Genomic DNA, 144,179 nt, shown 5'->3' with positions numbered 1-144,179 from the left:
TATGAGATTATAGAAAATTTAATTTTTTTACTGTACTTTGGGGAAATTTCCAACATTTGTTACAACAAATGTTATTTTTATAATTAAAATGGAGAAAACTTTTAAAATGGAAAATATTTAATTTTGCTACATTCTTTCTTTCCTTTTTCAGATGTGATGAATGGTCTGATAACTACATTAGCCTGGGTGTTTTCACTTTTGCCTCCATGCAGAAAAGATGGGTCTGGCTTGGAGCTGCCTTGCTCCTGAGCCAGGAGGAGTCTGCAGGGGCACAGGATTCCAGCAGAGCACCCTGTGCCCAAGCGTAGGGATGACTCAGGCTCCTTCCAAGCCTGGGGTGCACCATCGTCTCCTCAGCTGATTCTCTCTCCCTTATTCAGTTCTTAAAAGCAAACAGGAAAGTGGCTTTACCTTACTTTTAAGTGGAAATTTAACTGGGTACACATAGCTTATTCTGAGAACCAGCTGGAAGCAACAGAAAGGAGCTGAGGGGAAGAATCTACAGAGGTGTCTAGTGAGTTTGCTTTATCATTAAATAGTACAAACCTCTGTGCTTCTGTCTCTTTCCTTTTTCTGTGAAGTTTGGAACCAACATTTCAGTAATTGCAGAATCTTTTTGTTTTGTTTTTTTTTAGACCTAAACCACAGATATTTATTTTCTCATAGTTCTGGAGGCTGGAAATTTATTTTTTTTTAATATAAACTAATTTATTTTAATTGGAGGCTAATTACTTTACAATATTGTATTGGTTTTGCCATACATCAACATGAATCCACCAGGGGTGTACAGGTGTTCCCCATCCTGAACCCCTCTCCCACCTCCCTCCCCGTACCATCCCTCTGGGTCATCCCAGTGCACCAGCCCCAAGCATCCTGTATCATGCATTGAACCTGGACTGGCGATTCATTTCATATATGATATTATACATGTTTCAATGCCATTCTCCCAAATCATCCTACACTCTCCCTCTCCCACAGAGTCCAAAAGACTGTTCCATACATCTATGTCTCTTTTGCTGTCTCGCATACAGGGTTATCGTTACCATCTTTGTAAATTCCGTATATATGTGTTAGTATACTGTATTGGTATTTTTCTTTCTGGCTTACTTCCCTCTGTGTTACAGGCTCCAGTTTCTCAACCTGTCTCTCTATTTGGGAGAGTTTCAATCACAGCCACAATGAGCGCCTACAGCCACTGCACACTTACTTTGTGCCAGCTTGCTAAATTCTTTGCACATTTTATCACATTTAACACACATGACTACCTTGGGAAGGTGATGCTATTTTTATGCTCTTTTCACGAAAAAGGAAGCTGGTAACTTTTTTTTTTCCCTTTTGGTAACTTTTTTCAGGTCACAGGGCTAATAAGTAGCAGAGGTCAGATGGTATCCTTATCTGTCAGGCTTGGAAGCACAAATTGTCCACCTCTTAAGCATGTTGCTCTTTAAATTCAGGGAGAAGGGATTTAAGGTCATGATATGAAGATGAAGAGCAGGGTCAGAGAAGCTATCTGTGACCTAGTTACCTCTCCAGGGAGGTATGCATAAGATGAGAGCTGGCTGTGAAATACAGGGCCTTTATGTTAGGGATGGGAGAGGTGTGTTCAACTGTGGGCATGACAGTGTGTGTGTGGGTGGCTGTAAGAGCACTGGGCCTGTTTCACTTGAGTGAGGTACTGGTGTTTCAATTGACCTTGGATCTTGGGAGAAGGAGTAAATTAAATTGCCATGACATTTTTCAAATTCTATGGACAATTTCTCATTTTAAGTATCCATTTTCCAGCCCTTGGTCCTTGATTCATAGAGCTGTGGACTGTGACCCTATAATCATAGGTTTTCCCATGTGCTCCTTTAAATACACACACACATACACACACACACGAGATCACTAACAAACTAGCACTTATCACTTTACATTGTTTGGGTACAGAAAGGGTGAATTTATAAACATTAGTGAGGTCTGGACATGGGTGGGCTCTGTCTGATTTCCTGGGCTCATTACCCTATGGTAGAGGTTTCCTTCAAAGGTTTCCACTTTAAATGCTAAGCTTAAAGGCAAATTAAGCATGAAAGTCACCATGACCACCATCCATACAACAGCTTTTGTGGAACACCTACTGTAAAACAGAAACAGAAATGATGTTAAGGATGACCTTTTCATATGTTATCTCTCTCTTTGTTTATAGATATAAATATAAGGATATAGTGTGTGTATACATATATATATATAAACACACACACACATACACATACATATACAGTATATATACTATATGCAGCATATATATATCCTTATTAATATTAATATATCCTCACATATAATACATATGATCTTTTTAGATACTATACCTCCCTGAACTTCTGAGCTTCTCTGTATGGCTATTAAATTAGTGTTCTACAAGTATAACTTGCAGAAATGTCTTTCTAGATTCCCTAAAAAATTCTGGAAACTGGTTCAGGTAGCATTTACAGATGAGCTATAATAAACCTTTATATTTTAGGATGGAAATTTTTTCATTCATTGTTTCACAGTAGCTGCTAGGGGCTAAGTCCTTAATTACCATGGCTTTTACTATCGGAAGACCTTATTCTAACGATCGTCAGATGTCCACACACAGGGAGCAGCTCCAGGGCTTGCTGTGCTTTGCTAGGCATAGTTTCTGCTGTGAAGGAGCATGTCTGTCATCACTGTTACGTTTACTTTACTTTCAGGCCTGAAAGTCAACAAAATATGCTAAGATACTGCATTCCTAATTTCATCCCACAATTTACCAATTTTTTAATAAAGAAAAAGTTTGGAAAAGTAGTTCACTAAGGAGGTAGAGCCCATAAATGTGTGAAAAAGTTCAAAGATATGTAAATTAAAAGAAGACTGAGATACCATCTCTCCCTTTCAAGTTGGCAAGTTTTTAAAGTGACTATACCACAGCTGGACACAACCGAATGGCTAAGCACAGCATACACAGCACATACCACAGTAAGCAAGGGTGAGGAGAAACCAGCATCCACAGGACAAGAGGAGAAACTGACTTCAAATGAGACAAGATGCAACGAAAGACCTAAAATACAGTGTGTATTCTAGGATCCCAAACCCCTGCATCTAGAAGTCTTTATAAGAATGTAATAGCAGTATGTACTTATACATATGTTTCAAGATCTTTATCAAAGTGTCACTTAAAACATTTCAAAAATCTAAATAAATTTCAAACAAGTGATGAAGTCAACTTTGACACGATACAGCTATTAATAGGTAGAATGGAATATTCATAATATTTCACTCAGTGAAAAAGAAAGGGCTACAAAATATTCTGCATGTTATTATCCCATTTGAATTTATGTAATTCTGTGTGTGTGTGTGTGTGTGTGTGTGTGTGTGTGTGTAAAGAGAAGGTGGTGAGGGCAGAGAAAAAGGGTGGAAGAACAGATATCAGAATATTACTTATGGTTCTCTCCATCTCCTGGTCTTAAAAGTGATTTAAGAATTGGCCAAAATATTATTTTGTGGTGTAATTTTCTATGTTAAAATAAGCAGTTGTTTGGTGACTTTAGTGATCCACCCCTTGCTTTTTGGAAAGCTGATATTTAGTTTCCTGCAATTGTAAATCTGGGTACAGGTTCACACAAGTCCTGACATCAGGGTCTCAGTCAATAATAGTATTAAGACTGTCCAGCCCCTTCACTGAAGTCCTTCATATTAATAAAAGTTACCTTGTGATGCATACTATATCCTGGACTCAATGCTAAATACCTTATATATATAGATAAATTCATATTATCCTTTCACTAACCCTCTGATCTAGGGGTAATCAATCTCCTTCTTATGAAAACCCCAAGCTTAAGAGAGATTAGGAAGCCTTCCTGGATCACATAGTCTGTGAGTACCAGAGCAGGCACTGAAATCCAGCCCTCCAGCTTCATACCATTGTACGTAACCTGTCTATAACACAGCTTCCCATCCATAAGTACACTGTTGAACTGCAAGGAAACTTCAGGGCAATCATCTCATTAGCCCTTCGACTTTATTACTCTCCCAAAGCACTGGCTTGCTGCTCTTCTTCTGGCCAACTGAAAGTCAACTGAATATTATAGATAATCTGATAAATATCTAGTGAATGAAGAAAACGGTGATATGTTTGCCAAAAAGTTTTCAGGTATGTGTTTATAAAAACATGCATACTGGAAACAGGATAGAGACCCAATGAAGATAATGTGTTTTGCATAAATACCATTATTCCTGTATCTTGGAGCAAAGCAAATACTGGTTTATACAATGCCTAAGGAGCCTTAGGGGAGAAATTAGCATGAAAACCATTTGCTTCCTAAATACAAAGATTAACTCGCAAAACATGGCCAAAATAACGGTGGCAGAGTAAAAGAAATCTGAGAGTAAACATCTCTGAGATGAGTTGGGAGAAACACAGGAAACCCAGACGAATTGGTCAAACTGTCCAGCTGTCCGGTGTGCGGTCCACTGATGCTTCACTCGTCACTCTGCTGACTTGCCCTGCAGCGAGCTGCTATTAAACCAGGCAGGGGCAAACCGTGCCCTGGGTGGGCTGCCTACAGACCCAAGCCATGTCACCAGGAGGAAAAAGACTGCATGCTGGACCTAAAATAGTTTGGCAAGACCAAAATGCTGATTATTCTCAAAGCTGGGTCCTTCAGCATTCACAAAACTGGATCCTATTCCCAGGACCTAGTTTGAAACAATATAAGAAAAGCAGTTCTCGAGCATGCACTCCCTGGCAGATCTATAGTCATTCACTATCCTGAAGTTTAGTTCTGTTGTGTTTGTGCCAGGACAACTAGCCCAAAGCGAAGAAGTCCTTGAGTCCTAGTACTTCTCTGAATAGCCCACAGGTCTGGGTCAAGTAAGGGAGTGGAGGTAGGAGGCAGGTTGGGAGCCAGAATTCTGGCCAAACCCTGTGAGAACCCCCAGCATTAAAAATGCTTTTGGCCTTGCATTGCTGTCTCTTTTACACCAGCACCTCACACCACGAGGGGCTGGCATTGTTGTACTCACCCTACATTCAGCCGAGAGGAAAAACACGTAAGACGAAGGAACAGAATTTTCCAGCTTTTGCTCAAATCCATCCTGTAGCAGGCAGCAAATGTAACCCACTGATCACAGAGTTGGCAAAGAAATGCAGACTGAGAACTGAAGCTCTGCATCCATCTCTAACTACCCTGGGAAGAATTCCCAAACAGCATCATTTATAAAAGGACCAACGAATGACCTTTTCCTGACATAGCCCACAGCTTGTCACAAAATCCATAGTGTCATTCCAAAAATCCACTTTAATTTTATACATTTTATGTGTTTTCTTCTTTAATGATGCTATTTGGATAATTTAGATTTTAGAAATACGTTAAGTGCTTTAAACACTCTAAGATAATTTTGTATGTATGTTTCTGTGGCTGCTGGTATAAATAATGCTGTGCTAAGCTTTATGGCTTTAAAAACATCTTTACTCTACTATGCTATTGATCAACATGCCCTATGGAAGTAATCTGAACTATACTAAGAAAAACTGGAATGGAATTTAACAAACTACAACTCATTTTTCTTATGGACTGTGAAGGAGATATAAAATAAATATTCTGTAAGACTTTTGTAGAAAGAATTGATTTTCAATTAGTCAGAAAACAGAAGAAAATAAGGGTGCTTTCCTCAGAGTGCAAAGGTTCAACCAAGTAAACCAATTAAGGCCGAATTAACCTTAGTGAGATATTTACATTAAGATGTAGTTTTTTCATCCACAAAATGACAATAATAGCGGTTGACATATGAAGATTACATTTTACAAGAGGTGCCTAGTCATTTAAGCACTTATTAAAGGCTTATCAGCATCACCACCACTATCATCATTATGATTATTGCCATTTTTCAAGTAAATGTACATTTCATTTCAAGAATATGCATAGACAGCACTGAATCAAGGAAGATGAAAGTGGTGTGCCTTGGGAAGTCAGTGTTTAGAAAGTGAGGACAATGAGTCAAGATCCATATTCTACAGGTGGACGGACGGACCTTGTGACCACATATAGCACATCTGATCTCAGAGGGGTGTTCTGTAAGCACCTCTAGTCACATGAGGGTCTGGGTAAAGTCAGGGTCACCTGTCAAGCTCACAGCCCTCTACCTGAAACACACCCATCTCTCAGGAGGTACACTAACTAGTACTAGGAAGCCAGCTAAGTGACTGAGCTGGGTCCTCCTCTAGCCACCACCTGTCCATATCTCTGGATGCACGAAGTCTTGAGGGCCACATTTTTAGTGGATATACATGGAGTTTACTCTAAAAGACACAACTGATAAATAGGTACCCAAGTCCCTGGAAACACTGCGTATTGCTACGTTGTGATCCAAGTTACCTCCCCTTGAAGAAAAAGCCTTAGTCATCTGACACAGGGATCCGCATGGACTTTTTTCACTAGTCACTCATTCATGTACCATTTTGTTGAGTTTTCTGTTTGTGTAAGGTAATGAGCTAACTGTTGGACCTGTGGAAAGTGAAAAGTGAAAGTGAGAGTTGCTCAGTCGTGTCTGACTCTTTGCAACTCTGGAATTCTCCAGGCCAGAATACTGGAGTGGGTACCCTTTTCCTTCTTCAGGGGATCTTCCCCACCCAGGGATCAAACCCAGGTCTCCCGCATTGCAGGCAGATTCTTTACCAGCTGAACCACAAGAGAAGCCTAAGAATACTGGAGTGGGTAGCCTGTCCCTTCTCCAGGGGACCTTCCTGACCCAGGACTTGAACCAGGGTCTCCTACATTGCAGGTGGATTCTTTGCCAACTGAGCTATGAGGGAAGCCTGTGGACAGATGGACCTGTGGACTTAAAGTGATCAAGGAACTGCGTCAATAATTCATACAGGGGAGCAGGAGACACTTCATTACATGATGCCCTCAAGATGGGTGTGGGTACCCACTTTAGAATCATTGCTCCCTCTCATGCCTGTAACTATAAGCAGCTCCTTATGAATGTCTGGGGCCTGAATCCTGCATCCGTCCATTCTATGAGGTCAAATGAGGATTAGGTATTTTTATAGGGTAGGCTTTGTAACTTCTTGAGTAGAATATACAGGTTGATATGGCACCCACTTATTGGGAACTGATATGCATCACTGTATGGTACATGTACAAGATGGGATCACGGTGTGGGTATGAGAAGGACACAGCCTGTCAAGGCCATTAAGCTAACTGATAATGATGGCACCAAGAATTCATCCTCCTAAAATGAAATGTTTGGGGACATCCTTTGGAAAGGATGGTAAAGTTTGACCTTTGCAAGGCTAGTTTTGGCATAAAAATACTTAACACACACCTTTAGGAGTTCATCCTCCTAAAATGAAATGTTTGGGGACATCCTTTGGAAAGGATGGTAAAGTTTGACTTTTGCAAGGCTAGTTTTGGCATAAAAATACTTAACACACACCTTGTGGCACTGGAACTGGAGAGCGACTGTTGAAATGGAAAGGAGATGTTTAAGAAGGTGAAGTGAAACTTGAGGCTTATGTTCACTCTGACCTGGGGCTGTCTGAACACCCAATCCTTGTTTGGCAAGAACATCCCTGGTGAGTCACCGTGTGAGGGTGCTGATTAACGCCTCTCAGTTGCAGCAGATGAAGGTACACGTCACCGTGTGAGTTAAGTCACTCACAGCTCATGAAAATAATCCTCTCGAAAGAGTAGAGCACTAAGGAGGGCAATTAAACAGGCACATCGGCAGCAAAGTCCCATGTGTTTGATAATGTCACCTTGCTGGTGTTTTTAGTCATAAATTAGTTACTACAAAGCCAGTCCTTTTCTCTGCTAGAGAAATGGCCAGCATAACTCAGAAATGGCCTTGTATAAGAGAGCATCTGCATAACCACCAAGGGCTTCAGACAGTAAAGAATCTGCCTGCAATGTGGGAGACCCAGGTTCAATTCCTGGGTCGGGAAGATCCCCTGGAATAGGAAATGGCAACCTACTCCAGTATTCTTGCCTGGAGAATCCCATGGACAGAGGAGCCTGGTGGGCTACAGTTCATAGGGTCACAAAGAGTTGGACACGACTGAGCCACTAACACTTTCACTTAAAGCACATAGAACCCTTAGCACGAGGCATTTGCTGCACTGCAGGGACTGGTGGTCTTATCATTATCACTTTTTTACTATCACTTCTATTTCACAGGTGTGTCACAAAAACAGAGCCCCTACAACAATTATGAGAATAAAGTATTTGATAGCAGAATCATTGTGTACATAAATGGTGGCATGGGAAAATGAAAACCCTAAAGTAGGGGTGGGAGGATCAGAGTCACGAGCCACGCCCACCTGACACACCAGTGAGGGTGGGCAGGTCAGCGCTTATAGGAAAGCCAGAGAAGCTCTGTGTACCTGGCTGTCAACACAGGGCTACAAAGGGAGAGCTCCTGGAGAGAGCTGGAAAACTGCTCTGTGGAATGAGCTGTGCCTTAGGAATTCATCTGCAGATGACGGCCAAGCACACGAGAGTGCACCCGAGGCCGTTGTTGGGTGGCAGAAACAGATGAACTGCATAAAACAGGAGGAGAGCAGAGGCTGGCTGAGGCTTCCCAGGCATCTTGGCATCGTCTGTCATCGCATTTGACTTCTCCCTGTCTGAGAGGATAGCTTTGGCTTCACTTCCACTTCCCAGTCTCATACAAGTTCCTCTGGTGGCCCCAACCCAGGACCACATGGGGACGCAAGTCCTGGGAAGTGTTTCCTGCTCTACTCAGGAGAAACAGTACCAACTTAACTAACAGAACAGTGCCTGTCTTAGAGTTGCAATGTCACTCACACATGGGCTCTGGAGTCAGACTTCTGAACACGGCTCCATTGCTTACCAGCTGTGCAAGCTGGACACGTTTCTTAACTTCATGAAACCTCAGCTCTGCATATGGAACATGAATCAGTGTTATCAATAATAACAGAACCGATCTCAAAAAGCTGTTAGGAGGGATGAAAGAAATAAGACATGTCAAAGGCTTTGTTTAGGAACAAAACAATAATAAAAATAGTATTATATTGTTTGCCTTGTAACAGCAAAGGTATTAAGTCCATTACAGCCTTCTCCACTCACTACTCTAGAAACTGGCCAGGATTGTACCAGATGATAGCTAGAGCAGTCCGGCCCGCTCCACAGTCACACCCGGACAAGATGCCCTGCTCTGTAGGAGAGTATATTTTATCCCCTTCTTTTAAGCGTGAGCCCTAGCCACTAAATTATATGTGCAGATGCCAAGAGAACCCTCTGGGCCAGCTGTATGTTCAGAGTGACATATGGAAGACTGGGGATGACTCTCAATTTGCTGTCTGACTTGAGAAATGCCACACAGAGACTGACTCGCTGTCAAACTAGATATGAGACTGTGTGTTTTTAACACTGTGGGTTACTTCTAATGATGTCTAGTCAATTCACTTCTCCTCAATCCAACAGTCCACATCTGAACACTTATACAGTGTGTGTGTGTGTGCGTGTGTGTGTGTGTGCACGTGCATGTGTATTCAGTAAGCTAAGCTTCCATTTATTAAGCAACCATTGCCAGGCACTATGTTAGGCATTAAATATTTGATTAGATGTTGTAAGCTCATAATCTAATACGTTGGGTGAAGAGGTAGAAGGAAAACAAATCTCATGTGGATTATGAGAAGTATTTTACATGTGGTACACATACCCTGCCGCGAGCCCTGGGTGAAGACTGGTGCACACCTTCAAGAGTCAGCCCACATGGTACCTTCTCAAAAAGCCCTTTGTCCACACTAAAGCAGTCCACCTCCCTTTGTCACAATGCTTTCTTTTCCTCACAGCCATTACTACAGTTGGTGATTTAAAAACCTTTACTTTCTGTCTTATTATCTCCTTCAACTAGAAGATAAACTGTACAAGATCAGAGAATTTATCTGTTTTGTTGGACACAAGTTCTTCAGGGACTAAGACAGTGCTTCTCATTTAATAAATGGTCAATAAATATCTGTTAAATAACGAACATTATTTGACAGGACCAGAGACTTCATAAAAGAAGTGGTGTCTTTCAAAATATGTCTTAACAAAGGAAGGCTTTTAACAAGCAGGGTTTAGAGTTAGAGTAGAGGGGTTGTTATGGCAGAAAGTAACAGGGTGAATAGAAGTCCAGAGGTGGGTGTCTCAGTTCTCAAGGGAACTAGACCGACAGAATATGCACACATCTTAGGGTACCAGTATACGTGTTAGTTTAAGGAAAATGTGACCCATGTGGGCTATGGTTGAAAGGATAGCTGAGTTTGACATCAGGAACTGACTGGCCCTGTGGACAGATCCATTCTTCTTGGGGGACTCACACTGGAGCCCAGAAGGCACCGAGCTGCCACAGGAGGGATGTGAGCTCCCTAATGGGAACATACTCCTCCAGCAAGGATGCAACAATCAACTTCCTGTCTGTGGCAGAGGCTATTAGTCCTCACTAAAGAGCCAGTAACTGAGCATCTCCGGGGGAAGGTTCATATGAATTCAGAATGGGAGTGTTTTTTCTTTGGTCCCTCTCAATGTCATCTGTGTGCACAGTCAGAAGCAAAAGACGCCAAGTGGTGCAACAGCAGGATAGAAAAGGCCTGGGTCCCTGGGCCACTGCCTGGAGACAAGTCAGTCACTCAGGGAAGTCCCCAATTCATATCAGACTGATGTGGGAGACAGATCTTTGTTGTTGTAAGCCTAAGACTTGGGGGTGTTCATTTTACTGCAGTGTAGATGAGACTAGCCACACTGATGAAGACACTCTAAAAAAAAAGAAAAAAAAATTTTATCTTTTGCTTCTCTTTCGGGGGTGAGGGGAGGTAGGAGCTCAGCTTTGATTGAATCTTCATATAATCATAATGTATAACCACTTAAATAATTTAGCCAATCAAACAAATGACCCTGCTTTAAACCTACTGTTCCCATTCAAACTTGGCACATCACAAGATAATATCAGTAATACACGGTATTGATCTGATCACAATTTCCCATAATAGTAGAGTCAGTAGACTTCTACTTAGGAAGTGAAGATTAAAACACTTGCTATTTTAAGGATTACAGAATCTGATTTGGGTAAGAAGTGTCAAATTTCCCTACATTTTTTTTAACCACCTTCACTTCCTCCTCTGACGTCTATATTGACCATTATTTCAGTTTCTGGTTAATATAGACAATTTCCAACTGAAATACAAAGTTTGATGGGAGAAGAGTGGTGAGAAGTCAATACTACAGGAATTCGTGCAAAACTCAGGGCCCCTGCTCCTCCAGGGGGCATTTGCCCACCAGAACGCTATGTGGAAAATGCTTTCTGGAGGATATTTCTCTGAGATGCCTTGCATAGAGTGCTCCAGAGTATGCTGAACATAGAGAATCATGCCTCTAACAGTTGTACAGTTTGGCGGCAATGTGAGAAATGTAGCAATAAGCCAAACCCACCATCAATTATAAATGCCAACCACCTCAATATGAATGGATCAAATTAGAACTTGGTCTCTGAGTAGAATAAGCATTTCTTTAGAGAAAGACAGAAGCTGATTAATGCACTTCCTGGAGTCCCGTCTTCTGAAGACGGAATAATGTCTGACCTCAGACCCTCTAGCTCATTTGACCTGTGTGCCTCTGCATTTCCATGTAACATGATTTCCAAATAACTAGTGAGATTATTCTAGATATTGGTTCAGTAATTGCATGAGCATTTAATCCTAAATTTAGGAAAAAATTAGATGAATATAAAAAGTTAATTAAAAGATACTTGCTTCTTGGAAGAAAAGCTATGACAAATCCAGACAGTGTATTAAAAAGCAGAGACATTACTTTGCCTACAAAGGTCCATATTGTCAAAGTAATGGTTTTTACAGTAGTCACGTATGGATGTGAGAGGTGGACAATAAAGAAGGCTGAGCGCCAAAGAACTGATGCTTTTGAACTGTGGTGTTGAAGAAGACTCTTGAGAATCCCTTGGACTGCAAGGAGATCCAACCAGTCCATCCTAAAGGAAATCAGTCCTGAATATTCATTGGAAGGACTGATATTGAAGCTGAAGCTCCAGTACTTTGGCCACTTGATGCGAAAAACTGACTCTTTGGAAAAGACCCTGAAGCTGGGAAAGACTGAAGACAGGAGGAAAAGGGGATGACAGAGGATGAGATGGTTGGCTGGCATCATTGACTTGATGGACATGAGTTTGAGCAAGCTCCGGGAGTTGGTGAAGGATAGGGAAGCCTGGTGTGCTGCAGTCCATGGGGTCGCAAAGAGTCGGACATAACTGAGCAACTGAACAACGACAACCTCATTGCAGTGGGGTCTACCCTGGGGAAGAGGCAGTGGTTTGAGACCTCAAACAAGATGGAAAGAACACGGCGGAGGGCGTTTCCAGTGGGGAGCCAAACAATTGATGCTTTTGAACTGTGGTATTGAGGACTCTTGAGAGTCCCTTGGACTGCAAGGAAATCCAACCAGTCCATCCTAAAGGAAATCAGTCCTGAATATTCATTGGAAGGACTGATGCTAAAGCTGAAGCTCCAATACTTTGTCCACCTGATACAAACAGCTGACTCATTGGAAAAGACCCTGAGGCTGGGAAAGATTGAGGGCAACAACAGCAACAAAAGTTATATTCACTTAAGGCCTGACTGCTCTCCTTAGAATTTAAATAAGCAAAGCTCTAGTTTCCAGGGTTTAAAACTCCTTCTGATAAGAATTTTTTAATGAATATGTGTGTATATGTATCTATAAAGCATGTTCACTAATGAAAACTTAAAGTAGAAAAAAAATATGGGGAAGTCACCCAGGATTTTGCCATACAAAGCTACCTACCAAACATTTTTCTGTGTATTTTAGAGAATTATAATTATATTTTAAATGAATTATGTTGTGAATAAAGTTTGAAAGTCACATTTTTTCCACAATACGTACTGTACTTTCTCCCAAATCTTTAAAAGTCTTTTGAAAAATGTTTTAAAAGATCACATAATAGTCTACACTATAACTGTATCAACATTTATGTAATCCTATATATCCTTCCCCACTCCAGTACTCTTGCCTGGAAAATCCCATGGGCGGAGGAGCCTGGTAGGCTGCAGTCCATGGGGTCGCTAAGAGTCGGACACGACTGAGCGACTTTACTTTCACTTTTCACTTTCATGCATTGGAGAAGGAAATGGCAACCCACTCCAGTGTTCTTGCCTGGAGAATCCCAGGGACGGGGCAGCCTGGTGGGCTACCGTCTATGGGGTTGCACAGAGTCGGACACGACTCTTATTATTATTGCATATTAGATTAATTTTCAAAGTATAGCTCATTTGCTGGTATAAAAAATTAGTTTGCTATAGATCATCATGTTTATACAAAACTATATTTTCTGTGTTTTAAATTACTACTGCTGCTGCTGCTAAGTCGCTTCAGTCGTGTCTGACTCTTAGCGACCCCATGGACTGCAGCCTACCAGGCTCCTCCGTGGTGAACCATTGAGTCAGAGGACATGGTCCTTTTTTGAAATATATTTTTGGTCACACCAATATATTTCTGAATATGAAAAATAACTGTGGAAAATTATAATAACCTGTATTCTATCTACCAGAAGAGAGTCACTGCTAATATGTTTGCCTTTTTAATTGATATATAGACTTCTTATGTGCAAGCACAAACTCATATAAAAATGATATGAGGACTAAGAAATTACCTCTTATGCTAAAGTGTTATGGTGCTCCTCTTATTCTGGTTTCCAGACTCCCAGGGCTGGGGCATGTAGGGCAGTGGGAAATGAACATCCAGCCAGAAGGACAAGACTGGGAGCAGCATAAGTGGACCATGCTGGCTGTGTTTAAAGCAATCTGGAGAAGGCGATGGCACCCCACTCCAGTATTTTGCCTGGAAAATCCCATGAACGGAGCAGCCTGGTGGGCTGCAGTCCATGGGGTCACTAAGAGTCAGACATGACTGAGCGACTTCACTTTCACTTTTCACTTTCATGCATTGGAGAAGGAAATGGCAACCCACTCCAGTGTTTTTGCCTGGAGAATCCCAGGGACAGGGGAGCCTGGTGGGCTGCCGTCTATGGGGTCGCACAGAGTCGGACACGACTTAAGCGACTTAGCAGCAACAGCAGCTTTGAGCCAGCCACATTGCTCACTCCTCTGTATTCAACACTGTCCTCTTAGAACCTCATTATCAAGGATCTGCCACTTCCCTTCCAAATGTATGCCGCCCAGGAGGACTGGATCTTCTCCAGACACCATCAAATTCACAGAAATCGATGTGGTGGTGGTTGTCCATTCCAAGAATAATCACTTTAAAGACTCCTTGAATATATGAAATCAATAGCAAAGCGAGTCATTGCAATCCATACAATTAAATCACTCCCAAGTACCCTCATTTTTCTCTCCAAACAATTGTGATAAGAGGCCAAGCTGACGGCATCTCTTCAAGGTGCCTCATCTGAGCTCCAGGAGGACCAGCGCTAGACACAGACTCTTGTTCCACAGCAGTCAGGGCTTCCATCCTCAGATAACAAACCCAGGGCTTCGGGCGTATAAGAAGAGAGGCCAAGTGGGAGAGTAAGAACTCTTATTCTTGGGAGAGCAGTGTGTTTGGTCAGGCCAAAGTCAGTCATTGATTGGTGACCTTCATATCTCTACCAGTAGAGAGTGGTTGGTATTCACTCAAGAGGTGTGACCAGAGGCTGGCTAACCTGTCAGCCAGGGGGTTGGCATTTCCTCCTACATGGAGGTGCTGAGGTGAGACATGGTGAATCAAAATACAGTCTTCTGGGACTTCCCTGGTGATCCAGTGGGTAAGACTCTATTCTCCCAGTGCCAGGACCCTCAGTTCAATCCCTGGTCAGGGAACTAGACCCCACATACCACAACTGAGGGTTTGTATGCCTCAACTAGAGATCCCTCTGGATGCTGATGGGCATGCAGGGCTAGATGCTGAGAAGTTAACACCAATTTCCCAGTCTCCTGGATACATATCTTCCCCAACACTGTCTCTGAATCTCCTTCCTCACAATTATTCCCATGGCTGACACCTTGGGAGTTTTGGGATCTTAGAATGTATAATGGGCCACGTATAGGATGTAGCTTTTACTAGGACAACTGCCAGAGTCCCTCAAGTGATTCATAGCCTCTCTAAGCATGATGTGTAGTTTGGGCTGCTTTCTCTTTATCCTGAAAGCTTGTGAGCACCTTGTATTACTGTCAGGTGGGAAATACTGACTCATTTTTAACAGCAGCCTAAATAAAACATAATTTGGAAAGGAAGTCAGATTTTAGGGTTATTGATACTTTGATTTTATCTGTAATTTTTCCTTATTCTAATGTCCTAAAAGGAATTTTTAGAAGTAACTGCAGTACCTGTGTTGAGGAAAAAGGATTTGGTAATAAGATGTTAAAAGTAACATATATGAGCAGTGGCCTTGAAATTAACATAGGTCTTGAATATGAATATATAGTATCTTGAAATGACTGAAGACTTCATTGAAATAAGTATTCTATTGGAGGCGGGTAGGGTGGTATACCCATTCTGCGAGCATCTGAAATGATCAGAGAAGCAATAGAAAGAGGTCCTTAGAGATAACTCAATCTAACCATCTCTGCTTACAGAGCCCAAAACTAGAATCCACAAAATGGAAAAGATTTGTCAAGGTTCACACAGTGAGTTACTAATACATCCAGATTAGAACAAATTTCCTGATATTCCCAGTCCAGTGCCCTTCTGAGTACCCCTGAGATACAGTAGAAAGTGCATAGTGTGTGTGTGTGTGTGTGTGTGCATGCGCACAGTCAGGTACGATTCTTTTGAGACCCCTCTGGACTGTTGCCCACCAGGCTTCTCTATCCAAGGAATTTTCCAGGCAAGAATACTGGAGTGGGTTGCCATTTCCTCCTCCAGGGGATCTTTCTTAAGCAGGGATGGAACTCGAGTCTCCTGCATCTCTTCCATTGGCAGGCAGATTCTTGACCACTGAGCCACCAGGAAAGCCCCTACAGTAGACAGTACTAGCTTTGAAATCATCTATAAATAATTGGCCACTGCCAGGAATAACAGAGGAATAATGCCCTCTGACAGAGGATGAGATGGCTGGATGGCATCACTGACTCGATGGACGTGAGTCTGAGTGAACTCTGGGAGTTGGTGATGGACAGGGAGGCCTGGCGTGCTGCGATTCATGGGGTCGCAAAGAGTCAGACACGACTGAGCAACTGAACTGAACTAATACTAATCCTTTTACTTTACCTTTTGTTTTGCCCACAGATTTTTTTTCTTTTGGTTTGCCCACAAACCAAACAAACAAAACCAGGACTTTCCTGGTGTCCCAGTGCTTAAGAATTTGCCTTGCTGTGCAGGGGATGCGGGTTCAATCCCTGGTTGGGAAACTAAGATCCTGCATGCCACAGAGCAACTAAGCCCAAGCACCACAATTACTGAGCCAGCATTCCAGAGTCCAGAGCCTGTGCCCCACAACTAGAGTGACCATGACCCACAATGAAATATCCAGCACAACACAGCAAAGATTCCTACTGCTGCAACTAAGAGCCAAAGCAGACCGAAGGGAAAAAAAAAAAAAGCAAAAACAAAACATAAAACTAAAACTAATGTAAAAATTATTAAAATAGCTACCATGCAGTGTGATTCCTGTCTTTCATTTGTTACACCATTTTACATTAATCCTCCCAAAAAATCCTGTGGTACAAATCTTTCATCCCTTTTGTATGGACACCTATTGTTTTAAGAACATTGCTGTCCAGGGTCAGACAGTTCTAGGTCTAAATTCTTCCTTAGGCAACTTACTTGCCAACCTCAGCCTCAGTTTTCTCATCTGTACAATGGAGATGACACTCTATGACATGTGAAAAGAAACCAGCACAATTCCTGGCACAGAGTATCTAATTAATGGCAATCAGTATTTATAAGGAAATGGAAATTCCTGAAAAAAATTAACTAGGTTGTGTAAAGTCATGAAGAGCTGGGATTTGCAGCCAAGTTTGTCTGATACTGTACTATAAGCCCATCCCAACACACATGATGAAATGGAAACTTTTTTCTGGTGTAAAATAAGCCCACAGTGGACAGTCCAGACTGCTGTGATGGCTCCATGGTTTTCAATGGCCCAGCCTCCTTTCACTTTTCTCCCCTTCCTCCTTGGCACCACCTCCAGGTATCCTCAGAGTCACAGAATGGTCACTGTACCATCACCATGTTCAGAAAAAACAGAACAAGGAAGGAGCAAAAGGGAAGAATAAAAGATGCCTACTAGATGTTTTCTTAATAATCTGGGTTCAAATACACTGCCTGGATTTGTGCATTGTGCCCAGTGCTGAGACTCTTCTAGTCCCCAAAGCAAAAATGTAGTAAGGAAGCTTCCCCTATGCAGGGCTATTTGCTCTGTTGTGCAGTACTAGGTGTAGTGGAAAAAGAAGATGAGGGTTAAGAACCAGATTTCTTAGATCACATTGTCTCACTGAGTAGGACAGCTTTGTCTCTCATATGTCAGTTTCTCTACCTGTGAAATGAGGAAGCTGAGTGGGATGATCATTTAAAGATGGGGCTTTGCTGCTGACCAGGTGGCCACCTGGGGCACGGAGCAAAATGTTAGTGTTAATCACACACCTGGTCCTCGGCTCTCACTGTACACTGCAGGTCCACACCTTGCTGAGTCATGTTGTCAGGGATCCGGAGTGTTCCCTGGAGCCCTGCCATACTGCCTTTCCTTCCTTCTACGCTTCGAAATGCCCCCACATTTTATTGCATGCAACCAGCGGCGTGCAGGCTCTAAGGGCCCCATGCTCCAGATATTTGGGTGCTCTTACATATTAAAATCCTTTTTCCTATTTCTCGCTGTTGTTCTCTGCCCTCGCTCTATGACAGGGGAGGCAAAATGTCATTTTAATATATCCTTACACCTTCCCAGCTAATCCTCATATGAGGTGTGTGGCAGCATTCCTACTTTATGGATGAGAAAACTAAGGCGTGGGCCTTCCCTGGTGTTCCAGTGGTTAAGAATTGCCTTGCAATGCAGGGGATGTGCGTTTGATCCCTGATCAGGGAACTAAGATCTCACATGCCTTGGGGCAACTAAGCCCACACATCACAACAACTGAGCCCACACGTTTCAACTAGAGAGTACGTGGGCCACAACGAGGATCTCACTTGAGATCCTAAGACTTGATGCAGCCAAACAAATAAATATAAAAAAAAAACAAGAAAGAAAGGAAATTGAGGCTTAGAGAGGGTAAGTAAGGTCACAAAGCTTAGGCTTGGTGTCAGGATACAAATATAGATCCATGTGATTTCTAGTTCATGAAATATTTGCAATTTAATTTCAGGAAATACTGTATTTCATTAAGCCTTCCCAATGGTAGACAAATGGTAGAATTTCTAGTTCCCTCTCAAGTTTGAAGTATGAAACATTTTGTGTACAAGGGCATTTTCCTGTGCCCCAAGGTCATTCTTTGCCTGCTCCCTGCTCTACTGTGAAATTGAGCAGCAATGGATTAGCCTCACTTATTCTGCAGAGTGACACTGAGGTTGGAAGCTCTGTGTCTCTGTTCTCTCTCTTTCTCCCTGCTGGCATGGATCAGGGAATGCCCAGGACATCTTTGCCAGCTGGCATGGAGGCCTCATTGTCACTTTTGAATTCTAAACAGGACATCTGCTCTTACAGCCCAGGTACGGATGCCTCTAGCTGGCTCCAGGAAAATGCTGTCAAACCTCCATGCTGCGATGCCTGCTGTGTAACTCACCTGAATTCACTGCCTGTTGAAAAAGATCTTTTCACCCCTCTGCAAAAAGACAGAGTGAAAACTAGTTTGCTAACAAAGAGACATGAAGAAATGTACCAAGAAAGAAGTTCAAAGAGAGAGGAAAAATCAATAGCACTGAAAAAAATGGGATGAATGTGACACCTGGAAACACCTTTTTCACCAGAAGTATTGTCATTGTAATCTAAAGCATAACCAAATAAAAGAGTCCTGCCTGGAGCTGCCAAAAACAGCTAATTACAGAGAAATACTAGCTTAGTTCAGCCTTACATTTGCTCAGCAGAACACTAACTTTTAAAAAGGATGATTAAAAGGTCTTCTGCAGGGAAAAATAGGCTGTAGTCAAAACAATATGGACAAATCTAGGTTAAACAAAATTAAATGGATTTCTTCACTTCTTTATTGAAGATTTCTGTCTTTAATATGCTAATGAATGTCATGAATTTCCAAGAAGGGAAATATCATATGCAGGATTTTCCAGACTTCATAATCTTCCTTGACCTTCACAAAGTAGGTCCCACCTGTTACTCTCCATAAACGGACCATGCTCATTTTTCCCTAGGCTGAATCACAATTTACAGGGTTAGATTTATTTCTAGGTTTACTGGTTGTGTGGGTCTTCCTCTGGACTCTGGGGCCTCCAGGAAGGCTGGGACCAGGTCAGTTCAACCACCGCAGTAGCTCTGGCATCTAGGGCTGTCTCTGACACACAGGCAGTGCTGCATAAACATGAGTTTATAGCTTCTTTTTCTTTATTTTTCTGTGTACCATTTACTAAAGGCCTACTATGCACTGGACACTTTATCTTACATAGATTATCTCATTTAATCTTTATATCACTGAGGAAGGCTTTCTTATCTCTCCTTGCTATTCTTTGGAACTATGCACTCAAATGGGTGTATCTTTCCTTTTCTCCTTTGCCTTTAGCTTCTCATCTTTTCTCAGCTATTTGTAAGACCTCCTCAGACAATCTTCTTGACTTTTTGCATTTCTTTTTCTTGGGGATGATCTTGATCCCTGCCTCATATACAATGCCATGAACCTCCATCCATAGTTCTTCAGGCACTCTGCCTATCAGATCTAATCCCTTGAATCTGTCACTTCCACTGTATAATTGTAAGGGATTTGATTTAGGTCATCCTAAGTAGTTTTTCCTACTTTCTTCAATTTAACTCTGAATTTGGTAATAAGGAGTTCATGATATGAGCCATAGTCAATTCCCAGCCTTGTTTTTGCTGACTGTATAGAGCTTCTCCATCTTTGGCTGCAAAGAATATAATCAATCTGATTTCGGTATTGACCATCTGGTGATGTCCATGTGTAGAGTCTTCTCTTGTATTTTTGGAAGAGCTGTTTGCTATGACCAGTGTGTTCTCTTGGAAAAACTCTATTAGTCTTTGCCCTGCTTCGTTTTGTACTTCAAGGCCAAATTTGCTTGTTACTCCAGGTATCTCTTGATTTCCTACTTTTACACTTCAGTCCCCTATAATGAAAAGGACATATTTTTTGGATGTTAGTTCTAGAAGATCTTATAGGTCTTCATAGAACCATTCAACTTCAGCTTCTTCAGCATTACTGGTCGGGGCATAGACTTGGATTACTGTAATATTGAATAATTTGCCTTGGAAATGAACAGAGGTCATTCTGTTGTTTTTGAGATTGCATCCAAGTACTGCATTTCAGACTCTTTTGTTGACTGTGATGGCTACTCCATTTGTTTTTTTAAATATAAATTTATTCATTTTAATTGGAGGCTAATTACTTTACAATATTGTATTGGTTTTGCCATACATCGACGTGAATCTACCACGGGTGTACATGTGTTCCCCATTCTGAACCCCCCTCCCTCCTAAGGGATTCTTGCCCACAGTAGTAGACATAATGGGCATCTGAGTTGAATTCACCCATTCCAGTCCATTTTAGTTCACTGATTCCTAAAATGTTGCTGTTCACTCTTGCCATCTCCTGTTTGACCACTTCCAATTTGCCTTGATTCATGGACCTAACATTCCAGGTTCCTATGAAATATTGCTCTTTACAGCATGGGACTTTACTTCCATCACCAGAAATATCCACAAGTGGGTGTTGGTTTTTTTTCGGCTCCATCTCTTCATTCTTTCTGGAGTTATTTCTCCACTGATCTCCCGTACCATATTGGGCACCTACCAACCTGGGGAATTCATCTTTCAGTGTCATACCTTTTTGCCTTTTCATGGTTTTCATGGGGTTCTCAAAGCAAGAATACTGATGTGGTTTGCCATTCCCTTCTCCAGTGGACCATGTTTTATTAGAACTCTCCACCATGACCCGTCCATCTTGGGTGGCCCTACATGGCATGGCTCATAGTTTCACTGAGTTAGACAAGACTGTGGTCCATGTGATCAGTTGGGTTAGTTTTCTGTGATTGTGGTTTTCATTCTGTCTGCCCTCTGACAGGTAAGGTTAAGAGGCTTATGAAGCTTCGATGGGAGAGACTGACTGAAGGGAAAACTGGGTCTTGTTCTTTTGGGTGGGGCCATGCTCAGTAAATCTTTCATAAGTAAATCTTTAATAATAAATCTGTATGCAGGTCAAGAAGCAACAGTTAGAACTGGACATGGAACAACAGACTGGTTCCAAATCAAGAAGGGAGTACGTCAGGGCTGCATATTGGCACCCTGCATATTTAGCATATATGAAGAGTATATCACACAAAATGGCTGGATGAAGCACAAGCTGGAATCAAGATTCCTGGGAGAAATATCAGTAACCTCAGATATGCAGATGACACCACACTTATGGCACAAAGCAAAGAAGAACTAAAGAGCCTCTTGAGGAAAGTGAAAGAGGAGAGTGAAAAAGTTGGCTTCAAACTCAACATTCAGAAAACTAAGATCATGGCATCCAGTTCCATCACTTCATGGCAAATAGATGGGGAAACAATTGAAACAGTGAGATACTTTATTTTCTTGGGCTCCAAAATCACTGTAGATGGTGATTGCAGCCATGAAAATAAAATATACTTGCTTCTTGGAAGAAAAGCTATGACCAACCTAGACAGCATATTAAAAAGCAGAGACATTACTTTGCCAACAAAGGTCTGTCTAGTCAAAACTATGGTTTTTCTAGTAGTCATGTATGGAAGTGAGAATTGGACTATAAAGAAGGCTGAGCGCCGAAGAATTGATGCTTTTAAACCGTGGTGTTTGAGAAGACTCTTGAGAATCCCTTAGATTGCAAGGAGACCAGCCAGTCAATCCTAAAGGAAAACAGTCCTGAATATTCATTGGAAGGACTGATGTTGAAGCTGAAGCTCCAATACTTTGGCCAACTGATGTGAAGAACTAACTCATTGGAAAAGACCTTGATGCTGGAAAAGATTGAAGGTGGGAGGAGATGGGGACTACAGAGAATGAGATGGTTGGATGGCATCATCAACTCTATGGACATGAGTTTGAATAAGCTCTGGGAGTTGATTATGGAGAGGGAAACCTGGTGTGCTGCAGTCCATGGGGTTGCAAAGAGTCGACACGACTGAGTGACTGAACTGAATCTTTATATCAACCCTACATTTAAGGTACCATTACTACCATTACTACTTTTTACAGATAAGAAAGGCAAGGCTCAGAGAATTCAAGTAACCTGCTCAAGATTGTGATAAGTGGTGGAGACAGGATTTGAACCCTGCCAGTCTGAGATCAGAGCTATCATTATTAAGTGAATGGATGAAGTCTGTGTGATGCCTAGAAGGAGGCATAAGCAAATGATTACAATATATCTTGGTTCAGAGGCTAGCCATGATCCTTTGAAGGAAAAGAAGATGATCTGTTGAGTTCTCACTGATCATTTACTTTGTGGCAGACTTTGTTTTAAATGTGTTCACTTAGTTAATCCTCTCTGAAACACTTTAAACAGAAGGTTTATCAACTCCTTCTATAGAAAGTCAAATCAAGGCTCAGAGAAGTAAAGGGATCTGTCCAGGGTCACCGGGCTGGGAAACCACAAAACGGAGGCTTGTGTTGTAGCAAAGCTCCTGGCCTGGGTGGCCCTGCTGGAGTTTAGAGGAGCACAGAGGCCTGCAGGGAGTTCTCAGAGCAAAAGCTATTCTCCCAGATTCCTTCCTCTTCTGTTGCCTACCACGGTCCTGTTTCAGAAAGCCATGTGGCATCAATGCTTCACCCCTGATGTTGCCTAGATTATGTCCGAGGGACAGAGAGGCTTCACCCTCACTTTGCTACCTGGCTCACCTGGCCTTATTGATCTGGCCAACGTGGGGACTCTGGAGCCTGAGTTCACATCCAGTTCCATCACCTACTTGTTCTTCATCCATAAGCTATTTCACCTCTTGGAGTTTCAGATATAATAACAGGTCTGACTTTACTAGATTATTGGGACTATTAACTGACATGACACAGATGAAGTCCTTTAGCTTGTTGCCTGGCACAGTTTAGATATGTATGAAACAGCTGTTCTTAATAAAATAGTTAAAAATCCCTCATGATCTGGGCTGGTGACCCTGAGGAGGCTATGGAATCTCAACACCCTGTGCTCTCAGCTGGGGCTCAAGGCCACAGGGGCGAGCACAGCATTCAGCACACAGAAGGTACTGAGGATATGGCTGCTGAGTGGACCGGGTTGCTCCCCAGTATGCACAGAATGGAAAGGTAGGAGGGGTGTGTATGACTATGACGCCTCCAGAGCAGCGTGGAGCAGCTGCACAACCATGACTCCTCTCCCTTCTCTTCTGTGTAATCTCAAGGGCTCTGGCGGCTCTGAGTGGCAGCTCCTGGAGTCCTTTTTCAGGAAAGCTCTGCTGTCTCTAGGAGACAGATGTTTGCGCGACTCTTCCGAGGAGGATGGACAAGGTGGAAAGCTTCTCAGGCAGTGGATCAGCTCATTTAGTTTTGTCACCTTTGTGAGCTCTGCCTCTAATTATGCTGTGAAGCAACCTTCTGCTAACTGGCAAATTTGAGATCCCATTTTTCACACAAATGTCACACCTGGGACCAGAGTGATTCCACCCGCTTGATCAAAGATGGACTAATAGGTTGTCCATGTATTCAGCACTTATCGTGTGCCTGGCTACCTGTGAAGCCCTCAAGGGCTGTGAAGCCCTTGATGTTTCCGTCAAGCTTCCAATCAAGTCTCCCATCCCCTGCCCATGTAAGAAACTCTGGAGGATGTCTTTGCTGCTTTTGCTTACTTGACGCACACTAAGGTGACTGGGACTTGCTTCCTGACTCTAAGCCCCTGGCCATGGATGTGGCAGGTACTTACTAAGTCATGGGGTGATGACTTCACCCGCAGATTCTACACCTGTGCCCACAGCCTGTATGCATGCATACATTTTCAGCATGTGTTTGGCATGGTAGTCCACATCTCAACATCCTGTTTTCCCAGAGATTTTAATTCATTATTTTCAAACTCAGTTGCTTTGTGTAAGTTTTCTCATCTTCCATTTTAATCTACTGCTTGAAGTAAATGAGGTCCATGTGGTCCCACAAAACCAGGGTAAATGGCGTAGGCAGAACTGAATGGCAAATCAATGCAAACAGGGCTTCTCCATCCTGGATTCTCAAACTCAAGGAAAGGAGGCTCAGAAGAGCCTCAATTTGGCATAAGGATCCTCTCCCATGCCCTCTTTACCACAAGTCCTTTCAGCCTCTTCCAAATAAGCCACACAGAGGCAAAGACATGGAGAAGGTGGTCGAGGACTGGATGCAAGAGCCTGGCATCTGCTGCCATGCCAGGAGCTCTGCCCTCCAGGGAGAGTGCTCATGTGGACAACTGTTGTGCAGAGATATCAGGTAGCTCTGCAATGGGGTCACTAAGGAACCAAGTCACATACCTAGGATAGAATCTCACATGTCTGCATACTGTTGGTCAGAAATCCCCACTCCTTGCCTAGCCAGGCCTGCCCTGTGATGGGACATTAGTAGAGTTTTACAGGCATGTAACAGATTGTGGAATCCAACTGCAAAAGGACCCTGTCAAAGAAACTTCAGAAAAGGCGTCATGTCCTATATGCCTAATGGTCAGAAGCCTTTGTCATCCACTGGAGCTCAAGGCTGTGTGGGCAGGATGCAGAGAGGTCCTCACTCCCTCTCCCCATATAAAACTTCCAAGAAATAGATAATAGCCACATCAGGGATGTTGAGGACGTCTTCTTGGTATTAATAATGTGTTTAAGCCTGGGGATCTGGGCCACATGGGGAGTCCCATAATTGAATCGAATTGATTAAGCCCATTGCCTCCAATGGGCTTAATCAATTCAATTCAACAACCAACACACCTTGAGTGTCTTGAGTCCACTTCCTAGTGGGGACTCAGAGCTTCAAGAGAATGCTGTTCACACTGAGGGTCTCCGAGTCTCCTCATGGAGCGGGGATACTGCAAGGAAATTCAAGTCTCTTCTCATGCACAATTAGACTGAGTGGAGCCTCCTCTGGAGGTGGACCAAATCCCATAATTACCTGTGGTAGCTCTTTGAACACTATAAAATAGATCTCAAATGGCACTGAATAACATTCCTATTTCAGTTTCTCATTTAACAATTAAGTGATACCCGCTTGGCGCCTCCTCCTATCCATGTTCTCTGCTACCCAAGCCACCTTTCCCAGGGGTAAATGATTTGAGGAGACTTTAAAAACCAGCTCAGGAGATGCTGACAGCCTTGTGAAGAATGCTGAGGTTCACACTAAGGTGATAAAACTCCTTTTTTCCTGTTGCTTTGCTCTTCTCAACAGTCCAAGCTCTCAGTAGGTGCTGCTCTTCCATTTCTGTTTCATGGACAGAAAAGTTCATGTTAAGCTGGTTCTGTAATGATTGGAAATGATAGAGATCTCAAGAGTGATTTCTGAACGCTCCCCACATGAAAGCTAAGTGAAAGGCGACACGGTGTTTCTCCTAAATCCACACGATTCGTATTATGCTCAGGATGAGGCTGGCCCAGCACCATCCTGCTTGTTGTCCAAGTGCCCAAGTCCAAATACCCACCATGTAAACATCTCTCTGAAATGTCAGGCCAGGAAGGGCTGTAGGAGAAACCATGAGCCACGTGCAGGTAGGCCTCCTATGTGTCCACACCTCTGCTCTCCCCTTAGGATTTAGTGTTTGCTCTTTAAGAAAAAGAAAGCAAGCACAGACTGGGGGTAAACCCTGGATGTACCTATTACTGGCTGTATATCCCTAGCAAGGTAGCCTGGCCCCTTTAAGCCTCTGTATTCATATGTAGATCAAAGACGATAATAATAACTATCCTGTAGGGTTGTTATCCAGCTCAAATTTGATAACGTATAAAAATGTATTAAAAGTATACCATCTGCCAACACCCAATACATGAGAGTTATTACATGTGAAGATACAAAGACCAATAAAGGCTGGTCAGTGCTATCATTTCTCCCTAATTCTCCAAAGAAAATCTTCTTACTGCAAGCTCAAAGCTCCCTTTGGCCTGCTAAAAATCCAGGGAATGCCTGGGCTGCAAAAAGACTCCATGGGGGAGAGTGGAGTCTCTTGGTAATGGCAAAAGACCACTTGAGGAGCCCTGAACATAGACCAGGTCTTCCAACATGGCTGGCTTGATCTCAAAGTGGCTCCGGAGAGGGGCTGACCTGCTCTGTTTCTGTGATCTGGCAGGCGCTGGTGGGCAGTGGAGCAGGATGTGGGAGGAGAACTGCCCAGAACACGAAAATCTCCCAGTCTGTCTCACCTGTCAGCGATGCCGCCGCAGTTAACTTAATGATGCCCTTGGGGCATAAGCTGGTTCTGTGCCTGGCTGAGAAGGTGAGAGGGACATGGGGATTTCTCCTGCATTCTTCTAATGAAGAAGACACTTTATTTTTTTCTTTTTTGAAAGCATCTTCAGGGAGATTTTAGGGGCTTTCAGATAAGCAAGTCTCCTTCTTCCTACTTTTGATTGACGAATATTGCCTTCCCTGGTATGTGTGCTTGTGTGTGTGGTTTGGTGTTTTTTGGTTGCAATTTCCTTAGTCTATTTGTCTTGCTGACTGAAATACCAGAAGGGGAAATATTTGGAGAGAGATTTTTCTACTCAAAAAATGGCAGAAAGAATTTAGATAACTGCATTTTTATATACCACAAAACGAAAGAAAAAATTTATTTACACACATATATTTATACACATATATGTATATACAGTGGGACAGGATTTCAACTTTATAAGCAGAGTGTATTTGCCTGTCATGCTTATCAAACAGGAGCTTAGAAATAGTGGCAAACTAGATCATAAGGAAAGCAAGAAGGGAAAGTAAAATCCTCTGCATGCCTATTATGTGCTAGGAATAGGCTAATAGTTTTTATATGCTATTATCTCCCCAACAGCCCCATAAAATAAACGCCATTTTTACCCCTACTTTACAAAAGTGAGGTTGAGACTGTCTGAAATTATGCAGTTTTCAAGCAGTAGAGCCTGGATTTGTCTATGGTTTTTGACCACTATTTTGTCTCTAGGCTCCAAGATAGTTGGGTAGAGGAAATTTTGCATTTCTCCAGTAAAATCATTAAATTTTAGCATTCAAGTATACAAGGTCTTACTGCGATTATTTTGACTATTTCCAACTTTGACATTTTCAAAGTTGCTTAAAATGACTATACTCTGTTGAGGTAGAAAGAAAATTAACTAGGATAAATAAAAGTTAATTAAATACACATTTTAAAATTATTATATTTATTGTATTAATAGCTATGTAATGGTCATCTACCCAGTTGTATAGAAACTAAAGAGAGGAAGACATACATGGTGGAAAAGATTTTAAAACTGAAAGGATCAGTTCAAATCTCTGCTAGTTTACTAATCAGCTATGTCATCTGAAGGCAAATAACTTATTTTCCTGCTTTTAACTTTGCTTGTCTGTTAAATGACAAAAGTGACATCTCCCTTAAAGAGTTCTTACAAGTATTTCATACTCACATTTAAAGTGTGTAAAGCATTTAGAACCAAGTAGATATGACACGTGTTAGACTCTAGGAACATTGTGATCACTATTCACAAATATTTATTGCATCCTATGTCCTGGGTGCTTGCTGGATGCTAGATTTATTTTTAAGCAGATCAGCTGTTCAAAGATAGGTGCGCTAAACCTGGTCAGTCAAATGGCAAATATTAAAGAGTGGGAACATTTCCACTTTAGGAAAGATTTCTCAGACATACCTCCTCCTGGGAGAGATTCACAAATACCACCTTCATTTGCAGTAGCAAACCCCTCTTCTCCATGGATGGATATATTTAGTTTTCTTCTCATAGTTATATATACAGTTGTCAAACTTGTCCATCCCTTCGTAGTTACTAAATTTAATTCTGAAGAAGAAAAGAATTCATATGAGACATTCAAAAAGGATATTTTACGAGGAGATTTATAACCATTTGGAAGAATTCTTCATCCTTTCACAAAGAACTTTGTGACTCTTGATAATATTCTGCCAAACTGGTTTCCAGTCTTTTGGCCTTATTCCACCTGCCCTGAGAACTCCTGTTCAGAGCTGCTTAATTAACTGGAGCCTGAACTACTATTGTGTGTGTGTGATTTTTTTTTTCTTTTTTAAGTTGCCTGTTCAAATTGATGGAGTGTTCAAAGTGAAATTTATGAAGGCAGACAAGGGAAGCTGTTATTTTCCCCAGGGTCAAGGTTTTTTATTTGCTGGTTTCTTCTTGGGGGCAGACCCAAGAACTTCTGAACCCCCACTAGCCATTACCTACTTGTAAAAGGACAAACTAATTAATAATACTCTTTTTTGAGGGGGTGGAAAAGACCAAAAGCCTCTGCCCAAAGCCCTTTGATCACTTGTTGTTAATGAAACAAAACAAAATCAATAACTATAAAGCAGAAAAAATAGTGTCTAAGACCTTAATTGAGGCTGTTTCATAACAGAACAGGCATTTAATGAATTTTCATGTCTTCCTTTCCTATGCCTATAATATTTTGACAGATTGTTGTTTGTCAGGGTGGGATGTACTGGGAAGGCTTAGGAGGGGAATTAGCCAAAAGGAAATGTGGCTGATTGAGTTCGTAATTTGTCTTTGTGTAGAATAATATCCTTTGTGGTAGAAAATCGTAGTGTATTACCCTGTATAAATTAGTTTATGTAGTTTCCCTACCCAGTGGGAAGGAGGAGTGAGAATTAGTCTAACCAACTCTGCCCAGGGGAATGGCATTATGAGAAGGTGGTTAATGGCATTTATTAAGTACATTCTTAGTTTCTGGGCAAAGAAAAGGGACCTTTGAATACAGAACAGCATTGTTTTTACATTCCTAATCTGAACCTGAGCCACAGTCAGCTCCTGGTCTTATTTTTGTTCACTGTATAGAGCTTCTCCATCTTTGGCTGCAAAGAATATAATCAATCTGATTTTGGTGTTGACCATCTGGTGATGTCCATGTGTAGAGTCTTCTCTTGTGTTGTTGGAAGAGGGTGTTTGCTATGACCAGTGCATTTTCTTGGCAAAACTCTATTAGTCTTTGCCCTGCTTCATTCCGTATTCCAAGGCCAAATTTGCCTGTTACTCCAGGTGTTTCTTGACTTCCTACTTTTGCATTCCAGTCCCCTATAATGTAAAGGACATCGTTTTTGGGTGTTAGTTCTAAAAGGTCTTGTAGGTCTTCATAGAACTGTTCAACTTTAGCTTCTTCAGCATTACTGGTTGGGGCATAGACTTGGATTACTGTGATATTGAATGATTTGTCTTGGAAACGAAGAGAGATCATTCTTTCATTTTTGAGATTGCATACAAGTACTGTACTCTTTTTTTGACCATGATGGCTACTCCATTTCTTCTAAGGGATTCCTGCCTGCAGTAGTAGATATAATGGCCATCTGAGTTAAATTCACCCATTCTAGTCCATTTTAGTTCGCTGATTCAATGCCAAAGAATGCTCAAACTACCACACAATTGCACTCATCTCAGACGCTAGTAAAGTAATGCTCAAAATTCTCCAAGCCATGCTTCAGCAGTACATGAACCGTGAACTTCCAGATGTTCAAGCTGGTTTTAGAAAAGGCAGAGGAACCAGAGATCAAATTGCCAACATCTGCTGGATCATCAAAAAAGCAAGAGAGTTCCAGAAAAACATCTATTTCTGCTTTATTGACTATGCCAAAGCCTTTGACTGTGTGGATCACAATAAACTGTGGACAATTCTGAAAGAGATGGGAATACCAGACCATCTGACCTGCCTCTTGAGAAACCTATATGCAGGTCAGGAAGCAACAGTTAGAACTGGACATGGAACAACAGACTGGTTCCAAATAGGAAAAGGAGTACGTCAAGGCTGTATATTATCACCCTGTTTATTTAACTTATATGAAGAGTACATCATGAGAAACACTGGGCTGGAAGAAGCACAAGCTGGAATCAAGATTTCTGGGAGAAATATCAATAACCTCAGATATGCAGATGACACCACCCTTATGGCAGAAAGTGAAGAGGAACTAAAAGGCCTCTTGATGAAAATGAAAGTGGAGACTGAAAAAGTTGGCTTAAAGCTCAACATTCAGAAAATGAAGATCATGGCATCTGGTCCCATCACTTCATTCATGGGAATTAGATAGGGAAACAGTGGAAACAGTGTCAGACTTTATTTTTTTGGGCTCCAAAATCACTGCAGATGGTGACTGCAGCCATGAAATTAAAAGATGCTTACTCCTTGGAAGGAAAGTTATGACCAACCTAGACACATATTGAAAAGCAGAGACATTACTTTGGCAACAAAGGTCCATCTAGTCAAGGCTATGGTTTTTCCTGTGGTCATGTATGGATGTGAGAGTTGGACTGTGAAGAAAGCTGAGCACCGAAGAATTGATGCTTTTGAACTGTGGTGTTGGAGAAGACTCTTGAGAGTCCCTTGGACTGCAAGGAGATCCAACCAGTCCATTCTGAAGATCAGCCCTGGGATTTCTTTGGAAGGAATGATGCTAAAGCTGAAACCCCAGTACTTTGGCCACCTCATGCGAAGAGTTGACTCATTAGAAAAGTCTTGATGCTGGGAGGGATTGGGGGCAGGAGGAGAAGGGGACGACAGAGGATGAGATGGCTGGATGGCATCACCGACTCGATGGATGTGAGTGTGAGTGAACTCCAGGAGATGGTGATGGACAGGGAGGCCTGGCGTGCTGCGATTCATGGTGTTGCAGAGTCAGACATGACTGAGCTACTAAACTGAACTGAACTGAATCTGAACCTAATTCCACTTTTATGCATATCTTTACTATTTGATAACTTGGGATAGAGAAAATATATTAATCTGAAGGAAATTAATTCCTTTTACATTCGTGCTTTGAAATCTTAAAACATGAGTGGGCCCTGAATCTAATATTCATTAACCACTCTTTATAAATGTTCTCACTTCTGCCTGGGCATAAAAAAAAAAAAAGAAGAAGAATAAAGACATATTCATTCAGATTTCCCATCCCTAGAGCTTCTGGTTTGGTAGGTCTCAGACAGAAACAGAATTTACTTTTCTACCAAGGTCCCAGGTGATACTCATGTTACTGATCTTGGAACTGTATTGTTGTTGTGGTGGCTCAGCTGCTAAGTCATGTTTGACTGTGACCTCATAGCATATCAGGTTCCTCTGCCCTCCACTATCTCCCAGAGTTTGCTCAGATTCATGTTCACTGAGTCAGTGATGTTATCTAACCATCTCATCCTCTGCTGCCCATTTCTCCTCTTGCCTTCAATCTTTCCCAGCATCAGAATGTTTTCCAATGAGTCAGCTCTTTGAATCAGGTCATCAAAGTATTGGAGCTTCAGCTTCAGCAACAGTCCTTCCAATGAATATTCAGGATTGATTTCCTTTAGAATTGACTGGTTTGATCTCCTTACAATCCAAGGGGCTCTCAAGAGTCTTCTCCAGAACCACAATTCAAAAGCATCAATTCTTCAGTGCTCAGCTTTATGGTCCAACTTGCATCAGTACCTGACTACTGGAAAACCTTTGTTGGCAAAGTGGTGTCTCTGTTCTTTAAAATGCTCTCTAGGTTTGTCATAGTTTTCCTTCCAAGGAGCAAGTATCTTTTAATTTCATGGCTGCAGTCACCATCTGCAGTGATTTTGGAGCCTAAGAAAATAAAATCCTTATTATATTTATTTTATTTTCTTGGAACTGTGATAGGGAAGAACAAATCTGACTCCATATTAGCTCTGTTTCTTTTACTTTAACCTTTGTATTCTATTGTTTTTGCTTCAAGTTAAGAATGTTGCCTATAGCCTGAAATATACAGGATAACCCATTCTCAAGACTATGGTGTTTAGGGGTGTAACACTTTTCCATTCATACAGAGATAAAAAGTTGCAAAACAGGGAAGAATATTTGTCCTGTTAGAGATTTACAGGAATATCCTGACCTGACCTATGTAGATAGCTGCAATAACAAATAATTCCAACACCAATAAATTTGCAGCAACCAACCACACCCCTCTCTCATCCTTTACAGATGCCCAGCTGAAACTCTTCAGGTAGTTCAGGGTTTTGGCAGGGGCGGGGGCGGGCACATGAGCCACTCCTTTGTTTTCCTCAAATGGACCTGCAATAAAGCTTCCTTTGCTTCAGATTCTGATGTTTCACTACTGTTTGGCCTCACTGTGCATTGGGCGCACAAACTTGCATTTGATAACAGAACCACACCTTGGAAATCAGTGACCTAAGGTAGGGGTCAGCAAACTATGGTCAGTCAAATGCAGCTGTCTCTTGTTTTTGTAAATAAAATGTTAGTAGATCATAGCCATGCTCATTCATTTATATACTGTTTATGGCTCTCATCAAAATATAATGGGCACAGTTGAGTAACTACAGCCATATAAGTCATAAAGCCTAAATTACTGTCTGAATCTTTACAGAAAAAATTAGCCAATTCCTGATCTGGAAGAGAATGGTCTGATTTTAAGCTTTTATTTGGGGATAGAAATGCCAGATAAAATACAGAGCACTCTGTGAAATTTAAACTTCACATAAACAATTTTTTTAGTGTTAGTAACCCAAATATTTTATGCATAAAACCACTTTGGAAAACAGTCCAGCAGTTTCTTGCCAACTTAAATACACATGTGCCATATGATGCAGTCACTATACTCGGAAGCATTTACAAAGGGAAATGAAAAATATGTCCATACAAAGACTTGTGTGTGTTTGCAGCAGAAATATAGCTAAAATAAATGAATATAGAATAAAACAAAATAAAGCAATAACTGCAAAAATCTGAAAACAGCTCAAATACCCATCATTAGGTGAATGGATAAATAAATTGTGGCATACAACTGAACATTACTCAGGAGTAAAAAGGAAAGTTGGATGCATGCAATCACATGAGTGATCTCAAAACAAGTATGCTAAGTGAAAGAAGTCTGACAAGAGTACATATTGCATGATACTATTTACATAAAATTCTATAATATGCAAAATATTCTATAGTGACAGCTAATCAGTGGCTGCCTGGGGACTAGAAGAGCAGGGAAGGATGCAAGGAAGGGTTTAAAAAGGAACATCACTCCAAAAGTGATGGATATGTTCATTACCTTGTTTGTGGTATGGATTTCGCAGGTTATACAGATCATAAAACATATCAAAGTGTATATTTTAGGTACGTATAGTTAATTGTGTGTCAATTTCCCCTCTATCACACTGTATAAAACCATGTTCAACACTTCACTTTCTAGTTCCATTCACTCTCTACTACCTCTGAGTCCTATCTGAGAATGAAGGCTGGAGTAGATGCTGACTTACTCTGGCCACAGCTGCATCTATCTGAACTCATTGAAGTTGGAAGTCTAATCCTTCCTATTAGATCGTAAGGTCCTGGAAGGCAAATTCTTATACTTAGACGTCTTCAGCGCTGCAGCTGCTGGCTTCCTGCTCCTGCTTTGCCACTTAACTACAATTACAATCTGTTCTGTGTTCTGAGTCTGCTGCGTAATTAGACGTCAGTCCAACCCTACCCTCGAACTGCCTTCTAGCCCTGCCAGAAATGTCTGTCTGCTGGCTGCCCAGAGTCTTCAGCTCTCAGTCCTGGCCTGAAACAGCCTCAGGCCATGTCACTGAAAAATAAACATGCCTTCTGCCTGTTTGTATTTGTGTCTCCCCAGGGGCTTCTGCTGGCTTCACAGGTCGGGCTTATCTACCGTGTCCCAGAGAGTGGAATGAAGAGCAACCTTGATCTAATTTGTCTGGGAGTGAGGTCTGAAGGTTCAAACTTGAGGCTGGTGTCACTTAACTGATATTATTTCCCTTGGTTATCTGCCCTGGCTGACAGGATCTGATGAGAGCAGAGAGATGTCTCATTTCTCTCCCTGCCCCAGAGAGAGGAGGTGGCCTGGGAGCTAGACAGATATGTGGTCTTATCTCTCCAGCAGCAACTGAGTCTGGGAATTCCAAGTCAAAAAGACATCACTACTTGGGAGCAGTGTTTCCCCAGCTACCTTCCATGAAACACTAATAACTTTCCTCAAAACTGACCTCTGTGTAGAGCTCATCATGATCATCAAATATTAAATAAATACAAAATTATATAGTAGATTGAAAAAAGCCCTTATAAGTGAGTGATGACATGGCACATTTCTTGTGCTGTAAGGAATTGGGAATCAGGGTGTGCCTTTGTGCTAAGTTGCCTCAGCTGCCTCCGATTCTTTGCGACCCTATGGACTGTAGCCCACAGGCTCCTCTGTCCATGGATTCTCCAGGCAAAATACTGGAGTGGGTTGCCATTTCTTCCTCCAGGGGATCTCCCCGACCCAGGGATTGAGCCTGCGTCTCTTATATCTCCTACATTGGCCAGTGGGTTCTTTACCACTACCACCACCTGGGAAGCCCAGGAATCAAAGTCTAATTAATAATAAAGATGCCCACCCCGAATAACCATACTTTCCTGTTCTGCAGCTTGATCATGTATGAATTACCTGCAACTCTTTGCGATCTTACAGGGGATTTTCCCAGTTCCGATAATGGACTTCACAAAGTGAGGAAGACCCAGGTGGGCTTCACTGTGGGGACAGTGGGATGGGGGCGGTGAGGCTGGCTCAGCAGGGCAGAGCACTGAAGCTCAACACACACTTGTGTTTTGCAAGGATCAAGGCCCCTTAAAGGGTACAGGAGAGACCACGGGTCCTACTCACACCCACGGGCCACAGGGAACCCATCTTCCCCTCCCACTTCCCACTGGAGGGCTGGGAAGTCTGCTCCACTCCAGCGTTTAAGTCTCACTGGGTCAGACTCCAGATCTCTTAATGTGGTCCACCGCAGACTCCTGCTTGCCCCCAGGGCAACATTTATTAAGCAGAAACAATAAAAATGTCCCCTGTGCACTCCGTTCTGCAGTAGATACCCTTGAGTATGCAGCTTATTCAACCCTCACAACAACCCTATAAGTTAGCACTTATTATGCCCATTATACAGCTAAGGAAGTTGAGAATTTGGGGGCCAACTGATGCTTCTCAAACCTTAGTGTGTATCTGAATCACCTGGAGATCTTGTCAAAGGCAGGATCTGGTTGAGGTGGGTTCCAGGAGTCTGCATTTCTAATCTGTGTAGGCAAATACCACAGGCTTAGTGGTTGGGGATGTAGTCAGCCATAGGAACAGGGCTGGCACTGAACTGGGTTCTTCTACTCACCAGTCGGTTGTGTGAGGCACAGGGATGCACTGCCCTTGAGGACTCCCCATCCAGCCAGCGAGGCAGACACCTCCCCAGGTGACACAAGGTTTGAAGTGCTGCCTTAATGCTGGGAACAAATTCCTGCTGGTTGGAGCCACAGATGAAGAGGGAGGGAGTCATCCTGTCTGGGGAGCAGAAGGTCAGGGAGGAGCTCACAGAGCTCAGCCTTCAAGGAGGAGCAGGAGTCAGCCCCAGGGGAGGAGGGAGATGGCATCAAAGGACATTTCAGTCTGAAAGGGCAGCACAGGCAAAGGCCAGAAGCTGTGACAGCCAGCGCTGTGTTCCGGAACGGTGAGAATTCTAGTGTGGCTGGAGTGTGCCCTCTGCTCCCATCTGTACAGTACTCGGCTTTTGTTAACAATCCCTGCTGGCTGCCAGGCTTGAGTCACTTGCTCGCACTGCAGGCCCTGAGTAAGTAGGTCAGGAAGGTGGTGGGGGCTGCAGCCTGGTGCTGGGAGGGCTAGGATCTGCCCACCTGCTCGGGTCTTTCCCTCCTCCTTCTCTTTCCTGAGCATCCCAGACCAGGTGAGACAGAGAGGAAGGAGGTGCTCTGGCTGTTCCCCCAAAAGTGAGAGCACTGAGGAACAGGGGGAGGGGGCTCACCATCCAAGGCTTCTTAACCCTGGATGTGTGACAGTCACCTGGGAGACACACACACACAGAGCTTCAGCAGGTCTGGGGGTTGAAGCTCTGGCATCAGTATTTGAAACACTGCCCAGGAGATTCACGTGTTGAGCCAGCCTTGGGAAGGACTGATGTGCACAAACTTAGAGAAGCTTGGGACAGAGGGAGCCAACATGATCCCTGGGGGCAGGGATAAATATGTCAGACACTGGCACAGATGGGAGAAATACACACTTTGCTTCAAGGACTGAAACAAAAGAGGGTAAGAGGGGTGTGCCTAAACTCTATGCAGTTTGCCAGGATTTTCTAAGATTAAATTCTGTTTTTAATAATCTTTATGGATCTCATCTGATTATATTGGAAGTATACAGCTGCTTGCGGAATATTTGAAAATGTTCAAAAACATGAGAAGAAGAAAATAAAAATCTGACCACCCAGAGGTAATCACCCTTACAGTATGTGTCTTTCTAGTCTTTTTCAGTCACGTTTGTAATCAACACATATCCACATGTAACTATCCATACAGGATCGAATTGCCCATACAACTCTCACTCCCTCATAGTACATTTCATGTTTGTTTCATTGTTCATGGTTCCCCCTACATAGTTGAAGAAATATCTACAGGCAAGACCTCTGTCTGTTCTCCTGCCCTCCATATCCCCAGTGTCCAGAGGAACTAGCACACAGCGGGCACGCCATACTTTTGTGTTGAGTGGTGAGCACCATAATTGTTTAAGGTCAAGGGCATTGAAGTTGGATCTGGGTATGACCCCACCTCAGTCACTTACTTGGACAAACTACCTAAATCTGCTAACCCTCAGTCTTCCTCGTCCATGCAATGGGCATAAGAAGAAAACCAGCCAAACACTGAATCTTTAAAAATGTTTCATATCTGTCCTAGCTCATAGCGAGTCATAAGTAAAATGTTAGCTATCTTATATTTTATATTAGGCAAATCCTCTCAGAAGTTTGAAAAGAAAGGATAGGCCACACAATCCACTGGTATGGAGAGAGGATTTGCGTATCTTAGAGGCACACAGACCTGAGAAAAAGAAGCACTGAACTTCAGTTGACCTTATCTACAAAGCTCATTTTTAGAAGACCAAGAGGGAAAAAAAAAGAGCAAATTCAGAGTATTCAAGATACATGAAAAGCACTTCAGGATAATGCTCAATAAAAAGTTAAATGTAATTCACCAACCACTTTTCCCCATCTCCCAAATCCTTATTCAGAGGGCAGGGTCATGACCTGCCAGTGCTCCCTTATCTGATTCTCCTGAAGACATCCTTGTTTGTTTACATATCCCCCTGCAGGACTCCTTGAATCAAGAGGGAGGCTTTGGCTCTCTCTCTGGGGAAAAGCTGACGTGGATCCCATGTCATGCTTTAATCATCAAGAGTTGTCTTTAATTACATTATGATATGAGCACCATAACATAAGCTTAAGTAGAGGAAAACATCTCCAGCATCTAGGACAGAGCCTTCCACAAAGTAAACTAAATACTCAATATATATATTTGTTGAATAAAAGATTGATATCTTGCATACTGATTTCATGTGATTGGGTTTCATTTTACTAAGTGCTACCTGTTTTTATCTCTACTGAACACAAATGTCTGACCTTATATGAATGTTAGTAATTCTATTTTACCCTGAACATGACATACTCTGTCACATGGATCTTCTCGTTCTTCAAAGCTTTCAAAACCTTTAACCTGGAAAGCAAAGAAAGACCTTGCATTTTTCCCTAGGTTAATTGCCCACATCCATTGGATCATCGAAAAAGCAAGACAGTTCCAGAAAAACATCTGCTTTATTGACTATGCCAAAGCCTTTGACTGTGTGGATCACAAAAAACTGTGGAAAATTCTTAAAGAGATGGGAATAGGTCAGACCACCTGACCTGCCTCCTAAGAAATCTGTATGAGGTCAAGAAGCAACAGTTAGAACTGGACATGGACAATAGACTGGTTCCAAATTGGGAAAGGAGTACATCAAGGCTGTATATTATCACCCTGCTTATTTAACTTATATGCAGAGTACATCATGCAAAATGCTGGCTGGCTGAAGCACAAGATGGAATCAAGATTGCCGGGAGAAATATCAATAACCTCAGATATGCAGATGACACCACCCTTATGGCAGAAAGTGAAGAAGAACTAAAGAGCCCCTTGATGAAAGTGAAAGAGGAGAGTGAAAAAGTTGGCTTAAAGCTCAACATTCAGAAAACTAAGATCATGGCATCTGGTTCTATCACTTCATGGCAAATAGATAGGAAAACAATGGAAACATTGAGAGAGCCCCAAACTTTATTTTGGGGACTCCAAAATCACTGCAGATGGTAACTGCAGCCATGAAATTAAAAGATGCTTGCTCCTTGGAAGAAAAGCTATGACCAACATAGACAGCATATAAAAAAGCAGAGACATTATTTTGCTGACAAAGTCTGTCTAGCCAAAGCCATGGTTTTTCCAGTAATCATGTATGGATGTGAGAAATGGACCATAAAGAAAGCTGAGCACCCTGTATAATAGGCTCCAGTTTCATCCACCTCATTAGAACTGATTCAAATGTATTCTTTTTAATGGCTGAGTAATATTATACAGAGTGAAGTAAGCCAGAAGGAAAAACATAAATACAGTATACTAACGCATATATATGGAATTTAGAAAGATGGTAACAATAACCCGGTGTATGAGACAGCAAAAGAGACACTGATGTATAGAACAGTCTTATGGACTCTGTGGGAGAGGGAGAGGGTAGGAAGATTTGGGAGAATGGCAATGAAACATGTAAAATATCATGTAGGAAACGAGTTGCCAGTCCAGGTTCAATGCAGGATGCTGGATGCTTGGGGCTGGTGCACTGGGACGGCCCAGAGGGATGGTATGGGGAGGGAGGAGGGAGGAGGGTTCGGGATGGGGAACACATGTATACCTGTGGCGGATTCATTTTGATATTTGGCAAAACTAATACAATTATGTAAAGTTTAAAAATAAAATAAAATTAGAAAAAAAAAAAAAAGAAAGCTGAGCACCGAAGAATTGATGCTTTTGAACTGTGGTTTTGGAGAAAACTCGTGAGAATCCCTTGGACTGCAAGGAGATCCAACCAGTAAATCCTAAAGGAAATCAGTCCTGAATATTCATTGGAAGGACTGATACTGAAGCTGAAGCTGTAATACTTTGGCCACCTGATGCAAAGAACTAACTTATTGGAAAAGACCCTGACTCTGGGAAAGATTAAAGGTGGGCAGAGAAGGGGACTACAGAGGATGAGATGCTGGATGGCATCACTAACTCTATGGACATGAGTTTGAGCAAGCTCCAGGAGTTGGTGATGGACAGGGAAGCCTGGGGTGCTGCAGTCCATGGGGTCACAAAGAGTCGGACGTGACTGAGTGACTGAACTGAACTGAACTGAATCCAGAATGGTTCTTGTCTCAATGCCTGGAAAGCATTTACGACATGTCACTCTTACTTTGGCCAGGCTGTCCTATAAGTAATGATCACTCTACTGTATTATCCATGGTGAATCTGGAGGCTGTGGCTTCAAAGAGCTATGGAAACCACAATGGACTACAGTGTAGGAGAGGCTGGTGGCAGCAGTCACTGAGTCAGAACTGCCAGCGCTTACCAAGAAATGTTTAACCTGCTCCCGTGGGAGCCACCACAGTGGTAAAGAATATGAACTTTGAATCACACAGGCATGAGTATAAGTCGTGGTGCTGCCAGTTCCTTTTCTGTGACTTTGGACAAGTCATTTCATGTCTCTAAACCTTAGAAAGTAATAGCATGAGTGCCAAATTTATAGGGTCATTGTAAGGATTAAAGAGGATAGATGCAGAGTGTGGGTTTAACACAGGGTCTGGGATACTGAAAACATGCCATAAAAGTAGCAATCATTCAAACTGTAATTACAGGGGCTTTCTTGGTGGTCCAGGGGTTAAGAAACCACCTTGCGATGCAAGCCACACTGGTTTGATCCTTGGCCCAGGAAGAACCTGCATGCCATGGGGCAGCTGAGCCAGTGTGCCACAACTCATGAGCCTGTGCTCTGGAGCCCACGAACTGCAACTACTGAAGCCCCTGCTCCCAGAGCCCGTGCTCTGCAATAAGAGAACACACCACAGTGAGAAGCCTGCGCAGCACAACTAAGAGTAGCCCCCACTTGGTGCCACTAGAGAAAGACTGCGCCCAGCAATGAAGACACAATGCAGTCAAAAATACATACATACATAAATATTTTTTTAAATCATAATTACAAGTTAAAGTAATTGTAAAGCCAAGGTCCGCTCCTGAAACAAAGATGGCACCAAGGGTTTCAAATGGCTTCCAAAGATCTGCTACTTATCCATTCCTTTTGGTCAGCTGATACACATGGAAGCTAAGATCAGAACAATACTATGAAGAGACAAGACCTTGGCCTGGCACAGAAAATGCTCCCTCCCTCGGACACCACCTTCCCAAGGCAGCAGTGAGAGCACCATCCATATTCCCCCCACCTCTGCTTCAAGCTTCACCTTCACTAAACCCCATGGCTTCTGGAAAAAGAGAAGAGAGTAAAACCCTGCATGATATTTCATCGATATTTCATCCCTTTCCTGGGATGAAACCAGTAAGACAAGCTGTTTTTCATCATAGGTTAAATTCTTTTCAGACTCAAGGTAGCATAAATTTAGATCATAACATTCAATAGCTAAACAGCTACACAGCCACTAAATTGAATAAAAATCTAACATCAGGGCACCGCTGATGAATGCAGCCTTTGTGCAAGCCACTTTTTATCATTTACTTGCTCATTTTTTTTAAGTGCCGAATTGCCTTCAGGTTGAGTCTTGAATTATTTTCTCCTCCCATGTATGAATGTTTCAAAAGCAAAACCTGGGATCAGAAGGATGCAGATGGAGAGAGGATTTGTGTGAGGGAGGCTGCTTAAGAAATGGTAGAAAGAACCTGGCCAAACTAGACTTCTCTCTAAGTGCTCAGAAAAAACAACGTATATGTTAGAACACCAACGTACCAACCTGCAGGGAAATGAGAAATTCTAAGATGATTATACATGTTCTTCCTATGACTCACACTCCTCTCCCTACACACCCTCTTGACATGTGAAGGCCAATAATAACCAGAAAGTGTCTCCTAAACAGGGGATCAGAACAACGTATTCATTCAGTAAATGCTTACTGAACAGTTGCTATGAATCTGGCTCTGTGCAAGGCACTGTGAATGATAAAGCAAATCATACTTCACTTCTCCCATTGTATAATCCACGGTCTAAGAAAGGACATAAACAGGTGGAGAAGTGAGTATGAAATGATGTGGAACTTGCATAATGTGATATGGTGCTATGGGAAAGTATACAATGCTACGGGAGCCTGGGGAACAGGCCTCTCTCACTAAGAGGGGCTGGAGTGGTTCATCTTAGAAGTGGCAGATGAACACAGGAGAAGGCTGGTAAGGAGAGGGAGGCAGGGAAGAGTGTCCAAGTCCTAGTTATCTTGGCTTGTTAACCACAGACCTTTTGCTCTGCTGGGTTGTTTGAAGACAGATACTATTTCCACAGTAGACATATAGTTTCCTCAAAGTCCAGACCAGTTCTGGATACCGTTACCTCTGGACATCACTCAGAAGGCTAATTTCAGTGTCTCCCTTGGTGAGTATCCCACTGAGTAACATCCTCTTGTTGAAAAAAATCAAACTAACCTCACTGGCCTAGAATACTTTCTATCTTTGACTTTGTATACATCTACTCCGGTCTATTATGTTTTGGTCTTTTGCTCATTTCTCAGAAGGCAATTAGATATTTCTTATGGCCAGGTTGTTTGTTCAGGGGTCATATCCCTTGATGTACATCTATGTATTACCTATATGATGACTCTTGCAAGTTATAAGGAAGATTGTTCTCGATCTGACAACCACTGAAACATAACAGGCTGAGAGTACATTGTAAGCAGTTCTCTTATATTCTAGTGGCCACACATCTCTGGACAATGCTTTATTTATTCTTCATTTGCTCATTGGTAAATTGATTATATAGGTGTCCTGTCCCACAGAGTAGAGGTAAGATGTTGAACAAAAAGCAGACACAGTCAAGGTCTCTAACTGTGAATTCCTTCACAGTCCAGGAGAGGAGACAAAGATAATCAAGTAATTAAGGACTCATATGTAAATTTGCAACTGTGATCATGCTACATATATATATATATATATATATATATATATATATATGAGTGATGGTGGCAAGAGAGAAGCTAAAATATGAATGTAGTCATCTTCCACATGATAGGAAAGGAGTTAATTCCAGTCCACATGGTCCAATAGAACCGACTCAAATCAGCCAGCACAACTGTGAAAGAGGGTGCAGTTTACTAAGAACTAAGGACACAGAGTCTGACTACAAAATAGGGCTCAGCTTCTAAATCTGAGGCTCAGGGAGAATTATTCTGGACATGTAGCCAAATCCATCAATATCCTGTGTCCTAGCCCAGTGACCTCAGTTGACCAGAGATGGCAAATCGTCTGTCTTTATTTGGGTAAGCGTCTTAGCATTCTGAGAGGTCTGGAAATAAGTCAAGAGCTGGTGAAGTATGTAAAACACACCCATAAGTATTAACACTTCAGTATCTGGTTTTGACAGGTTTTGCAATCATAAGAACATGTGTGTGTATTTGTTCTCTGTGGCAATGCTTCCCAACCTTTCCCATGACATGAGACAAATCATATTTTAAAAGAATATTGGGGTTGCTATGCTAACTGGAGGGATTTGGAACCCTATCTGTGGGTGTTCTTTGCAGAATGCAATCAGGCCACAGATTCTGGCCAACTCAAGTCTCACATTCTTGCCTCACAGTTGAGGGCATCAATTCTTGACACACCCTGGGCAAACTAAGGGATAAATAGCAATTTACATTGTATGAAGTAGGTAAGTTGACTGACCCATGGAGTTTGTTACTTTGATTTTAAATGGTTAACTGGTAACTTGTGATTTTAACTTGAAATATATAGGATAATTTGATTGTATTTGTAAACTGTTTAATTGATAATTGGATCCCTTACATCCAAAAGTTGACATTTATTAGCTTCGAAAGCAGAGTTCAAGTGTCTAAGAAAATTATGGTTGAGTTTAGTTCTGCCTAAAGCTGTGCCCTGAGAGAATCAGATCCATTACATGTATGATTGCAATTTGAAACATCTAAGAAGATATGATTAATTAAGTAAGTTAGATTAAATGTTATGGAAAATAGAATCTGTTAAATTTACAACTAACATCACTATTAATCAAAGTATATTAATTATATAACAAATTAAACATTTATTATTTCATGACTAAAGATTTATAAATTTAAAAAGTGATTCACTCTTGAGATTAAAACTTACAGCTAACTTTAAAAAATTTAAATTTCTGTAATTTAGTGTTAATTAAAACATAAGGAACAGTAAATATTCCACTGAATGTGTAAATCCACCCACATACAATACAAAACTCAATTGACAACATGAAGATAAGGGCATAATCAGCAAGAATACATGAACACAGAGTTTGATTTAGTCTAGGTACCCCACTCCAGTACTCTTGCCTGGCAAATCCCATGGACCAAGGAGCCTGGTGGGCTACAGTCCATAGTGTTGCTAAGAGTTGGACATGACTGAGTGACTTCACTTTCACTTTTCACTTTCATGCATTGGAGAAGGCAATGGCAACCCACTCCAGTGTTCTTGCCTGGAGAATCCCAGGGATGGCAGAGCCTGGTGGGCTGCCGTCTATGGGGTCACACAGAGTCGAACACGACTGAAGTGACTTGGCAGCAGCAGCAGCAGCAGCAGGGGGCCAAAAAGATTCTTCCAGAAGAAATGCAGGGAGGAGAGGAGAGTACTGCAGGAGGAGATGGAGTAGAAGGAGCAGGGGAACACGAAGAGGTAAAGAGGATGCACTGGGAGTCTGTGTAAAGGCCTTGGAGTAGCCTGAGGCTTTGGGAAATATAAACACTATGAGCCGGTCTACAGCACCAACAAGAGAGAGCAGAAAGCCAGAACCTCAAGTGTGTGCTCACCTCCTTTAGTGTTCTGTGTGGGAATCCTCTCTTTAAAGAGGCTTCTTTTACCACCTTTCTAAAATCGCTCCTAGCTGGTTACTCTCTAAGCCCTGCACTACTTAATATTTCTTCATAGTCCTTATCACCCCTGAAAATAAGTCTCTATTTCTTATACTTTTTAATTGTTAATCTCCCCCACTAGAATATATATTCATGGCTCCATGATAAGGACAGGAGCTTTATTTGTTTTGTTCACCACTGTTTCCTTGGTGCTTTGAGAAGTGCGTGGGCCTCCCAAGTGGCGCTAGTGGGAAAGAGCCCATCTGCCGATGCAGGAGACGTAAGAGATGCAGGTTCAATCCCTGGGTCAGGAAGATCCTCTGGAAGAGGGCATGGCAACCCACTCCAGTTGTCTTACTTGGAGAATCCCATGGACAGAGGAGCCTGGAGGGCTACAGTCCACAGGGTCGCCAAGAGTCAGACACAACTCAGTGACTTAACATGCATGTTTCCATGGTACTTTGAACAGTGTGTGTATTCAAAACATGTTCTTAAAGCAATGAGTCAAGCAATGCAAGAATAAACACAAGAAGGGCCTTGTAGACCATTCTAAAGATTTTGGTCTTCCAGCTAAGAGTAGGCAGGAGGTCTGGTCAGTTTGCATTTAAAAAATACTTGGCTAACCATACAGTAAACACAAATGAAAAATGGTGGCTACTTTGACTAAGATTGTGACAGTGGAAAGAGATATGTACAGATTTGGAAGTTGGGAGAGCTTGTTGACAGATTGGATATGCAGAGATGAAAGAGGAGGTCAAGTTTGGCTCCTGTGATTGAGGCTTATGGAACTGGACATATGGGGATGCTATTCACTGAGACAGAGGATGATGAAAAAGGACTAAACTTGACATTGTAGATATGCTAAGATCAAGGTACCTAGAAAGCATTCAAGTGTACCTGCCAGATAGACAGATCTATGTTCTGGAAGCTGAGCTGAAGATTTATATCAATGGTTCATCATGTGTAAGTAATAACTGAATCTATGGTAATCAATGAAATCAAGGCAGAAAATAGAGCTAAAAATACAGAGTGCAAAGTACAGGGGTCCTATGACCAAGTCTCAACTAACTCTAATATTTAATGACCTAAATAGGGATTGAACAGACATGTAAGAGGAACATCAGGAAGGTATCATGTCACAGAAGCCAAAGAGAGCGTGTATTTCAAGAAGGTAGGGAGTGATCAGTTAATATGAAGAAATACTCCAGAGATGTTAAATAATGGAGAGCTGAAAGATGGTCATTGGATTTAGAAACATGGTGGTTACTGGTCACCTTAGCAAGCACTGGCTTGATCATAAGGCATTTTGAACTTGGTGAGCAGTAAGTGGTGAGAAGTGGAGACATGAGTAAAGGTAACTGTTGCAGAAGGACAGGCTGTAAAGGGAAGGGAAGTGGAGGGAGACATAGTATCAGAAAAGGAATTTTTAAGTAGAGGATTGATTTCACTAGTTTTTAATAACAGGGACTTGAGCATGTTTAGATGGAGAAGGCAATGGCACCCCACTCCAGTACTCTTGCCTGGCAAATCCCATGGACCGAGGAGCCTGGTAGGCTGCAGTCCATTGGTCACTAAGAGTCGGACACGACTAAGCGATTTCACTTTCACATTTCACTTTCATGCATTGGAGAAGGAAATGGGAACCCACTCCAGTGTTCTTGCCTGGAGAATCCCAGGGACAGCGGAGCCTGGTGGGCTGCCGTCTATGGGGTTGCACAGAGTCGGACACGACTGAAGCAACTTAGCAGCAGCAGAGCATGTTTAGATGCTGGTGGTTTCAAGAAAAAGGTTGAAAGGAGAAAGAAGAATCTATAGTCCACATGCAGTCCCAGAGAAAAGGGAAAATGGAGAGAAGGAAGAAAGAGAGAGAGCAAGCAGAAAAAAGTCTGTAGATTTAGGGTTGGGAACTGAGAGCATTGTCCATATGATAGCTGTACAGCATGGATTATTCTCCAGTGATTTACATATGTAATTCCTGTCACCTCCTCTAGGAAGTCTTCCATGATATCCCTTGTAACTTCTTAACCAGTAATCTCTGTGCTTCCCTGGTATCTTGTGTCTTTCTCTCTACTGGAGCAAGTGATACTGATTTAAATTTTAATTTACATGTAAATACCTATTCTATTGTACCATACCTTCCTGGGTCTTCTTGAAGGCAGACGATGACTTACTCTTACCTTGATTCCCAGGACTGGCACAGAACAGGTGTTAATGAACTGAGCTGGCCCATACTCACACTATAAATCCTTAGCATGTAGGTATCATCTTTTTACTATCTTTTGACTACTCTCTAGTAAGGCTGAGTGTCCAAGTGATAGTGCTTTCTGCTTACAGATGCCTCTTCCACTAGCCATCCTACTCATGTGACAACCATTAGAACATGGGTAAGGTGGAAGTTAATAAGTAGAACAGGAAAAAAAAGTTTCCATTGTCAAAATCAGTTTAATAGACTAGGACTTCCCTGGTGGCTCAGCTGGGAAAGAATCTGCCTGCAATGCAGGAGACCCCAGTTCGATTCCTGGGTTGGGAAGATCCCCTGGAGAAGGGATAGGCTATCCACTCCAGTATTTTGGGTTTCCCTGGTGGCTCAGTCAGTAAAGAACCTGCCTGCAATGCAGAAGACCAGGGTAAATTTCCAGAATCTTTCATATGGTAATATTGGTTATGAGTCTTCAAGAAGGGGGTATAATTGAAACGCAGTAGTACTCTTTTCTGTTGTGAGAGTAGGGAGTAGTTGTTTTCACATCACATTCTTTCAGGAACACTGCAAAGACCCACATGGCCATAGCCCATCAATGAAATAATGCTGGGTTGTTAGAGGTTCCTGACCTTTACAATCACATGGCTCTAATTTGTACATTCCATTGAACTAGAGCTGTGATACTTGTAAAGGCTGTGGTTTACACACACATACTCTATCTCTTGCTTGTTTCAGAATTCTTATTGCTCCTAACATCTCTCCCTTCCCCCTTCTCCCCTTTCTTTGTAATTTCCTTTCTTTGTAGTCTTTGCCTTCTTCCTTTTCTCCCTCTCTCCTTCTCTTTCTCCCTCCTCTTTCTCTCTCTCCCTTCTTCTACCTCCTTCCATCTCTCTTTATTTGTGTTAATTCATTCACTGTTGTGGGCTCCCCCCACAACATACCTACCATGAGAGAAGGGAGTTTATCTGTCTTTTACCACCAAAATCCCAGGGCCTACAACATCACCTAGTATAAACTAAGGCCTTAATAAACTTTTAGAAATAAAAGAAATATTTCTCTGTGATTGTGCTAAGTTTAAATAAATGCTGATCCAACATCAGTCCTAAGATCTGTTTGTTGAAATGACTTTGACTTATTTGACTTTAAAGAAAATCACCAAGTTGTTTATGCACACAGCGTAACAGTAGAGTAAATCTCAAATTAAACACTAAATCAATTCCTAGACAAATTATATTTGCAAGAAAGGGAAATCCCTGAGGCCATGAATGGGGATGAAGTAGGCTTGGTGAAGCCAAGGCCTTGGGAAATGAGCCAGTTGCCCATCTTGGAGAGAAAGATGTACCTCTTAGTAGAGACACAAAGATGTGACTGATGGGCCCATGAGCACCATGAGGAATCTATTTTGCTTAAATTTCTTTTTCTAGTTTCAGATTTCATTTGGGGTTTTTTATAAGATGGTCTATGGCAATCCCTTTTCATCTTGTCAGTAAGTCATTGATTATTTGTATTGGTCACAATCACTTAAGACTAAAGACCTAGTCAATCAATGGATGGACACAAAATATGTGATATTGTTCATATTCCATCATGTTATAATAAAACAGATAAAGTCTCAGGGACAGATTCCCTTGTGCTTTAAAGAGATTTCTCCTCAACTATGGCTGTAAATGATAGCATCTATCCTAACATCTCAGGAAACCAGCCAAAGTAATTTCTTTTTGTGTCTCTTGTTACAAAAGCTTGAATGGTCACAGATACTGAAACATGTATGACTTAGATTAAAGGAAACAGCAGCATTATATCACAATGCCAGGAAAGCAATTATTGTAAACAAGGACATTTACTAGAAAACGCCTATCTTAGAACTCACCTTGGCAGGAAAAATGATGCAAGATCTTCTGCCAGAGCCTATTCTTTTTTTAATATCACAAAGGGAGAAAAAGCTTCTGGAGCTCACCAAGAAAGCATATTTCTAAACAACACCTCTAGGAAATTTGTTTCTTCACCTAATAATATGTGTATTTTACCTTTGGGCCTCTTAAAGTCTAACTTTTCTGAATTCTTTCATTGGTTCTGTATCATAAGATTTCCACTGTCAGTATTTAATTCATGGCAATAGCAGGGGAGAAGGCTTGGAGAAGGCCAAAAATTTGGTATATTGCAAAAAAAAAAAGAGGGGGGTGATTCAGTTATTTTAAGCTGAGGACTATGAGGGTTGGAAAAAAATCTGAAATCCAGGTAATATGCATTATTGATAAGAAGCATGGTGTCTATTGGGTGATGATTTTCAACAGAAATATGTCAGACCTAATACTCTGCCCTCTACATTCCCTCAGTGCATAGCATGGGGTTATAGTGAAGGTGTCTGCAGATTATTTTGAATTTTGTTTGTAACAATAAGTTTGTGAATGAATGAATAAATGGATGAATTATGCAGCAAAGTAAAAAATGAAGTGTCTTTAGGATCAAACATGGTTATTTCAATAGCCAGCCCCTGTTGCCAAAGACACATTATGGGATCAGGGAAAATGCCCTTAAATTACATATTTGCTGAAAAGATTTTTCTCTGCATGGAAAGAGTTTGTTCCATGAAATGAAGACCTCATCTGTTATTTTCCTCCCAGGCTTCTACTTCTGAAAATGAACTAGCACCTATCAAAGGGACTTTGGTGGAATCATCAGCCTTACTTTAAGGAATGTGATGTGCCAAGTTCAAAGTTAGCAGAGAATTTTTATGGATGGATGGCCCTCTATAATCATATGGGCCTTATGGAGAAAGAGGTTAGATAAGATGGTGTATAGAGTTTTAAGATAAAACTAAGCCACTAATATTTCTGCTGACCTTACACATTCATCCTAAATTTTTGGTCTCTAGGATTCTTTTTCAATTATTCAGAGAAAACAAATTTGGGCAGCAGATGTGTCCACCTAGAAACTGATGAACAGTGAGCACATGACATAAAGGTAACTGTGTGCCTAAAATAGGTGGCATTATGCCTATTCCAAGAGATAAATTCCACTTGGGGAACTAAGATTATCATTTAGACACATAGGGAATAAAGTGAAAATAATTACAGAGAAATGTATACACAAGCATGCCATGTGCTTATGATAAAATGAAGGTATAAGTAATGTAAACACTTTGAAGAGAATAAAGAAGAGAATGAAACTGAATGGTAATGCCATGATTCAGGAATTTCTAACTATTAATATCCTGACATGTTTCCCAGCATTTTTGTGCCCATCTGCATGTGTGCATGAGGATAAGAATAGGATCATACTCATGCTCAACTTTGCAACTTTTCTTTCCACTGAGTATGATAATATAAACATTTTTCTACATCACTCATTCTGACCTCTTCTAGTATCCCATGGCTGGAAAATGGATGTGCAGCTCTCAATGGTTTCACCACAGTGGTCCCACACAAAGACTTTCTTAAAGTGGTTTTTTTTTTTTTTTTTTGCCTATTTCAAGGCTAGTTGTGATATGAAAACCTAGTGGAATCTCAAAAGAATTCATCCAGGGACAGAGATCCAAAGTAGCATTGCAGAATGTGAAAATTACAGCATTTTACTCTGTCACAAGTAAGTCTTCAGCATGTGTGCTCATCATGTCCATAACTTGATGATATCTGAGGCTGTTTCCATTGTCATTCTTCCTCCTGACATTATCCTAAGCAGGTCACTCAGCTTTCTCTATGTTCTTGTTATGGTAACATTTATGAAGAATGGCTAAAATACCGTTAAAAAGAATGAAATAGTGCCATTTGCAGCAACATGGATGAACCAAGAGATTATCACACTGAGTGAAGTAAGTCAGACAGAGAAGGAGAAATATCATATGACATCCCTTAAATGTGGAATCTAAAAAGAAATGATACAAACAAACTTACTTACAAAACAGAAAGGGACTTGCAGACTTAGAGAACGAACTTATGGTTGCCGGGGGTGGGGGGAAGGATGGGAGAAGGGATAGTTAGGAAATTGGGGATGTACATGTACACACTGCTATATTTAAAGTGGATAACCAACAAGGATCTACTGTATATCACAGGGTCTGCTCAATGTCAGGTGGCAGCCTGGATGGGAGGGAAGTTGGAGGAGAATGTCTACATGCATATGTATAGCTGAGTCCCTTCACTTTTCACCTGAAACTATCACAATGTTATTTGTTAATTAGTTATATCCCAATAAAAAAGTTTTGAAACAACGAAATAAAACAAATCCCCTAGAATAAATGAAAACAAACAAAAAAAAAAGAGAGTGGCCTTAATAGCTTCTTTACTCAGAAGTTGTCCTATACTTCATGAATTAAATCCAAACATAAGTTACAACAGATTACTTTTCATGTTGAGTAAAGCCATTATTATTCAACCCACTAGATTTTCTGTGTCTTTGCATGGCTGGAATCTTTGTAGTTCTCAAAAACAAAGAAAAGGGAGGAAAGGACAACAGGTACAATCATAAAACACAGCCTTTAAACTCAATACTTTAACTAGTTTCATGTTCAGTTTTTCTTACCATAAATATATGGTTTCATTCATTAGCTCACAAACTCAAGTATAACAGCTTGCTTGGTCTTTGTCCTATTTCCTGGTAGAGAACTTCTAAAACCCTTGATATTCCCTGAGCAACAGGAGTATCTTTGTTATGTTAATAAGGTACCTCTGTGGTGAAGCCTTTAGATAGCTTCAGTTGTGCTAGTTGGGTTGGTCATCAAAACAACTTACCATGTCATTAGAGAGTTGGGATTTGAACTAGCCCAACCACTGGAGAGAAGAGGGAGCTAGAGACTGAGTTCAGTCACATGACCATTTATCTAATGAATCATGCCTATATAATGGAACTGCAATAAAATCTCTGGACACCAAAGCACAGTGGAGTTTGATGACTGGTGAACACATCAGTGTGCCAGGAGGGCGACACACGCTGATTCCATGGGGAGAGGGCACAGAAGATCTGAGTTACCTCCCAGGCCTCACCCTGTGGGTATCTTTTATAACAAAACTGTTAGTATAAGCACTGTTCCCCTGAGTTCTTTGAATGATCTGAACAAATTCTCAAACATGAGGGGCACAGCAGGAACCTCACGGACTTATACCCTATTGGTCTGAGGTGTAAGTGACCTGGGGATCCAAGTGGCTAGTATCTTAAGGGAAGTCTTGTTGTGGACCATGTTCTAAACTTGTGGAGTCAGGTACTAACTTCCGGTGGTTACTGTCAGAATTCAACTGTATTTCCAGTTGAGTTCCAGAATTCAAGCAGTATTTCCAGATGGGATGGAAACAGGAATACTTCCTAACTTTGTGATGTAGGAATTATATTTCCTACAGGGGAAAATGCTAATGCTTAGAAACAGTAAGTAATTCTCATCAGGTAATACATGGAGTAAGTGAAAAGATCTAGAATTTAAACCCAGATCGATGAGTCTCCAAGTTCTGTGAGTCTTCTGCTTTATGCCAACCTGCTCTAACTTTCACAAAGGTCAGATATTACAAATGCTTATCCCAGTGCCGTTACCAGGAATGGTGCTGAAAATAGAATTGCTAAGAGAAACATTTCTGGTCTTAGGTCTTCAGTCTCCTAAGTGTGAGAAATGTTCATAAAAATGTAGTTTTACAGGATAAGCCTGCAAGTGCTCAGATGAAGGGGACTGTCCTGGGATGTGGCCTAAATAAATAGTTTCTTCATGTGGCACAAAGGTTTCCTGATTTTCTCTAAGGAATGAGAGTTCCATGATCTTGAGTAATAATCAATAATTACTGAGCCCCTGATGTTCAAGACCACTGCATTAGGCTCTGAGGATACAGGGAGCATGAGCTAAGACCACTGCCCTGGAGCAGCTAACAATCCAGTTGGGAAGATGGATTAAAGCAGAGCATTATAAATAATTCACACAAAAAAGATTACCCAAGGAAGATGTTCCTAAGGGTAAGGGTGATTATAGAAGGTTTCCTGGAGGAAAAATACCTGAAACTGGGCCTCGAAATGTGTATATGATTAAAAAGCAGTGTCTTCCAAGACTGAAGTAAAGTAGAATATGCAATGTGCCTAGCACGTTGTCTACAGTGAAAATGATGATGATAATGGTAGTCAAAGCAATTCTGCAGCTTGTAGACAGGTGCACTTCTTGTTAGAGTACTCGAGAGTAAAAGAGCTAAGTACACATTTTGAAGTGAAACACAGACTGTTTAATTTTGTAGCTAGAGATCTTTGAATCAGAGGTACTTTTATACCTGACAAAAGGAGGAGGCCCCTGCTAAGGACAAAATGTACCCCCGCTGCTGCTGCTGCTGCTAAGTCACTTCAGTCGTGTCCGACTCTGTGTGACCCCATAGATGGCAGCCCACCAGGCTCCCCCGTCCCTGGGATTCTCCAGGCAAGAACACTGGAGTGGGTTGCCATTTCCTTCTCCAATGCATGAAAGTGAAAAGTGAAAGTGAAGTCGCTCAGTCGTGTCTGACTCTTAGCGACCCCATGGACTGCAGCCTACCAGGCTCCTACATCCATGGGATTTTCCAGGCAAGAGTACTGGAGTGGGGTGCCATTGCCTTCTCTGAATGTACCCCTACATGCCCTAAAAGGAGGCATCAGTTATGTGATAAGGAAAATCCCAGAGCCTGGGGTTTATAACACAAGGAAAGGACTGAATGTGGTACAATATGAAGCTTCTTAGGTAACCTCCTCCGGACAGTGATAGAAAGATAGCAAGTGACAGCCTAATACAGGCGCCAGGCCAGAGTCCCCAGACCACAGTGGTGAGCCACGCCTCTCTCCCTTCCTCTGACGCTGTGTGATTCAGGTAGTGCTGACTCACACCATGTTCCATGGCCAGGTCCTGATGGAATTAAGCCAGTCACAATCTCCTCTTCCCCTGCCCACCATGATTGATTCAAGAGAGACTCACGAGCAAATGTGGCCCAATAAGAGACTGGATACCTAAGGGTCCATGCGGGAACAATCAGAGGGGACACATCCTCTTCTCTTGCACAATGCAGCTGGTCAGCAGCTTGCAGCTAAAAGCAGTCAGTTGTGAAAAAGAGAGCTGGCAATGTGGCGGGGGCTGGGCAATGCATGGAGCCTGAAGATGAAGCCAACCATACAAGAGATGGAGCAAAATAGAAAAACTGGGCTCTGGTTACAATGTATATGCTACTGGATCAAGCACTGCCTGAACCATTTCTGTATCATTCAGATCTGTGATCCAAGAACTGCCCTCCTCACTCCCATTTTTTGCTTAGTTTGGTTTCAGTGGGTTTTTTTTTTTTTCTTTCTTATTTACAACCAAAATATTCATAACTTGGTGATGACAGCCAAGCAAGCTCTGAGATCATTCAATTTATTTCAATTTATTGCCTGGGAATGTTCACTCCAAGTATCAACCGTTTGTGTAAAACAAATATCTACCAATATTTTCTAGGCATAAGTCACTATGGATATTTGCAATTCCACATGATATTTGAAAAAAGTAACTTGAGAATACCTGTCAAATATATCAGATCATAATGATTACTACACAATGGCATGTTCTAATAAGGTTTCAATTACATTTACATGTGGCAAATTTTAAAGCACTGGGCTTATGAAATAATTTAGATGAAGCACATACCACTACTCATTCTCATTTTAAATTTAGTGACTCTCTTTTCATTCAAGCAGTAGAACCTTGCCTGATATTAGAGCCCTTAGGGTCTCCTCAAATGAGAATCTCAGTTCAGAATATGAGCCAGCACTACCAGGGTGACAGCCAGGAGTATGTGAAGCAAAGAGAGATAACAAGTATGCAAAACACTGCCCTTGCTAATGCCCAGATACCCACACTTCAGACATCATGTCTTCATTCTCATTTCTGTCATCAAAACCATAAGGCTGTGTGATGGAAAGAATGGAGGACAGAGAGGACCATCAGAACCATCCCATGCTCACTAGAAGCTCTACAATTACCAAAAAGATCTCTCAGCCTCTACAAGTCCCAATGTTTTCACCAGTCCCTCCTGTAAACCTGACCATTCTTGTTTTCAGAAATCCTCATTCTCTCTTCACCTCTGCCCGATTCCATTTTCCTTGCAAAAGGTGAGTGACAGGAGGTATAGAGATCCATTGTTTATTTCTTATACAGACTCCTTGATAGTAAAATTCAGAAGATCTATCTTTCTACTAGTGTGCAAAAGCCCCGCTGAGCCTTAACAAAGAGCTTCCTGGTACCACTGTAGAGAAAAAATGCAATATGCCTATGACTGAGCCTTAACAAAGAACTTCCTGGTACCACTGTAGAGAAAAAATGCAATATGCCTATGAGCAGGGAGTAATATTTTTAAGCCCCCCAGTATTACATAGAAGACTGATTTCTTTCCTTTACAGGGACTTTCCCTTTACCCTAAGCATTCATCTTGCTGGCTGTAACAGCTAAGGTTAGAAACTGTTGCTTTAATGATGCCAGAGTCAATAGAATAGTACATACAAGTTGCTGAATGATACAATGTCATATTTGTATTTACTTTTAATAATGGCAACCATGTATGTAGGAACAAATGTTTATGCATTTTTATATTTCTTTCAAATACTATATACCTTTTAATTATGTTTTAATACATAATTCCTTAATGACAGTTAATGTTATCTCATTTTCACATAACTTTAAAAATATAATTGACTATTGAGGGTAAAATTAATATCAATGTACTGGAGTATTTATAACAGATGCAAAAGTAAAATAACAAAGGAGCACAAAGGTCAACTTGGGGTAAATGATAAATGTGGTAACATTCTCAGAATGTTGATAAGTATATAATATTTTAAAGTAGTTTTTAAAAGTTAAAAGTTGCAGATAGTAATCTTGAGAGCAACCAACTAAAAAATAACACAAAGAGGTATAACTAGGAAGTCAATAAAAAGTATTAAATGAAATACTAAATATATACCTGATTTATCCAAAAGAAGACAGGAAAGGAGGAACACAGGAACTAAGAACCTTTGAGACATTGTTATGGGTTGAATTGTGTCTCCTTGCAAAATCCATATGTTGAAGTCCTAAGCACCAGTACCTCAGATTATGACTTCATCTGGAACTAGGGTCCTTTTTTTTTTTTTTTTTTTTTTTAACGTGGACCATTTTTAAAGTCTTTATTGAAGTTGTTACGATATTGCTTCTGTTTTACGTTTTGGTTTTTGGCCCTGAAGCATGTGGAATATGAGTTCCCCAATCAGGGATCAAACCTGCACCCCCTGCCTTGGGAAGCAAAGTCTTAACCACTGGACTCCCAGGGAAGTCTCTAAGTTAATGCTTTTACAGAGGTAATCAAGTTAAAAGTGAGAACTAAACTGATATGACTGATATCCATACAAGAAGGGGACATTTGGATGCAGATAGGCACAGAGAGGGAGAAGGCAATGGCACCCCACTCCAGTACTGTTGCCCAGAAAATCCCATGGATGGAGGAGCCTGGTAGGCTGCAGTCCATGGGGTCGCTAAGAGTCAGACACGACTGAGCGACTTCACTTTCACTTTCCATTTTCATGCACTGGAGAAGGAAATGGCAACCCACGCCAGTGTTCTTGCCTGGAGAATCCCATGGACGGAGAAGCCTGATAGGCTGCAGTCCATGGGGTCGCACAGAGTCGGACACGACTGAAGCGACTTAGCAGCAGCAGCAGCAGCAGGCACAGAGAGAAGACACGTGAAAACAAAGAAACAAGATGGCCCTCCACAAGCCAAGGAAAGAGACCTGGAATGGATCCTTCCTTCACTGCCCTCAGAAGGAACCAACCCTGCAAACACCCTGATCTCAGATCTTCAGCCTCTAGACTATTACTTACCCAGCTTGCAGTACTTCATTATGGCAGCCCTAGTAAAGTGATACAGCCATATAGTAAATAAATACCAAGAAGCCAAAATTAAAATTCAACAATATTGGTACTTACTTTAGGTGTAAATAGATTAGTACTACATGTAAAATGCAGACACTGTCAGACTGAACAGAAAAGCAAGCTCTAACAATATGCTGTTTTCAAGAAACATATATTAAACATAGAGACACAGACAGGTTGAAAGTAGAAGGGTTGAAAAAGATACATGCATACCACAATATACAAGAGAGGGACATGGCCATATTATATCAGAAAAATTAGACTTCAGAACAAGGAAAATTACAAGAGGAAAAATAAGGACATAAAATGATTAAAAGAGAGATTCACTGACAAAACATAAATATCACAATACATACCAATATACATGGATTAATTGTACTGCATATTCTGGTAATATAACATTAAAATATAAAATCAAATTTTTAACAACAAACAAAATATCAAACACCTTAGAATAAACCCAGTGGAAGATATGTAAGATCCAAATAAATGGAGGAGTATCCAGTTTTCCTGAATCACACACCTAAAAAATGTTAAAGGGTCTCTTCTCTTGAAATTGACCTATACACTGGGGAGAACCTCTACACTTATAAATATCCTGCTATTTGTGGGTCACCAACCCATGGATATGGGCCTTGACTAGACCATGTCTCTATATATAGTCCTAAGCAAAATCCCAGGAGGTTTTGTTGAACAAAATGGCAAAGTAATCTTAAAATTTATATAAAAATGCAAAGGGTCTAAAATAAAAAAAAATATTAAAAAAGAACAAAGTGGTAAAACTTACACTCTATGAGTTCAAAATGGCCTGGAGAATTCAGGACTATACAGTCCATGGAGTCACAAAGAGTTGGACACAACTGAGTGATTTTGACTTTTCACTTTTTCAGTCACAGAGGAGTGGCCGAGGTGGTGGAGTAGAAAGACCCTGAGCTCACCTCCTCTCACAGGCACACAAAAATTACAACTATTTATAGAGCAACTGTTGATGATAAAAACCAAGAGAGTTTCAGAAAAGATCTTCTACCACTGAAGATATAAAGAGAGAACCATAACAAGAGGGCAGGAGGAGCAGAGACATGGTCTAGTCAAGGCCCACAAATTGCAGGATAATTATAAGTGTAGAGGTTCTCCCCAAGAAGGGAGTGGTCTGAGCCCCACACTGGGCTCCATAGCATGGAGGTCCTACACAATGAAGAACATCCAGGACATCTGAAGCCCAGGAGAGCTTAACTTCAGGAGAGCTCACCTTCAGGAGAGCTCGAGGGCTATGGGAAATAGAAACTAAACTCCTAGAGGGTGCACATAAAATCTCACAGGCTCTGGGACCCAGAGCAGAAATAGTATTTTGAAAGAAGCCACAATCATATCCACTTGTTGATCTCTGAGAGACTCCTAGAGAGGCAAAAAATAGCTGGGGGCTCACTCTGGGGAAATAGACATGGGTGGTAGACATTCTGGGGAGCATGCGCTCATATGAGGACACTGATGTGAGCAAGTGCCATTTTGGAATCCTCCCTTTAGCTTAGAAACCTCAGGACCAAGCCCCACCCAACAGACTCTCAGTACCCATATTGGGTTGCCCAGGCCAAGCAACTACCTGGGCAGAGACAGCCCCACCCACCAACAGGCCCGCTTCCCCAAGGCTGCCTGAGCCCACAACTGCCCCCAGGCCTGGCCACACCCCCAAAAGGGCTCAGGCTTTTTGCATACCAGTGTGTTGAAACTAGCCACAGGACCACCGAGACCCTGCAGACAGAAACCCTGGGACCCAGCTCCACACACTAATACCAGCTCTGGAATAAGCCTCACTCCCCATGGTCAGGCACCTGAGACCCCATGGGCCCTGACCCTGTACCAGTTGGCAGACACCAGCCCTAGGACCACTAGAGTCCTTCAGTCAGCCATGCTGGGATTTGGCCCCACCCATCAGTAGGCAATACCAACTTTGGGACTCCCCAGACTCATAACCAACCATGTCAGGAAATACCCTTGCCCATCAGCAGACTGACATTTGATCTGAGACCCCAAACCCTACATCCACCCACTTCAGAACACACCTCTGCCCACCAGTGGGTCTGCACTTGTTTCAGGAACCCCCACTCCAGGCCCACAGGCAGAAGCCTTGTAACCCATTCCTACCCACTGGCAGCCAGCAGCCTCCACACAAGGCAGGATCTGGCAATCAACCAGATGAGAGATTAGCTTTCATCTGATCATCCACTGTAGTAACCCTGCACAACAGAAGGACCCATGCAACCAAAATAAGGGGTCCCTCTAAAGCATATAGCTCTAGGGACCAGAGGGGAGTGAGCTGGTGGGACATACAGGATGTCTCCTGTACAAGGCCATTTCTCCAAGGTCAGGAAACATAAAAAACTACCAAATACATAGAAATAAAGTCATCAAATTGGGCAAAATAAGGAGACAGAGGAACATTTTCCAAAGGAAGGAACAAGCTAGAGCCCCAAAAGAACTAAGTGAAGTGCATATAGGGAACATACCTGATAAAGAGTTCAAGGCAGTTACTGTAAAGATGCTCAGAGAACTCGGGAGAAGACTATGAACCCAGTGGAAAGTTTACCAAAGAGTCAGAAGATGTAAAGAAGAACCAAGTAGAGCTTCACAATACAATAACTGAAATAAAAATTATTCTAGAAGAAATCAATGGGCTTTCCTGGGGGCTCAGTAGTAAAGAATCCACCTGCCAATGCAGGAAATGTGGTTCAGTCCCTGGGTCAGGAAAACCCCCTGAAGAAGGAAATGGCAACCCACTCCAGTATTCCTGTCTGGAAAACTCCATGGAGAGAGGAGCCTGATGGGCTACAGTCCATGGCGTAACATAAAACTCAGATATGACTTAGTGACTAAACAACAAAGAAGAAATCAACAGGAGATAAGATATAAAGGAGCAGACCAATGAGCTGGAAGACAGAGTAGTGGAAATAACTGAACCTGAATAGAAAACAAAGAAATAGATACATATGGACAGTTTAAGAGACTGCCTAGGACATCAAGTGTCCTAGCATTCATATTGTAGGAGTCTCAGCAGGGAAAAGAGAAAGAAGAGAACATGTTTGAAGATATAATACCTGAAAACTTTCCTAACCTAAGAAAGGAAACAGACATCCGCATCCAGGAAGCACAGACGGTCTCAAATGGAATCAACCAAAGAGGTCCATGCCAAGATGTATTTTAATTGAAATGGCAAAAATTTTAAAAGAGACTATTAAAAGCACCAAGGAAAAAGCAACAAAGTTATACACGAGGAAACTCCCATAAGGCTATCAGCTGATTTTTCAACAGAAACTCTGCAGGCCAGAAGAAAGTGACAACATATTTAATGTGATAAAGGGAAAAATGTGCAACCAAGAATACTCTACCTGGCAAAGCTTTATTTCATATTTGACATTTGAGAAATCAAAAGTTTCACAGACAAGCAAAAGCTGAAAGAGTTCAGCACCACCAAAACAGCTTTATAAGAAATGTTAAAGGAACTTTTCTAAATGAAGAAAGGTACAACACTAAACTCAAAAAGTATGAAAGAGAAAGGCTCACTGATAAAGGCAAATATACAGTAAAGATAGTAAATCAATCATGTAAAAAAGGAGGACCATTAAAAGACAAGAGTAGTAAAAGTATCTACAGCCACAGAAACAAATGGACTACAGAAGCAAAATGGTTTAAAACTATACTACAAAGCGATAGTCATCAAAACAGTATGGTACTTGAACAAAAACAGACACATAAATCAATGGAACAGAAAAGAGAGCCCAGAATGAACCCACGTTGACATGGGTAATTAATGACAAAAGAACCAAGAATATTAAATAAGGAAAAGACAGACTCTTCAGTAAAGGGTATTGGGAAAACTGGACAACTGTATGCAAAAGAACCAAACTAGACTACTTTCTCACATCATGCAAAGAAATAAATTCAAAATGGATTTAAAACTTAAATTTAAGACATGAAACCATAAAATTTCTAGACTAAAATCACTAATGATTAGAGAAATGCAAATCTAAATCACAATGAGATATCACTTCACACCTGTCATAATGGCTATCATCAAGAAGATAGTAAATAACAAGCGTCAGTAGGAATGTGCAGAAAAAGTCACCCTTATGCACTGTGGGAAGGAATGTAAATTGGTGCAGCCACTATGGAAAACAGTTTGAAGATTCTTTAAAAAAAGAAAAGTAGAACTACCATATGATTCAGCAATTCTACTTCTGGATTATCCAAACAAAGACACTCATTAGAAAAGATATATGTACCCCTATGTTCACTGAAGCAGTATTTATAATAGCCAAGCTATGGAAGCAATCCAAGTGCCCATCAACAGATGAATAGATAAAGAGTATGAAAAGATTATATATATATCTCACATATACACACAAAAAAATGGAATATTACTAAGCCACAAAAATAACAGAATGTTGCCATTTGCCATAACATAGATCTAGAGAGTATTATGCTAAGTAAAATAAGTCAGACAAAGAAATAAACACTATTATTTTACTTACATGTGGAATCTAAAAAACAAAATAAATGAACCAATATAACAGAAAAGAAACAGAATTATTTACACAGAGAGGAAGGTATGGGGAAGAAAGAAATAGTTGAAGGAGACTAAGAGGTACAAACTTCCAGTTGCAAAATAAATGAGTCATGATTTAAAAATGTACAGTGTGAGATACATTTATTGTTGTTGCTCAGTTGTCATCTTTGACTCTTTGCGACCCCATGGACTGCAGCACTCCAGGCTTCCCTGTCCTTCATCATCTCCCAGAGTTTGCCCAAGTTCATGTCCATTGAGTTGGTGATGTTGCCCAACCATGCGCATGGCATGGCTCATAGCTTCATTGAGTTCTGCAAACATCTTAGCCACAACACGGCAGTGACCCGTGAAGGGGGTGAGGAATATAGGCAGTAAGTAATGTCTTTATATAGTGACATATTGTGACTGGACTTAATATTGTGATCATTTCAAAATGCATAGTAAAAATTACTATGTATTATAACAGGAACTAACTTGTGTTGTAGGTCAGTTGTACTTCAAAAACAAACAAACATAAAAAAAGAGATTAGATTTGTGATTACCAAAGGTGGTGTAGGGCTTCCCTGGTAGTTTAGTGGCAGAGAATCCACCTGCCAATGCAGGAGACTTGGATTTGAGCCTTGGTCCAGGAAGAGCCCCTGGAGAATGAAATGGCAACCCACTCCAGTATTCTTTCTGGGAAAAGCCCTTGGACAGAGAAGCCTGGCAGGCTAAAGTCCGTGGGGTCGCAAAAGAGTTGGACACAACTGAAGTGACCGAACAACAACAAAGATGGGGTGGGGGGTGCGGGAGGGGGAACTGGATGAAAGGGGGTCAGGAGGTACTACAGACTTCCCATTGCGAGATACACAAGTACTAGGAATATAATGAACATGAAAAATATAATTAGCACTGCTGTACGTTCCACATGAAAGTTGGTATTACTCAGCAATGAAAAGGAACAAAAGAATACATACTATGTTTTTTCACTTAAGTATAAGAACATAGAAAATTCATACATGATGCTAGAAATCAGAAAATCATTGCCTCTGGTGTGGGAGACAGTTAAAAATTGACTGGAAGGCTGCATGAGGGAGTTTTCCAGGGTGAAAAAAACACTTCATATCTTATTTTGCCTAGTAGTGACAACTGTCAGAACTTATCAAACTGAACACTTAAGATTTGACCATGTTATTGCTTATAAAGTATACTGAAATTAACAACAATAGAAAAAAAAAAAAACCAACCCTGTTACCCTATAACAAAATAGCACATTGACAGAGCTCACAATTTAATTATTTCATACTTCTATCCTAAGATGATAATGCCCTGCTGTGCTGAGCTTCTCAGTCTGGTCTGACTCTCTGTGAGCCTATAGACTGTAGCCTGCCAGGCTCCTCTATCCAGGGGGATTCTCCAGGCAAGAATACTGGAGAGGGTTGCCACGCATTCCTCCAGGGGATCTTCCCAGTCCAGAAATGGAACTGGGGTTTCCTGCACTGCAGGTGATTCTTTACCAGCTGAGCTACCAGGGAAGCCCTAAGATGATAATAACCCTAAGGAAATGTAACAAAGGATAACAGATAGTCTGTTATTAATAAAATAAAATCAAGTGGAGAAGTATGTGGACACTAGATCTCAAGGTCAATAAGATGTGCATTTATACAGCAGCAATACAGTTACAACAGTGGGATTCAAAAGGACACATGAATGTAATGCTAGATAGCCAAGGAAATAAACCAGGAGGATCTCTACGTCTGATGTAGAATAGTCTCCAAGATACATGCTAAAACAAATGAGGCAAGAGGCAGAACAATGTACAGTTCAGTTCATTTGCTCAGTCGTGTCTGACTCCTTGCGACCCCATGAACAGGAGCACTCTAGGCCTCCCTGTCCATCACCAACTCCCGGAGTTAACTCAAACTCATGTCCATTGAGTCAGTGATGCCATCCATCCATCTCATCCTCTGTCGACCCCTTCTCCTCCCGCCTTCAATCTTTCCCAGCATCAGGGTCTTTTCAAATGAGTCAGTTCTTCACATCAGGTAGCCAAACACTGGAGTTTCAGCTTCAGCATAAGTCATTCCAATGAATATTCAGGACTGACTTCCTTTAGGATGGACTGGTTGGATCTCCTTGCAGTCCAAGGGACTCTCAAGAGTCTTCAACACCACAGTTCAAAAGCATCAATTCTTCGGCACTCAGCTTTCTTCATAGTCCAACTTTCACATCCATACATGTCTACTGGAAAAACCATAGCTTTGACTAGATGGACCTTTGTTGGCAAAGTAATGTCTCTGCTTTTTAATATGCTGTCTAGGTTGGTCATAACTTTTCTTCCAAGGAGCAAGCATCTTTTAATTTCACGGCTGCAGTCACCAATTACAGTGATTTTGGAGCCCCAAAATAAAATCAGCCACTGTTTCCCCATCTGTTTGCCATGAATTGATGGGACCGGATGCCATGATCCTACTTTTCTGAATGTTGAGTTTTAAGCCAACTTTTTCACTCTCCTCTTTCACTTTCATCAAGAGGCTCTAGAGTTCTTCTTTGCTTTCTGCTGTAAGTGTGGTGTCATCTGCATACCTGAGGTTATTGATATTTTTCCCGGCAATCTTGATTCCAGCTTGTGCTTCATCCAGCCCAGCATTTCATGTGATGTAATCTGCATGTAAATAAAATAAGGAGGGTGACAATATACAGCCTTGACATATTCCATTCCCTATTTGGAATCAGTTTATTGTTGCATGTCCAGTTCTAACTGTTGCTTCCTGACCTGTACACAGATTTCTCAAGAGGCAGGTCAGGTGGTCTGGTATTCCCATCTCTTTCAGAATTTTCCACAGTTTGTTGTGATCCACACAGCCAAAGGCTTTGGCATAGTCAATAAAGCAGAAGTAGATGTTTTTCTGGAACTCTCTTGCTTTGCTGATGATCCAACGGATGTTGGCAATTTGATTTCTGGTTCCTCTGACTTTTCTAAATCTAGCTTGAACATCTGGAAGTTCATGGTTCATGTACTGTTGAAACCTGGCTTGGAGAATTTTGAGCATTATTTTACAGAATGTGAGATGAGTGCAATTGTGCGGTAGTCTGAACATTCTTTGGCATTGCCTTTCTTTGGGATTTGAATGAAAACTGACCCTTTCCAGTCCTGTGGCCACTGCTGAGTTTTCCAAATTTGCTGGCATATTGAGTGCAGCACTTTTACAGCATCATCTTTCAGGATTTGAACTAGCTCAAAGAGAATTCCATCACCTCCACTAGCTTTGTTCATAGTGATGCTTCCTGAGGCCCACTTGACCTCGCATTCCAGGATGTATGGCTTTAGGTGAATGATCACACCATCATGATTATCTGGGTCATGAAGATTTTTTTGATAGTTCTGTGTATTCTTGTAACCACTTCTTAATATCTTCTGCTTCTGTTAGATCCATACCATTTCTGTCCTTCATTGAGCCCATCTTTGCATAAAATGTTCCCTTGTTATCTCTAACTTTCTTGAAGAGATCTCTAGACTTTCCCATTCTATTGTTTTCCTCTATTTCTTTGCATTGATTGCTGGGGAAGGCTTTCTTATCTCTCCTTGCTATTCTTTGGAACTCTGCATTCAAATGGGTATATCTTTCCTTTTCTCCTTTTCCTTTCACTTCTCTTCTTTTCTCAGCTATTTGTAAGGCCTCCTCAGACAACCATATTGCCTTTTTGCATTTCTTTTTCTTAGGGATGGTCTTGATCCCTTCCTCCTGTATAATGTCATGAACCTCTGTCCATAGTTCTTCAGTCACTCTGTCTATCAGATCTAATCCCTTGAATCTATTTGTCACTTCCACTGTATAATCATAAGGGATTTAATTTAGGTCATACCTGAATGTTCTAGTGGTTTTCCCTTTTTTCTTCAACTCGAGTCTGAATTTGGTAAAAACAAGTTCATGGTCTGTGCCACAGTCAGCTCCTGGAATTGTTTTTGCTAACTGTATAGAACTTCTCCATCTTTGGCTGCAAAGAATATAATCAATCTGATTTCGGTGTTGACCATCTGGTGATGTCCATGTGTAGAGTCTTCTCTTGTGTTGTTCGAAGAGGGTGTTTGCTATGATCAGTGGGTTCTCTTGGCAAAACTCTATTAGCCTTTGCCCTGCTTCATTCTGTACTCCAAGGCCAAATTTGCCTGTTACTCCAGGTATTTCTTGAGTTTCTACTTTTGCATTCCGGTCCATTATAATGAAAAGGACATCTTTTTTGGGTGTTGTAGGTCTTGTAGGAGGTCTAGAAGGTCTTGTAGGTCTTCTAGAAGGTCTTGTAGGTCTTGTAGGTCTTCATAGGACTGTTTAACTTCAGCTTCTTCAGCATTACTGGTCAGGGCATAGACTTAGATTACTGTGATGCTGAATGGTTTGCCCTGGAAATGAACAGAGATCATTCTGTCATTTTTGAGACTGCATCCAAGTACTGCATTTCGAACTCTTTTGATGACTATGATGGCTACTCCATTTCTTCTAAGGGATTCTTGCCCACAGTAGTAGATATAATGGTCATCTGAGTTAAATTCACCTATTCCAGTCCATTTTAGTTCACTGATTCCTAAAATGTTGCTGTTCACTCTTGCCATCTCCTGTTTGACCACTTCCAATTTGCCTTGATTCATGGACCTAACATTCCAGGTTACTATGCAACATTGCTCTTTACAGTATCAGACTTACTCCCTTCACCAGTCACATCCACAACTGGGTGTTGTTTTCACTTTGGCTCCATCTCCTCATTCTTTCTGGAGTTATTTCTCCACTCTTCTCCAGTAGCATTTGGGCACCTACCGACCTGGGGAGTTCATCTTTCAGTGTCCTATCTTTTCGCCTTTTCATACTGTTCATGGGGTTCTCAAGGCAAGAATACTGAAGTGATTTGCCATTCCCTTCTCCAGTGGACCATGTTTTGTCAGAACTCTCCACCATGACCTGTCCAACTTGGGTGGCCCTACACGGCATGGCTCATAGTTTCATTGAGTTAGACAAGGCTGTGGTCCATGTGATCAGATTGGTTAGTTTGCTGTGATTGTGGTATTCAGTCTATTTGCCCTCTGATGGAGAAGGATAAGAGGCTTATGGGAGCTTCTTGATGGGAGAGACTGACTGAGGGGGAAATTGGGTCTTGTTCTGAAGGGCAGGGCCATGTTCAGTAAATCTTTAATCCAACTTTCTGTTGATGGGTGGGGCTGTGTTCCCTCCCTGTTATTTACCTGGGGCCAAACTATGTTGGAAGTAATGAAGATAATTACAATACTAAAAAGCAGAGACATTACTTTGCCAACAAATGTCCATCTAGTCAAGGCTATGGTTTTTCCAGTAGTCATGTATGGATGTGAGAGTTGAACTATAAAGAAACTTGAGCGCCAAAGAATTGATGCTTTTGAACTGTGGTGTTGGAGAAGACTCTTGAGAGTCCTTTGGACTGCAAGGAGATCCAACCAGTCCATCCTAAAGGAGATCAGTCCTGAGTGTTCATTGGAAGGACTGATGCTGAAGCTGAAGCTCCAATACTTTGGCCACCTAATGCGAACAGCTGACTCATTTGAAAAGATCCTGATGCTAGGAAAGATTGAAGGTGAGAGAAGGGGATGACAGAGGATGAGATGGTTGGATGGCATCACCGAGTCAATGAACATAAGTTTGCTAAACTCTGGGAGTTGGTGATGGACAGGGAGGCCTGGGGTGCTGCAGTCCATGGGGTTGCACAGAGTTGGACACAACTGAGCATCTGAACTGAACTGAATGAAGAGAATGGCAGAAAGAACTTCTATCTGCTGATGTAGATGACTATCTCTGGAGTGCCGGGAGATATATTTTCATCTTGCACCCCACCCCTAGTATTTAGTTTTGATTTTTCACCCTATAGAACTATAATTTTAGGAATTATAAAACAACAACAACAATTAGCAAAGAGACATAAAAGGATGTAGATAGCACTCCTGGCTTAGGGAGATAAAAATTAAGGAGGTTAGTAATGGTTTTATGAAAAAATGGGCAATTGAGCTGGGTCTTATAACCTGGGCATGGGAAGAACTTACAGATAGGGGAAAAAGAAGGAATATGAACGAAATTTCCACACTTTCAAAACCAAGCACCACGAATGCCAATGGAATCTTCCCTGTGTTATCCCAAGGCTAAGAAACAAATGCATGTTCCATTCCTTGAAACAAACTATCTTACTTAGGAAGATTGTATTCCGAATGAATATGGTGTTCTGATTGAAATGTTTGCTGTAGGTAATGTTTTGTTACCTTATTGATATTAGGGATGGAGAGAAAAAAAAATACACCTAGCTGTTCTTTTGTTTTGTTTTGTTTGTCTTTTGTTTTGTTTTAAACAACTTAGCCTTTTATTTGCCCAAGGCCAGCTGTTGTAGGCACTGAGGCCCCAAGATTTCCAGAGGGGATGGGGGCCGGGGCAAGCCATCCTGCCTCCCAGGTGCTGACTAGCCCATCCTGCTTCCTGCAGGAGATGGGAGAGTAGGTAAAGTGTGCTCTTGCACCAAGTATCTCCTCAATTTTGTGTGTGTGTTAGTCACTCAGTCGTGTCCAACTCCATAGACTGTAGCCCACCAGGCTCCTCTGTCCAAGGGGTTCTCCAAGCAAGAGTACTGGAGTGGGTTGCCATTTCCTTCTCCAACCTAGCTGCTCTTGAATTTCCTCTCAATATGTAGTTCACCTCCCCAGGGCTTTTTCTCTGATGGAACCTCTGCCTGCTGAGCTGACTGCTGTTGCCTGATCCCCAGTGTGGGAGGGACTCTGAGGGAGACTCCTCAGTCCTGCAGGCTGCCGCGTCCTCTCCCACTGAGAATCCAAATTAGAGGCTGTTAAGGATTTGGCAGACTCATTTCTGCTAAGTTCCCTTATAACTGTCCTACTTCTTTTCATGTGTGATTTTCATACTGTATCAGAAATTCCTGCAGGTTTCTGATATGGGTATGGAGTCAACTCTGATTTCCTGTATTGATGCCGGTTTCTTCCCCATTTCAGGATTCTTTGTTTTTTCTGGTTAGTGTGTGCTGTGCTTTGTTGCTCAGTCGTGTCCGACTCTTTGCGACCCCATGGACTGTAGCCGCCAGGCTACATGAAGAATCCATGGGGACTCTTTAGGCAAAAATACTGGAGTGGGTTGCCATGCTCTCCTTTAGGGGATCTTCCCAACCCAGGGATCGAACCCAGGTCTTCCACATTGCAGGTGGATTCTTTACTGTCTGAGCCACCAGGTCAATTTAAGGGAGGGAATAAATGGAAGGGAGGGGATTCAACTTCTAAGGTCAAGTCACTATCTTTCCTAGATGCCAGCCTGAGTTATTAACATTACATTATTAGACAATACTAGGAGCCTGTCAAAACTGGCCTGGTATTAATACATTTTAGGCAGTTAATGTTATGGTATGTATTGGAATTAAAAGAGAGGGTGTTTGGTTTGTTTAGTAGCGAAAGTCACTCAGTCATGTCCAACTTTTTGTGAACCCATGTACTATACAGTCCATGGAATTCTCTAGGCCAGAATACTGGAGTAGGTAGTAGCCTTTCCCTTCTCCAGGGTATCTTCCCAACCCAGGGATCGAACCCAGGTCTCCCACATTGCAGGCAGATTCTTTACCAGATGAGCCACAAGGGATGCCCCTTAGTTTGTTTAGACAGTGTTCAGATCTTGATTCTACCAATCCCAGGCACTGAATTAATCATTTTGAGTCTCATTTTCCTTCACCTGTAAAATGAAGACTGTTAATAGCATCTACTTCATAGAACAGTAACAAGGGTAAAATAAGGTAGTGCCTCTAAAGCTTTGGCACAGTACCTGATGATCAATAACTGCTTAATAAATATTTAAAAGAAGTTTCCCCACTCTTTCCTCATTGCTAGATGTGGTAACTAAACTCAAATGTTCCCACTAATGTTCAGATTTCACACCTGAATTTTTCCAAGAATGTTTCTTTTTTTTTTTTTAAAGAAAGAATGGTTCATAATCAAATCAAATTTGATCTAATCTGCAAAGCAATATAAAAACCCTAGAAGGATGCATCTTAGCTGTCTAGACAGGGCCCTATGGACTGTTAAAGAGTCCCAAACCCTCTGCCTCTTACTTTCCTCATCTGCAAAGTAAAATTCCATTTTCACCAAAATTTCACAAAGCTGTATTTAGCCACCCTCCTGTACAGATGGAACTACACTCTCAGGTTATAGAGCTGTGGGTTTCTTTTGATAAATGAGAGGATTTGTGTCTTCCCAAGCTTGATATGTAGGGATGGAGCCGAGGATTAAAAGGGAGACATTTAAGCAGATTTATTGCAAATCATTACTGGAGTGCAGGAGTTACAGACCCAAGATTAAGGTGAGCCTCTCTCAAGAACATTTTCTTCAGTAGTAACAGACAGGCAGAGCTTCTTCTTCTTTTTTTTTTTTTTCTTTTTAAATCATTCTCTAATGAGAAATGGTTTAAACTGGGGAACTTCTCTGCACAGTAAATTGGACAGATTCGGAGACATGCTGGAAAGATCATTCAGTAACAGAACTAAAGCTGCTGTCCCTAACAAAATCATACAAGTTAGAATAAGAATGAGAGGTTCGCAGCACCTGACAACTAGCAAGCTGGAATACTTGCCACAGAATCAGCCTGACACAGATATACTCGTATTAAATCCTGCTCCTGATCCCTCCATAGTGCCGCCCCTCTGAACTCTGTTCCGGACCTTTGAGTGGATTCCCATTTCTCATAGGAGAAAATAGAAAATTCTCAGTATGCCCTTCAGCCATGGGGCCTCTAACAGCCTCGGCTTTGGCTCTGCCTCCAGGGTCCCGTGGTCCAGCTGTCTATGCCTGCCCATGCCCCAGGAGAACACCTGGCCCGCAGCATCCAGCAGCAACCTGTGCTTGGCGCCCAGCTCCAGCCTACACGCCCGCAGCCTGCGGGCCAGAGACCAGTAGAAGGGCGGCCGCGGGCTCACTTAGGCACAAGTACAGGGCAGCAGCAACAGCAGCCCTGCCTGGGTCTCATCACTGCTGGGTCCGTGTTCCACCTCTAGCACGGCCTGGGCCCAGAGGGGCTCCCGGCAGAGTGCCAAACCGGGCGCCCAGGCCTGCAGCTCCACCCAGCTCCTGGCCCCGCGTGCAGCAGCACCAGGAGCTCCTCTGACACCCACGCGTCTTTGCATCCACTCACCGCACCGGACAGCTGCACCTGGCCTCCACTGGTCAAAAAGGTGGTGTAGCTCCAGCTCGAGCTCATGCTGCAGACAGCGAGGCTGCTGCCCAGTGTTGTCCCCAATTTAGGGCTGGAAAAGGTCAGCTTTCATTCCAATCCTAAAGAAAGACAATGCCAAAGAATGCTCGAACTACTGCACAATTGCCCTCATCTAACACGCTACTGCTAAGTCACGTCAGTCGTGTCCGACTCTGTGCGACCCCATAGACGGCAGCCCGCCAGGCTCCCCCGTCCCTGGGATTCTCCAGGCAAGAACACTGGAGTGGGTTGCTATTCCCTTCTCCAATGCATGAAAGTGAAAAGTTAAAGTGAAGTCGTTCAGCCGTGTCCGACTCTTAGCGACCCCATGGACTTCAGCCTACCAGGCTCCTCCGTCCATGGGATTTTCCAGGCAACACGCTAGTGAAGTAATGCTCGAAATTCTCCAACCCAGGCTTCAACAGTATGTGAACTGTAAACTTCCAGATGTTCAAGCTAGATTTAGAAAAGGCAGTGGATCTAGAGATCAAATTGCCAACATCCGTTGGATAATCGAAAAAGCAAGAGAGTTCCAGAAAAATATCTACTTTTGCTTTATTGACCATGCCAAAGCCTTTGACTGTGTGGATCACAACAAACTGTAGAAAATTCTGAAAGAGATGGGAATACCAGACCACCTGACCTGGCTCCTAAGAAATCTGTATGCAGGTCAAGAAGCAACAGTTAGAACTGGACATGAAACAACAAACTGGTTCCAAATTGGGAAAGGAGTACATCAAGGCTGTTTATTGTCACCCTGCTTATTTAACTTATATGCAGAGTACATCATGAGAAACGCTGGGCTGGAAGAAACACAAGCTGGAATCAATAACCTCATCTGGTATGCAGATGACACCACCCTTATGGCAGAAAGTGAAGAAGAACTAAAGAGCCTCTTGATGAAAGTGAAAGAGGAGAGTGAAAAAGCTGGTTTAAACTCAACATTCAGAAAATGAAGATCATGGTATCTGGTCCCATCACTTCATGGCAAATAGATGGGGAAACAGTGGAAACAGTGGCTGACTATTTTTGGGGGCTCCAAAATCACTTCAGATGGTGATTTCAGCCATGAAATTAAAGACGCTTATTCCTTGGAAGGAAAGTTATGACCAACCTAGAGAGCTCATTAAAAAGCAGAGACATTATTTTGCCAACAAAGGTCCATCTAGTCAAAGCTATGGTTTTTCCAGTGGTCATGTATGGATGGGAGAGTTGGACTATAAAGAAAGCTGAGCACTGAAGAATTGATGTTTTTGAACTGTGGTGTTGGAGAAGACTCTTGAGAGTCCCTTGGACTTCAAGGAGATCCAACCAGTCCATCCTAAAGGAAATCAGTCCTGAAAATTCATTGGAAGGATTGATGCTGAAGCTGAAATTCCAATACTTTGGCCACTGATTCAAAGAACTGACTCATTTGAAAAGGCCCTGATGCTGGGAAAGATTGAAGGCAGGAGGAGAAGGGGATGACAGAGGGTGAGATGGTTGGATGGCATCACGGACTCAATGGACATGAGTTTGAGTAAACTCCAGGAGTTGGTGATGTACAGGGAGGCCTGGTGTGCTGCAGTCCATGAGGTCACAAAGAGTCGGACACAAGTGAGTGACTCAACTCAACAGTATGACTGCGAGTTCCCGAATGGCCCAGACCCTGCTCACTTCCCTAGTGATCCTGCTCTCACTAGCTGCGTTCCAGCCACACTGTCCTCACATAGAACAGACATCACTGCCACAGGGCCTTTGCAAATACCGTCCTCTCTACTTGGAATGCTCTGCTCCTCTTCATGCCTCAGATCATAGTTCAAATATTTACAGTACCATTGGCTATCTCCATAATCTTTTAAATTGTGATCCATGGTTAATTGTGTAATTAATTTACTACTGTTATCAGTATAAATCCCTCATTAGAATAAAAATTTCATGAGGACAGGTAATGCATCTATTGTACTGGCCATTCTCTTTATAATACTTACACAAGACAAATATTCAATAAATATTCACTGACTATGTGAATGAATGGATTTGCAACCTCCATCAACACCAGAAGCTCAGTCTATAAATCTCCAAGTGCAACAAATCTCTGAGATGAATCTCATGAATCACTCAGCCCCATGAGAACTGGCTGACACAGACTTATGCGATTATCTGTGGTATGCTCTGTGTGTACATGGATGGACAGCCATAGATCTATACTCTCATCTTTTCCTCTGTTCTCTCTTTCCCTGGGTTGCATTCGTGCTCCCAGGTCCCCTACCATGTAGCCCTTTGTTTCTTCATTCCCTTCACTGTGTGCGTAATTACTGGTCATTTTCAGTTTTTCTGTCTCCCCCCTCACAAGCCAGACCTCCCTGTGATTTGGTGGCCTCATTTGTACCCACCCTTCATAGCACCTAGCTTCCTTATTTGATGGCTCTCTTACTTCCAAAGGCAGGTTGGATCCCTGAGTCAGGAAGACCCCCTGGAGTAGGAAATGGCAACCCACTCTGGTACCCTTGCCTGGAAAAATTCCATGGACAGAGGAGCCTAGCGGACTATCGTCCATGAGGTTGCAAAGAGTGGGACATGACAGCACACTGATAGGAAACTAAATTACTTTCAAAGGCTCCTACTTCTCTGTCGAGATATTTAGAAATTATTATTCCTAGAAAAATATTCAAAAGATAGATTTTCTCTCTCTCTTGCTTCATAGGTCTTAGGGCCATGAACAACAACAACAACAAAAAGATAACTTTTTAAACTGTAGGATGAGTTGTAAGAACCCTGGGATGAGTGGATATTTTAAAACAATGACATAGCTGGGTATTCAAGAGGATGAAAAACTTTATGACAAGGACTCTGGAAATGAAAGTTGTTTGGAAAATAACTGAAAATTTCATGTAATGTTATTGAGAAATCATTATAGTAGGGACTTATTCATTCATTTGTTCAGCAATTTAATGACCGTGTTTTGAGTGGCTAACATGAGCCAGGCACTGTGTTTCTATCTGGTTGCTGATAACAATGGTGTACAGGGCAGATGGGAGTTCTCCCCTCAGGAGTCATACATTCACATTGCAAGAAATAGACAGTAAATAATAAAATATACATTTCTGTCAAGTGTAATGAGCCAGGATATTATGAGTTAGTCATAAGCACTGAGAATGTATTTTCTCTTCCACAGCAAGGAAAGTACTGTTATTCTGCTTTGGCCACGCTATTTGTACTGTCCAATTGTTGCAATGTTTTTCAGTGTGAGTGAAGATCCCCTAGTGGGTCATGAAATTACATTTTACTACCATTTTAAATGAATAAAATAGAACAGAAAACATCAAAGATTACCTTACATATTAAAGAGAAGTACTGATTTTTTGTTTCATGTATGGATATACTGGTTCTGATGTAGACTATGTCTTCCAGCAGGTCACCATCAAAAATGTGTCAACGCATGCCTCCTGGGGCCAGAATCTCAGTATTGTCCCACTCTGTATGAGATGCTAAGGGACCATTTATGATGATGGCAAGACAATTAGCTGGTTCCTTTGGGTGAGAGAAATAGACACATTCAAATTCAGCCCTATTTCAAAGGACCTTTCATTTTTTTAGACTATGAATCAGAAAATACTATTTGGATACATACTCATGGAGAAATGAAAATAAGTTATCACTCAGCACAGGCAATCTTAAAAAATTATATTATGGGGGGAGAAGCATTGATATGCTTCCCTAATTATAGATATGCCACAGGATTACTAAATTACTCAATTCATTCAGCGAGTCTTTATCGAGTATCTATCATGTTCCAGATACTGTGCTGAATAAATCATGCATGGTTCTTACTTTCATTAGGTACATAATCTTATTCATCACTGTTTAAATTAGTGATCCTCAATCCTGGCAGCAAAATATAATCATCTTGGGAGCTTTTAAAAAGTACTGATTTTCATTCCCATAGGTTCTAGTTTAATTAGTCTAGGGTAGGGATCCAAGATGAACACTGTTTAGCTATCCAGGTGATTCTAATGTGCGGCCAGTATTGAGAACTAACGGCCAGTAATAGTCAATAAGAGTCTTGCAAATCTGTATATTATTTAGCTTTCCTTAAGATACCTAGAACATTTTCTATCTTGTGGTGGCAAAATAAATTCTTCTTATAAAAGTAAGTACTTTACAAATTCTCTAAAAATGTCAGCATCTATAAAACCCTTGAATTATTTTTATCACTATTCTCTGGCTAAATTCTGTTTAACAATCAGGTTTTCATTGTTTTAATCTTAAAATTTTTACTTTCATTATTGGTTTTGAACCCCATTTATGAAAACATCTCAATTCCCCATTATTAACCATTTCTCCTAAATGATTAATATTTAAGAATAAAAACTATCCTTTAATTTCCATCTTTAGTGTCAGACTTCCCTGGTGGCTCAGATGGTAAAACGTCTGCCCACAATGCAAGAGACCTGGGTTCGATCCCTGGGTTGGGAAGATCCCCTGGAGAAGGAAATGGCACCCCACTCCAGTACTCTTACCTTGAAAATCCCATGGACAGAGGAGCCTGGTAGGCTACAGTCCATGGGGTCGCAAAGAGTCAGACATGACTGAGCGACTTCACTTTCTTTAGTGTCAATAATCAAATTAAAGTTCCATGTGTATACACTTCTAGATGAAATATTCAAATTTATAATCATTTGCATATTTGTTTCATTTTTGCTAACATTTTGTCCCATTAATACATTAATTAATTTTTCATTCCTCTTCACATTTAATAGTGAATATCCACACAGCCAAAGTTTATAAAAAACCTGAAAAAAAAATCTGCCTGATTCAAATCCCCATTTTCCCCAGCATCTCTGTGCTTCATCTTTTCAAGAAAAGCTTCACCCTTTTTAAAAAAAGCTATTCTCATCTCTAACACCATGTTCTGCCTTCCCTGAAGATAGGATTAAGGTATCTGATTCAAGAACTCCATTTTTTCTTATTTCCTTTTCAAATGAAAATGAACAAGCCAACTGAAATATCAGGGAGTTTTCTGAATTTCCCACCAACTTAATCTCACTGCCTGTTGATGATATTCTTACTTATTCATTCCCTTCGGTGGAGACATCTAGAGATAATTTTCATCTTCTCTCTTTTCTTAATTTTATCCCTATGACTGCATGTGGGCTATGGAAACATACAGTTTCACCTTGACTTGGAAGCTCCCAGCTCTGTGGTCTCAGTCCAGCAACTTAAATTCTCTATGGTTCAAGTATTAGACATAATGAATATGAAATACTCAGCATTTATTTATATGCCTTGTAGCATACAATAAATGGTAGATAGCATTAATATTGAAGTAGTAGGCTGCCCACAGTGTGTTAGTAGCTCAGTTGTTTCCAACTCTTTATAACCCCATGGATTGTAGTTCACCAGGCTCCTCTGTCCATGGGATTCTCTAGGCAAAAATATTGGAATGGGTTTCCATTCCCTTCTCCAAGGCTGCCCACATTTAATATCAATCCATTATGTTGGTGTAGGACATATAGAATCCTTTCCTAGAGATAATTTCAGTCCATCTCTAGCTAGATAAAGAAAACTTAAACACTGGAGAATTGGTTCCCAAGGAGCACATCTGTTACAGGATCATTTGTTCATCCATTTGACAAATATTAATCTGATCCTCTCTGTGTGCAGGCTCTGGGCTGGGAGCCAGGGCTCCAGTAGGGATTAGGACAGATATACACTCACTACTGTAGAACTTAGAGTCTTGCCAGGACACTAAAATTCTCATGTGTGTGCTCTTATGTGATATGAAAAGTTGCCTTTCAGCACCTCAGGGGCCCTGGGACTGGGATGAGCTCCTCCCTGACAAGCACAGAATCAAAGATGATGATGATGATAACTTGACCTGCATCCTTTATTTGAAAAGCTGAGGGCATTCTCTATTATCATCCCCTTTGGGGAATGTTAAGGTTCCTTTCCCTACTTACTGCAAGAGTATTTGGACGAAGGAATGAGGTTTCTAGACCCAGTCTTCAGTGAACATGAAACCTCAGAATGTGGTAAGTGCTGCCTGCTGACTTTGCTAAGGAACCCTCATTTCTCACAGGCTGACTGAAGAAGGGTTCCCAAACAGCTGTTTTCATCAGGAGTCATAGAATTTGCATTGCTGAATTTCCCCCCAGGTTTTTTACTATTCATCTATATAACCATTTTAAACACTTATTTGTTTCTTGCTTTTTAAAAAAAAAACACAACACTATGGCATGTTTTTAAAGATTGATGCTCATTACATTTTTTCAAAATCTTCTTTTAATTTGCTGCATGTCATTCACTCTTTTCCTTTACACTTAGACATTGCATATCCTTCTCCTTTAACTACTTTAAATGATCCTATATTACTATGCTGTAACTATTTAGGCATAAATTTTTACCACCACTAATCATTCCTTAGATTTTATATCTGCAAGGTATGTGACACAGAACTTTACAACTCTGAAGTTTCTTAAAATTTATCCCCAAATTTCTTTCCAGAAAAATAGTACAAGTGTATATTTCCACAAGCAGGGTTATGAGTACCAGATTTATCATGTCTTAACTTGTTCTGAGTATACACTCACACAAACAGAGATTCAGATTCTACCAAAACTATAGGAGGAACACATGTCTGCTGTGTCTCTAATTTTATGCTAGCATTTAGATCACTCCGGTACTCTTGCCTGGAAAATCCCATGGATGGAGAAGCCTGGAAGGCTGCAGTCCATGAGGTCACTGAGGGTCGGACACAACTGAGTGACTTCACTTTCACTTTTCACTTTCATGCACTGGAGAAGGAAATGGCAACCCACTCCAGTGTTCTTGCCTGGAGAATCCCAGGGACAGGGGAGCCTGGTGGGCTGCCATCTATGGGGTCACACAGAGCCAGACACAACTAAAGCGACTTAGCAGCAGAAGCAGCAGCAGGATTTAGATACATTTTTCTAAATTGTGCATTATAAATGGCAATCTTCTAAGTTTACTTTTTCCTTTTAGTTTATTATGAGCTCATTCTGAAAAGAAAGAATGAATCCCCATCCAAAACTGGTTTGGATGTCAAGACTGATAACACATTACACACATACAAACACACTCACACAGACACACACACTCACACAGACACATGCACACACCAAGAGGGAATAAAAAGGCTTATTATTTATATAATGAAGCTTCTGAAAGAGCATGACTGATTTGCTCAGCTAACCCAAAAAATGACTTGAGAGACCAAAGAAAGGACACTGGCTTAGGGTTTTTATTTTGATTAGAAGGTGAGACTGAGGTAAGGGTTTCTGTGCCTGGATAGGACTTGTGTGGTTTGAACTTTCAATAGGTGCCCAAGGAGAGAACATCCAGTCTTATCAGCTTGCCCAGGTGTGGGGCAAAAGGTCAAAGAAGACTGAAGCTTAAAAGCTGATAGCCATCAAAAAAAAAAAAAATACCAGACATTTCATTAGTTTATTTGTTGAAATATTTTATATTCAACCTGTCCTCTTCTACTCTTTGACTACTTGCAATACAGTTCACACAGGAAAGCTAGGAAGATGCTTGGTTCTTTTCATTTATTTACTGGTTTTCCAGACAATGAAGTGGTTTCCTGTCATTCTCTGATGGTGATTATTTTTTAATGCTATAAAATCATGGGCTTAAATATATTTATTGGGCTTAGATGGACATGAGTTTGAGCAAGTTCCAGGAGTTGATGATAGACAGGGAAGCCTGGCATGCTCTAGTCCATTGGGTTGCAAAGAGCTGGACACGACTGAGTGACTGAACTGAACTGAACTCATTGGCTTTCAACCCACTGCGATTTTCATCATTACTGAAACACAATTTGTCTCACCTTTAGCCAGTGGGATCCTTGCTGAGTTCCCTGGAGAGTCCTTTTGTCATGACCCAAGTAGGATTTGGCAGCTTCCAAGCCACCCCCTCTGGGTTGGAGACAGGCTGGCCCATGCCCATCTTAGCTTTCCTGCTCCAGATCTAGAATCAGGTATCTCTTTACGAAGCCCAAGTTACTTTTAGAGAAAAGTTGTATTTCAATTATCTCTAGGCTTTTAAAAGGTACACAGGACTAGGAAATATGTGCACACACATACATGGGCTTCATGAGTTCATTTTGCTACTTAGAATTCAAATTTAAGCCTGTAAAACTTTTAACCTTTTCTATATTATATGTGTGGCTCCTTTTGAAACTTCACACTGAGAGTCCTGGTTCTCAGCAACAGCAGGGGTGATAGAATAAGAATATTCGATAATCACTCGTTTGTTTTTTCACATATTGTACATATGATAGTACTGGAATGACCATACTGATGCAAATACTAATTTTAATACTGATGATGACATGATTAGTGAAAACATTAAAATGATTTTTGCACATGCTCTACACATCCCCCCCACGTTAGCTGCAGTTCTACTGTATCTACATTGCTATGGCATGTAGTAATTATAAACTCCAACCTCTCCCTAACGCTCATTTTGTTTTACTTCTGTAGGCACCTATGTATCCAAAACTCACTGCAGATCTTAGATCTATTATCTCTCTAGTGATTTGGTTTAAAAAAATGTTTATATGAAGACCACAAGGTTTTATATTATCTTTAGTCCTGTCCTGAGTCTTGCCACTTCATTTCTGAGTTTTTCAAACTCTGACTTGTACTGTTCCTTAATGTCTTATACCCTTTTCTTAATCACTTTAAGCTTGTTTTAAAATATTTAATAGGCTATGATTTTACTCCATTTGAGAAAGTACCTTTCTGGTATGCTTTCATTGTCTGTAGGGATGCTGTTCTCCTTATTCTCTTTTATCTTATAACAACTTGGTATGGATTTGACTTCCATTTTTCCTGCTGCTGACTTTTGCGTGAAATTGGATTCCTGAACTTTTAGAATGAGACGTGCTTCGGGATAGCGTTTATAACTTGTCAAGCACCCTTGTGGTTGTTCTGTAATGTTCAAAAATAGGGCAACCCATATCCTGAGGTTTCCTGGCTCCTCCCCTCCCAGGTTTTGTCTCTCCTTGTTCCTGTCATCTCTCTCCTGTTCGGTTTTCATTCTACTCCCAGCAGTGACTCCTCAGGGTGGGACGCTGTCCTGATGGGCGCTCCAGCTGCCTGGTTTTAAGAATTCACAGGGTCTGGACTAAGGTAGCTCCCTCAAACCTTTTTAATGTGGACTCTTAGCACTCAGCCAGTACTGGAGAAAGAAAAATGCCTCCTCATTTCATCTGCTGCTCTCAAATCAGCCTCCCTAGCTTTCCGGTGAATACCTATGGACTGTTTCGTGTTCTCCTGGTCTCAGTTCTATCAGATGCGGCCCTGTTGTTTTTTCTTCCACAAAAATGCTAATAGTGTGAAGATCTTGTGGCCACTGGTGGCTTGTCCTTATCTGTTTGTATTTAATACCTCTGAGGTTTTAATTTGGCTCTGAAAGACCAAAGTTCATCTGAAGACATAAGATCCTTGGGTTTTAAAGAAGTGAATGTGCCACCTTCTGGCACACCTACTTATTTTACATTTAAGAACTATCATCCCAGAAGCTGTGGATATCTACAAAAATGGCCAAATCTCACTAGGACAACCTAGAATGACAATGGCCATTAGGGGAATGTTCCAGTTAAACATGATCGTTCTTTTAAGAGGTGCACTTGAGAGCAAGTTTCCCAAATCAAACAAACAGAATGGGATACCTATTTAAATTGGCATGCAAAAATTTCCAAAAGGTTTCAAAGTTTCAAAACAGCTTCACTGAAACATTCATTGCGAAAAGCTAATGAAAACTAAAGACAGAAGAGGCAAGCTAAAACAAAAGACTGTAAGACTGACATGGCTCCTATAACTCTCCTCCATCCTCAGACCCCATTAATCCTCTACCTGAGTCACCTTCCCACAATGAAGAGGTTGCAAGACTGCAAGTAAAAGGCTGCCAAGTTAGCATCCTTACATATGCCCCCATATCTACCACTGAAGCAGGGACCCCATATGGGCCCCTCCCAGGGATGTTGGGACTCTGAGGGATTCCCTGGTAAACTGCTATCCGTGACTCCCCTAAAGAGTCAAGGGTAAACCAAAAGTAAAATTAGCACTAAATCTTGCCAAATTGTGGTAGAAACTAGGGCTACCTCTTTACTTGAAACCCTACTCTCTGGAGCCTGCAGATGAGATCCTGGGAACAGTGGCAAAAGTCAGTGAAGGGTGAGAAATCTTACCCTTCTGGTCAGCTCTCCTGGTTCTCTGTAGTGAGTGGCCAGTTGAGAGAGAGAAACAGAATTTCAGGCTGTCACTTCCTTTACAAATTTAGACTCTTACAAATTCAGTTTCAGGGCACCCACTGGTTGTTGACAGCTCTCAGGGACAGCTCTTTCCTTCTTGTCTGTCTTATTTTGTATCCTGAGAACTTGGCTTGGCTTTCTGCCTGGGATGTTCCAGTTGTTGGTTCTTGCACACACAGGCAGATCAACCATCAGTTTTGAGGGCCTAAAAATATGGCCAGACAGAAATGTGGGCTGCACTCCTTTTTCAGAGAGGGTCCCACCAACTGCTGCCAGCTGTCAGGGGAACTAAGTTTTCCTTTCTTTTGACTGTCTTTGGGGGATGGCTCTGAACCCTGGGAGTACAGTCTCCTTTTGTATCTTCTTTGGGGATGCCTCTTTGTCCAAAAGGCTATTCAGTACTTCTACGAATATTTAACATTTGTTCTGGCTGAAACCTGACAAGATATTTAAAAGGACTTTTCTTAAAAATAGCTCTATGGTCAGAAGTTGGCCATTTTTAAAGTTGATATTCAGAGCCAAATGGGAGCGTTTCTTAGACCTTCTCCTCTACACTAAATGAAACCATGTACCCAGAGGGGAAGAAAACATTCCAAAGACAAACAGGTCTAATTCTAGAACATAGGAGCCAATGATCTCCTTAAGGTTAGCACCTTAGAAAAGGAACAGAGGATGACTCACAAAGAATGTGAACCGGAGATGTTGTGAGCGGTGAACACCACACAAAGATTCAGCAAAACCTCTAAGAACTCCAGAGTGTTAGCTGGGAATCACTTAGCTGCTAAGCTAGTGCCTTAATTATTTTAATCACATCTCTCAGAAAGGCTGAGAGTCTGATTGGTGGGGAAATTTTTATAAACAAGACAACAAGCCCCAAATGGATACCCCACATCACCAAACCAAATCTTAAAGATACAGCTTTCCAAGAAATGCCCTTTTGAACCAGTCAATCAGGGATCACCTAATCATTACCAGTTAGGTATCTGTCTAATAGACTCCTAAGTATAAGTAAGTAAGTATTAGTCACTCAGTCGTGCCTGACTCTTTGTGACCCCATGGACTGCAGCTCACCAGGCTCCACTGTCCATGAGATTTTCCAGGCAAAGATACTGGAATGGGTTGCCATTTCCTTCTCCAGGGGTCTTACCCCCTAAAGGAAAGTAACCTTACAGTAACCAATAGGGTTTATTTTTATTTTTAAAATCTAATATGACTTCCTTGTTTCTGTTCCCTCTGCCATAAGTCTTTCATTTTGTACAGCTCCTTGGAACTTTCTGTCTGCTAGCCTGGATGCTGCCTGATGCATGAATCACTGGATAAAACCAATATGATTTTTAATTTTGTTTTTTAACAGTAAAGGATCTTCTAATCATAAAAGCAATGGAAACTGAAAAAAAAATATTGATAGATCTGCCCTTGCAAGAAGTATCCCTCTTAGATATCCAGTTATATTTCCATATCATTCAGCAATGAATGATGCAGATACAACTTTTCTGATACTTAGGATGAAATGACCTGAAGATGTCCTCTGTTGGCCAAGGTCTTAAAATTGTCTTGGATTCAAGCTTGTACTGGCCAAAACTGATCTCATGATTTAGAAAAAAGGTTAAAATGAAATGATCTGAATCTTGTTATGCAGGCTGATATAGATGCCCTTGTTTATTAGCAAGATGCTAGATCAAGGACCATAGAATGTGAGAATCCATTTCTCTAGGTGGTTAACAGTAGGTTCCCAACTAACTTAACCCTGAGCATGTAGAATCTACTGGGTACTTTAAGACACTTCAATACGGCATATAGCTTTGACCTAGAATGTATGCATGATGAATGGGCAGTAATATGAGTCATGGTTACTCTCATTTTGTCTAGCCTCCTAGTGGGACTACTGAAATCCAAATTTATCACAGGCGGTCTCATATTATAGAAAATCAAGCCAGGAAAACAAAAATGTAAAATAGATTTGGGAGGTGATCATTAACACCCCAAGATTATTTTTCTTTTATCAATTCATTCAATGTCAACTTCTTGACATTTAAGGTAATCTGTATTAAGCAATAAAGGAAATAGAAAGTTAACAGGGTTGGAGCCCTTGCCAGGGGAAGATCCTAAGAAACAGATGAAGCTTCTCAATATTTGTGAATAGTATTTAGGAACATAACTGCTGGATAAATGGTGATTCAGCAGCATAACTGTCAAGGTGTCTGTGACTGGAGCACTGAGGTTCTGGACAGGGGCTAGAGTGAGGCACATGGGGAGCAAAATTTAAGGAGGCTCCTGGAGCTTACCCCACATGTAAATAACCCTGAGAGTGAGTGCCTCCTTAAATTTCAGCCTTAGTACTTTGCTTACCTCAACCTTGTGCTAGCCCTGCTGGGGCTGATCTTCCAGTTGCAACAGCAAATGGACTCTCTTGATACTTAATTTCACCCCTAGACCTTTTCTCATACAAATTTACATTCCATAGCCCTCTATAAACCAAGTTGGAGTAAGCCAGTTATGTGTTAGCCTAAGGGGAAATTTCACGGAGCCTGACAGGGCAACAGTGTGGGCTCCATCTAGTCCCTGAAGAACATCTTTTCTAAATTCATCCCCATCTCCCTTGAAAAGAGCTGTTAGTAGGAATTTGAACATTAAAAATAAGAAAGGGAGAAAAAAATAACCCTATTAAGAAATGTCCCTTGATTTAAAGGACCTGAAACTTATTGGGCAGTGGATATTTTGCATCAGATTGTATCAAAAAGGTAACTCCCACATGTCAAGCCTTTTCAGCCTGTAAAACAAATAGGTTTCCAGTTTAGGGTGGAATGTGTAACTAGGACCTGTACGCCCCAGGTTCTCCTGCTCTCCTAGAAGAATGAAACTGACTTCCTGAAAGAAGTTAATTTTGCTTGATTTCTTTCCTATTTCCTCCCTGAAACCATTTGTGGGCAAATAGGGCTCACATACAGAGTGTTTTATTTTGCACTGTTTCCCATTAATTTGGACTCTTTCACGTTGTTTGGAGTTCCCTGCCATCTGTGGGGAGGTGTGCTGACATGGCACACACTCAGAATGCCTGGCAGCTTTCAGACGAGATGGAAGAACACACCCCATCCTTTCCAACAAAGACTCGGCAAGAAGAGCTTTAGGGAAAAGGAAAAGGGATTTACCGAGCTGAGAATATGGAACAAAAGTCCAGGGTGGCTCTGCCTCTCAGCCCAGGATGGATATACAATTGCCAGGGAATCGATTTCTGTCACTTGATCCTCAATTTCATCTGAGGCCACCTTTTATCATCACCCTTTTCAGCCTTTCTTTCCCTGTCACACAGAGAGGGGAAAACAGTTATTTTCTCTGCTTCTATATTTCTTTCTTCAAGGAATGATTATCTTATTCTTCCCACTCACTACCTCTTCTCCTCATTATTCTCAGCAGGTTCAACATCAAAAACCTGTCTGAATCTGTCCCAGAACTCATTCTTTTTCTGGAGAGCGTGGTTTCACAGATACTGTCTGCTTCTGCAGCAAGCTTTGGGGCATATTTCTTGCTTAAAATAGCAGCCCGATTTGGCTACAAAGCCATAATCTGCAGTATTTCTTCAACCAGGTCTTAATAATCCTAATGAGATAACAATTATAATTTCCTCTGTGTATCATATCAAATACTTTTAACTGTTCTCATTAGGCCTCCCACAATCTGGCCCACTCCTCTCTCCAGCCTGCATCTCCTGGTGTGCCTTTCTCAGAGCTAGGCTGCTCCCAATTTCCCCTAAACACCTACCCACTTTCCCACTCAAAGCATTTCCCCATTTTACAGTCCCATTTCCATAGCTCCTAATCCCCAAATCCACGTCTCCTGTGACAGCACGGTTCCGTGAAATCCTAGCCATTCTCGTAGAACAGGTCAAGGTGTGCCTGCCTCCATGAAGACTTTCCCAAGCTTGCATTATGCCCTGTTGATACAGAATTCTGACTTTTGCCCTGAGATTCTTTCCAAATTCAGCTTGGAAAGGTCACGATTTTGAAAAGGGTTAGAGAAGGAGCCCCATTGCTCCTTGGGGCTAGCCCAGTGACATGCACTTCAGAGCTAGAAATTTGGAGATCAGTTTTTCATGTGGGACATGATGATATGGCCCTTAGTGTTATGGGTGACAGGTAAAGATACACACAGAACATCAGGCCAACTCAACTCAATCTCCTATAGAGGTCAAGTGAAGAACAATTTAAATTCGACGAATATTTACTGAGTACCCTTCATCCATGCCCTGTACTAAGCATTGGGGATACAAGGCAGATGCCTACACTAGAAGATTGATAAATGGGCTAAGCAATTTGAGTTTACTTTCCTCCCTTATGATGAGTTAATGCAGTGGTTCTCAAACCTGGCTGTGCAGCAGAACCACCAAGGGAATATGAGTTATGTATTTGCTTATTTATGCATCAGTTTTGAATTTCATTTTGTGGGAATAAATAATACATTCACTGGCTATAAAGCGAAAAGACTGAAAAAGGTACACAGGGACAAGTATCTCTTATGCCACTATTCTGGTCACCCAGTTTCCCTAATTGTGCCAATTTATTTGATATCATTGGGGAATAGCTTAACTCTGTCTGTGTCTTTCATCATATCAAGTCTATTTAGACAGAGTGGAAAGGTGATTGGGGTTTGGGAAGGTGCCGAGCGAGTCTGCCCAAGCCAAACACAAACTCGGAAGCTAGGCTGCAGCGACAGAGATCAGGCCTGTGCCTACAAGATTTAGGCAAGACCAGAAAATGACCTCCTGAAGGTGTCTGGAAACAGGAGCTCCTGGTTGCTCATCTTCCTAAGCAGCCTGCTCCCCACAAAGTCTTCAAGATCTGTCCCCACTAAACCCCTCAAAATATAGTGCCACACATTCTTCCATCCTTCTTAGACATGGGAGTGTCAATGTATCTGTTATCTGTCACTGTTTGGCTATTCTGTGCTTGAACATGACATGGAGCATGATAATAGAGACTTGCAAATTGCAGCCAGCAAGTGGGCTCTTGTTGGCTGCAGATAGAAGTGTCTTTTATCTAATAATAATATAATAAAGTTGCAGTGTACAAAATCAATATACACAAATCAGTTGCATTTCTATACAATAACAATGTACTATCAGAAAGAGAAATTAAAAAAATAATCCATTCACTCTAGTACCAAAAACAGGAAAATACCAAGAAATAAATGTTATTTTACCAAGAAGGTAAAATGCCTAAACACTGAAAACTATTAAGAAATTGATGAAAGAAACTGAAGAAAATATAAATTGGTAAATAGAAAGATATTCCCACATTCATGGACTAGAAGAATTAACATCATTAAAATGTCCACACTACTCACCAGGGGTTGAACCCCTGTCTCTTATGTCACCTGTGTTGGTAGGCAGGTTCTTTACCACTAGCACCACTTGGGAAGCCTACTCAAAGCAATATAAAGATTTAATTCAATCTCTATCAAAGTCTCTGCAGTGTTGGAGAAAACTCAAGAGTCCCTTGGACTGCAAGGAGATCAAACCAGTCAATCCTAAAAGAAACCAATCCTGAATATTCATTGGTAGGACTGATGATGCAGCTCCAATACTTTAGCCACCTGATGTGAAGAGCTGACTCATTAGAAAAGACCCTAGTGCTGGGAAAGATTGAAGGAGGAGGATAAGGGGAAGACAGAGGACAAGATAGTTGGATGTCATCACCCATTCAATGGACGTGAGCTGAAGCAAGCTCTGGGAGATGGTGAAGAATAGGGAAGCTTGGTGTGCTGCAGTCAATGGGGTCATAAAGAGTAGGACACAACTGAGTGAATGAACAAACAAAACAAATCAAATTTCCATTGATATTTTCACAGACATAGAGAAAACTATCCTAAAGTTTATATGGAACCAGGAACAGACTCCAAGGATCCAAAGTAAGTCTTGAGAAAGAACAAAGATGGAGGCATTACACTTTCTGATTTTAAGCTATATTACAAAGCTACAGTAATCAAAACAGTATAGTGCTGGCATAACACTAGACATACAGACCAATGGAACAGAATAAAGAGCTCAGGAAAAAAGCCACCCATAAACAGTGAACTAATACTGAATAAGGGTGCCAAGAACATATAAAAGGAAATCTCATCAAAAAATAGGGTTGAGAAAACCAGATATCCACATACAAAAGAATGACGTTAGACCACTATCTTACACCATTCACAAAAGTTAATTTGAAACGGATTAAAGATTTAAACACAGTAGTCTCCCCATCCACAGTTTTGCTTTCCATGGTTCAGATACCAGTAGTTAAGTGCAGTCTAAAAATATTAAGTGGAAAATTCCAGAAATAAACAATTCATAAGTTCTAAACTGCATGCTATTCTGAGTAGCATGATAAAATCTCATGTTATCCCTACCTGGGCTCCCAAACTGCCATCGCTGTCTGCTCCTGACATCTAACCATTGACATCATCATGACTCAGTGATCCAAAAACATCTCCTTCTGACAGATAATGATCCTCCTTCTGACATATTGTCAAAGGCAAATAGTAGTCTAATACTGTATCACAATACCTACATCGTTCATCTCATTTTATCTCATCACATAGGCATTTTGTCATCCCACATCATCACAAGAAGAGTATTGTATAATAAGATATTGTGAGAAAGAGAAATAATATTCACATAACATTTTTCTATTTATTATAATTGTTGTTAATCTCTTACTGTGTTTAATTTATAAAGTAAATTTTATTATAGACATCTATGTATAGGAAGAAACATAGCATATATAGAGTTTGATACTATCTGTGGTTTTAGGCATTCACTGCTGCTGCTACTGCTGCAGCTAAGTCTCTTCAGTCGTGTCCGACTCTGTGCGACCCCATAGACAGCAGCCCACCAGGGTCCTCGTCCATGGATTTTCCAGGCAAGAGTACTGGAGTGGGGTGCCATTGCTTTCTCCGACGCATTCACTACAGATCTTAAAACATAGCCCTGTGGATAATGGGGAACTACTGTGTAGGACTTGAAACTGAAAAACTCTTAGAAGAAAGTAGGGAAAATCTTCTTGACATTGGCCACGGCAATAATTTTTTTTGATATGACACCAAAAGCACAGGCAATGGAAAGCACACTAAACTAAAAAGCTTCTGCAGAAAGCAAAAGAAATAACTGACAAAATAGAAAGGTAACCCATGAAATAGGAAAAAATATATTCAAGCCATACATCTAATGGTGGGTTAATATCCAAAATACATAACAAACTTATACAATCCAACAGTAGACAAAGAATATATTTCAATATAAAAATGGGCAAAGGACCCAAGTAGACTTTTTCCCAAAGAAGATATTCAAATGACCAATGCATACATGAAAAGATGCTCAACATCACTAATCATCAGGGGAATGGAAATCAAACCATGTCAGGAAGCATTTAACAGGAGGCTTCCTGTGTGCTGTTTTGGATCTGTCAGGAATCCTCTGTTCCTAAGAGTTGAGGCAAGCCTTTCCAGGGGGCTGAGGAATCCAGGCATTTCCTTCCTTAGTTTTTCTATATGGTGATAAGTACCCTCTTCCTTCTTATGAACCATACAGTAAAAGTGATTGTTTACAACTCTCTCTGTCTTTAATATTGATCGCCTATGTTTTGTAAGTCTGGAATTTTAATCTTTATCTTTGCTGAGAATAACTACCTTATAAGACAGTATATATGCCCACACCATGTTGATTAAAACATCTTTGCTCCATCAGAGCTCTGGTCCCTGGGTCTGTCTTTCTCTCTCTCTCTCTCTCTCTTTCCCTCTCTCTCTTTTTCAGGCTGATCCCCTGGAGTGCAGAGGCTCTCTGAGTTCACTTTCCTGCCTGGGCTTCTAAGACCCTCTCGAGAATGCACTCTGCACCTTCACCTCATCGAGAGGGCGCCTGAGGCCTTTGTGAACAGAGCAAGTCCCGTGCAGGGGCTTTATTGGTTTTCTGCGTAAACCAAGGAATATCAGCCTCTTTCTCTCTCCTTTACTTTCTTATCATCAACTCTAGACCACCAGGTTCCAGTCCATTAAAGGACCTCAACAAAACCACAATGAGTTATCACCTCAGATCTGTTAGAATGACTCTTATGAAAAAGACAAAAGATAAATTGTTGACAAGGATGGGAAGAAAAGGGAGACTTTTTGGACTGTTGATGTGAATATAAATTGGTATAGCCTTTATGGAAAACAGTATGAAGGCTGCTCGAAAGTTTTAAAATGAAACTATATTTGACCTGGTAGTCTCTCTTTGAGGTGCATTTCTGAAGGAAATGAAATCAGTATCTCAAAGAGGTATCCACACCCCACATTCAATGAAGCATTATTCACAAAGCCAACACATTATGGTATAGATACAGAAGATGTAAATAAAGGGGGTGGGGGAGAGAGGGAGAGGGAGAGAGAATGAAATGTTATTCAGCCACGATAAAGAAGGAAGTCCACTTGCCACAAAGTGGATGCATTGAGAGGACATCATGCTAAGCAAAATAAGTCAGATAGGAAAAGACAAATAGTCTGTGATCTCACTTACATGTGTAAATCCGGCCCCCCCCCAAAAAAAAGGCAAACACAGAGAAACAAAAAGTAGAGAACAGAACAGCGGTTATCAGAAGCTGGAGGTTGGGGGAAATGGGGAGATGCTTGTCAAAGGGTACAATCCTTTAGTTATAAGATGAATAAGTTCTGGAAATCTAGTGTACAGCAGGGTGACTACAGTTAATAATAATACATACTTAAAATTTGCTAAGAAAGCAGTAAGTGCTCTCACCACACACACACCAAAAGGGTGGGAGTAGTAACCATGTGAAACAGTGCATATGACAATTAACCTGATTGTGGTAAGCATTTCACAAAGTATATGTGTGTTAAATCATCACCCTGTACACTTTAAAGTATATCATTTTATTTGTCAATTATACCTCAATAAAACTGAGGGGAAAAAAAACAAATGTTTTGAAAGTTTCCTAAATAATCATCTTGCCCGTTTATTCTCTAAGGTTCCAGGATTATATGGATTTATACGTTGACTTTACAGCATCACAGGCCCAGGAGGGACCCCAGAGATAGTCAATCAGCCCAAGACCTTTGCCTTACAGGGAGACCACTCCAAGTTCCAGGGACAGGGGACAGACTTAACCAGGTCAGCAGTGGAAGTGCCATCAGCCACACTGCCGCCTTTCCGGTCCTCCACAGGGCTCCTGCACACCCGATGGCCTCGGCACATCCTACCCCTGCATTAGCTGCTAGAACTGCCAAAGCAAAATGCCACCCATTTTTGGTGACTTCAGCAACAGAAATGTGTCTCACAGTTCTGGGGGCTGTAAGTCTAATGTCAAGGTGTTGGCAGTGTTGATTTCCTGAGGCCTCTCTCCTTGACTTTCAAGTGACTGTCTTCCTGTGGTGTTCTCACAGGACCCTCCTCTGTGCCCATGCACCCCTGGTATCTTTTGGCATATCACAATTTCCTCTGCTTAGAATAACACCTGTCGGATTGGATTAGTGCTCATTCTAATGGCCCCATTTTAACTTAATCACCCCTTTAAAGGCTCCAGGTCTGAATTCAGTCACATTCTGAGGTACTGAGTTTAGGCTTTCAACATATAAATGGGTTAGGGGGATACAATGCAGCCCATAATGACTTCCTATGTTGGGAATGCTTTCCACCTTCACTTAATTCCTAATCATCTTCTGGATTCCAACTTAAAACATTACTTCCTTAAAGAAACCCATCCTGACTGCCTCCTCAGTATCCAAAGTCAAGCTCTGGCCTCTTTTTCAGGCACATTTGTGATGCCCTTTTACTTCTCTGTGTGTGTGTGTGTGTAGTTGCTAAGTCATGTCCAACTCTTTGTGACCCCAGGGACTGTAGCCTGCCAGGCTCCCCCATCCACAGGATTCTCCAGGCAAGGATACTGGAGTGGGTTGCCATTTCCTCTCTAGCCCTTTTAAACTTCTCCTTACCATTATTATTACCAAAGAAATCCCTGTGAAATCAGCCAATTCACTTTTCCCTCCTTCCATGAGACTCTCATCTCCCACAGGGCAGGGACCTGGCTGCTCTTAGTCACTGCTGCATCCTTAAAGCTGAGCCAGGCCCTGGCACAGGTAGCAACCCAGCAAATATTTGCTGAATAAACAAGTAAGTGGATAAGGCTTTAAGGAAGTAATTAAAATCACAGAACTCTCTTTGGAATTATTATTTTCAAACTATTCTTACATTTTCTCACTTTTGCTCATAATGTTTCTGCTGTAAAATTCTCCTGGGGCCCCAAAGCCCAACTCAAACAGCCTCCCCCACTCATTCTCCTTACCCAAGCACAATCAATTCTTTCTTCCTCAGAAATCCTGAAGCACACTATTCATGCAGTTGGTCTCATGCTTAAGCATGACTTACAGATATTAAGTCTTAACATGTTTACCACCACCCCCCCACCCCACCAATACACACTTCATTTGAGCTATGATTGCTTTGAAGATAAGGACAGAGTTTCATTTAACTCTAAAACCCTGGCACACAGCATAATGCCTGGCATAATAAAGAGCTAATGGTTTTTAGGAAGCAATACAATAGAGCCCAAGTAGCATGGATACAGCCAGTTGTGAAGGTTGCACAGTCCTTCTTAATGGTTCCAGAAACACTAATGGGGCCCTTGGTTGCTCTGCCCACCCTGCAGGCTTCAGCAGGCCTGGGTGAGCTGCTGTTCCACATTTCCCAGAAACAGCTTGTGGAATTGGCTCTAGAGCAGGAAGGACTCGAATGACTGATTACATCAAGTCTTTGAGACCATTTTCCTTAAAAAAAGAAAAAGAAAGCAAGCCTGAGAATTCTTTGAAATTTAATTTAAATTCTGATAAGACTAGCACTAGTTCTCTGATCTAGGACGACACGGACAGAAGCCCAAACAACTGAATCAGCCTGGAGCACAGGGAGGGGGCAGGGACCCAGGTAGTCCAGATTCCATGTAGTTTCCTGCGGTCCAGGCTCCTTACCTGGAAACACCAAGTAATCACATCTGCATCATACTTCACAGCAGCATGGGGGAGATGCAGATGAGACATTATGAGAAGAGAGCTTATGGAAGGTTAATGAGCTCTCCCAGTTGCAGAGGTTCTGGTTTAGTTCCAGAGTAATTGACAAATGAAGACAAGACAATCACGGTTCCATAAAGGACACACCCAGGTTTGACAGGCAGTGATTCCCACTTTAAGAAGGATATGATCTTTTCTATCAAAGGAGAAGTTATAAGAAATAAAGAAGTGATTCATTCTTAGAATAGTTAAACAAAAAGATACATAGTTGGCTTATAAATAAGATTCCTAAAATGGTGGCTAGATGCCAATCCTTTGGTCTTTTCACTTCCTAATTCTCTTTCCTCAGAAGAACGCTTTGGTGGCCTAATTTCATGGGCTTTGTCTTGGACATGCACACAAAAAATTAAAAGTGTAGGGAAAATAGTTAATATAAATAGTTCAATCAAAAACTTAGATAATATCTGGGAAGATTGGAACTCTGTGACTTAGCCTATGAGGAGCCGGAGGAGAGAATCTGCATTTTAGGAATAAAAATGGAGTGGATTTCCTGCTTCCTGTGCTTGCTCCCAAACCTTTGACTGTAGCACATCCTTCTACAGAAGTAAAGACTACCTTTTTCAATTGTCTGTTGTATTCCTGTGACACCATTTTGAGAGCATTTCCAATGTATAGAGCCACTTGAAGCATTAGAGCATCACATTTGTGATGTCACTCCTCCATGTATAGAGCCACGTGAAGCATTAGAGCATTCTGAGGTTTGAAGAGAACCCAATTTTATTAAACTCAAGGACACATCCTTCTGTCTCCAGACTTAGCCTCTGATTACTTTCACCTCCTAGTGAACAGCACTCTGTCCTACACACCTTTCATTATCTCAATCTACAGATAGAGATGGGGATGAGGTAGGAAATAGATGGGCTCCAGGCTGGACTGATGTTGAAGCTGAAACTCCAATATTTTGGCCACCTGATGCGAAGAGCTGACTCATTTGAAAAGACCCTGATGCTGGGAAAAACTGAAGGCAGGAGGAGAAGGGGACGACAGACGATGAGATGGTTGGATGGCATCACTGACTCAATGGACATGGGTTTGGGTGGACTCCGGGAGTTGATGACGGACAGGGAGGCCTGGAGTACTGCAGTCCATGGGTTCACAGAGTCACGACTGAGCAACTGAACTGAACTGAGGCTGGACTTTAACAATCCACCAGCTTCCTCTTTGTATTTCTTGAGACAAGAGCTAGGTAGGCTCCAGTTGAGGAATTCACAGCTCGCCCCTATTTGTATTTACATTTGCAAGTAACAACAAAAACAGGGTAAATAGCCAGTCTTTGTCTCTTGTTAACATATCAAGGGAATAATCATGGCAAGGACAAAGAGACAGAAAAAAACCCTGTCCGAGTAAAAGAGAAGGGAGACACTACACATGCACAGAAAGGCTCTTTGGAGTCAAAAGTCAGAGGATAATTCCAGGTCATAATGAGTCTTGCTCCTCCCAGAAGCCTTTACTCTGAGATCCATTTTGGCTAAAGTGTGCAGGCACACCCCAAGGGAGGGTCCTGAGACAAATTTACCAGCAGGTAACAAAGGAAGGTGACTTGCCTGAGGGAAGACAAAGACCTGGAGAGCTGCCCCCTTATAAAGGATTTATACTTCCCAAAGGCACAACTCTCTCTCTGAGCTCGCTGAAGCGTCTTCCTGCATGTACTTTTCAATAAACTTTTTACTTTACTCTTTACCTTCTGCCTCTTGGCCTGAATTTGTTCTTGACTAGGCAGGCAAGACTACGGGCCTTGGCCCTAACTGCTGGCCCCTGTGGTCGGGTGGTTAGGACTCCAAGTCTGGAAAACTAACACCCTGCTTCCAGCTACTGATCACTGCTGCTTGCTGCAAGCTGCCCCTTACTGCTGTGCACATCTGAATTCAGGGACAGCATGCCAGTTGGTTAGATTCATAGCTCCTGGGGCCATTCATGCCAGAGTTCAAATCCCAGATTTGTGGCATGTCATTTGGGTGATCTAGACAAAGCATCTGATCTTCAGTTTCCTTTTCTTAACATGATAAAATCAATAATAGATATCTGATGGGATTGCTGGAACACTTAAATTAGACACTGCCAGCCCTGGGGAGCTACAGAGGCTCTGACAAACAGTAAGTGATCAAAAAATGAGAGCCTGGGTGTAATATTGTCAGCTCAGCTAGGGTTAAATGCTTTCTCTCCTCTGGATTTGTTTTCTTGGTCCACTTTATCTCTTTCATTCCTTTTCCTTGGTCCTTTTTTCTCAATCATGAGTGAACCCAATTCATCTCCTGAATGACATCTCTTACTGAACTTCCTTCCTGGGCACTGTTGCTGTTTTACAGTCACTATCATGTCTGAAGAAGCGGAAGTTGAACGGTTCTATGAAGACCTACAAGACCTTGTAGAACTAACACCCCAAAAAGATGTCCTTTTCATTATAGGGGGCTGGAATGCAAAAGTAGGAAGTCAAGAAACACTTGGAGTAACAGGCAAATTTGGTCTTGGAATACGGAATAAAGCAGGGCAAAGACTAATAGAGTTTTGCCAAGAAAATGCACTGGTCATAATAAACACCCTCTTCCAGAAACACAAGAGAAGACTCTATACATGAACATCACCAGATGGTCAACACCAAAATCAGATTGATTATATTCTTTGTAGCCAAAGATGGAGAAGCTCTATACAGTCAACAAAAACAAGAGCACGAGCTGACTGTGGCTCAGATCATGAACTCCTTATTGCCAAATTCAGACTGAAATTGAAGAAAGTAGGGAAAACCCCTACACCATTCAGGTATGACCTAAATCAAATCCCTTATGATTATACAGTGGAAGTGAGAAATAGATTTAAGGGCCTAGATCTGATAGATGGAGTGCCTGATGAACTATGGAATGAGGTTCGTGACATTGTACAGGAGACAGGGATCAAGACCACCCTCATGGAAAAGAAATGTAAAAAAGGAAAATGGCTGTGTGGGGAGGCTTTACAAATAGCTGTGAAAAGAAGAGAAGCAAAAAGCAAAGGAGAAAAGGAAAGATATAAGAATCTGAATGCAGAGTTCCAAAGAATATCAAGAAGAGATAAGAAAGCCTTCCTCAGCGATCAATGCAAAGAAATAGAGGAAAACAACAGAATAGGAATGACTAGCGATCTCTTCAAGAAAATTAGAGATACCAAGGGAACATTTCATGCAAAGATGGGCTCGATAAAGGACAGAAATGGTATGGACCTAACAGAAGCAGAAGATATTAAGAAGAGGTGGCAAGAATACACAGAAGAACTGTACAAAAAAGATCTTCACGACCCAGATAATCACAATGGTGTGATCACTGACCTAGAGCCAGACATACTGGAATGTGAAGTCAAGTGGGCCTTGGAGCATCACTATGAACAAAGCTAGTGGAGGTGATGGAATTCCAGTTGAGCTCTTTCAAATCCTGTGAAATTCTCTTTCAAATGCTGTGAAAGTGCTGCACTCAATATGCCAGCAAATTTGGAAAACTCAGCAGTGGCCACAGGACTGGAAAAGGTCAGTTTTCATTCCAATCCCAAAGAAAGGCAATGCCAAAGAATGCTCAAACAACCGCACAATTGCACTCATCTCACACACTAGTACCTGGAGAAGGAAATGGCAATCCACTCCAGTACTATTGCCTGGAAAATCCCATGGACGGAGGAGCCTGGTAGGCTACAGTCTATGGGGTCGCCAAGAATCAGACACGACTGAGCGACTTCACTTCACTTCACACACTAGTAAAGTAATGCTCAAAATTCTCCAAACCAGGCTTCAGCAATATGTGAACCGTGAACTTCCTGATGGTCAAGCTGGTTTTAGAAAAGGCAGGGGAACCAGAGATCAAATTGCCAACATCCACTGGATCATGGAAAAAGCAAGAGAGTTCCAGAAAAACATCTATTTCTGCTTTATTGACTATGCCAAAGCCTTTGACTGTATGAATCACAATAAACTGTGGAAAATTCTGAAAGAGATGGGAATACCAGACCACCTGACCTGCCTCTTGAGAAATCTGTATGCAGGTCAGGAAGCAACAGTTAGAACTGGACATGGAACAACAGACTGATTCCAAATAGGAAAAGGAGTATGTCAAGACTGTATATTGTCACCCTGCTTATTTAACTTCTATGCAGAGTATATCATGAGAAACGCTGGACTGGAAGAAACACAAGCTGGAATCAAGATTGCCGGGAGAAATATCAATAACCTCAGATATGCAGATGACATCACCCTTATGGCAGAAAGTGAAGAGGAACTCAAAAGCCTCTTGATGAAAGTGAAAGTGGAGAGTGAAAAAGTTGGCTTAAAGCTCAACATTCAGAAAACGAAGATCATGGCATCCAGTCCCATCACTTCATGGGAAATAGATGGGGAAACAGTGGAAACAGTGTCAGACTTTATTTTTTGGGGCTCCAAGAAGACGCTTACTCCTTGGAAGGAAAGTTATGACCAACCTAGATAGCATATTCAAAAGCAGAGACATTACTTTGCCAACAAAGGTTTGTCTAGTCAAGGCTATGGTTTTTCCTGTGGTCATGTATGGATGTGAGAGTTGGACTGTGAAGAAGGCTGAGCACTGAAGAATTGATGCTTTTGAACTGTGGTGTTGGAGAATGATCTTGAGAGTCCCTTGGACTGCAAGGAGATCCAACCAGTCCATTCTGAAGGAGATCAGCCCTGGGATTTCTTTGGAAGGAATGATGCTAAAGCTGAAACTCCAGTACTTCAGCCATGTGAGGAGTTGACTCATTGGAAAAGACTCGGATGCTGGGAGGGATTGGGGGCAGGAGGAGAAGGGGACGACAGAGGATGAGATGGCTGGATGGCATCACTGACTCGATGGATGTGAGTCTGTGTGAACTCCAGCAGTTAGTAATGGACAGGGAGGCCTGGTGTGCTGCAATCATGGGGTCACAAAGAGTCGGACACGACTGAGTGACTGAACTGAACTGAACTGAACTGAAATCATGTCTGACAGTTTGCAACCCCATGAATTGCAGCATGCCAGGCTTCCCTGTCCATCACCATCTCCCAGAGCTTGCTCAAACTCATGTCCACTGAGTCAGTGATGCCATCCAACCATATCATCCTCTTTTGACCTCTTCTCTTTTTGCTTTCAATGTTTCCCAGCATCAGAGTCTTTTCCAATGAGTCAGCTCTTTACCTCAGGTGGCCAAAGTATTTGGAGCTTCAGCATCAGTCCTTCCAAAGAATGTTCAGGACTGATTTCTTTTAGGATTGACTGGTTTGATCTCCTTGCAGTCCAAGGGACTCTCAAGAGTCTTCTCTAGCACCACGATTCAAAAGCATCAATTCTTTGGTGCTCAGCTTTCTTTATGGTCCAAATCTCACCCACCTGACTCATCCACACATGAACTACTAGAAAACATAGCTGTGACTATACAGACCTTTGTTGGCAAAGCAATGTCCTGCTTTTTAATATGCTGCCTAGGTTTGTCATAGCACTGGCATGAGCAGCTTACACATTAGAAACATTTCTCAGACCATCTGAAGCTAAAGGATGAAAAAAAAAAACAAATTCCCCCTTGATAGTAAAGGAACTTCATTACAGATAGCCCAAAGTTCTAGCAGATGCCTACTTTTCTCTTCCTTCCACATCCAAACAAACCCAGATGCTTTTCCTTTGTAAACCATGCTCAGAAAATGCATAGTCAGGATGTAGAAGCTTTTGGCTCATAATTCTCAACAAATTCCCAAATCAAGATTCTTTCCTTTTTCTTAGGTATGCAGCATAGTTATTAGCTGCAGGATATGTAAAGGGCATGGAAAGTTACTCAAGCATTGAGTTGAAAAGTACAAATGTCAAAGGCAAAAAGGAAACTGTAAATATAGTCACAAACTTGAAAGTTCAAGCAGCAAAAACAGCTGTAGGACAAAATGCCCTTGGAAAAGATTCAGTGTAGGCTCAATGACAATGGGCATTGCTGCCTGGGAGTATCCCAGCACATTGTAGGAGGTAACAAAAGCTAACTGAATGAATGAATAAATGAATTATAGACAAAATACATATTTATTTTAATGATATACCTGGAATGATGAAGCTGAAATAGTTTAAAAGTTGTGCTGTCTCCTCAAACTCTTCCTTTCATGATATACGAATTCTATATCATTTACCTTTTTTATTATCTTATCAAATGCCTTTCAGATTTTAGTTGTCCTGACCATTCAGATGGCTGGCCCAAGAAAATACAACTGATAAGGTCTGGAGCTTTGTACACTTTATGCTGGAATTATCTCAGAATGCCTCAGTCCCCTACAAGATCATAGAAGAGCCTCAAACGCTGAAAGACAATCTAGGCTCCCATGGCTCTATTCATCGCCACTCCCTGGTAAATGTGGTATGTGTTCAGATGCCCCATACTGTTGTATTTCCACATAAAACCACCAGAGTCTCAAGTTTTATTCCATTAAAATTCCTCACCCATCTCACTTTGTTCTGCTCTTTCACATCTATGGTGAGCACCACCTAAAGAGCCTCCATTCTCTAGGTCCTCATAGTCTCATGGACTGAGTGTACTGAAGACACTCTACACACTGCTCTCTGTACTGAGCACCAACATGACTCAGGCTACCATCAACGCTTGTCCCAAGTGTGCTGCTCCTAGAAACTGCCTCTTCTTGAAGATACACTATTTACATGACTAAATACACTTTACTATGAACCAAAAAGGAATATTTTCTTCCATGCATGTCAATTAACAATATCATCTTATTAGGAATTACTGAATAGTGCAAACCATTGTAGAGGCAGTTGAGAAGTAAAACTTTGCAGACCCAATAAAAGGCTGACTAGTCTGCTCATGTGAGATAAACGTTTTCTGACTAGATGATGGCACTTTCTCTCTCCCTCCCTCTCTCCCTCCCTCCCTCCCTGTAGGATGAGATAAGATCACAGGATTTTTTTTGTTAATCTACTATACCTTCCTCTGATAGATAGGTTCTTTGCCTATTTTGCTGAGTAAATTTATGGTCATCTTGACCATGATTCTTCAAAGGAAGTGTGGTACATGGAATACCACACAGAAAAAAAAAAAAAAAAGAATGATCTAGTGCTACATGCAACATGCATGAAACTCACAGAGATAACGCTGAACAAAATAAACTGGAAACCAAAGAGTACACACTGATTTCATGGTTATAAAGCTCATGGACAAGCAAAACAAATATTAATAATAGTGACAAAAGTTAGAACGTGGTCATCTCTGAAGAGGCTATTGGCTAAAAGGAAGCATAAGAGGACTTTCTGGAGGTGCTGAAAATGTTCTACATCTTGATCTGGATGGTGGTTACACAGATGTATACATATGGTAACATTTATTGGATCTTTCACAGAAGATTTATATGCTTAACTATACATATATATATATACACACACACACATATAGAAATAATATATATATACACACACATATACAATATAATATATATATACACATATAATGCCTCGATTAAGAAGTTAAAAAACAAAACCTTGCAACTTGATAATCAGATCACAGGGACACTATAAAATGTGACATCAACAAGATAAAACACAGAATTTAGCTTCCAAATTTGCCTTCCAGGTGGAAAATGTGCTTACTTCAAGTAACTACCATGTGCTGTAGTTATTAGACTAAATGGATGTACTTACTGTCCCCTATGGAATTAACTCTGTGGAGATTACTAAGCATTTTTTCCCTACTTAATACAGTTCAGTTCAGTTGCTCAGTCATGTCCGATTCTTTGAGACCCCATGGAGTGCAGCACGTCAGGCCTCCCTGTCCATCACCAACACCCAGAGTTTACTCAAACTCATGTCCATTGAGTTGGTGATGCCATCCAACCATCTCATCCTCTGTCATCCCCTTCTCCTCCCACCTTCAATCTTTCCCAGCATGAGGGTCTTTTCAAATGAGTCAGTTCTTTGCATCAGGAGGCCAGTGCAATGCTGACAACATTCTCAGGGAAAACGCATCAGGAATAAGTGAAATGTGAGGCATCTTAATTCACATTTCCTCTCAAAGAACATTATTTCTAATTTTAGTTTATTTCAAACTCAAAGAAATTTTTTAATAACAAGAACTTATCCTTCTGCGAAGGTAGAGCAAACCTGAAAAAGAATCCATCTGGAAAAACTGCATTAGTGATAAAAATGACATTTCAATATTCAGAATACAGTTGGCTCAAGAGGAAGGTTCCTTCTGTGACCACTTGTAGGCTGTGTATTTTTCAAAGAGTTCAGCCTTTTGGAACTTCTGAAATCCATTTAGTCTGGAAATTACTGGGGTCTAGTTCAATCAAAAAATAAGCCTGGGTTGCTAAAGGGTACAAAAGCCATCATAGGAAAAAAAAAAAATTAATTTGGGGAGGCCTTCCATAGCTCTCAGCATTGAAATCTGAAAGCTCACTTTCCATGAAAGGCAGCACCTATTGGATAAGGACATTCCCAGACTCCCCTCTTGGACAGTGTGCCGAAGGGTCACTGTTCTCAGAGGTCACAGAGTTCAGCACATTGAGACATGGACTCCTTAGCACCTTGCTTTCATGTAATATTCAGTCCAATTCAAATGAGGCTTTATATTACTACTCACAATGGTATGGTGAGAAGAGCACTGTAGACTTCAGTTCAAAACTCCCCTCTACCACACAGTACTGTGTGTGACAATTCAGCATTCAGTTTCCTCATTTATAAAGAGGAAATCACACTTTTTACAGAATTTCTGTGAACATCAATGATAAGGTAGAGTGTACCTCTCTGAAAATATTCAGTAATTTCTAGCTAGTGATGTTATTACACAAAGAGGCCCAGTGAACTGTAGGAACCTCTGAGCTTTGTTGAAATAAGGATGTGCAAGTACTAATTATTCAAATGGACCAACATTCAACAACTAGTACTGGGTACTACCTACAAACCCCTGTAGAGGCCACAGAGGCAACCCACTCAAACTCTTTCCCACAAGGAACCCACAGTCATGGGGAAGAGAAAGACATGATATTTGCTATACTTAGTACAATGCCTGGCACATAAATATGCTCAACTATATTTATTGAATGACTTCCTCTGTCATATTTTTATTTGCTATTTAATCTGTTTCTGCTCTAATCTTCATTATTTCCATACTTGATACGTGTGTGTTAGTCATTCAGATGTGTCCAACTCTTTGAAACCCTGTGGACTATAGCCTGCTGGGCTCCTCTGTCCATGAAACTCTCTAGACAAGAATACTGGAATAAGCCATTCTCTTCTCCAGGGGATCTTCCCGACCCAGGAAACAAACTCAGGTCTCCTTCACTACAGGCAGATTCTTTACCATTTGAGCCACCAGGGAAGCCCTTTGAGCTTAATTTGATCTTCATTTTGTAGTTTCTCAAGATGAAAGTTTAGGTTAATAATTTGATGTCTATATTCTTTTAAAAAATACAGAGATCAGCAGCTATACTTTTCCCCATAAATATTGCTTTAACTGCCGTCTGTAAGTTTTGCTATGCTGCATTTTATTTTTATTCATCTCAATGTATTTTCTAATTTCATTTCTTCTCAGACTTGATAACTCAACTGGTCTACAGTCATTCTAAATACTTGGTATTATAGCCTTATCATTATTAAACTACTAAATTTGGAGATTTTCAACAAAAGTGTAGATATGTCTGAAATCTTACCCACCTCAAGTTTTTCTAGTCCTTTTCTTAGTGATGTTTTGTTTTCTAGCCACATCTTTTACAGTATCTCATTATACAAGGAAAATAACATTTACCTTGAGCTCAGCTTTATAAGTGGCTTCCCTGGTGGCTCACTGATAGAGAACCCGCCTGCCTATGCAGGAGATACAAGTTGGATCCTTGGGTTGGGAAGATTCCCTGGAGGAGAGAATGGCAACACACTCCAGTATTCTTGCCTGGGAAATCCCACAGACAAAGGAGCCTGGCAGGCTACAGCACATGGAGTCACAAAAGAGCCAGACACAACTTAGCGACTGAACAACAACGACAGCTTTATAAACATCAACACATTACTCATTAGTTACAAAGAGCAGAGCTTCTTCAAGGTTGCAGGAAAATATTTGCCAACACTCACTTCCATTTTTATTACTGTCTCTCCTGCTCGAAGACCCATGCCCATCTCTCTGTGCATCTCAAGGGTTTTATTACCACCTTGGCAACTATGCTCAGAGAGCAGCTTACTAGTCCCCACCAGCCCTTTAATCCAACAGGCTGTTTGCTGTGCTGTGCTTAGTTGCTCAGTCATGTCTGACTCTTTGCAACCCCATGGACTATAGCCCGCCAGGCTCCTCTATCCATGGGGATTCTCCAGGCAAGAATACTGGAGTGGGTTGCCATTTCCTTCTCCAGGGGATCTTCCCGACCCGGAGATCGAACGCAGGTCTCCCACATTGCAGGCGGATTCTTTGCCATATGAGCCACCAGGGAAGCCCAACAGGCTGTTCACTTCCTCTTATTTCTTAGTAATCAGATTGTCAAACAAGAATTGACTTACCCTGTGCTCTTTAGTCTCCTTCCCAAAAACCTTCCTTCATTTTAGCATGAATCAAGTGCTGTTTCTGTGTGTTTTGTACTCAGTTGTTCTCATTTTCTAGTATGTTATGGATCATAAGATTTTGGCCATTCTCATCTAACATCCTTTGAATTAATTAAAAAAGAAAAGTTCCAGATGACTGTATTTGCATCTCTCTGATGATAAATATCTCCAGCAGAGATGACCTGAAGGGGTCCTGTTTTTGTACCAACCCGTTGTGTGAAGCACTCAAGCACCGTGCTTGCAATTATTGAGCAGTTACAACCTATAATTGCAGAGTTATTTTGTTCTGCAAATTCTATGGGAAGATAGTAATCAGAGAAAATAAAAGAAAAGGCAGGGTATGAATTGGGAGAAAAAAATTTTTAATACTCAAAGAACTGTATAAGCAATACAAATAAATTTTGTCTTTGAAGATATAGTTTATCAGAACTGAAGACAAAATTTTCTTTGTCCTTTAGAAACATGCACATTTATACTAACCGGACACTGTCCAGATCTAAAAGGAATCCTCCTGCAACTACTAAACAAATCTAAAGAGAAAAATCTGATGTGTTTTTAAAGAAAGATCCGTAAGTACACACACACACACACACACACGCACACACATAAGTTAAAGAATACATATTATATATTTTTTAAAGAGAAAGATCAAAAGATAGTCTCTGGATATGACCCTAATATTGATAAGGTCTCCCTCTCATTTTATCTGGCCCCAAGTTACTTTCTCACTAATTAAGGATTTTTGCAATAATTGTTTCCCTCCTTAGGGAATGAACAGAGCCCAGCTACCACTACATCTTGAAAGTTCTCTTCTTTCAGCTCTGTAAACCAACAGCAAATATCTTGGCTTCTGTAGATCACAGGCAGCATTCTGATTAGGGCTTAGTATTAGTCATTTCCACCATAAATTTACAAATCTGTATTGAAAAAAGCATAAGAAGATATTTTCCTCCAGGATATTTAAGTATAGGCCTGAAAAGTATGCTCATATATTATAGTTGTTTAGTTGCTAAGTCATGTTCAATTCTTTGCAGTCCCATGGACTGTAACCTGCCATAGGATTTCTTTGCATATAAAATCCCCCTTTGTCTATGGGATTTCCCAGGCAAGAATACCGGAGTGGGTTGCCATTTCCTTCTCCAGGAGATCTTCCCAACCCAGGGATTGAACTCAAGTCTCCTGAACTGCAGGTGGATTCTTTACTGCATTGCTAGAAAGGCCAGACCATAACTACATAGTTTAGCATCTTCAAAAAGGCCACCCTTTACACCTTATAAAATAGAGCTCTTAAATATTCTATTCACATTTGATACCCTCTGTATGTCTCAGAAAATGTACCTCTGTTTTTTCCCCAGCCATACATTTATGGCAGGAGTACAGTGACATGAACAGCTCTTCCAACATTCTTATCCTTATGATTTAGTGGAGAAGTTCTCCAGCAACCACATTAAGTAGTTTGGAGCTTTCCTCACCTTTTTGGAGCTTTCCTCACCTTTTAATTCAATGTAGAGAAAAGAGTTTTAGGCCAACCTCCACAGACTGAACATTATTTCTATTTTTTTAAATTAAACTTTATTTTGAATTTAGATTCACATGCAGTTCTAAGAAATAATACAGAGATCTTATCTATATTTTACCCACATCTTGCCAAACCAGGATCTGGACACTGACCCAGCCAAGCTAGGGAATGTTTCCATCACCATAAGGCTCCCTTTTAAGGCCACACTCATCTCCTTCCCTCTACTGTTCCTAATGCCTAACTTCTATTTTGATGCTTATACAGCTGTGTATTGACTTATCCATTCATTCAATCATTTATTAAGTCAACAAATATTTATTGAATCTTTATATGTCAGGTACTGTACTGAACATGCAATAATATGCAAAAATTAGATGTGATTGAGCTTCTCAATAAGCAGGTGAGGCAGATACTAACCAAATATAAGTCTTCAAATAAATGTAAAGTTTAAAATGTGTTAATACCACAATTAAGCAGCAAGTATGACAAAGTCATAATAAAAATGAGATTTAATGGGGAGGAAGACAGAGTAAGCTTCCCAGAAGAAGTAAGAACTGAAGGTGAGTTGAAGTAGCTGAATGAAAAGGGTGTACTGATGCCAAGGAAAGCAAACCCAGGCTAACTGCAACACAGCCTTCTCACTAGAGTCCTACACTTTATTTCTGTCACTCCCGATTTTTAATCTCATAATGGAAAATTAAGTGATAGCAGAACCTTAGAACAGGGACAGAGAGAGCAAACGTAAAACAGTGAAGCCCATTAAAATTTTTATTTCCAATCTCTGTGTAGGGTCTATTCTCTGAGACCAAGCTACTATCCACCAATTCTGTTCCTGCCTCTCCTAGGGGAAAATTTCCATTAGAGAACACTAGTGCTTACTGTTGAGACGTTCTCTTGCACAGTATGAATTTCACTTGAATTTAATGGAGAAATTTAATATTTAAGAAATGTCAAGTGCCTTAAAAAACATAACGGCTTTTGACCGTACAGTTCCATAAGAATATGTCCTAAGGAAAACTTCAGAAATACAAAAGAACATTTATACATAAACTTTTTCATTCCATTGTTACTTACTAGAGTAGAAATACAATAGTATCCATGATAGTGTCAAACAGCAGGACACTGAATAAATGATTTATGGACTATGCATACGGCATAGTGTCACTGAGCATTTTATAGCTATATTTCCAAAGATTTTTAAATAGCACGGAAAAATACTCGTAAGTTTAACTAAAACAAGCAAAACAACAAAAAACTCTGTATACACAACTAATTCCAGTAATGCTAAAGATAAAGCCAGCTGATGATAGAAGGGCAGTGGTTATTTCTACGTGGTGGGATCTAAAATAATTTTTATTTTCTTGTTTAGACTTCTATTTTTATGTGCATTTATTTGATACTCAGAAAACAATTGATACACTATTGTATATTTTTAAGCCAGCAACATGACCTGTAGAAGGATGTATAATAGGGGTTTCAGCTTCACTTCATTTTTTTGGCCACAATCATGCAGCATGCAGGATCTCAGTTCCCTGACCAGGCATCTAACCCATGCCCCCTACATTGGGAGAACAGAGTCTTAACCACTGGACCACCAGGGAAGTCCCTAGTTTCACTTTTGACTTGAGTCATTGTCATTCAGTTGCTCAGTCATGTCTGCCTCTTTGCAACCCCATGGACTGCAGCATACCAGCCTTTCCTGTCCTTCACCATTTCAAAGAGCTTGCTCAAACGCATGTCCTTTGAGTCTAGTGATGCCATCCAACCATCTCATCCTCTGTCGACCCCTTCTCCTCCTACCTTCAATCTTTCCCAGAATCAGGGTCTTTTCTAAAGAGTCAGTTCTTCACATCAGGTGGTCAAAGTAATGGAGTTTCAGCTTCAGCATCAGTCCTTCCAACGAACACCCAGAACTGATCTCCTTTAGAATGGACTGGCTGGATCTCCTTGCAGTCGAAGGGACTCTCAAGAGTCTTCTCCAACACCACAGTTCAAAAGCATCAATTCTTCAGCACTCAGACTTCTTTATGGTCCAACTCTCACATCCATACATGAGTGAGTGAGTGAAGTCGCTCAGTCGTGTCCAACTCTTTGCGAGTCGGTGGACTGTAGCCCACCAGGCTCCTCTGTCCATGGGATCCTCCAGGCAAGAATACTGGAGTGGGTTGCCATTTCCTTCTCCAGGAGATCTTCCCAACCCAGGGATCAAACCCATGTCTCCTGAATTACAGGCAGACGCTTTAACCTCTGAGCCATCAGGGATGACTACTGGAAAAACTTTGACTAGCTTTGACATAGCTTTGACTAGATGGACCTTTGTTGGTAAATAAATGTCTCTGCTTTTTAATATCGGAGAAGGCAATGGCACCCCACTCCAGTACTCTTGCCTGAAAAATTCCATGGACCGAGGAGCCTGGTAGGATGCAGTCCATGGGGTCACTTAGAGTCAGACACGACTGAGCGACTTCACTTTCACTTTTCACTTTCATGCATTGGAGAAGGAAATGGCAACCCACTCCAGTGTTCTTGCCTGGAGAATCCCAGGGATGGGGGAGCCTGGTGGGCTGCTGTCTATGGGGTCGCACAAAGTCGGACACGACTGAAGCGACTCAGCAGCAGCAGCAGCTTTTTAATATGCTGTCTAGGTTGGTCATAGTTTTTCTTCCAAGGAGCAAGTGTGTTTTAATTTCATGACTGCAGTCACCATCTGCAGTGATTTTGGAGCCCAAAAAACTAAGTCTCTCACTGTTTCCATTCTTTCTCCATTTAGTTGCCATGAAGTGATGGGACCAGATGCCATGATCTTCATTTTTTGAATGTTGAGTTTTAATCCAGCTTTTTCATTCTCCGCTTTCAGTTTCATCAAGAGGCTCTTTAGTTCTTTTTCACTTTCTGCCATAAGGGTAGTGTCATCTGCATACCTGAGGTTATTGATACTTCTCCTGGCAATCTTGATACCAGCCTGTGCTTCATCCAGCCCAGCATTTCACATGATGTACTCTGCATATAAGTTAAATAAGCAGGGTGACAATATACAACCTTGACATACTCTTTTCCCAATTTGGAACCAGTCCATTGTTCCAAGTCCGGTTCTAACTCTTGGTTCTTGACCTGCATACAGGTTTCTTAGGAGGCAGGTAAGGTGGTCTGGTATTCCTGTCTCTTTGTGATTTGGGGCTTCCCAGGAGGCACTAGTGGTAAAGCAGCCACCTGACAATGCAGGAGACATAAGAGATGCGAGTTCAATCCCTGGGTCAAAAAGATCCACTGCAGGAGGGCATGGCAACCCACTCCAGTATTCTTGCCTGGAGAATCCCATGGGCAGAGGAGCCTGGTGGGCTATAGTCCATAGAGTCACAAAAGATTGAACACAACTGAAGTGACTTAGCATGCACACACACACGCAGATTTGTGATTTTAGAATAGACAATTAACTCCTCATGGTCTCAGCTTCCTCACTCAGCTGTTTGGGAAACTGCTCTGTTCTCTCACAGAATTGGGAATAAAGAAATTACAAGTAAGAATGCTCCATATACATAAAAAAATGTGAAGCTTTGAAAGTAGCATCAATGACAACATACCACTAAGTGTCACAAGATATGAAAACTAAAGACCTTCCAAGAACCCTGCCTTGGATTCCTTGGCATTTGAATTGAAAAATTAGAGGAAGCATTGAAATGCAATAGGTAAATAAATAATGTATCACTAATCATTCTGGACTTCCCAGGTGACTCAGTGGTAAAGAATCCCACCTACCAATGCAGGAGACGCAGGTTCCAACCCTGGGTCGGGAAGATCCCCTGGAGGAGGTAATGGTAGCCCACTCCAGTATTCTTGCCTGGAAGATGCCATGTGCAAAGAGACTTAGCAGGCTACCATCCATGGGATGGCAAAAAGTCAGACACAACTGAGCATGCACACAACACCGTTCCCTCACAGTTGGCTGTAATGATCTCTGATCCCTCTATGTATCCCTGAACATTCTGTCCAGTGTGGATATTCTGTTCAATGATTTAATTTATGCACATTTCATTTCTAAAGCATCTCCTTAGTAAATTTTCAAGATTCTAAGAGTGTGGGTAGAAACTTCCTCTGTTTTAAGAAAACTTGTTCCCAGCTAAATTAAAAACTTCATTTGTGCTAGAGAACCATGGCATGCACACCTCATTTCATAGGATAGCTAGCTAGAGGCTGCAGACTTTGGAAGGAAATTCAAGAATTTCACTATATATGCTTAGAAGCCATGAAAGTTCCCAGTCTGTTGCTATCATTTTTTAATGAGATGGCTATTAGTCCTGCTCTTCTGAGGAGGTACCAGCTACATATACTTCTCCTTGCAGTCAGTCAATCTAAGTGTTGGTGTAAAAGAGCCCCCAGGAAGCACATGTGGTACCTGTAAGCACAGTTCTATGGTTAGGGAGATGGGCATCCTAGACAAATGTGTGCTCCTCTCCCAAGATTCAATGGTAGCATGAAAGCAGAAGTCTTTAGTCAGGGGAAGAGCTAGCTTCAATCTGATCTCAAACATGATAGTAAATAAGCAGACTGACCTCTTGAAATAAATGAATTCTTCATAAGAAGAGCACAGAGGACAAGAACAGGACTTGAGGTACCCCTGTTTCATAGCTGTGGGATGCTGGACTTCTAATTCTTTATCTGAAAATAGGAAATGACATACTTCAAAAGTTTGTTGTGTAGATAAATGAAATATAGAACATGAAAGCAGTTTGTTAATTGACAAGCACTAATCAGATAACAAGAGGTTGGACAGGGCCAGGGAAAGATGATTATTTTAGAATCAGAAGAGTTTATGCCTAATTGGTCCTTTATAAGATGGTGAATTTGGGGGAGGGTTGCTGTTACAGATTGAAAATGACCACAAATCCTTTGCAGGTTCTCTCATCAAGAGATGGAGTCTATTTCTCTACTCCTTGAGTGCAGGCCAGTCTTGTGACTTGCTTTGACCAACAAAGTATGGCTGAGGTGACAGTCTGGGACTTCTGAGCCTACTGTCCTCATAGCTTCATCCTGTCTCTCGTGTAACCCAGCATCCACAGAAAGGAGTAGAAATCACCTCCTGGCTTCCTGGAGGATGAAACCATGAGGTGAGAGAGGGCCAGCCTCCCCAGCCATCCCTGGTGTCCTAGTTAAAGTTTCCAAGTGACACCAAGTGGAGCAGGAATGCCCCACCCCAGCTGAGGCTGATTCTAACTTTTGAACCACAGAATCATAGACAAATAAACAGACAAAGAGTGTCATTCTAAACTCATAGATTTCAGAGTGACATGTTATGTAACAAAAACTACCTGATAACATCTTTCACTCCTGCTCTCTGACAAGAGTGGACTCTGATGTAAACATCTAATCAAGAACAATCTGTAAGAACTCAGTGATTTCCACTGATTTTTTTTTGTCAAGGTGATTAACAAGTTCACTGGGGGAGGAAAAGCAGCGGAGGAAGTTCAGTAGAATCAGTGAGAAATAAAACTTTTTATGAGCACAGTAACACCCCTGTGTCCAGAGTCCAGCCCTGACAATCACATAACATTTCAGAATATAAGAGGAAACTGTTTTTTTTTTTAGGAGAAAAGGTGATGCCATGAACTCCATGTTCTGGGATGTACTTTACTCACAACAAAAGCTTTCACTCTTTCTTTATACTTAGTTTTAACCAGCTTAACTTTTTGGTTTCTAAGCTGATAGAAAATCAAAAGAGTGATACAGAGTGTAGACACGTTTAGTGGTGAGAAGTGATAGAAAACTATTCAAAATCAAGAAAGGGGGAAGGGAGAACAACTGAAAACTACAGACGCACCAGAGTAGCATGGGAATTAGTTCAGAGGCAGACATCTCTGGGGGAACAAGCCCCAAAATTAAAAGACACTTGCTCCTTGCAAGGAAAGCTATGACAAACCTAGACAGCATATTAAAAAGCAGAGACATCACTTTGCCAACAAAGGTCTGTATAGTGAAAGCTATGGTTTTTCCAGTAGTCATGTACCAATGTGAGAGCTGAACCATAAAGAAGGCTGAGCATCAAAGAATCGATGCCTTCAAATTGTGGTACTGGAGAAGACTTTTGAGAGTCCCTTGGACAGCAAGGAGATCAACCAGTCAATCCTAAAGGAAATCAACTCTGAATATTCATTGGGAGGACTAATGCTGAAGCTGAAGTTACAATACTTTGGCTGCTGCTGCTGCTGCTGCTAAGTCGCTTCAGTCGTGTCCGACTCTGTGCAACCCCATAGATGGCAGCCCACCAGGCTCCCCCATCCCTGGGATTCTCCAGGCAAGAACACTGGAGTGGGTTGCCATTTCCTTCTCCAATGCAGGAAAGTGAAAAGTGAAAGTGAAGTCGCTCAGTCGTGTCCGACTCTAGCGACCCCATGGACTGCAGCCTACCAGGCTCCTCCATCCATGGGATTTTCCAGGCGAGAGTACTAGAGTGGGGTGCCATTGCCTTCTCCAAATACTTTGGCTACCTGCCATCCAACCATCTCATCCTCTATTTCCCCCTTTGCCTCCTGTCCTCAGTCTTTCCCAGCATCAGGATCTTTTCCAATGGGATGGCTTTTAGCTGTGTCCAGCCTGGAATCTCAGGGTGGGTCCTGGCAGTGTCCACCTACCTCCAGGTCTGAAGATGGTGGATGACAGCAGACCCCCTCTGCTCACACTGCACCTCAACTGTACACCTGAAAGCCCTGTATCTGTAAAGGGATCTGATGATCTGATGATGGCTTTTAGATTCTGATGCTGGGAAAGACTGAGGGCAGGAGGCAAAGGGGGCAATAGAGGATGAGATGGTTGGATTGCATTATTGATTCAATGGACATGAGTCTGAGCAAACTCAAGGACATAGTGAAGGACAGGGAAGTCTGGCATGCTGCAGTTCATGGGGTAGCAAAGAGTTGGACAGGACATAGAAGTGAACAACAACAACAAAGAAATGGGCGTTGCGGGCATTATAGCTTAATGTAGAAATGTTAAACATATCAGTACATTTTAGGGAAGGTTTTCAACCAAAAAGCATAACTCGGTTTGGATATTTAGCTGGGTGAGCCTTCAGTGAGCTGACTGGCTCAGCCCACACTTCCCCGTGGGGTCCAGCCAGCCTGCACTGCCCCAGAGACACTGAGCAAGCCCAGGTCCCTGCTCATGCTGCCCTGCCTAAAGCTGGCTCCTGAGCTTATCTGTTTATGGACATTTTTCATTTCTTTTTTCTTCTCTAGGGAATGTTTCCTATGTCTGGAAGCCTTCTGGAGAAGGACCAAAAGGAATGGAAATGGTGTTTGTAGAAAGGCCAAAATAAAAAATCCCTTTTCAGATGCCCATCAATCACACAGGCTCTGAGTTTGGGCAGTTTGATTAAAAACCACAGAAACTCATTTTGGCAAACTTCAGCAGTAAGGGAATTTTCTAGAAGGTAAGGGGGCACTTGTGGGATCAAAGTAGAGGTTGAAGGGTTTGGCATGGAATATTCAACCACAAACTAGAGGACACATGCCCGGGATTTACCACCATATCATGATGGCACACTGCGGAATGCAGTACTTTCCCAGAAGAAAGTAGGGTGCTCTTGTGCATGAATTATGCATGCAGAAAACCCCAAGCAAAAGCCCCACACGTTCAGGTTGGCATATTTAGGCCCCAACTGTGTCTAGCCTGGAATCTCAGGGTGAGTCCTCGCAGTGTCCACCTACCTTCAGGTCTGAAGATGGTGGATGACAGCAGACCCCCTCTGCTCACACTGCAACTCAACTGTACACCTAAAAGCCCTGTATCTGTAAAGGGATCTGATAACTTGGACTAGAAGCAGTTTTTCTGTTTTGGTCTCTATAACACCTCTATCCTCATCTCCCATTGCCCCCTCCCACAGCCACTGTAGAGGGTGATCCAATCAGATACTTCTGGACTGTGGCAAAGAGTCTGTCACACAGATATCCAAGTCTAGTGAGAGGAAAGGCTTTTATCTCCTCGGGAGCCTTGGCACACTTAAAGCTGGGGGGAGCAGCTCTAGGATGAAGGCAAACAGCTGCAACAACAGCTGGATTCACAGCAAAGCATCTGAGAAGGGTCAGTGGTTTGCCTGGATTACACAGTGTAATTAAACATACTTACAGTTTAATGGAGCTCAAAACAAATCCCACCATTATTGACCCAGTATTGGGGGCTTAACAGACCTTAATGAAGTTTCCCATTGCCTCTGCCAGGTGGTCCTTCTTTCATACCCCAAACGGATTTATTTCTCTTTCATTCTTCATACACTATTCCTCAGAAGCACTGATGGATACAGACTTTTCCAGATTATTTAGGTTGAGCTATTCACAGAAATGGATATAGTCCCCGTGACTCATGTATATTTAAATACAAATACTGCATATACACGTACATGCTAAAAAACAGATATATACTAAAACATTACATACGCTTAGTTGTTCAGTTGTGTCCGACTCTTTGTGACCCCATGCACTGTAGCCTGCCAGGCAGCTCTGTCCATGGGGATTCTCTAGGCAAGAATACTGGAGTGGGCTGTCATGCCTTCCTTTGGGGATCTTCCCAACCCAGGGATCAAACCCAGGTCTTCCTACTATATATATACAGACAAATACTAAAAATACACACACACGCATGCATATATGACACAATCTTCATACTTTGGCTCTATCTTTTCATTCTTTTGAGCTTCTGAGACTTTTACTCCAGGAAGGGCTGTAGTCAAGTTAAATATTAAAAAGGAAGAGTACAAAGGCATAAGAAGTTCATTTGACAAGTGTCCACTTTAACCATGGTGTGTGAAAGCATTGCAGAAGATTTGAACAGTGTATTAGACGTGTTTCTTCCATGAGGGAGCTCATGGTATAAAGTACAGAATAAGAAAAAGAAAACCAAACACTGATTAGGGCACTCACTGTCCCCAAGGCACACTGCTAAATGGTTTCATTTACATACAGCAAGGCAGCAGACGTACTAAAAACAACCTGATGAGGGACGCAGTGCCCAGACTCCTGCCCATGATGCTCTGCAGCCTCCTTACAGGCAGCAGGGTGAACGGAGCAACAATGAACGGACGATGGCAGGGGAAGGGAATACTTCCCACTGGAGCAATCAGAACAGTCTCCAAGAAAGAGTGGCAGATGGCTTGAGGGAGATTTCGAAAGGTGGAGGTGGGAAGCGTGAATTAGGCACAGTGTGAAGACACGCCACACACACAGACAATGGCATGGGGTGTGGGACAAACAGTCTGGTGGAGCGAGGGCAGGCAAGACTGGAAGAAGTTGAGAAGAGGTCACACAGATGCTTGTGGGCTGGCTGATGAACTAGGACTCTCTTGAAAACAAGAAAGGTCTTCAAATGTGAAAGGCCAGGATCTGAATGGTGCTGAGGGGAGACTGGCTGAACAGTGTGCATCTGATGGCCAGGTTGGGACAACCATTGAAGGAGAGAGGCTCCAACCAGACCGTGGTGGGAGAGACCCCAGGGGAGCAAGGCAGAACCAGCAGCAGAGCAGTACAGTCAACTGGCTGGAGAGGCAGGATTCCACAGTAACTGGAAGCTGAGATACTGCTAATAATGACAAGACATATGAGAGAAGGGTTTTCTGGGTGGCTCAGATGGTAAAGAATCCACCTGCAATGCAAGAGACCTGGGTTTGATCCCTGGGTTGGGAAGATCCCCTGGAGAACAGCATGGCAACCCACTCCAGTATTTTTGCCTTGAGATTCCCATGGCCAGAGGAACCTGATGGGCTTTCAAATCTTAGGGATGATGCTGTGAAAGTACTACACTCAGTATGCCAGCAAATTTGGAAAACTCAGCAGTGGCCACAGGACTGGAAAAGGTCTGTTTTCATTCCAATTCCAAAGAAAGGCAATGCCAAAGAATGTTCAAACTACTACACAATTGCACACATCTCACATGCTAGCAAAGTAATGCTCAAAAGTCTCCAAGCCAGGCTTCAATGGTATGTGAACCAAGAACTTCCAGATGTTCAAGCTGGATTTAGAAAAGGCAGAGGAACCAGAGATCAAATTGCCAACCTCCATTGAATCATTAGAAAAAGCAAAAGAGTTCCAGAAAAACATCTCCTTCATTGACTACACCAAAGCCTTTAACTATGTGGACCAAAAAGTCCTGGAAAATTCTTAAAGAGATGGGAATACCAGACCACCTTACCTGCTTCTTGAGAAACGTGTATGCAAGTCAAGAAGCAACAGTTAGAACCACACAGGGAACAACAGACAAATTCCAAATTGGGAAAGGAGTATGTCAAGACTGTATATTGTCATCCTGTTTGTTTATATGCAGAGTACATCATGTGAAATGCCAGGCTGGATGAAGCACAAGGTGGAATCAAGATTGCCGGGGAAATATCAATAACCTCAGATATGCAGATGACACCACCCTTATGGCAGAAAGTGAAGAGGAACTAAAGAGCCTCTTGATGAAGTGAAAGAAGAGAGTAAAAAAGCTGATTTAAAACTCAACATTCAAAAAACGAACATCATGGCATCTGGTCCTATCACTTCATGGCAAATAGATGGGGAAATAATGGAAACAGTGAGAGACTTTATTTTCTTGGGCTCCAAAATCACTGCAGATGGTAATTGCAGCCATGAAAATAAAAGACGCTTACTCCTTGGAAGGGTAGTTATGACCAACCTAGACAGCATATTAAAAAGCAGAGACATTACTTTGCCAACAAAGGTCCGTCTAGTCAAGGCTATGGTTTTTCCAGTGGTCATGTATGGATGTGAGAGTTGGACTGTGAAGAAAGCTGAGCGCCGAAGAATTGATGCTTTTGAACTGTGGTGTTGGAGAAGACCCACGAGAGTCCCTTGGACCACAAGGAGATCCAATCAGTCAATCCTAAAGGAAATCAGTCCTGAATATTCATTGGAAGGACTGATGTTGAATCTGAAGCTCCAAAACTTTGGCCACCCAATATGAAGAACTGACTTATTAGAAAAGACCGTGATGCTGGGATAGATGCAGGAGGAGAAGGGGGCAACAGAGGATGAGATGGTTGGATAGCATCACCGACTCAATGGACATGAATTTGAGCAAGCTCCGGGAGTTGGTAATGGACAGGGAAGCCTGGTGTGGTGCAGTCCGTGGGATTGCAGGGAATCGGACACGACTAAGCATGCACACACACAGGAGGAAGAGTAGCTCTGGCGGAAAAGAAAACAGGTCAGGCTGGCATCCCAAGTGGAAGTGACTAGGAGCTATTCTTTCTGCACTTGGACATGCAAGTGAGTCCTGGAAGTGCTGATGGGGGATCCATTTCAGTGAGGGGATGACTGAAGCTGGGAGTGAGATTGAATGCCTCATGAAACTCCTGTCCTATAGTTAAAATCTACAGTCTCCAGACTTTCCTGGTGGTTCAGTGGCTAAAACTTGTGCTCTCAATGCAGGGCGCCTGGTTCAATCCCTGGTCAGGGAACTAAATTCTATATGCTGCAGCTAAAAGATCCACATGCTGCAACAAAAATCAAAGACTTGCGTGCCACAACAAAGACTCACTGCAGCCAAATAAATAAATAGATTTTTTTTAAGTCCCACAGTTTGTTGCCTGCAGTTCTAAAAGGCAAAGAGTTCTGAAAAACAAGCCCATTTATTTATGACTTATTTGTAGTCCCAGGCAAGCTCAGTTGGCCACAGAAGACATAAGACTTATCATCTCTACTTATCCAACTGAGAGTAAGAAGTCATATATTGTGAAGAAATATTCCTGCATTTGATCATGGTGTGCTGTCCAAGGGCCCACCGAGGAGGATATTTAATACATCATAAAGCAGATACAGTACAGATGCCCTGCTACCTCTCTGCTTCTGCTGCTGCTGCTGCTAAGTGGCTTCAGTCGTGTCCGACTCTGTGCGACCCCATAGATGGCAACCCACCAGGCTCCCCCGTCCCTGGGATTCTCCAGGCAAGAACACTGGAGTGGGTTGCCATTTCCTTCTCCAGTGCATGAAAGTGAAAAGTGAAAGTGAAGTCACTCAGTCATGTCCGACTCCTAGCGACCCCATGGACTGTAGCCTACCAGGCTCCTCCATCCATGGGATTTGTCAGGCAAGAGTACTGGAGTGGGTTGCCATTGCCTTCTCCATGTTACCTCTCTAAAATCCCCCAAATTCTTAATTCCAAAGCACACCTTGCTGCAAGACTTCTAGGAGAGTGATTGTGGGAATGTCACTTACTTTCTAAAAACTTCAAACAGAAATAATTATCATATCTAATTCTGAGGGCTACCTCTATGCTCAGAACACTTCTAAGTACTTTATTTTACCTTTCACAGCAATCGTGTGAAATGGGGATCATGATCACCTCTATTCTACAGATAAAGGATCTGAGGGTCAGGCAGGTTAGCTGTAAGGCATACAGCTGATACTTATCCAAGGGAGGCTGATTTCTAAGGCTGTCCTCTTTACCACTGCAGCACACTGCCTCCAAGTTAATTTGTAGAAGAATTTAGCAATAAATCAATCCTTCTTTACATTAGAGAACAGCAGGGAACCAATGCCTTTTACCAGATTTCTACAATGATATAAGGGCATGGTTCAGCCAAGTTAGTCTCTCATTTACATTCTGGCAAATCAGAGGGAGCAGTATGAAAGGACAGGCCAAGAAAGACATTTCTGTGCAGGCCCTGCCCTCCATACACACAGTCTCTAGTTCTCCGTGCCAGGTGAAGAAGCTGGAGGTTGAGGCAGCAAAGTAGAGAGATAAGAGCACAGGCTCTGGGGTCAGATTGCTCTGGTTCTCCCTCCTTGTAGCTGGTGATTCTAGTCAAGTTAACTAACCTCTTGGAACCTCAGTTTTCTCCTCTATAAAACGGGATTAACTAAAAACTGTATCACAGAGTCACTGGATGGTTTAAGTCAGATACTTCTTACAAAGCTTTTGGCAGAGTGATTGGAGGATAGAAAGTCTTCAGTAAGCTCTGAAGTTTTGTATTTGGCAAGACTCCTGCAGGGCAAGAGCTCCTTGTGGGAATTCTGACAACCAGTAAGCTTTGTGGATCTCCCTAAAGGTGAGGCTACTGTTGCCAAGTCATCCTAATCTCTTCCAGCTTCTTTAAGCTTCATGCACATTAGTCCAATTTAAGGATCCTTTCCAATTCCACAGTCCATAGACAGACCGGCTTAGGTCTACCTGTGGATGGGCTTCCCTGGTGGCTCAGACAGTAAGGAATCTGCCTGCAATGTGGGAGACCTGGGTTTGATCCCTGGGTTGGGAAGATCCCATGTAGGAAGGCATGGCAACCCACTCTAATATTCTGGCCTGGAGAATCCCCATGGACAGAGGAGCCTGGTGGGCTACAGTCCATGTGGTCACAAAGATTTGGATATGACTGAGCGGCTCAGCACAACACAGCAGACAATATAAGCGCTGACCTGGAAAGGTGCTTTTAGTGCTCCACTGTTTTCTCTGACTGTGTAGGCAGTCGGACACAAGGCTGTATCCACCCTAGTATTCTGGATTCAGCCCTGAGTGTGAGCTGAAGCAGGCCTGCCTGGAGCATCAGGACTAAGCCTAATGTGAATTGTCCCATTTCAAGTGGTTACCTGCATAGTCTCTGAACATGGGAGTGGAATTATATTTCTGCCCAATCTTATTCCTAAGATACATTTTGAATTGGAAAGGATGGTTGGGCTTTGTCCAAATTCCATTTAGTAATGATGAGGTTCACCACATGCTTCACACATAGTAGACATGCAGTAAGATTCAGATGGTACACGATATGACCAATGAGCACAAAATGTGGCTGATCCAGAATTTTTGTGCTCCACAGCCCTGGTTACCATGGTAATTCATTCCATGGATAGTGGTTGGTCAATGTTAAGTGACGCTGGGCTTTTCTGATCAGAGTACGTTGTTCTTTTTCGGGGAAAATTAATTGTCCCTGAGTTTGTTTTCCTTGTTGGGCTCTCCACTTATCTTCCAGTTTGCAGTATGGCTACTTGGCTTGTGATGCTTGTCTTGATTCTGACACAAAGAAAGGAAATAGAAGAATCCAGCAAACAATTAATGGAATGCTTGACAAAGTTAAACTAGGGCTTATTCATGCAGCAGAGTAGCTGATAATTGCCTTTATTATTCTAGGCTAGATTGAGGTCATTGATGAAATTGGGCAATTTTTAAAAATGGGAAAAAATGAACACAATTTAAGTTTATTTAGACACAACTTCTATATTTTCTTTTACTTTCTTATCAATGTTTCGCTTTTAGTAAGAGGGAAAGAGAAAAAGAGGAGATGAAAGAGAGTGGTAAATAGGGAGGCATGTATTAAGGAAAATAATCTTTGACACATTAAGTATTTCTTTCATTTAAAATGGCAAGTGATAAGAAAAAGGCAAATAAACACAGATAACTTTAAATGAGTACAAATACACGCTATTTAGTTCCTGGAATCTAGCACAGTGGTGGTTTTAGGACACTGTCATTACATTGTCACATGTTACACTCCCAGTTCCCGCCTCTCAGACTTCATCACTATGTACCTCTGGCACACGAAAGAGAAGGAAGAAAGGAAAGAAGGGAAGGAAGGAGGAAGGAATGAAAGAAAGAAAGAAGGGGGAAAAGAAGGGAGAAAGGGAAAAAAAAGAGAAAAGCATGGCTCACAGCTCTTCCTACAATGAGAAAGACTCAGTGAATTAGAATTCAGGTATTCTCCACTACCACCCTCCCTCTTAATTAGTCATTCTGACTTAACTCATTCCATCATCCTTTTCCTCTCCTCCATTCCACTGATACTCAGCTAGGTTCAGTTGCTCAGTCATGTCCGACTCTTTGTGACTTCATGGACTACAGCATGCCAGGCCTCCCTGTCCATCACCAACTCCCGGAGTTTACTCAAACTCATGTCCATCAAGTCAGTGATGCCATCCAACCATCTCATCCTCTGTCGTCCCCTTTTCCTCCACCTTCAATCTTTCCCAGCATCAGGGTCTTTTCAAATGAGTCAGTTCTTCTCATCAGGAGGTCAAAGTATTGGAGTTTCAGCTTCAACATCAGTCCTTCCAATGAATATTCAGGACTGATTTCCTTTAGGATTGACTGGTTGGATCTCCTTTCTGTCCAAGGGACTCTCAAGAGTCTTCTCCAACACCACAACTCAAAAGCATCAATTCATCGGCTCTCAGCTTTCTTTATAGTCCAACACTCACAATCCATACATGACTACTAGAAAAAAAAAAACAGCTTTGACTAGATGGACTTTTGTTGGCAAAGTAATGTCTCTGTTTTCTAATAAGCTGTCTAGCTTGGTGGTAACTTTTCTTCCAAGGAGCAAGTGTCTTTTAATTTCATAGCTGCAGTCACCATCTGCAGTGATTTTTGAACCCCCAAAATAAAGTCTCCCACTGTTTCCACTGCTTCACCATCTATTTGCCATGAAGATATGGGACCAGATGCCATGATCTTAGTTTCCAGAATTTTGAGTTTTAAGCAACTTTTTCACTCTCCCCTTTCACTATCATCACAAGGTTCTTTAGTTCTTTTTTGCTTTTGCTGTAAGGGTGGTGTTATCTGCATATCTGAGGTTATTATTTCTCCCGGCAGTCTTGATTCCAGCCTGTGCTTCCTCCAGCCCAGCATTTCTCTTGATATACTCTGCATGTAAGTTAAATAAGCAGGGTGACAATATACAGCCTTGATGTACTCCTTTCCTGATTTGGAACTAGTCTGTTGTTCCATGTCCACTTCTAACTGTTTCTTTTTTGACCTGCATACAGATTTCTCAGGAGGTAGATCAGGTAGTCTGGTATTCCCATCTCTATAAGAATTTTCCACAGTTTCCTGTGATCCACACAGTCAAAGGCTTTGGCATAGTCAATAAAGTAGAAATAGATGTTTTTCTGGAACTCTCTTGCTTTTCTGATGATCCAAGGGATGTTGGCAATTTGATATCTGGTTCCTCTGCCTTTTCTAAATCCAGCTTGAACATCTGGAAGTTCACGGTTCATGTACTTTTGAAGCCTGGCTTGGAGACTTTTGAGCATTATTTTACTAGTATGTGAGATGAGTGCAATTATGTGGTAGTTTGAACATTCTTTGGCATTGCCTTTCTTTGGCATTGGAATGAAAATTGACCCTTTCCAGTCCTGTGGCCACTGCTAAGTTTTCCAAATTTGCTGGCATATTGAGTGCAGCACTTTCACAGCATCATCTTTCAGGATTTGAAAGAGCTCAACTGTAATTCCATCACCTCCACTAGCTCTGTTCATAGTGATGCTTCCTAAGGCCCCCTTGACTTCACATTCCAGGATGTCTGTCTCTAGGTGAGTGATCACACCATCGTGATTATCTGGGTCATGAAGATCTCTTTTGTATAGTTCTTCTGTGTATTCTTGCTACCTCTTCTTAATATCTTCTGCTTCTGTTAGGTCCACTCCATTTCTATCCTTTATCGTGCCCATCTTTGCATGAAATATTCACTTGGTATCTCTAATTTTCTTGAAGAGATCTCTAGTCTTTCCCATTCTATTGTTTTCCTCCATTTCTTTGCATTGGTCACTGAGGAAGGCTTTCTTATCTCTCCTTGCTATTCTTTGGAACTCTGTATTCAAATGAGCAGTGCTGGAGCTGTGGCTGTGTGGCACTGGAACATTTATGAGGAGATACTCCATGTCCAAGGGCAGAGAAGCCCCAGCAAGATGGTAGGAGGGGTGAAATTGCATTTAGAATCAAACCCCATACCTGCCAGAGACGCTCAGAGGACTCAAACATACCTTGTGTGCACCAGGACCCAGAGACCCCACAGAGACTGAGACAGAACTATGTTTGGGTGTCTTTTGAGGAGGCACAGGTCAGCAGTGGACTGCTGTGGGGGCAGGGGCTCTGGGTGCAGTAGGGTATGGCATAAGCCCTCTTGGAGGAGGTTGCCACTAACCCACCATAGAGCCGCCAGAACTTATACAGGACTGGGGAAACACACTCTTGGAAGGCACCAACAAAACCTTGTGTGACCAGGATCCAGGAGCAAGGAGCAGTGACCCCACAAGGGACTGGCACAGACTTGCCTGTGAGTGTCCAGGAGTCTCTGGTGGAGGCGTGGGTCAGCGGTGGCCTGCTGCAGGGTTGGGGGCGCTGAGTATAGCAGTGCCTGCATGGGACCTTTTGAAGCAGGTCACAATTATCTTCATTAACTCCACCATAGTTTGACCTTAGGTCAAATAACAGGGAGGGAACACAGCCCCGCCCTTCAAAAGAAAATTGGATTAAAGAATTACTGAGCATGGCCCCACACAACAGAACAATACCCAGTTTTCCCCTCAGTCAGTCTCTCCCATCAGGAAGCTTCCATAAGCCTCTTATGCTTCTCCTTCAGAGGGCTGCTGCTGCTGATAAGTCACTTCAGTTGTGTCTGACTCTGCAAGACCCCATAGATGGCAGCCCACCAGGCTCCCCCATCCCTGGGATTCTCCAGGCAAGAACATTGGAGCGGGTTGCCATTTCTTCTCCAATGCATGAAAGTGAAAAGTGAAAGTGAAGTTGCTCAGTCGTGTCTGACCCTCAGCAACCCCATGGACTGCAGCCTACCAGGCTCCTCCATCCATGGGATTTTCTAGGCAAGAGCACTGGAGTGGGGTGCCATTGCCTTCTCCGCATCAGAGGGCAGACAGACTGAAAAACACAGTCACAGAAAACTAACCAATCTGATCACATGGACCACAGCCTTGTCTAACTCAATGGAACTATGAGCCATGCTCTGTAGGGCCACCCAAGACGGACGGGTCATGGTGGAGAGTTCTGACAAAACGTGGTCCACTGGAGAAGGGAATGGCAAACCACTTCAGTATTCTTGCCTTGATAATCCAATAAACAGTACGAAAAGGCCAAAAGATAGTATACTAAAAGATGAAATCCCCAGGTCCATAGGTCCGCAATATATTACTGGAGAAGAGTGGAGAAATAACTCCAGAAAGAATGAAGAGATGAAGTCAAAGGAAAAACAATACCCAGTTGTGGATGTGACTGGTGATGGAAGTAAAGTCCGATGCTGTAAAGAGCAATGTTGCATAGGAACCTGGAATGTTAGGTCCATAAATCAAGGCAAGTTGGAAGTGGTCAAACAGGAGATGGCAAGAGTGAACGTCGACATTTTAGGAAGCAGAGAGCTAAAATGGACTGGAATGGGTGAATTTAACTCAGATGACCATTATATCTACTATTGTGGGCAAGAATCCCTTAGAAGAAATGGAGTAGCATCATAATCAACAAAAGAGTCCAAAATGCAGTACTTGGATGCGATCTCAAAAATGACAGAATGATATCTGTTCATTTCCAAGGCAAACCATTCAATATCACAGTAATCCAAGTCTGTGCCCTGACCAGTAATGCTAAAGAAGCTGAAGTTGAATGGTGCTATGAAGACCTACAAGATCTTCTAGAACTAACACCCAAAAAAGATGTCCTTTTCATTATAGGGGACTGGAATGCAAAAGTAGGAAGTCAAGAAATATCCGGAGTAATGGGAAAATTAAGTCTAATAGAGTTTTGCCAAACAGAACGCACTGGTCATAGCAAACACCCTCTTCCAACAACACAAGAGAAGACTCTACACATGGATATCACCAGATGGTCAACACCGTAATCAGATTGATTATATTCTTTGCAGCCAAAGATGGAGAAGCTCTATACAGTCAGCAAAAACAAGACTAGGAGCTGACTGTGGCTCAGAACATGAACTTCTTATTGCCAAATTCAGACTGAAATTGAAGAAAGTAGGGAAAACCACTAGACCATTCAGGTATGATCTAAATCAAATCACTTATGACTATACAGTGGAACTGACAAATAGATTCAAGGGATTAGATCTGATAGACAGAGTGACTGAAGAACTATGGATGGTGGTTCATGAGATTGTAAAGGAAGCAGGGATCAAGACCCTCCCCAAGAAAAAGAAATGCAAAAAGACAAAATGGTTGTCTGAGGAGGCCTTACAAACAGTTGTGAAAAAAAGAGAAGCGAAGGCAAAGGAGAATAGGAAAGATATACCCACTGATATGCAAATCTTGTCAATTCTACCTCAAATATATTGAGTTGAAGAAAAAACTTTGATAGTGGCCCCTCAAGGCCAGAGTTCATGACTGATTCATCTTTGTGTCTCTCAGCACATAACGCAGACCATCTCACCTAGCCAGCCATCAATACCCATGTTATTTATCTCACAAAAATTTGGAGGAAGGTCAATGTACAGTTAGTCCCTTCTGTCATTTGGAGAGGTATATCCTCCAACTGGATTTTCTAGCACCTGTGTGATCCTGGGTAAGTGCTCTCTCCTCTCTGGTCATTAGTACATTCTTCTATGATGTTCAAGGATAATAGACATCCTCCACCCCAAACTTCTGCTGGCAGCCAAGAAGCCCTGTTTTCTGTTCTTTGAAGCCCTCTGCTGTCTCTTTTATCATCAGAACTCTGTCAAAAGCAAAGGCCATAACCCAAGTCAAACTTTCTTAGTTCAGTTCAGTTCAGTTGCTCAGTCATGTCCCACTCTTTGCGACCCCATGAATCGCAGCATGCCAGGCCTCCTTGTCCAACACCAACTCCCAGAGTTCACTCAGACTCACACACATCGAGTCAGTGATGCCATCCAGTCATCTCATCCTCTGTCAAAAACTTTCTTAAGAGGGAGAAAAAGGAAATTATTTGCTATGGTAATTGAAAAGTTTGGAGAATGATGCTAAGGAAAGTATAACCACAGGCTTGTCTGAATTTAAGTGTGAAAACCATGTCATTGACATCAGTCCCTCTTGGTCTCCACGTCTGTTTGTTTCTGTCTCTGTCTCTCTGTCTTTCTTCTCCAGGGCTCTCTCAGAGAGAGTTCTGTAAGTAAAGGTCAACGGGGCCACCAGCAACTGCAGGCTGGAGCAACTGTTGTAGAAAAAGAATCTCTTTTTCAAATGTTCCACCCAAAGTCCCAGGCCTGACTCCCATTGGCCTGTGGAAGTCATCTGTTTACCCTTTAACCAACCACAGTGCCCTAAGGTATTTGGTCCTGTGCACATTCCTCAGGCGGGGGAGAGGATCAGCCCCATAAAATCACTTGAGCTGAAAAGCAGGTGAGGTGATTCTTGAAGTGAAAGAGGGGTACTGGCACAGGGCAGGCACCTGAAGTTGTCTCTTACAAGGCCCTTCATGACATCACCAGCTAATGACTCCTACTGACCACAGCCTCAGTTCTTTCCTCCACCCCCAATGCCAATAATCTAAAGTTAAACATTCCTAAGACAATGAACTACCCCAGCTAGTCCTAAAAAGTAGGTAAAATTCCTTAGAAAAGTTACATTTCCTAGAAGGACTTAAAGACAGGCAAGACTCTGGGCTTATGAGTGATTCATTAGGCCAGTCCCCTGAACAGCTGTTTTTGAGTTCTGAGTAGGTGTGTGGTGTGCTGCTCACAACCCCACTCAATACCAAGGCACCCATTCCCCCAGCTGCCAGGGGTCGTGTCTGCCTGACCACTCACAGCTGAGTCTCTCTGGGACTTGCCTTTGGACACATGGAGCTCCCTTATTCAATATTAAGTCACCATATGGTGAGATCCACATTCAATGACAAGGCTACAAATGTCTGGCCTTCTTGCCCCAACTCAGGACACTCTGAAGCAACTCCCACCACGACCTTGGCTCCAGAACTCATTAGGCCTTTGTCATAATGGCTTTGCTATTTAACTTCTCCCTCTGTCCACCCTGCTTCTCTGCCCCTACCCTGCACCCATAAGGATGTTCCTGATAGTACTTTCCAATAATCTTCCTGCACACAGATCTCAAAGTCTGAATTCCTTTCTGGGGAATCAACCCAAAAGGCAGATTATGCAGCATCTAAAAACTTACGCTATTGAAACGGAATGTTTTTGTCAGTAAAAACTCAAGTTTTGAAATCAGACAGTCCTAGTTTCAATTTGCCACATACTAGCTGGGAGAGTTTAGGCAAGTTACTTAACCATTCTTATCTTCATATCCCTATCAGGAGGATGGTGATATTAATAACATCATCTCATCTCCCAGGATGGATGGGACTTTTAAGGGAGACATTTGTGTGTAAAGTGTTCAGCTTAGGATCTGGCATTAAGAAGGGTACAGCTATTATTATTTTATAATCCTCTAGTGTAGTTAAATTAATATGTCTCCAATAAAGGCAAATGTCCCAATGGTCAATATCCAGAGTCGGCAAAGGTTCAGTAAGCAGATGGTTGCTCACATTGTTTGCGAGTCTGAAACTGAGGTCTAATTCTCTTTCTGGACGAGAATGCCAATAAACTTTGACTCAGAAAGTCCATTTATAAGCATTTTCTCTAAGGAAATAATTATAGTATGACCTCAAACAGATAGTCTGGGGTATTTATATCAGTATTTCTAAACATAAATCTTGGAATTACCTAATGTCAAATAACAGAGAACTGTTTCAATATAACATACAGTTAAAATAAAATAAAATGCAGCTATTAAAAATATACTGTAGAAACAAAGCTAATGATATGGAGATAAATTCACAACAATCATAAGTGAAAGAACAATCCACAGAATAGTAGTATGTAGGATGTGAGCCCAGCTTTTATAGGCATAGAAAAAGTATGTACTCACTCTCAAAAAATCTAAAGTAAAGGCTAGATGGCTATGATTAAAAATTCAATATGTGAGTAGTCAGTATTCTTGAGTAGACTACTGATAATATTGTTTTTCTCCTTTGTGCTTTTCTGTATGTCAAAAATTTTCTACAGTGAAGATGTAAATAAAATTTACAAAATTTTATTTTGTAAAATTTTTTAAAAGTGGTATTCCTTAAATGGCATTTATTGGATTAAAAAGCAAACCAAAAGTACCAATGGCTAAATGCCAGTAATTGTCTAATCTTACCAGGGGTCTAACTTCTAAAACTTAAGAGGCATTAGAAATGCCAGCTAAATAAGGCTCACACAGTCCCTAAGGAAAAAAATAATCCTAAACCCCAAGTTAGTTCCAAGAAATCCCTGCCAACCATAATTAATTCAGAGAAGAAATCACCAGAGCTAATGTTGTCTGTTGTAAAATACATAGCTCACTCACTCTCAATAATAGGTTACATTCAATATGCTCACCAGGACCAGAAGTTGATTGTTAAATATGTCTTCAGGGTCCATGTAGCTTGGAGGCATTTATTTTCATGTACTTTCCATCAGATGGCCATTTTCCTGAATTTAAAGATTCACAGTCTGACAATAAAAACAATGATTTGAAATCAAAATCTCCCTGGAAGATCTAAGACATAGGTCTATTTAATTTATGAAGCCAGACAAGTTAAGGTTACAACACATCCCTTCCCTAGCCTTCCTAATGACTTGAGTCTTTTTTTCCCCTTCTTTTTCTCCCTCTGTGCCTCATTCCTATTTCCATGCCCTTCTGTTTTCTCTACATTTCTTTTCCTTTCCTAGTGCATAGCTGATCCTGGGCACAGATTTCTCTGCTAGGGATTTCTAAGGTTGTGGAAGCCCTTCATGAAGCTATGCAGGTTCTCAGAGAAGCTTTGGGTATGGTTAGCAACTAGATCAAATTTCATGCTCCTCTCCTCATAGTAACCAACAGCTCCATCACGTATAGCTCCTTGCTTCCTCATCAAGCACTTGGGAAGCAAATTACTGAAAAATAGTGGTACATGGTTATCCTTACACTACTCTGATACATGCTGTGGATGGATGCAAACAACACTCTTCAAGACCCCGAGTAGCCAAAATAATCTTGAGAAAGAAGAATGGAGCTGAAAGAACCATGTTCCCTGACTTCAGACTATACGACAGAGCTTTAGTAATCAAAACAGTAAGGTGCTAGCACAAAAACAGAGATCAGTGGACAGGACAGAAACCCCAGAAACAAACCCCCAACAACCTGTGGTCAATTAATGCACCACAAAGGAGTCAAGAGCATAAAATGGAGAAGAGGCAGCCTCTTCAACAAGTGGTGCTGAAAAAACTAGACAGCTACATATAAAAGAACAAGATTAGAACATTGTCTAACACCATACATACACACACACACACACACACACACACACACAAATTAAAAAAAAAAACTCAAAATAGATTAAAGACCTAAATGTAAGACTGAATACTATAAAACTCTTAGAGAAAAACACAAGCAGAACACTTCTTGACATATATTGCAGTAGTATTTTTGGATCCATCTCCTAGAGTAATGGAAATAAAAACAAACCGATGGGACTTAATTAAGTTTAAAAGCTTTTTGCACTGCAAAGGAAATCATAGCTAAAATAACAAAGGCAACATATGGACTAGGAGAAAATATTTTCAAATGATGCAACCAACAAGGGATTGATTGCCAAAATAAAGTTCATACAACTCAATATCAAAAAAACAAACAACCCAATCAAATATGGGCAGAAGACCTAAACAGACATTTCTCCAAAGAAGACATACAGATGGCCAACAAACACATGAAAAGATGCTCCATGTTGCTACTTATTAGAAAAATGCAAATCAAAACTACAATGAAGTATCACCTCACACCAGTCAGAATGGCCATCATTAAGAAGTGTAAAAATAATAAATCCTGGAGAGGGTGTGGAGAAAAAGGAACTCTCTGCATCCAGTTCTGATGTCCCTTTTAAGCCATGAGCAAGGGATCCGTGCACTACCTCTGCCATTTCCTTGGCTCAGGAGCATCCCTGGTCACAGCATAGGGACTGGTATTGTGGCTTTAGACTGAGATAAGCAGGAAAGATGGAGAAGGCAATGGCAACCCACTCCAGTACTCTTGCCTGGCAAATCTCATGGATGGAGGGGCCTGGTGGGCTGCAGTCCATGGGGTCGCTAGGAGTCGGACACGACTGAGAGACTTCACTTTCACTTTTCACTTACATGCATTGGAGAAGGAAATGGCAACCCACTCCAGTGTTCTTGCCTGGAGAATCCCAGGGACGGGGGAGCCTGGTGGGCTGCCATCTATGGGGACGCACAGAGTCAGACATGAATGAAGCGACTTAGCAGCAGCAGCAGCAGCAAGCAGGAAAGAAATGTGACCCTCCAGTTTAGACACGAAAACAGCCATCAAGCTGCCTTAGAATTGGACCAAGCCAGAACACACTGGAAAGCAGAGGAGTCATGGGGCCTGAAGATCTTATTCTTTCCACTGGATCAGAAGGAGGAAAACGGATGGGAGACTAACGCTTGATGAAACAATGTGGGCTGGCCAATATTATTGCCTGTGTTCCTTGGCTGGAATGAATCTTGGGGGTGAGGGAGTGCTTATTCACAAGGCTGTTTAAATCAAGCTGTGAGTCTTTAATCCTGCTGTCATTTTTGCTGTGATTAAAATCCCAATGGGCGACATCACACGCAATTTTTGTTTTCTAGGGCAGATCAAAACATCTTAATAAAAACAGATCACCATGCATGTCGAGTCTGGGATAAAGGCAAGGTTAAACCAATGGAGGAGAAAGGCCATAAGAACTAGGAGTATTTAACTTAATGTGAAAAAAACATAGAAAATTACATCTGTGTAGGCTTGGATGTGTATTAAACTCAACAGGCAGGGGGAATATGGAAATACGGGTAAAGATTAAAGAGCTTAGTAAATAGATTAGTCATTTTGTAATTAGGTTGGAATACAAATTAGAGACCAAGTACCTTTTATCTGGTTTTGTTGTGATTGATTAAAAAAATGTAAATTTTAGATTTCTGAGAAATAATATTTTCAGTAAGGCTCCATGCTGTCATTCTGCATTTAGCTTCCTTACATGCTTATTTGCAAACACAGCTGTAGCTATGGGAAGGGAACACAATTTTGCAATTAGTATTACAACAGGCAAAATATCCACTTGGTCTTATGGAAGTTTCCCTCATTGGTAGGAGAAAATACAATCTTCTCTTCCAGGCTGCAGATCCTGTGTGTGGAGTCTTGGAGAAGGAAGGATATAAGTCTCATTTCTGACAAAAAAAAAAATCCAGCAGAACCCTTTTACCCTACTGTTCCCAGGGATTTAAATATTTAAATACTCACCCCCAAATGCCACTGCTTACTGACAAACCTTCTTAGCCTCCTTTCTTTCTGCATCAGGTTGGAATATCAGCCAGTCTTGCAGCCTTACTCAGCCCATCACATGAGCCAGCCTGACTTTCTAAGAGTCTACCAAGTGCATTCTTCTCTCTGGCTAGCTGGTCTCCTCCTGGTCCCCTGCATCCATCTCTGCTACTGCTGCTTCTGTCTGCTGGAATGGTTCCTCCCCTCCAGCTATCACCATAAGCAGTCATCTACCACTTAAATCTCTGTAACAACCTGTCATATACAATTATTATTTCTATTTTATAGGTAAGGAAATTAAGGTTCAGAAAGATTCATCAACCCGCTAACCCTCACAAGACATGGAGCTGGAGTTTGAACCCAGGTCTGTTGCATGCCAGGACATGAGCACTTAACCAATGCCTCTCCTCTCATCTCTCTTGACCCTGGTGCAACGTCCATGGTCTGGCTTAGGCCCAGTTCGTCTTGGAGGCCTCAGGCTGGTCAGCCTGACCCATGTGGTTCTATCCATCCTGTCAATCAGAGCCACAGAGTTGAGTCCTAAACTGTTATCTGATTGCTCTGTATGCATGTATTACATCTCCCAATTAAATTTTCAACTCCTCATGGGAAGAGATTGCTCCTATAAGACACACAGACACACATGGAGCTCTTAGCTGACTGATGTCCATTCAAGTGAGGATCTAGGTCTGCTCCCTGAGGGGGAAGAATATCATCTGCTCCTCCTTATTCTCTTCTCTCTTCCCCCGTGAAAAGGAAAGAGTGATCTGATTGGATTCGTTTCTAAGATTCTGACTAGGTTTTGTTCACTAGTGTGTGGGGTCAGTGTGAATTTCTGGGATGCCTTTTTTATTCTTCCATTTCTCCTTATGGCTTAGGTGGTGAAGTAAGGCAGTGTCCACTCCCATGTGGGAGAATACTCAGCCATCTTCTCTCTCTTTTCTTCAAACACATGGGCTTGGGTATTTTGTTCACTGGTCTCTTTCTTGTCCCACATGTCTGGCTAAAACATAGATGGATTCTAGAATTAAATTCTAGAGTTAAATTTTGAAGAGTGTGTTAGGTCTTTAGACTAGCTGGGGTGCTCAAGCCCAGCTCAGACTACTAGAAAGCTCTTCACTGAGTTCAAGCCGATCAGAAATAAACATAGTAAATAGTAAAGTAGTAGGTTGGGCTTCCTAGGTGGCACTTGTGGTAAAGAACCTGCCTGCCAACGTAAGAGACACAGGAGACACGATGCGGGTTCAATTCCTGGGTTGGGAAGATCCCTTGGAGTAGGAAATAGCCACCTACTCCCTGGTGGCTCAGATGGTAAAGCATCTGTCTGCAATGCAGGAGACCCGGGTTCAATCTCTGGGTCAGGAAGATCCCATGGAGAAGGAAATGCCAACCCACTGCAGTACTCTTGCCTAGAAAATCCCATGGACGGAGAAGCCTGGTAGGCTACAGTCCATGGGGTCACAAAGAGTTGGACACGACTGAACAATATCACTTTCACTTTTTACTTTTCCAGTACTCTTGCCTGGAAAATCCCATGGACAGAGAAACCTGGTGCACTACGGTCCTTTGGGCTACAAAGAGATGGACATGACTGAGTGACTTGAACACACACATACACAGAAAGTAGTACATTATCATCTACTTGGTGCCGTTTCCTGTATATATCCTTCTCTTAAGGACCTAGAGAGACAGAATCCAGGCCCCCTGGTTCCCTAGTCAAATACCACTTAACCGTGCCCCAGGCATCACAATCTCTGCAACAACTCTCTCTGCAAGTTCTTGGTTGTTCAGTCCCTGTCTTAATTCACAGGAGTTCTAAAGAAAAATGTATTAGAATTGACCTCTGTGGAAGGTGTGGTGTGCATGTTTGTATATGTGTTTTCTTTGTAAATGAAAGCAAAGTAATATTGAGCATAAACTTTGGTATCAGTCTGGGTCTTCCAAGAAGAAGATGCCAAGAAGGAATGTGCAGGGACTGTATGAGGAAAATGCCCATGTAAAAGGTTTTGTATCAGTCTGGGTCTTCCAAGAAGAAGATGCCAAGAAGGAATGTGCAGGGACTGTATGAGGAAAATGCCCATGTAAAAGGCAATAAGAAAGAAGCCAGAATAGGCTAGAAGAGCATCAGACTGTGAGGCAAGTCAGACCCTGGGGGAGAGAGTGAGAGAAAGCTGGGCAGACGTGTTTGAGATTCACGAAGGAAAGTTCAAAAACCCCATCAGGGAGTTCCTGAGACAAAGGTGACTATCAGAAGCAGAGATCTGCTCATGGAAAATGTGGCCTCAGTGCAAAACCAAGGAGATTCTGAAAGAGTAGCATCTGAGGCCCTCAGTCAATTATGCTCCATAAAGTAAGAAAATGGTGAAAACACAGTCTCATATTGTCACAGCTTACATCCGTCATCAACAACTGCTTCCTGCCTCACCCTTTCATTGCAAAACCATTCTCATTTCTTTCTTAGGTGTCTATTTTCAAGCAGCAGGAGGAAACACATCTTTGAGCAAGAAGTACTTGAAAGAAAAACAGTCACAGTTTATCTAGGAAGGCTTCAAGCTGAGCACACTGCAGACTGTGCAGAGCCTATTTTCTCAAGTTCTTAGAAAAACTTCAGAGCACTATCCCTTCTTATAATGTTTCATATTCTGAAAACAAACTATGTTCTCATATCCCTGGTGCCTAAGCCTGACACCGAACAATGTTTGCTGTTGTTGAAAAGATGTGAGGCAGGCCAGGACTCAAGGGCTACATCATAGCTGAGGCCTTCATTTCCTTCATAGAGGAAGCTTCTGGGATCCTGTCACTTTGTGGGAGGACTCAAACAAACAGGATGCTGGGGTCCCCAGAACACTCTAGTGGTGAAAAGACGCAGGACACGATGGACTCTTGACTATTTCAGCACAGGGTCTTCTTGCCAGAGCAGTGGAGAGGTTTGCTAATTTGGATAACTGTGTCAATGCCTTTTGGTTAGAACTATGAGAAAGCTGGTCCTCAACCAGAATGAGCTTCTTACTCCCTTGGTATAAAGCTTGGCATGGAGCTAATCTGGTCCTTGACTAAACTCTGGCCAAGAGAAAGTGAGTGGGAATAACGTGTGCCATTGTCAACCTAACCCTCACTTCCCATGTGTTCCTCCCTCCCTCTCCATTGGCTGGAGGACTGAAAGGACTCTTAGAACCCAGAGGAGTGCGGTGCTGGGTCCCTAAATGATCAATCCTCTCTAATCTGCACCAGACTGCAATATGAGAAATATTACTGTCCTGTGTAAAGTCCCTGGGAATTCAGAGTTATCTGTCACAGCAGCTATACTTATTCACCATTAATAACACAGCATTTCCCTTAAGAGCCTTGACCTGTTATAATCAGACTTTTCTACGTGTCAACTGGGTATGAAACAAGCTAAGTGTAAAAATTCTATAATTTATAAGAAGCAATCATATCTATTTTAAAGTATGCTTATATGCAAAAAGATTCTAAGAGGGGTTCCTTTAAAAAAATTGATAAACAAATTTTTTGGATGTATTTAATATATACAATTGGATGAGTCTGGAGAGATGCATTCACTCATGAAAACATGACCACAATCAAGATAATGAATATATCCATCACTTCTATAAGTTTCCTTCTGCCTTTTTGTTTTTGTATTGTGGTATGAACACTTTGGGCTTCCCTGGTGGCTCAGTGGTAAAGAATCTGTCTACAATGCGTGAGATGCAGGAGACATGGGTTTGATCCCTGGGTGGGGAAGATCCCCTAGAGGAGGGCATGGCAACCCACTCCAGAATTCTTGACTGGAGAATCCCACAGACAGAGGAGCCTGGCGGGCTACAGTTCATAGGGTCACACGGAGTCGGACACAACTGAAGCAACTTAGCACACATGTATGAACACTTTACATGAGATCTATCCTTTTTAACACGTTTTTAAATGCACATACAATGTTGTTAACCATAGGCACCACATTATAAAGCAGATCTCTGGAACTTGCTCAGTTAGCATGACTGTTTATACCCATGAACAGCCACACTCCACTTCCACCATACCCTAGCCCCTGGAAGGTATCACCGTATTCTCTGTTTCTATGAGTCTGACCATTATAAGTATAAATGGAACCAGGGAGTATGTGCCTTCCTGTGACTGGCTTATTTCACTGAGCATAATGTCCTCCAGTTTCACCCATGTTGTCCCTTATGGCAGGATTTCCCTCTTTTTAAAGGATGAATACTATTTAATTGTATGCATAGATCAAATTTTCTTTATCCATTCATCTTGGCTATTTTAAATAATATGATAAATGGGGCTTCTTTAAATATTCTATTCCCCAGGAATGCTGCATTCATTCACAGCTATTTGGAGCCATACCTATTTTCTGGAGTGAATTATCTCTGTAGCTGAGAAAGATGATAAACTTTTCTCATTTACCCAATTCTTCATCTTCTTTTTGACCAGAGCCTTCTAAACAAATGAAGTTTATGGCTTGCCAAAAACATACACATTTTCCTTATTTTGTGGAGGCAGACTTACTGGGAAAGACTGCCGAGCTGTGAGTGAGGAAAACTGATTTGCACCAGATGTTCAGGGCCTTTCTATCTATAAGCCCAAGAACTTCAGAACAAAGCAGAAATTGTTTTAGTGTGCAGTCACCTTTCCATAAAGCTTCTCAGACCTCAGTGGTCAGCAGATAAAACTTCCAATGCAATCATTCAAGCCCTAGTCACTACTAGTACTTAGATCTCCAACATGGGTTCACCATTACACTGGAAAAATCTCACTTTTAACAAGGGCTTTCTAATGGGCCCAACACAAGAGAAAAACAAAGGGTAAAATCCTAACTCTAATGTTTATATTTCACTTGCTGAATGAATGACAGCTTCCAGAAGTGGAATTTCCACACATTTCTGAAAAGAAAGAACCATAGACACAGAGCATCCCAATGCTGAGCATCCCAAATACTGTCACACTCACCACAAATAGATTAGAAGATCCCAAGATATCAGCCCCTTGGCTCTCTGTGGAGCTGATGCTGCCAAAGACTCTGGGACCCTTTCCCTCTAATTCTGAAACACCAGCATGTTTCAGGTTTTCCCTTTTTTCTGTTATGGCCACGGGATCAAAAAAAAAATAAGGACATATGGGTCTATATTAGCAATCTATATCATTCATACTGAATCAGTCATGACACATTTGGACTGAAGTTGCAGAGACACCAACTTAAAATGGCTTGACTGGTAGGCAATGCATTGGCTCATATAGCTCGAAGTCCGCTTGGAATTGGTTTAATATTTAAAGCAGATCTCTCTGAACTTCTCTCAGCTTTATCCTCACCGTGGGGGCTAGCTTTGTCCTCTGGCTGCCTGTCTTTATGGTACCAAAGTAACTGTAAAAGTTTCAGTCTTATCTGCAGCCTCAGCATCCAAAAAAAAAGAGACAGAGGGGAGGCTGTCATTTCTGTTGGCTGGCTCTTCAGAGTGAGGAAATTCTTTCTCTAAGTCCCAGTCGATCTCTTCTTAGGGAACTGAATTGAACCATGGCCTCTCTCCCTGAACCTGTTTGACTACTCCATTTATATTCTAATGATGCAGGAGACCTATAATTACTCAGCCTGCATAAGTGAGATACTGTGGCATCACCTGCTCCAGGCCATCCTGGACAATGATATCCACAGTCATGAGTGTGAGGTGATGATGTGATTATCCTATAAAACATATTTATTAGAAGTTTACATATTAAAGTATTTAAAAGTTTGGTCTACCACTTACTCATATTGTGGGATACCAGAGATACACATACCACATGCGGTCAATACTGAGCTTGACAGAAGAAGAGGCAAAGAGTGAACGGTGTTAGAGGGTGAGCCATGGAAGAGCAGGAGGTGTAGCTCGTTACAGGGAAAGATGAGTCCCCTACTTTGACTGTGTAGAAGAATTCACTGAGAAATGGTGGGAAATGAGAATTTAAAGAACTGATGGACTGTAAAGGACCTTAAATTCCAGGGTGAAGTATTTTTGAATTATTGCATAAGAGCCTTTTTGAGCATTTCATCATGAAATGATAAAAAAAATCACTTAAAAGATATTAAATTGACAGGTCTGTGAAGGACTGTTTGGAGTGGGAAATCTTTGCAATAACAAAGGAATAAAGGTAGCAAAATTCAAAGTAAGAAGAAAGAAAACACCAGATGGGAACATTTCAGAGAGAACTGACTCGAGTGGAGGAATATGATATGCAGCATGCAAAGAATGAACAGGCCAGAGTGATTCTAAGATTTAGTAAATAGATTCTCTAATATAAGACCCCACTGAGTCAATTAAATTCACTGAACTCACATGTGCGCATGCACGTGTGTGTGTGTGTGTGTGTGTGTGTGTGTGTGTGTGTACTCTGATTTCAATTTTTGGCTAGTCCAGACTTAAGTTCCTTATCCAGCAGACTCTTTTCCAATACATCTTTTCTCTAAAACAAAATTGTCAGGAGTGGGAAAGCTTGGCCTTAAAAGGATGGAATATGGTCATATCTCTTCCCACCTTCAAGAGTTCCAGCCCAGGGCCCTACCCATGAAACTGTGATTGACCTTTCATGCAGAGAGCTACCAGAGCCCTCAGAAATCTTCCTGATGCCTGCCAGGCATCTTCTTAGAGAAATGGACAAAAGGAACAGGTGTTGAAGAGAAGGTGCTGTGGGATCAGTCAACCTTGGTGCCGAATTGCATTGGCAGCCTTCCTGCTCACTTGCTATAGGATATTTACAATAATTTATACCCTGTATTCTGGATTCTGAGTCCTATTTCTCCGTGTTGCTGGCTGCCAGCCACTACCATCCTCTGGGAGCAGCTTTTGGCAGCTGCATCCCAGTGCAATGGTGAACAGAAGCCCAACTGGATATGGCTACCATGCTGGGACCACACCTGTGGTCTTGGAAGTTAGGAGCATGCCAGGGGCTATGCCTGCAATGAGGCAACTGAGCCCTTGAGTGCCCCAGCCAGGTGGTGGAGAACTCAGGGTTCCAACTACTTTGTCTGAGGTGCCAAGAAACATAGAACTGTCAAAGCAACCTGGGAGGTCCTCTCCTGGAAAACGTCTGCTCAACTGGCTATGCCACTCAGGCAAAACTGAGTCTCGGCTTATAAACAACTTGGTTCTTCATTTTGTGAGACCATTTCCTATTATTTGGAAAAATATACAAACATAGACGGTCTCAAGTCTAACTTTCTGCTTTATCATCTTCCTTGCTGCTATGATTAGAAAGGAAATTCTGAGTACAAATAATAGTAATAATAAAAATATAATAGCAATGAGTATATTCAGGTTTTCTCTGGGCCAGACAATATACTAAGCACCCTAATTTAAATATGGTATCTCAACACAACAATCTTATGAATTATATACTATTTTCATCCCTGTTTTACAGATAAGAAAACAAATAGAAATGTTGAATGCTTTGCCTAATGTAACATAAAATAGGTTTCAGAACCAACATGTGAATTCAGGTTTGTCAGAGCCCAGAGCAGGAGCACTGATTGAGCACAGTACTAATACCATTGTGGGAAGTTAATCTACAAAACTCACTCTGTTTTTGTAACAGTCAAATGTATAGATTTTGTGTAGCTAAATATATTTTAATATAACTTTCCTCTCTTAATAGTTAAGAGAAAACTGTCATATACTGCTGATGAGAGTGTAAATTAGGACAAGCACTTTGGAAAACCATTATTTATTAAGTTGAAGATTTTCATATTCTATGATCCAGCAATTCTACATCAGGATATAGGCCCAAGAAAAATGTGTGCACATGAGCATCAGGAGAAATGCACAAGAATGTTCATGACAGCATTATTTGTGATATCCCTAAACTGTAAATTTCCCAGAAGTCTATCAACAGGAGAATGGAAACATAACTGGGGTATATTCACACAGTGGAATGCCATACAGCAATAAAAGGTAATGAGACCAGTTATACACAACATGGATGAATGTTGTGCTTGAGAGGCTAGACACAAAGACTGAGTGTCGTATGACTCAATTCATTTAAACTCCAAACACAGACAGACTAGTTCACTGTTTACAGATTCACACTTAGGGGATAAAATTATGAAGTAGCACAAGGAAATGATTGCCGCAAAAGTCAGAAAAGTATGCAGGAGGAGGAACGTGGTCATAATGGGTAGAGACTAGAGGAGGCTTTTGGGGTGCTGGCAGTATTCCAGGGGGATTGGCTTGAGAACTTTGGCTTGCTCTATAATAATGTGTTAAACCTATATGTATATGTACAACATTCTACAATACAAATGGTTTTAAAGCAAGTTTAGAAGGAAAAGGCAAGAAAGGTATAACTTTTACTATTTCAGGCTATAATATCCTGATAAGCAGCCCACTTTAAGACAAATTTTAACTGATAGAATCTGCCACCTCTGGAGTCGGTTCCACTCTCTTTCCTGATCTGAAGCTCCCCTACTCCTGTTCTTTTTTAATCATTAATGTTTTTCTTATTAAAGAAATGTTTCCTTGCTCATATTGTAGGTGACTGAGCTCAGGTATTATTTCTCTAAGGAGGAAGAGATTGATTTTTCTGGTCTGCTCTTGCAGGAGTAATCATGACCTTTCTGCATCATCCTTGACTTAAGGATGCTTCTACAAAAGGAAAATGGCAACAGCAAGGTTTATCATTCTCACTGACACATCTAAATAAAGGCTTATCAGAACTACTAACGCAGGCATCCATGACATTAGTAAAGACTGGACAGAGCTGGGATGGAGATGGGAGAAGAGGAGGGACTGAGTCAAGTCCCAACAAATGACCAGCACAGGAACTTCAGGATAGAGTATGCAATGGGTTGGAGCCAAGCTTCTATGGCTTTCAACGGTCTAAATAGATAGCATATCAAGATATTCATTTCAGTTTAGTTCAGTTCAGTCACTCAGTCATGTCCAACTCTTTGTGACCCCATGGACTGCTGCATGCCAGGCTTCCCTGTCCATCACCAACTCCCGAAGCTTACTCAAGCTCATGTCCATCAAGTCAGTGATGCCATCCTACCATCTCATCCTCTGTCATCCCCTTCTCCTCCTGCCTTCAATCTTTCCCAGCATCAGAGTCTTTACCAGTGAGTCATTTCTTTGCATCAGGTGGCCAAAGTATTGGAGTTTCAGCTTTAGCATCAGTCCTTGTAATGAATATTCAGGACTGATTTCCTTTAGGATGGACTGTTGGATCTCCTTGCATATATTCATTTGGAGAACCCTAAATTCCAATTCTAAAGGACATGACTTTTAACTTAGGAGAATTCAAGACATATTCAGGATTTTTTTTCTTTTTTGAGTTCCAAGTTCAACAACAGCGAAAAGTTGAGTGGTAGTAAGAAACCACCTCTCACATTCTGAGAATGGCTGATTTGCATTCCCTTTATGTTATCACCTCTTCATTCACTTGCCTAATTGAACTGAATTTAGTAGCACTGTTCTCCGTGGTGAGGAACAGGAAGGAATGAAACTTTTGCAAAGCTCTATGTTTATTCTTATTTCACTCTGAATAACAGAAGGACAAGGAGTAAACACTGACTGAACTCTTACTGTCTTTGAGGTACTTGCTCTGAGCCACTTAAACAGAGAATTTCATTTAATCTTCACAGTAAACCTATGAAGTCTGTTCTATTTTTATTACTTTATTTTACCAAGGACAAAACTAAGTAAGACATGGAGAAGTTAAGTAGTTTGTCTTATTTAACCCACACTACAGTTCTTTGCCTGGAGAAGCCCATGGAGGGAGGAGCCTGGTAGGCTACAGTCCATGGAGTCACAAAGAGTCAGATGCGACTGAACGACTTCACTTTCACTTTCACAGTTCTTTAGGAAAGAATGTAGTGTGCAAATTTGACTTACTCTAAGTTTTTCTTTCTTCCCTTTGCTTATCCAGATCTTACCCATCTTTCAAGATCCACCTAAAATTCCACTTCCTTCAGGAACCATTCATTAATAGACTTATCCTTCCCTGAATTACTTATCATCTCAAATTATACATCCTGACAATATTTATGATCTTGTCTTTGCATTATCTCCCCAGTCTATAAGCTCATTGGAGACAAGTGCTGTGGCACACTTGTCTGTACACCCTCTGCCCCACCTTGCTTCACTGCCCAAAGGGCAATGCTTGCAAACACAAAGAGTGGAATTTAATTGTTGAGCGGAATTCAGTTGAATAATTAAAGCATATTTTACTATTTTCTTAAGAACCAAAAGTAGAACTATAACCATACATAACAATTTCACAAGTGAGGAATCAGGTTAATTTGTACTCTATATACCTCTGTGTTATTTAGATTTTTATGGCAAAAGTGTTACTTATAAAACTCAAGGGACTTCTCTGGTGGTCCAGTGGCTAAGACTCTGTGCTCCCAATGCAGGGGGGCCAGGTTCTATCCTTGGTCAGGGAACTAGATCCCTCATGCCATAACTAAGAGTTCCCAAGTTGCAACTAAAGATCTCACGTGCCCCAACGAAGGTCCTGCATGCCACAACGAATACAGAAGATCCTGGGTGCCTCAACAAAGACCCAGCACACCCAAATAAATTTTTTTAAAAACCTCAACATTATTTTCAACCCTGAGCTTAAAGTTTCTGGCAGGAAGGAGTGTAGTGAGTTGGAAGAGCATGAACTGAAAGTAGAAATGCTGTTTCCCAGTCTTGGTTCTACCTTGAACAAGGTTTAAAGCTTCCCTGAGCTAAAGAGAAGGGACTGAGCACAGAGACTCTGAAGTGTCGCTCCTGCTCCTTGATTGTAAGCCAAAGAATTTATTTAGGTCTCAAAATTTCATTATTCATACATATTTTAGGTGATATAATCCCATAACTTTTTTCATATTACAAATTTATTGAGTACTTGCCACTGCAGGGAATCAAGGTTATATATCTAAAAAATATTACCCCGTAGGGAAGAAGGGATATATATACATATAACTATATCCTATGATGAAAAGCAAAAAGTGATAAATTCCAAGGGGAAAAAAAAGTTAATATGCTATGCCCCTATGACTCAGGTTAAAGCCAGAGATGGGAAGTGTAGGGGATAGTACAGTGCTGCTGCTTCTGAACCAAAACATTCTGATGCAGGACAAATATGGAGAGAGTAGTTACTCTGCATCAGGTGTTCTAAGCACCTTATCAAAAGCAGTATGATATTCACTTCACACACTTTTGATGGCTTACTGTCAAAAGAACAGGCTTCTCTGATGGCTCAGACAGTAAAGAATCTGCCTCTGAGGCAGAAGACCCGGGTTCCATCCCTGGGTTGGGAAGATCCCCTGAAGAAGGAAATGGCAACCTACTCTAGTATTCTTACTTGGGAAAAGCCCAGACAGAGGAGCCTGGCAAGCTACAGTCGGTGGGGCCACAAAGAATCAGACATAACTGAGCAACTTTCATACACATCAAAAAAGAAAAAATGTTGGCAAGGATGTGAGTATATTTGAACCCTTGTGCATGTAACTTAGTACATTTTAGGCCCTTCATATTTGTTGTCAATGCTATTCATTGTGTGCATGTGTGTGTGTGTTTGTATGTGTGTGTGTGTATGTTTCCTTCAACATTCTTAGGCAGAAATAAGATTTGTCAGGGCCTCAGAGTAAATTTGTTACTGCAATTTAGCACCAAAAATTTTTGCTGTTTTCTGAGAGTCAAACCCAAAATGTGAATATATTAAGCCAAATTAGAATTATTTCTATTCAAAGGGTATTAACACACAACAGCATTTGCTTCTTACAAAGGAACTGGTTCTATAGGATGTGTTATTTCTGTCTGTAATATATCCTGGCCAAATGTTTGCATTTGTTTAAAATGAGGATCTTTTTTTCTTTTTTTTTTTTTAATTTTTGGCTGTTGCTGGGTCTTCGCTGATGTGCAGGCTACTCTCTAGTTGTGCTGTGTAGGTTTCTAACTGTGGTGGCTCCTCTTGTTGCAGAGCACAGGCTCCGGGGCACAGGGCTCAAGTAGCTGCAGCATGTGGGCTCGGGAGCTGGGGCTCCCAGGCTCTATAGCACAGGCTCAACAGGGGCTTAGTTGCTCCACAGCTTGTGCGATCTTCCTGGACCAAGGAACAGAACTGTGCCCCCTGCACTGGCAGGTGGATTCTTTACCACTGAGCCACCAGGGAAGCCCTTAAAATGAGAACGTTGATCATCTTTCAGTTACCTTCCAACACAGGCCTGAGTTTCTAATATGTACGAGTAAAAGGGAAACCAGAGGTATTGTAAGGGTTTTGAAACTGTCAAAGGCTGATGTCGACATAGCATTTGTTTGTATTTTAAAAATGCATGGAGGGTCACCCAACAAGTGATAAAGAGAAAATGTGAATGTGTGTCCACAATATAATTAGTCCAGAATCAATATGCTTTTTCTATTAGCTTTTAAAATTGGTTTGCATAAGAGTTTCTTTTCCAACCCAGCTCTTCTGAGGGTTTTTGTGACAGAGTGACTAGGGACATGATCTTTGCAATATTTCGTTTTGTTATCTCTTATTATGGCATGGTGGCCCAGAGTATAGCATGAATAAAGCTGTCTTGTCATCAAAATGCATTCATTCATTTAACAAGTTCCTGAAAATAATGAAATGGTTGCTAAGCAATGGAGAAATTATACATTCCCAGGGATCTGTGCAGATTCTAAAAGCAAAAGTAGTTCTGGGAATAAGTTAGTGTCTCCGGAACCCAGCTAAATACAACTGAGAAAGTGACATGCTCTACCTAACAGCCAGGAAGCAGTATTTTTTTTTTTAATGTTTCCTTCTTTTTGACCCAGGTTTCCAAAGTAACAAGATAGTTAGAAAATTATCTATCAAAAAGTATTCTGTGTCCACTTATAGAATACAGTTAGCTAGCAAGCTTGTATCAATTTATTTTAAAAGAACTATTGTATGAAAATACATTATTTTAATTAGGAAATAAATTTATCTTAGATATATCAATCATACTTTAATTGCATAATACATGTTTAATGCAGAAAATTTAACACACAGATAGACATTTTAAAACATACAAATTTTTTAAAAAAATAAATCATCCATGCTAAGTCACTTCAGTCGTTTTCGACTCTGTGCGACCCCATAGACAGCAGCCCACCAGGCTCCCCTGTCCCTGGGATTCTCCAGGCAAGAACACTGGAGTGGGTTGCCATTTCCTTCTCCAATGCAGGAAAGTGAAAAGTGAAAGTGAAGTCGCTCAGTCGTGTCTGACTGTTAGCGACCCCATGGACTGCAGCCTACCAGGCTCCTCCATCCATGGGATTTTCCAGGCAAGAGTACTGGAGTAGGGTGCCATTGCCTTCTCCGAAATCATCCATAATCCAATCCTATTTTTTTTTTCTTCTACAAACAGCCAACGTCAATATTTCAGGATATGCTTACCTGTCACTTTTATAGACATATGTAAAGTTACCATCTATTATTATTTAACATAGTACGCACACACTATATACATGCACTCATTCTAAAGGCTATGGATATAGCATTGTTTTTAAAACAATGTTTAAACATTTAGGTTGTTCCTACTTGATCACTCCTATAAATAATGCTTTATTATCCTGTACAAACATTTTTAAAAGTAAGTACTTTCTTCACTATGAAAGTATTGCATGTAGAGAAGAACCTCTGGAATGGAAATAAATACCCTGGGGATATTGATCAAGCTTTGAGTCAGGTCTAATAAGGACAAATGCTGTGAAGGGGGATTTTCCAAAGAGCAGCCAAATAGGTGAAATTATGACAATCTCTGGTGATAGGGCTTTTTGGAGAGTTCCAAACCCTTATCACCCCTCCAGTGGCTGCTAGGCTGCTGGGTTTTCAGCATCTGTGGCTGTGAGGCTGCTGTATCAAGGTTACTGTAACAGATATGGAGAGAAGGGTGGGAACAGTGCAAGGTAAACTCTACAGAGCTTGCTGTTCTTCATGAGATTCAGTCATCCTTCTTAAACTGGTGTACTGTTCTAAGTCTCTGGTTAATTTCCAGGATTTTCCACAGAAACAGGGCAATTGGATATTTACAGATATACATTACATGATTGATTATAGTGACTGATTCATACAATTATGAAGGCCTGTCAGTCCTACAGCCTGCTGTCTACAAGCAGGAAAACTAGGAAATCTGGTAATACAAGTCAACTTGAGTCCAAGAACCAGGGGAGTCAATGGTGTACGGCTGAGCCCAGTGGCCCAAGAATTGCAACAGGAGCTACAGGGCAGTGAAGTGATTCCCAGGCTGAGACCAAATGCCCAAGAACCAGCAGCATCTCTGTCCAATAGCAGAGGATGGATTTCCAGACTCAGGCAAAGGAAGCACATCTCCCTTTTCTCAACCTTTTTGTTCTATTTCGTCCCTTAATGGACTGGGCAATGCCCACTCACACTGATGAGGATGGTCTTCTTTACAGGTGTACCTCTTCAGATGCCAATCTCCTCCCGAAGCACCCTCATAGCCATACCCAGAATGTTTTACCACCTGTCTGGACATGTCTTATTCAAGGTGACACATAAAACTAACCATCACAGTTGTCTTAACATCCAAAATCATTTAGTGTAATACACCATATTAATAGACAAAAGGACAAAGAGGCAGAAGAGACATTTGATAAAATTCAACACCCTCTTATGATAAAAATCCTCAAAAAATAAGAATATAAGGTAATGTCCTCAACCTGATAATGGACATCCACAAATAGCCACAGCTAAAATTATAACTAATAAAAGACTGAATGTTTTTCTGCCAAGATCAGAAATAAGACAAGGATGTCTAAGTTTGCTCTCATCACTTCTATTCGACATTATACTAGAAATTTCATACAGGATAATGAGTCAAAAAAAAAAAAACAAAACTCCAGATTAGAAAGGAAGAAGTAAAACTATCTTTTTTCAAGAAGAAAAAACAAAGCAACACACATACACAACTATAACAGCTAATAAACAAGTATCCTCCAGCAAGGCTGCAGGATACAAAACCAACATTCAAAAAACAATTGTCTCTCTCTACACAGCAATGAACAATGCAAAATAAAGGTAAAAAAACAATTTCATTTATAATACCATCAAAAAAGAATAGAATATTTAGCAATACATTTAACAAAAGAAGTGTAAATTGAAAATTATAAACCACTAGTAAATTAAGACCTAATAAACAAATAGAAAGACATCCCATGAACATAGATTGGAAAACTTAATACTGTTAAGATGGTGGTTGTGTTGTTTACTTGTTCAGTCATGTCTGACTCTGTTGCAACCCCATGGATCATAACCTACCAGGTTCCTCTGTCCCTGGGATTTCCCAGGCAAGGATACTGGAGCTGGTTGCTATTTCCCCTTCCAGGGGGTTTTCTTGACCCAGGAATCAATCCCATGTCTCCTGTTTGGCAGGCAGATTCTTTATCACTGAGCCATCTGGAAAGCCCCGTTAAGATGGTAATAGTCCCCAAGGTGATTTTCAGATTCACTATAATCCCTATCAAAATCTCACCTAGAATTTTTGCTGACACTGACAAGTTTATCCTAAAATTCACATGGAAACACATGTGATACCAAATAGCCCAACAATTCTGGGGGAAAAAAAACAACTAAAGTTGGAGAACTCACATATCCCAGTTTTAAAATTATTAATAGCTTACAATAATCAAGAGAGTGTGGTACTGACATAAAGATAAACATATATTTATCAATGGAATAGAATTGAGTCCAGAAATAAACCCATACATTTACGGTTAATTGATTTTGACAAGGTTGCCAAGATACTTCAATGGGGGAAAGTTTTTCAACAGCTGGAACAGGATATACAC

General features: G+C 41.6%; 1 long non-coding RNA gene across 1 annotated transcript; it reads left to right on the top strand.

The window, feature by feature from the left end:
- The first annotated feature begins 42,803 nt into the window (after positions 1–42,803).
- LOC133252046 (uncharacterized) lies at positions 42,804–97,755 on the top strand. The gene is made up of 3 exons (XR_009737792.1): positions 42,804–42,946; positions 49,193–49,281; positions 97,471–97,755. It is a non-coding gene; the product is annotated as an uncharacterized LOC133252046 (long non-coding RNA).
- The last annotated feature ends 46,424 nt before the right edge of the window (positions 97,756–144,179 follow it).

Source organism: Bos javanicus, chromosome 7, assembly GCF_032452875.1.
Source record: "Bos javanicus breed banteng chromosome 7, ARS-OSU_banteng_1.0, whole genome shotgun sequence".
In the NCBI taxonomy this organism is placed as follows: domain Eukaryota; kingdom Metazoa; phylum Chordata; class Mammalia; order Artiodactyla; family Bovidae; genus Bos; species Bos javanicus.
This window is presented reverse-complemented; position numbering and strand designations above follow the sequence as displayed.